Genomic DNA, 144,179 nt, shown 5'->3' with positions numbered 1-144,179 from the left:
ACTAGTTAATAATGTTGGTAAAATGTGTTGGTCTTTACTGGAAAGTATTAATTGTATTGTAGCACATGGAAAAATTATTGTAATACTTGTAATGATGCTTCAAAAGGTGTGTACACCTTAATATAGTCCTATGTAATCATTTGTATATTGGGAAAGCCCTAATATACCAAACTAATTAAATTATTTGGTCATGGTATAAAGGAAAGATGTTTTTCTTGGATTGAAGTGTGTGATTGTATTATTATTGAGGTCAGAGGATGCAAAAAGCTAAATCCAACTACTCCACTCCACTATTAATGTCTAGAAAAAACCCTAATAAGACTTCTAACATTTGTTTGCCAAATCCAACTACTCCACTTGATGCAAGACCATCTTGCTATTAGAGTAAATAATTAATTATTTAATTATTTATTCTATTACTTAAGCTTACTTAGGTAAATGCATTTATTTAATATTTAGTATTTAATAGTTGTAGTGGTTAGTTGTTGACAACACGGGAATTTGTTCCCTTCTAGCATGTTCCACCTTTTGTGGATATGTGCTGAGTTGTCATCCTTATCTTCTACCACCTTCTAGCTTATTCTACAAGCTTCCATGAGCTCTTTATAAGTGAGCTCTCTCATTGTATTATTATATCACATTATCACTTCTCATTGTAAATACATTTTCTCTTGTGTTTGCATATGTGGTCTCTCATGTCCGTTTAGGGTTTTACCCTTGCTCCATGCTCTTCCTCTTCTTGGCTTCTCTTTGACAGGTTCTTGCATGCAAGTGATCTTGGGCATCTTCGAAGTTGGCTTTCCTCAACTCCAACATGGTATCAAAGCCTTCCTACTGCTACTTCGTTGAAGGATTTTTGAAGCCGTGATTTGAAGTCACAAACCCTAGTTTGTTTGTGCATTTTTTCTTCAAATCAGGGGATCAACAATTTTTCAAAGCACATTGGGGCCAAATGGACATCACCATTAGATCTGGAAGACCATTTACAGTCAGGATTCATATAAAACTTCTTGATTTTGGAGACAGAGCTCCAAGAAGCAAATTTTTTTTACTTCAGGGGTTGCCGTATGGATGTACAGATGATTTAGGGCTTGAAATTTTTTTAAAATATTTAAAAAACTCGCGCAGAGTGCGTCGCCGCGGCACCACCCAACGACCATCGCGAGGCCCCCGCGCTCCGCCCGCGGCTTCCCAATCACCAGAGGTGCCGCTCGTTCCCGTCACCTCCGTCGGCGTCACTCTCTAGCACCGCTCTGTCGGCTGTTCTGTAGCCTCCACCACCGCCGACCGCAGCCCGTTGTGGGGCGCCTCCAATTTCTAAACCCTCGGCCCATCACTGTCCGTCCGTCTGCATTTCTCTGCTGGTAGAACCCCTGATTCCTGCCGCTCGTCATCAGCTCTGCTCCATGTTCATCGCTCCTCCGCTAGCATGTTCTACCGCCTGTGTTGCTCCGTCAGCAATCTTTCACAGGCTACATCAGCGATTTTTTTGAATCACCGCATGACACATGGCACATTGTCACGTGGCCCCTGCCATGTCATCTCCTCTGCCATGTGGCATCCACGTGGCACTACCACATGGCCTCTTTTTTGCAGCGGCGGCCTGCAAGCTATCAATTTTAATATCGTGACCTACTGACATCAGCGTGACATCAGCACTACATCAGCATCCTTCTTACACCTCTCCTTCAAGTTCTATTTTGGACCTACTTATGGTTTTTTGGCCATAACTTTTGCATATGGAGGTATTTTTTCAATCCCAAAGAAGCGCCAAAAAGCTGGTTCCGAGACGGAGATTTTGGTGCAGGTATTTTTAGGTTTTGATTTTTTTTGCCCATTTTTTCAGTTGAAGTTTGAAGTTATGTTTTTGACTCCGGCAAGAATATCTTTTGCGTCCCATGCCCATTTTTTGAAAACTTTATATTTTTGGAAAGCTACTTCTGTCACCTTTTCAGAAATGTGGTCCTTTTTTTGAGTTTTTGGCCCATGCTCTTTTTATCATAGTTTTGGCATTTTTGCTATATGGTGGATATTTTGAGTGTTTTAGGCCCAAGGATCATTTTCTTGGCATGATTTCTTTTTGTTTTTAGCTGTACTTTGTTTTATTGCAGCCTTTTTTCAGTTTTGATCATTGTAGCTATCATTTTGAAGCACTTGTTTGTATCGCACTGAGATAAAGTGCCACTTTTGCATTCTGAGGATCATGAACATTGTTTTGAGTCAGTTGTACATGCACTATTTTCATAAAGCACCATGGGGGGATAGTTGTTTGCTATTTTAGGCCTTCTCGCTTTGTCAAGTGAATGTCCCTTCCACGACATTAGCCCCATGTAGACTCAGTTTGACCGTGTCTTTATAGGTGTCTGTACCTCTTTTCCTCTCTCGTCATTCTTGGTTCGTTTCCAAGAGACTTTGGCCCACCTTCTTAGTTGCCTATCATCACACCCCATCTGCATTAAGGGGGGTTATGTTGTTGTTCTAATGCATCCATGGTTTGATGGTTCAATAGTGTGAACTATGTATTCAGTGGTTGATCCTATATACAAGGCGATTGCAGTGGCTGGCTACCTATGCATTTCGGTGAGATGGATCATCTACCATATAGACATGCTTGGTTCATGCCTTCTTCTTCCATGGAGGTTCTTCAGATCAGCACTTTGACAGATTTGCAACTTCTTCATGCTTCAGTGATGCTTCTTCATGATCACTCCTTGTTCCTGTTTTAGGGGACAATTTCCCTAGTTGGAGACTTCTTCAGTTCTTCACTAGGTTACCTCTTTTTGGGGGAGGGTTTTTTCCACATGGTTTTCTCTCTTTCCCCATTTAATGAGGTTGCATTTTCTTGCATTGTACTTGGGTACCTAAAATGGCCTCGTTGCCGGGACCCATTCTGCATTCATCTTAGTTTTGTGAGCTTAAGGCATTTCTCTAAGTTACACTTAAGGGGGGGTGTTAGAGTAAATAATTAATTATTTAATTATTTATTCTATTACTTAAGCTTACTTAATTAAATGCATTTATTTAATATTTAGTATTTAATAGTTGTAGTGGTTAGTTGTTAACAACACAAGAGTTTGTTCCCTTCTAGCATGTTTCACCTTTTGTGGATATGTGCTGAGTTGTCATCCTTATCTTCTACCACCTTCTAGCTTGTTCTACAAGCTTCCATGAGCTCTTTATAAGCCGGCTCTCTCATTGTATTATTATATCACATTATCACTTCTCATTGTAAATACATTTTCTCTTGTGTTTGCATATGTGGTCTCTCATGTCCGTTTAGGGTTTTACCCTTGCTCCATGCTCTTCCTCTTCTTGGCTTCTCTTTGATAGGTTCTCGCATGCAGGTGATCTTGGGCATCTTCGGAGTTGGCTTTCCTCAACTCCAACACTTGCGTGTAAGAGCAATCTTGTATCACCTAAAAATATTTTCTTTTCAGTCATTTCTATTTTAATTAGGATTGGTAAACAAGGTGGTTACTATTTATGGGAGCTTGCTATTTTTAGTTTGTCATATGAGCTCAAAATGTTCTCATTTTCTACATAAAGGTTCATTTTAGAGTTATAAGCCTTCCATAAAAATCTCATTACTCCAACTTAAGTATTGGAGAAGTTATTGTGGATTTTTGGTGGAAAAAATTGTTGAAAAATCTTTAGGCTCATCATTGGAGGCCTTGGAGTGCCTGGATGAGGTTTAAAAACTCAAAGGAAGGGCACTAGCATTATTCCAAGCATGTAGATTAAGAGCTGGCATTTCTAAAAAGTTGTTATAATAGTCAATCAGAGCAACAGTTTGAAAGTTATGACCTTTCAAAGTTGGACTACCTGAAATTCCTAAAATAAATGTCAAAAATGTATTTGGATGATTCTATATGTATTCTTAGGGTCTACAGACCCTAGGTATTAAGTTTGAGCATCTAGAACATTCCCAGGTGGTATAAAATTACCTATTTAAGAAAGACTTGAACATTGTCTGGGATAGCTCTATGTGGTATTTCGTAACTTAGTCTTGCATATTACTGTAATGAAGGTGTCCATGTGGGTTAGCATGTTGTACTTGTGAATTCTGTAATTCTGCATTTGCAGTGCAAATAAGAAGTCCATATTTTGTTTTCACAATTGTTATTGTTTTTTTGTTTTTGTTATGGTTATAGTATTAAGGGGAGCACCCTTCATCAAGTGGTATTAGAGCTAGAGTTCTTGAGTGAGTGGATAGATTGTTGACTATGAGGTAGTTCACAATAGGACCATGGTTTGAGTTGAGCATGTAGACAGATCGCCAATTGCGAGGTAGTTTGTACTAGGGTTCCAATGGAAATGCAAAAAATGCCTCCACAAAGAGAGCGTAGCGAAAGAGTTGTAGGTGTTACATCTAAGGGTTTTAGAGCCCTCCAAAGACAAATGCAAGCATTGGAAGAACAAATATGTAAAAGAATAAATCTTCTTATAAGAGATGAAAGCGAGGATGAGGACAAAGTAGAAGAAAATGTCAAAGTAGAGGTAGTTCTAAACCTAGAAGAGAAGAGACTTTTTAGGGCCATCTACAAGATTGGAAAAAGACCTAAGTTTGAAGTTCCCACATTTTTGAGAAATCTTAACTTAGAGGAGCTAATCGATTGGATCAATGAACTAGAGGAGTACTTTGAGTATGAAGATATTGATGATCCTGATAGGGTCAAGTTTGCTAAGGTGAAACTGGAGGGATATGCAAAGATATGGTGGAAGAAGGTTTAGTTGTAGCGAAATAGAAAAGAAAAGGACAAAATCACCAGATGGGAACGAATGATAGCTAAACTGAAGAGACAATTCATTCTCGTGGATTATGAGCTTGATCTATAGAAGAAAATGCAAGGGTTGAAACATGTGGAAAAATTTGTTCAAGAGTATACCGAAGAGTTCTATCGAGTTCTCATTAGAACAGACCATGCAAAAGTTGATAAGGAGAAAGTCACTCGTTATCTTAATGGGTTATGACCAAGCATTCAAGATGAGACGAGTCTTGTTCGAGTGACTAGTATCAAGGAGGCATGTCATTTTTCCCTAAGGGTTGAGGAGAAACTAAGCAAGAAGTTTGATAACAAGAATAGTGAAAGAGATCGTGATGGAAGATCTACCAAACGATCTTATGGAGGTTGTAATGATGATCAGAAGAACAAGGATAAGGTTGGAAGTAGTAGTCAAAACTAGAGGGGAAACAATTCCAATCATTTCCATGATCATAACGATAGAAATTAGAGAGGAAGAGGTAGAGGCAAGGATCTAGAAGAGAAGGCTTCTATAGGGAATGTTTTAGAAGAAGGGCATAGAGCATTTGAATGTTCTCAGTGACAAGGAAGGACAGATCAAAGAATAGACGGCCAAGCCAGAGTTGCACATGTCGATGAAGATGTTAGATCCTTGCATTCTGAACATGTTGAAAGAGGAGAAGTCATAATTAATAAAAGAGTCTTGCTGAGTGGTGAGAATTTGATCAAAGAAGGAGCTTGTTTTGCATAAGGTGCAAATGTGAAGATAAGTGTTGTGATGTGATCATTGATGGTCGAAGTACTGACAATCTGGTGTCAGAAATGATGGTCATAATGTTGAAGTTGAAGAGATAGAAACACCTACGTCCATATCGTATTGCTTAGGTGCAAGATGACCACAAGGTCATGGTCAATGAGTAATGCTCGGTGAAGTTCAAGATTGGAAGCTACCAGAATGAGGTACTATGTGATATCATACATATGGACATATGTCATATGTTGTTGGGTAGGTTGTGGCAATTTGACAGGCATGTTGTACACAATGGGCAAGAAAATACCTACACTTTGACCAAGGATGGAGTGAAACATAAGTTAAAGTTGTTGCAGGAGAAAGAAGAAAAGGTATGTAGTGCTACCAAAATGTGTTTTGTTGATGGAAAAGAGTTTCTCAAAGGTATGAAGCATGAGCATATGTATTTTTCTATAATCCTAAAAGATAGTAAAGAAGTAGAGGAGGTGCCTACAAAAGTTGCAGATATGTTGGTAGAGTTTTTGAATATTGTATCAGATAATGTACCTGATGGATTGCCCCCAATGAGGAACATCAGTCACCAAATGGATTTGGTTCTTAGAGCTAGTTTTCCAAACAAGGTAGCATATAGAATGACACTAGCGAAAAGTGAAGAGTTGAACATACAAGTTCATGAGTTGTTGCAGAAGGAGTTGATTCAAGAGAGTCTAAGTCCATGTGTAGTACCAGTTGTATTAGCACCAAAGAAGAATGGAGAATATAGAATGTGCACACATTTTTGTGTTATCAACAAGATCACAATTAAGTATGGATTTCCATTGCCAAGGATGGATGATATTATGGACCGTTTGAGCGAAGCTAAGTATTTTACAAAGATAGATATGAAAAGTGGGTACCATCAAATTTGTGTCAAAGAAGGTGATGAGTAGAAGACTGCTTTCAAGACAAAGGAAGGACCATATGAGTGGTTAATCATGCCTTTTGGGCTAACCAATGCACTAAGCACTTTCATGAGACACATGAATGAGGTACTAAAGGAATTTCTAGGTAAGTTTGTCATTGTTTATCTAGATGATATTTTGATCTTTTGTAAGACATTGGAGGAGTATTGATTCATACTCGCAAGGTGTTTGATAAGTTGAGGGAAGAAAAGTTGTTGAAAAGCTTGGAGAAGTGCAATTTTTTAAAGGAGGAGTTGGTGTACCCAAGATTTGTAGTTTCAACAAAAGGTCTAAAAATGGACCTAGAGGAAGTGAAGGCTATCCTTGAATGGCCTACTCTAAGGAGAGCGATAGAGGTAAGCTCTTTTGATGGACTGGCTAGTTTTTACAGAAAGTTCGTAAGAGGTTTTAGTAATATTTGTGGACCCATGACTAAAACAATGAGAGGGGATAGGAAAGAGTTTAAGTGGACTATAGGAGAAGATAAGGGTTTTAATCTGTTGGAATAGAAAGTTACTAAGCAACCTGTTTTAGCACTTCCAAATCTTAACAAGGTGTTTCAAGTAGACTGTGATGCTAGTGGTACTATAATAGGAGTTGTTATGAGCCAAGAAGGTAGACCTGTTTCTTATTTTAGTGAGAAGTTGAATGATGCAAAAAGAAAATATTTTGTTTATCATCAAGAATTTTATGTTATAGTTCAAGCATTGAAGAAGTGGAAACATTATATTCTTCCTAAGGATTGTGTTTTGTATATTGATCATCAAGCTTTGCAATATTTGAATATTCAAAGAAAATTGTACCAAAGGCATTTGAAGTGAGTTGAGCTTTTTCAAAGTTATACATTTGTTTTGAAACACAGGAGTGGAAAGTCTAATAGACTTGTAGATGCTCTTAGTAGAAAAGAACTTTTACTGATAGAAATGCAGATAGAGGTGGTTGGGTTTAAAGAACTTAGTACTTTGTATCTAGATGATCTTGATTTTGGTGAAGCATGGAAGGCTTGTATAGGACCTGTTACACTTGACAAGACAAAGTGGTTGGATTTCATGATCCAGGATAGTATCACTAGTACATTTGGACTCAATTTTTTACCAAGGTTTGTCACTATTTTTCTCATCGAAATTTTGACCAAATTGTAGGTTGGTTGAAATTTTGACGAATACATTCATCGAAATTTCGACCAACCTACAATTTATTCATCAAAATTTCAACCAACCTATAATTTGGTCAAAATTTCAATGAGAAAAATAGCAACGAACCTTGGTCAAAATTTGATCAAAATTGTCAAAAATTGGGTCCAAATTTACTAGTGTATGTTGTTCAAAGAAAGCCAATTGCATTCCAAGAAGTTCAGTGAGAGAGAATCTCATCAAGGAAAAGCATAGTGGAGGATTGGCTGGACATTTTGGTAGAGATAAGACTATTTCTTTGGTTGTTGAGAATTATTATTGGCCACAGTTGCAGCAAGATGTGAAGAAGTTTGTACAAAGTTGCAGAGTATGTCATATAGCGAAAGGAGTGGAGCAGAATATAGGGTTGTATCAACCATTACTTGTACTAGAGAAGTTGTGGGAGGATGTCAGCATGATTTTGTTCTTGGATTACCAAAGACTTAGTGAGGGCATGATTATATTTTTGTGGTGGTTGACAGGTTTTCAAAGATGACACATTTTATTCCTTGCAAGAAAACTAGTGACATTGTTCATGTGGCAAAATTATTTTTAAGGGAAATGGTGAGACTACATGGTCTCCCAAGAATATAGTTTCAGATCAAGATACCAAATTTGTTGGGTATTTATGGTGTACATTGTGGAAGAAATTGAAGACAAAGTTGAAGTTTAGTTCATCATATCATACATAGACTAATGGATAGATAGAAGTTGTGAATCGCAATTTGGGAAACTTGCTGAGATGTTTGGTTAGAGACAAGCCAAAAGGATGGGATATGATTTTACTATAGGCAGAATTTGCATATAATAATTCTATCAACAAAAGTACTAGTAAATCACCATTTCAAATTGTATATGGGAGTAGTCCAAGAAATGCTTCTAAATTACGATAGTTGGAAAAAGGAGAGATAAGTAGTGTTAACGTAGAAGAATTGGTTGAACATTTGAAGAACATCCATGAGGAGATGAGGAAGCACATCATAAAGATGAATACACAGTACAAGGCTAAGGCTGATGTGAAAAGGAGGTATAAGGAATTTCAAGTTGAAGATGAAGTCATTATTCATTTTAGAAAGGAGTGTTTTCCAGTGGGTACCTATAGTAAGCTAAAGATGAAGAAGTTTGAACCATGCAAGATCATGAAAAGACATGATTCTGGAAATGCTTATGAAGTGGAGTTGTCCATTAAATTGAATATTTCACCAGTATTTAATATTTTAGATTTGACAGAGTATTATGAAGGAGGTGATGGAGATGAATTTCTAGAAGCACGATGGAGTATTCTAGCAGCTAGTACGACTACAAAGGAGATTTAAGAGATACTGGACAATCGTATTAGCAAAAGTACAAGGAATAGAACTTATGAGGAATACCTACTCAAATGGAAATGGAGGCCAATAGAGGATTCATCTTGACTAGCAAAGGAGGTTAATCGTCTTTTTTTTCCTCTGAACACCTCAGACGTGACAGAGTCACTTCTCAAATTACCCTAGGTGTCTGATGCAGGAGCATCTTGGGTGTAAGAGCAATCTTGCATCACCCAAAAATATTTTATTTTCAGTCTTTTCTATTTTAGTAAGGACCAGTAGATAAGGTGGTTACTATTTATGAAAGCTTGCTATTTTTAGTATGTTTGTCGAATGAGCTCAGAATGTTCACATTTTCTACATGAAGGTTCATTTTAGAGTTATAAGCCTACCATAAAAATCTCATTGCTCCAACTTAAGTATCAAAGAAGTTGTGGATTTTCAATCGAGAAATTTGCAGAAAAATCTTCAAGCTCACTATTGGAGACCTTGGAGTGCCCCAATGAGGTCTGAAAACTTGATGAAAGGGTGCTATTGCAATTCCAAGCCTGTAGATCATTAGTTGGCATTTGCGAAAAGTGGTTATAATAACCAATCAGAGCAATGGTTTGAGATTTGTGGCCTTTCAAAGTTAGGCTACCCAAAATTCTTAAAATAAATGTCAAAAATGTATTTGGCCAACTCTATATGTGTTGTTAGGGTATGTCGGCCCTAGGTATTAAGTTTAAGCATCTAGAACCTTCTCGAGTGGCATAAAATTGCTTATTTAAGAAAGGCCCGAACATTGTCTAAGACAACTCTGGGTGGTAGTTCATAGCTTAATCTTGCAAATTACTGTAATGAAGGTGCCCATGTGGGTTAGCATATTGTACTTGTGAATTCTATAATTCTGCATTTGCGGCACAAATAAGAAGTCCATATTTTGTTTTCGCAATTGCTACTATTTCTTTGTTTATGTTATGGTTTATGGTATTAAGGGGAGCACCCTTCATCACCACTCCAATATTAATACCTAGAAAAAAAATCCAAATAGTAGTTTTTCTTGTTTGTGGCCTTTTAAGGTCATTTCTACAAGTCTAAAAAACCATTAACTACTTTTTCAAAGAAACATTAAAATTCAACATCAAAACACACTAAACCCTAATAATTCTTCTCACCTTTGCTCTCTATTATTGGTCACTCAAAATGCCCTCTCCACCATATATGAACACCACCACAGACTATAAAAAAAGTATTAATCACAATTAACAAAGAGAATTTCAAACCATAAAACAATTCCCATCCTAACTGAGGATGAAAGGACAACATCACATTGAATGCATGACAACCACCTTTCCCAAAATTGAATGGCAATGTACTCGACACAACCACTCAAAGATTAGCTAGAGATGAACGTACATTAGGCCTTAAAAGCCACACCACCACTACAAAAGAATAAAAGGCAGTGAAAATTGTTGTTGACAACAATTTATCTAATAGTGTACAAACTTTATAATTACTATTTTAATTTATATCAAAGACTAACATCAACTCTCTTTGATAAACAAGTCAAATATCAATATTTGTTAAGAACCCAATTAATAGTATTGTGTGGTCACGACCTTACAACCTATCCTCTAAAAGTTTAAAAAATCACAAAATTTTAAATTGTTTTTAATGAAATGCACTAAAAACCCTATTAAGAACTCTAGCATTTGCTTGCAAAAGCCAACTCCAATCCGATATTAATGTTTGTTAAAAACCCAAATAGTAGTTTTTAACTCATTTGTGACCTTCTAAGGTTGTTTAAGTAAGTCTAGAAAACCATTAACTACTTTTCAACATCAAAACACATTGAAAATCTCAATAAACATTCTCAACTTTGCTCTCCTTTGTTGGTCACTAAAAATGCTCTATCCCCCATAACCAAACACCATCACTATCACTGACTACCAAAGAGACAATCACAAATAGCATAAAAGAAAAGTTCAAACCACAAAACAATTTTCATCCCAACTGAGGAAAAAAGGTTCGCATCACATTGAATGCATAACAAGCACCTTCACAAAATTGAATGGTAATGTACTCAACACAACTTCTTGAAGATTAGCTAGATGAACATGTGCTAGGCCTTGAAAACTTCACCACCAATGAGCAAGAAAAACAAGCGATGAAAATTGTTGGAAACATTTTCTTTGGGTGGCATACAACTTCTTGACAACAAATTCTACACTAAATGTCCATCATTATAATTATGTCTAAATGCATGTTAGATAATGCAATGAACCTAAATGATAATATACAAATGGATGAATATAAGTTTATGAAATGCATCTAGTTAATGCAATGATCACTAAATGATAATGCAAAAGGAAATGAATGGCAGTGAACAAAAATGCAATAGAAATGAGTAATGACTATACAAGCAATAATGAATCTAAGGAATGTGCCTAACAAAGCATTGTGTACTTTTCACATGTTATAAATCTATTAAATAACATTTTGTAGGAGAAGATCATGACATTAGCAAATGAATTAATTGTATTTGTCATAAGCTAATTATGCTTCAATTCTAGAGACTATGTATCATTATATTATATTATTTAATTTTTGGTCATCTATTTCAATACATATATCATACTCAACTCTTTATCCTAATATAACACCCTGTGAAGAATTCATGAGGACAACATTATTTTACTAAAGTACAAAGCACAACTATTTTCTTTTACAACATTAACAATGTATCATATGAAAGGGTATTCATTGTGGTTGAACTAATTCATTTAAGAATATTTGTGTTAAATTGCATGTTATTCTATTACAATTAAAGTCCTTTTAAAACAAAGCCAACTAATCTTCAAATAAAATGCACCCAAGACAAAATCACAAAAACATGGTTTTTTTTACAATTTTTTTTTGTTTTCTATTACAAAATACACATCATGAAGAACAAATGTTGAAAATTTCATGAAAATCTATCATATTTTTTATGTTTTGAAATTTGGTAAACATGATTTTTTATATGGAGAATAACATCCTTTTAAAAAGTGATCATCCTACAATATTATTTTTACAAGAATGACATTACATGCACCACATAGAATTTATTAACTTTTAACTAAGAACCAAGATGCAAGAAATATCCCTAAATTTATTAATCTATCATATTAACAATTACATGCACCATATAGAATTTATTAACTTTTAACTAAGAACCAAGATGCAAGAAATATCCCTAAATTTATTAATCTATCATATTAACAATTACATGCACCATATAGAATTTATTAACTTTTAACTAAGAACCAAGATGCAAGAAATATTCTTAAATTTATTAATCTATCATATTAACAATTACATGCACCATATAGAATTTATTAACTTTTAACATAGAACCAAGATGCAAGAAATATCCCTAAAATTATTAATCTACCATATTAACAATTACTGATTTCTTCAAGTAAGAACCAAAGTCTTAAAGATACCTTCCACTTACAAATCATTTAAGATACCACCCCATACTTAGAATTGAACAAAACCATCCTACAATTTCATCTTGAGAACAATGGCATCATACTTGCATACTTACCAATTATTAGCTCCTTCAAATAGGAGCCAAAATCTGAAGAGATATCCTTTATGTCAAGTGCATTTAGGACATGATCCTAGATTTATGAATCAACAAACAATTCTACAATGTCATTTTAACAACACTACACAAACCATCCACGAGTTATTGATAAACGAGCCATCAAATCTTCTACAATCAACAAAACTCGATCTCTCACGCCCATTAAAATAATAAAACTAGTTTTAAAAATGGATCAAATTGTTAAATTACTAATAACAAACGGATTTGTACATTGAATTGTTCAGGCCACCAACATTTTCTGTAGATAATTTAAATACACAATGCTTAAAAATACTCAATCTTGTCCTGTACATGGCGTCACTGCGTTCGTCTGATCTACTTATCTAAGATGAACTGGTATATGCTCAGAAATAATAAAAGAATTTTGCCCATTACACCAAGATATGCATATATTCCCCATCAGCGGATCGCACGCCCTATTTCAATCTTTTTTGTCTCAAGTTCTCTATGTTTATAAACATTAGTTTTCCCGGCTCTATTCAATACATGGGGAAGATGTATGAACAGTGAATACATATAAATATTGTACGTGAACTTCTGGGCTGCTGATGAAGAATAAATTGCAGGACACAAGTATTTAGTTTTACTGGTTAGGCAGTCAAAATCCCAATAATAATTATAACAACTAAGCGTGTGAATAATTTTTACGAAGTGGAGAAATAATTGTCATGAGATGGAGTAGTTGTTGCAGGCGAGCAGCTTCCATCAACCAATAACCGCCTGTTCATAGATTTTCATCGTTATTTGTCTAAATGTATTAATATAATGTTTTATTCTCATGGATTAGATTGGAAGGGAACATGTTTAGATTCATGAAAAATGCTTTTCTTTGCTGAAAATGTGGATTAGTTTAACTTACTCTCTTGGACGAGCAGACCAGAGAGAACTGAGGGCCCTTAGTCTGGTGAAATATTCTCCAATGGCCAGGAGACATCTGGCGGCCTGACGTGTTGTGAGTAGTCGGTGCAATTGATGCAGCGTTTGCTGCCTCAGATTGTCTGCCTGTAAAACATACATTATATAAAATAACCATTTTTATTTAGGTTCAATTTAGAATCATATAAAAGAACCATTTTGGGGGTTCAATCTAGAAGGGCAATGGAATCGAGATAAGGTGGTAATTGCAGTTATGTGTATTTAGTTTTTAGGATGTATCAATGTATAAATTATCGGGATTCATGGATATATTAAGTTTTAGTGTGTGATGTTTAAGTTGTTTGTGTTACTGAAAGTAATTTTTTCATAACTTACACATCAGTACATTTTAGAAATTAGTTGACTGATCTAGTGTTCAAATGAGGTTACCTGTCGCACGAAACCTTCCAAATTGGCAAGCTGACCCATGGCGATTGCCATCTGTCCCATGTAATTTGCCACGTTGGAATGTGAACTCAGAGAACCTGCTGCAATGGTTTCTGAGAGAGACTGTTGGAGAGCTTCCATGCCTTGTGAAAGAGCATCCTCTGCTTGCTGTGATGACTGCTGTAGATTACAGATGCCCAGAAATTGCTGTTCTGTCAAGGGCTCCAGCTGAGGGATCAGGATCTATAAACACACAAATCATTTATGTTTACATACAAGTTTTATGTTGAATTGATAAATTTGTTTCCTTTCTTTTGTATATTAATCGACAAAAATTAAAACTGGGGTCTTGATTTGTTTGCTTCAAAGCTATCAGATTTCCATATTCCATCTGAATATTATGAGATTTTTCGTTTAGATGGTGTAAGATTATTTATCGTCAACGTTTCAGATGTAAGGTGATCCCAAACATTGATGATGAAAACCTTTACACCATCTAATCTGGAAATCATGTAATGTGATCCAAAATGTTGATAAAAATTCTTTACGCCATCTAATCCAGAAATCTCACAATATTGTTTGCTTCAGTTTTTTTCAATAAGAAATCGGATTTTGAGTAGGAAAGATTCATGTACCTTGAGAAGCTCAGAGGGGCGGAATCCACCCATCCACATGAAACATCTCTCTGCAGGAGTTTTCCACATGCCTGAAACCAAGTGGAAAACATCTGTTTTTGCAGCCATGCTCTTGAATCTGTAAATTTCATCAAAGTGGGAAAGACAATTGTCCAGAACTAAGCGGAGGTCGTTATCTGGGAGATGTGCCTGCAATGCTGCCCTCAGGTCGCTCATATGACGGTGTTGCTCCTCCACCCACCTCGAATACTCCATGTCAAACATTGCCGCTCCTGACCCATTCCAGTTTTAAGAATATCAGTTTTCCATAATCCATAAGAATAAGCAATAATGTTTTGTAGTATTGATTGTGTAAAATATTCACATTCAATCAGTTTTGACAAGGCTTCACGAAGTGGCCATTTTCTTGATCAAGATTCCATACAAAAGCACACAAATAGGGAAAAAAATTGAAAATTTATTTTAATTTTACGTATCTTGATCTCTTAAACCGCTGAAGTCTCGCACATGATGTTCAGATTTTATACATTCATGCATTCAATTCATCAATTGAAATTTTTGGTCATGTAGTGAATCTTTTGATTGATTCAACGTAATGCATACGTGGATTGTTTTGACTCTTTAATCTCAAGGTTTGAATGCCTGTCTACTTTCAACGATGCGCAGTCTTTAAGTTTTTGAATGAAAGAGTACAAACCTGAGCTTAAAGGAACATTGACAAGACCACCTGCACCTGAATACCCTTGGTCGTTGAGAAGTGAAGTTCCTCCTATCAATAGACCCTGCTGTAATATGTGAACATCAGAAGGATTCATATCAAGATTATACAGCCAGGCATTAATTAAGAATTGGGTATTGAGAATTTATTGATTTTGTCGAAAGAAAAATGATTTAAAATCGAGAATTTTCTTTTTAACCTGTGCTCTTGCTCGCTGAAGATCTTGCTCAATCTGGCTGAGCTTCATTCGACTTGACTCTAGCTGCTGAACATAGGCCTGCAATAAACCGGCATACGCCATTAAACTTTCTTGTTCATGATATTAAGTTTTCACAATTCATGATGCTTCTTGCTGTCTTGTTGGAGTTCATTGTGCCCAAGTCTTTAAATTTGACTGTGCCTAAATTATTTATCAACGTTTCAAATGGCATTCCATAATCCATCATTGATATTGATGCATAAAGGACTACAGATTGAAAACCAATTACCTTCTTTCTCAGCCTACTTTTCCGTGCCGCCTCTCTATTCTGAGCAAGCCGCCTCAATGTCTGCCATGAGAAATTGAATCGTTCTATCAAAATCAAGAAGCGAAGCTTAAAACTGCATTCTAATCCAAAAAACTGGGTTTTTATTTTGATGGATGTAATTACAACTGTTCTCTGCAGACTTGAAGTGGGTGGTAAAGCCCATACCTTGGCATCAAGAGTCTTTGAGGCCTCGTGTTCAGAGCTTGAAGTTGGGCCCCTACGATTCGTCTCAGGCTTCGCCATGCCAAACAATGAATACATCACTAATTCTGATTTCAGTCACTCAAATGGGTATTATTCCATTAACAACTGAATAGACATTCGAATTTCACCAGGGATGTGTGAATTTGTACCTTTGAATCCCTGTCAATCTCATTTGACGTGTCTGTGCGGGTACTGTTTCCCGCCATGTCAGAGAGTCGTTGAGGCTCCTGAAGTCGCACAGTATTTGCCGACCTTAGCTCAACTCGATGATCTCCTCTATACTGCACAGATCCCGAATCTGTACTCTCTACAGATTGAGTTACAGTTGCCTGCAAAAGTTTACACATTACATCAATCTTTCACATCAAATGAATGGATGGAAGTAAAAAAAAAAAAACTACACAGCAAAAACAAAACGGCTACGAATTGGGTGTATCTAATATGTAACTTTCACCTTTAGGAATGGCTCAAATTGCATTGGCCATGAAGAAAATTTGGTGAGCGTAGGTGGGCAAATCCCAAAGCCTTCTGTTAAAAAAAGGGCTACAATCAACTTTAAGCCTGACAAAATCTCAATATAAACTTTTCATGTCCATAAAAGGAAAGGAGCTGCAATTGCAAATATGGAAGTGAAGGAATTGAGAAATCGAGTCTTTCTTGTCACTCAACCAGCATTCTACATGCTTCAGAAATTTGTAGGGGAAATAATGGGAAGAACTGGATCAAAGGAAGTATAGGAAAAATGGAATTTTATAACTAGGAATGTGTGACGAATGAAATGCATCAGCTGTAAAGTTATTTTGTCTGACAAGTAATAATAGTGATGAATAGAAATGCAGGCATGGAGTGTGCGGATTGTGACATGAGGTGTTCGTACCGTTACTGTGATTGCGTGTAATGGGATTGCCAAGAAAGGCTACACACAATCAATTAATTAGCCACATCAATTAGAGGGACCGTCAGAGGATATCTTGTTTGTCAGGTGGTGTAGGGCATAAGGTAAATTCTGCATTGTAGGCTTTCAATGTGATGAAATTCCCTGGCAAGACAAGCTATCCAGAGTAGGATATGAACAAACAAAAGTACTTTTCTGAGTCCATTCCTTCGCTATGATTCTTTTGCGTTCAGATAATCCCTGTCTGATTGATTTCTTCAAAGCATTTATTAATCAAAGTGCTGCAAAAAAAATCGTATCGTTTATACAGATTCGAAAGTTAAACATTGAATTTTGAACCATATTGGAAAGGAAAGATTGGATTTTGATCAAATTCGACAGGAAAGATTGAATTTCGACTCCAAATACAAACTTCACTGCCCAATCAGTATCCGTTTGCTAGATAGACATTGATAGACAAACTTCAAAATACAAACTTCACTGCCCAGGATATACTTCAAATACTAAAAGATAGTACTGCTAAAGAAGACTGCAGTAGCTTACTGCTACTAGTGTTTTAACACCTACGTCTTTCTGCAAGCCCGGAACGATTTTGTCCTTGTTCTTGGTTCAAGATGATAGCCCTCTCCAGCTCTGCAAGATCATATACTTCATGGTGGTCTTTGAAAGCTTCCAATCCAGTGCTTCTTGACGATCTATAATTTGCAAAGAAATTTCACCAAGGTCAGCTGGTCTTTAATTCTTGAAACACCTTTGCTTTGTATAACATACATATATTTGCAAACATTGTACAGGTTTCACTGTAACTCAGATTGCTTGAAGCATTAAAAGGGCACGCTTGCACCTCCACTACAACTAGTGCCCAAAAACGAAATCTGAAAAAGGAAATGGGTATCAACCAGTAATCAAGTTGAACCGACTCAATCAACAGAACAGATTAAAAAATGAAGAGGAGAAAGTTCTCGATACCTAACCTACAAAGCAACAAACATTTCTAGCCCTTCTATTGAATTAAAAAATATTTCTAGGCCCACTATTAAAATAAGAAAAAAATCTATATATCTTCAGACCATGGAAGGTTGGAAAAAATATCTCGAGCCCCACTGTTAAATAAGAAAAAATCTAACTTGAGGCCAAGGAAGGTTGGTTTTACTTCAGTAAAAGGTCAAATGGCTAGCTCCCGAAAATGGCCGATCTTTCTTGCACAATTAGACATAAGGCTGGATTCCAACATTAGCATACTTAAAAACTTACAGAAAAATCTCAAAACTGGATATTTTTTAAAGAAATAAAGATAAGAAAGAATTAATACATGAAGTTCAGGGTAGGGCAGGAGGATGGAAACCCTTGAATCATGCCTTGTGACAAAGATACTTGCTGGTTTGGAGAAGTGGGTATTTCTGTAGAATGCCTGCTATCAGCCATTCATCATCATTCTCTCTAAGTTTATTATCTTTGCTGTGTTTGAATTGAACATTCTACAATCCATTTTACAATTTTGAACCTTTTCAAATCCTCTATATACCTGACTGTATATAGGATCTCTATATATGTAGTTAGGATGAGAAGTAGAACTAGACTATAAATTACCACACGATGGGCTCTATCTAGCATTCCTCTGTTCCAATAACTAGCAAGCTCTAGGATTGATTTGGTATCAAATCCTACATAGACACAGAAATCTTTGAAATTCCACCGACAAATATAACAAGCCTCTTCCAATGCCATTTCCCATTCATCTAGCCTAAAGAAAATAAACGTATCCCTCAATAAGGTGCCCAAGTTTTGCTTAAGCTTGGCCTGAAAGTTTGTCTTGAAGCCCACAGGGACCCATGCTCCACCTACTACTCATTTATACTCTTTAACTGCTGCACAAAAACTTTGTCTTGTTTGTTTTAATGGAGGGCCCGTACCCACCACCCACTACTCTACTCTACTCTTTAACTGCTGCCCAAATTTAATATCAGACAAACCTCTAAACTTCCTTCTCAAAACCCTCAAAGGGAGCAAAACCCACTGATACCCATGTTTAGAAACCACATATTTTTCTTCTTCGTTTCTCCTTCTTGATCACCTAGGATCTAATGATTCCATTTCCATGCATACACCCATTGCCAAAACAGCATTGATTTGGTTTTTTTTTCCTCCACAAGTCATTTTTCACAATGTCAAATTTGTGGTCATTTTCAGAGACATATTTTTGGATTGATGAAAACCCATATTTTAATCCCTTCTCCAGCCGACCTGCCATTATTTATAGCAGGGCCAGGAACAGCGACATTGATGAAATTTTCAAATCTAGCCACTTTGTTTCTTACCGTTGCCTTGCAATTCAAAGCAAGATATTTTAATGTATCATATAACATGTATGCTCCTGTCAATCACATCCCAAACCCTGTGCATTGTATTGATTTATTACCGGCAGCCCACGGCAGAGTCAAAGTCAAAGAGACAGGCAAAAGCGACCCACATGAATATGAACATGTCATGTTGAGATAATTTGTGAAATTCCATCCTTTCATTCATACCAAGTTCATTCATGCATACATACATTTGCCATCCATTCCTTCCACGCAGCTTCGAAACCTTAAAGGGCCACCTAATAATGCTTTTGAAGTGGGACCAGCATCCATTTTTTATGCCCTGGACGGCCACAACTCCCAAAACCAATTCAGATCAAACCAATCCCTTCGGACCCCACCTCTACTTGTTTTTTAAGGAATTTCTCTAAACCACTCCAAGCTCCTCCCATCAATTCACATCTATAGTTGTTCTATTTTAGATCTCAATTAGGGGAAGAGCTGCGCACCACACCCTAAACAAAATTTAGGTATTTGTAGAGTTTAAATTATATGTCAGATTTGAACCAATAAATAAATAAATTATTGTATTTGTATGTGAGTTGGTATTTTAAAATAAAATTCTTGGTTTCTAGATATTAGTGAAACATCCTTGTCGTGGAAGACCATCATTACCTACACATGCTAACGTCTCGCACTTGTAGAACCTAAACTATTTGTTAGATTTTGACAAAACAAATCATTGTCTATGTTTGTGAGTTGACACCTTAAAATTAATTTCTAGGCTTGTGAATATTAACAAAATTCCATTTTGGGATTGTCAAGTGTCGAAGAATCAAAGGTGACCAATTCAAAGTGTCATATGATACCTACTCAAAGATACACCGATAATCGTTCACTCACAAGTGTGAATACTTGTGAACAAACGTTTGAACATTCAAGCACAAATGCCTCAACAATGGTGCACAAATGGGCAATTACCAACCAATAAACTACAAAAAAATGGGTTATTACTACATGTGTTATCATTTATGGGCTCCTTCAAAGTTAGTAACTAAGGGGTTAAGTATGTCTAGAGAGTGTGATTATTGGGACACATTTGGTTATTGGTGCTCTTCCCCTAGAGATCATCAAGTGTTAAAGGGTTAAATAGTGGCAATTTCAAAGTATTGCCTAATACTCACCCAAAGATGCACCAAAAATCATGCACTAAAAATTGTTAGTACTTGCAAACACATGTCCCAATAGTGGTGCAGAAATGGGCCAATTACCAATGGAAATGCTCAAATATGACTGACTATGATATACATCTTATCATTTTTGGGGCTAAAAGTGCTAACAGGGTTCAATACTTGTAAACATCCAAAGAACACTAGAGGCCCCCCTTGCTTGCCCTTGCTCCACCCTCCCATATCTATTAATCAATCCACATCAATATGTTGAATGCAATTACCGAACCATATGGGGTGGGGTGGGGTGGGGGTGCGGGGGCGCAGGGGGGTGAATTAGTAATCTACAAACTTTAGTCGCCAACTGGATATTATGAATTACTTTAAATTATACATAAGAAAGTTATAAAGTAATGTTGAACAGTAACAGTAACCATGCACAAAGATAACTCATAACACCATATTTTGTTAACTAGGGAAACCCTAGCCAAGGGAAAACCCTGGTGGGAAAGATACCCACTAGATAATAGACTAATATATAAGTTCCTTGTTAGAGGATGGACCCTACTAGGAATCAATGAGCAAATTTAGTATAGAGAGTCCCTATTAGGAGACATTGAATCCCTATTAGGAGTTGTAGTACAATAGATGCAAGATGAGCCCACTGCCCAAACATGCGCTTCCAATTACGATAAGAGCTCATTGCCCAAACAAGTAATTGGTATATAGGTATTGTAACTTCTTTCTTGACTGATCTCTGATCTTCAGCTTGATCTTGGATCACAAAAATAGCTTCTCAAACTTCGCATACATCACTTTCATAGAAAGTTTGCATATCACAATACTTGCACAACTTGTACTTTTAATTCACAAGATGTCCTTTCCATAAATACCATGCCTTTTCACAAATTGTTGCTAGGTCAGCTAAGACAATAATATACTTTTCCAACTTAGAGTAAACATCTAGGATGTTGGCCATAATTGTTCAAGTAATTATTTTGTAAACAAAATAATTCCTTTCCTTTAATTTTGTTGTCCCATTTCACTGGTAAAACACGAATATCAATTTTTTGTGCAGTCTATACTGATGTCTGAGGTTATACACGTCATCATCAACATGTATATTATCTCCATCTAACTTTGTTAGTCATAATATTATGTCAGTAACAAGTTACATACAAAATAATACACTATTGTAAACTAAATTCATACTTAAACAATTTTATGAGTACCAAAAGCTAAGTATCTTTATTTCCAAGGTTTCCTGTAAGCATGTACATCATGTCTTGCCATAAATAACAACAATTATATATCTTCATTATCCAATTGTCAACAATCTCCCCCTTTGGCATTGATGGCAACAAAACAAGGAAAATAGGCTAAGTATTAAAAACTTGTGAAAAACAATAAAATGGCATTTCATTAATCATCTATTACAACTTATCCATCTTACATATGCTCCCTCTTACAATATGATTTCATACCTTACAATTTTATCTTCTCCTTTACCTGATTTACAATTTTCTTATGCATCTTCTCCCCCTTTGACATCAATGACAAAAGTTAGAATGTCAAAGACTATCAAAAACTATTGTCAAAAATTTTGTTAACTATTGTCAAAAAAAAATTTCTTCTGCCTTAAGCTAATAGTACCTTCATGCAATCATCAAAACTTGCCTTAAGATTGGCTAAACCTTTTATCCATGTATCCTTGGTTGATTCAGTAGAGGTGAGAATTGCACATTAGACATATGATGCAATCTCAACTACATTAAGATCAGAGTATAAAAAGTTTGAGTAGGTGTCATTAGCTTTGACACACTCCTCCAACTATCTCTCAATAATAGATATTTTCAAAGCAATAGACTCTCTGAAATCCGATAATCTCTTCAAAATTTGTTCCTTCTAAAGTTCCAGTTTCGTGATATCACAATGAATACTGGCCACTTGTCTTTCAAAGTCATCAATTTTACTAGAAGAATGTTGTATCTAGCTAGATAGAGCCTCTAGCTCACTCATCTTACCTTTAATTTGACTATCAAGATCCTTGGTCAACTTATGAGATAGGGTACACTTAATGTACAATATCTTGCCATCTTGTTGACATTTCCAAAATTCTTTGATACAAGTATCAAGACTTATCAAATCATTCTTTATATTTTGACAAATAGTGCTAAATAAATTAGCATCATGTGAAATTTTGGCCTTTGACTCTGTAACATTCAGAAAATTTGTAAATTCCTCATCAAAAGATTTTAGCATTGCTTGTGCTCTCTGTTCAGGATCTGCCTCTATATGCTAGACTGCTAGAGTACTGTGTAATCTGTTAGTAACCTCCATCAAGATTCTCTATAGGCTCTTCATTATTCTGTTCTTTTCAATAAGTTTTGACAAAGATGAGATCAAGTTAGTTTGATCTTCATCATCAGTTGTTAGGCTAGCAAGTGAAAGTAGAGTAGATGAACTAGATGGTTTAGATTCATCTTCCCTTTGCTTCTTTTCAACTACCTTTTTTACTCTTCTTTCTTCTTTCTCTTCCCCCTATTTTCTTTCTTTTTCTCTTTTTTCTTCCTCCTCTATTCTCTTCTTCTTATCTTCCTCTTTTTTCCTTTTCATTTCTTCTTCAACTATTCTTCTCTTTTCATCTTCAAGCAATTTTTGCTTGGCTTCTTCTATTTTCCTCTTTTCTTCCTCTAAAAGTCTCTTCTCCTCTTCAATTTGTTTCAATTGATCTTCAATATCCTCATCATGAGATTCGGTATATTTTGAGCTCTCAAAAGGATTAGTATCATCAATGTTAATGGTAACATTGGCCCCATCAATTTGCATTGTGTCACCACTTACTAACACTTCCAAAGTTTTGGATGCAGGTGAAGGTGTTACCTTAGATTTTGTCATCATCTGACTTATGGTTGTTGTTGTTTCACTTCTTATTTTTTCCTTCTCACCCACCATAAAAAGAAATGGTCTTACTTTGATTCTCAAGTAAGGTGCTAGATTGTTCAACAATCTCTTGACTTCTTCATCATCAGTCTTGCATATTATCCTTATCATAGACTTCTAAAGTTCTATGTCCTCTTCTCGAGTTGGTGTTTTCTTCTCAATAAGTCTGCCATAGACTTTTTGATTTATCATGCCTTCAATATCCTTAAGTTTTAGATCGTTAGCTATTATGTATCTCACAGTAGAGATATCAATATGATCTTTCTCTATATTATTCTATGAGTCATAAAATTTCTTCATCTAAACAAAGTTCCCTTCATTGGCAATGGTTGCATTAATCTTCTCTATCTTCAGCTTCCAAGGTTGCCGAGTTTTTCTTGCTAACTATTTAGAAGTAGTTACCTTCTCTACATGTTTAGGTTCTTCTTCTTTTTCTTCTTCTTCTTCTTCTTCACTAGATTCAACAATTGTCAACAATGTCTTTTGTTTCTTTCTTAGTCCAATGGCTTGTTGCTTGACTCTTTTTGTCTTGGTGGTCATAGCTTCAACTAATCTTTTTTATTTTCTCTTTGGCTCACTTGGTTGTACATTTGACACTACTGCATATGGAATGCTCTATTTTGAAGATGTATCTACAATAGACACTGACAAAGGTTGCACATAAGTTATGCATTGTTTCATAGTCTATCTGACTGCCTATGACTCACTGTCAATCATACCAGCCTCTGTTAAAGCTTTCTTCATTATTGCCTCTATCTTCTTGTGAGATGTCTTCTCTAAGGATGCCTAATGGGCTGACTGGGTAATCACTTCATAAGTCCCAAATCTATACTCAGCTTGGTCCTTCTCAGATTTCAACAATAAATCAATGTATCCAACTTCTACTTCATCACCCAATTCATAACTTAAGGGATCAAGAAATCTTTCTCGATGTTCTACTACATGAATATAAGTAAAATTTGTGTCAAGCATAACACATATATCTTCTTTAAATCTTTCTACAATTGCAGGTGCAATTATGAATCTTTGTCTCAATTAATTATGAAATGTTTTCATTATTAGATTCCCACTATCCAAGATTTTATCTACTAGATGTCTTTTACATACATCTATGATCTTCTCCACTATGCATCTCTCACTGATCATAATCTCTGTGACTAATAAATATGGAAATTTCTTAAGTACATGAAATAATATATGATTGATTAGGGACAAAATTTGAACACACCATTCTTGGTTCTTTTGATTTTCTCCAAGTTTTCAAGAAGCTACATTCTTAAAATTCCACTAAGATTAACTTATTCCTTCTCAACAAATATCTTATAGGTTGCATAGATGAATCTGGCTAACAATTCATCAATTTTAGAATTTGCACATATAGAGTAGGCAATGATTCTACTCAAGAATCTTACATCATCCAGTTTAATGGTGCTAATCACCATGCCCTTTCCATTATAAATTGTTTTTTATGTAGCTCTCAACTTTCTTCTTAACAAGTTTCTCACCTATAGGTACACTGCCTTGTTAGCTAAGACCAATTACCTCATGAATAAGGTCGACTAAAATATCAACTACATTATCTTCCATCCATATTTTTCCATCATGTATTCTACTTAGTATAACTGATTCCATTCATCAATATCCAATTCTTAGTATAAATGATATTTGAACAGGTCTAGTTCTTTCAAATGTTCAAATCTGGGCTTTACAGTCATATCATGGTTAATGACTAATTCCATATCTTTGTTCATATACTTGCTCCCAATAGATTCAAACTTACTGTTAAGATAACTTCCTACATCTTCCAAATACACTACATTGTTCAGAGTAATGTATAATGTAGAATTAGGGTTTCCTTCTACGGGTTTCATGAAAACAACTTTCAATTTCGGTCTCTCCTCATTCTCAACATTATGAACTACTGAGATATCCACAATTCTATCAAATATAAACTTTATCGAATAAATTATGCAAATAAACAATAAAATACTTCTTCTTTTTTCAAATTTAGGGTTTGCTTTGAAATCGCCTTGTCAAGTCGCTTTTGAGTGCTCTATACTTTTGATGTAATCGCAATGAAATGGTAATTAAGTCTGTACTCCATTTTATTCCTTTAACTCAAACTTGCATTAATTGCATAGTTTACAAACATGAAAAAGTTGTTAATTACATTCTGAAATCAAATATTTGCTCAAGGTCTTTTATCCCATCTTTAGATGCTACTTTAGGTTTACCATAGCTTCCTTCCATCATGAAAATGCTCCAAAAAACTTCACTCCACAATATTCTCAGTAAGAACATAGTTGTTATCTTCTGCTAGAGAATTAACATTCTTTGTAATAACAGTAACTCTTAATTCCCTCATAACAAGTTTTGATAAGCTCCAAATTTTAAGAGAGCTTAGATACAGTCTAAACTTATCTCGATACACCTTTCCCCAACTTCACTACCTCTAGTTCGATCTCTAGATGAAGTTTTAGATTTTGGTGCTATGAACAAGCTTAATTCAACTTAATTGAATCAAACTCAATTACTAACTTCAATCTTCCTATCTCATCATCTTCTAGCTTTTCTTTTGAGATGTCTAATCCTTTTACAAATGCCTCATTGAGTTCTTCTCGAAGTTCACTGACTACATTTCTTTGTTCTTCATTCTCTTCTTAGTTTTGGAGTTCCTTTCATGGTTCCTTCTATCATTTTTTATGTTTCTTCCATCATTCCTTCTATTTCCATTTAGTTTCTTCCATTATTCCTTCTATCTCCGAAGTTTTTTGTCCATTCTACAATACTTTGATGTATGCCCGAAGTTGTTGCATAACTAACATACTAGAGTTCTACTTCTAGGATTATGTTGATCATCAGGTGCATGACAATTCCGAGCTATGTGTCCAAAGTTGTTACAGTTATAACACATGATCTGTCTTCTTTCTTTATAAGGTCTTCCTTCTCTCAATGTCCTTTCATTAGATCTTCTTATATTTGCAGGGTTAGTATTTCTAGACTTTCTACTATTCCTTCTATCATTATCATATAGGTTTCCTACAATCAATTTCTTTATGGCCCATACCATGACAATTATAACAATAAAAATCCTTAACATGATTAAATGACTTATTTGTACAATCTATTTTCATATCACCTATTTCATAACATGAAAAACACTTACCTCTAAATTCATGGCTGGTTACCGAGGAGATTCCACTTGCTTTGGTTCATCCAAAATCTCAACTTCCTTGTCTTGTCCAACTTCTTTAGGTTTATTAGAAGATTGATTGGATTCAATCTTATCATTAGATTTATCTTTTTCTTTTGGATCTGATCTAATCTCGAGTTTCTTTGCAAACATGTTAAATAGGTAACCAAGACTAGTCTTATCATAAGTAGGTTTTTGTATTAACATTGAACCATCAAGCTTTTCTCTACTAGAATAAAGCTTCTCAAGTTTCTGCTTGCATTGAGTTAATTCACCTTTCACAATAGTGTTGTACTTACGGAGTTCTTCATGATCTTCTTTCAATGTTTCAAATTCAAATGTCTTCTTTGCTAGACTTTCTCTAAGTTCTACATTTTTAGTCTTCAAATTAGTTTCAATTTTGCTAGGATCACTCTTCAAAGTCAACTTTAAATTCGTAATCTTCAATTCATGCTTCAAGATCATTTACTCTGTCTTCGGCTTTGAATAATCATCATCACTAGTTTCAGATTAACTAGATTCGGGCTTGGATTTGACATGTTCAATCCTATCCTTCAACTATCCAATATATACTTTGGAGTCTTCATATCTATCCTCCAACTTATCTCGTTCTTTAATAAGGACATCAATTTGTTCAAGTGCCTCTTCAAGGTTCTTCATCAACTGTTCCATAGGGATCTTACACAAGTTATTAAGCATCTTCCAAGAAACTGTGCTTTAATACCAATTGTTAGAAATAGGAATTATTGAGAGCAGGGGGTAAATTAGTAATCTACAAACATTAGTCACCAACTAGATATTATAAATTACTTTGAACCATACATAAGAAAGTAATAATGTAATGTCGAACAGTAATAGTAACCATGTACAAAGATAACTCATAACACCATATTTTGTGAACTAGGGAAACCCTAGCCAAGGGAAAACCCCGGTGGGGATGATACCCACTAGATAATATACTAATATATAAGTTTCATGTTAGAGGATGGACCGTATTAGGAGTCAATGAGAAAATACAATATAGAGTCTCTCTTTTAGGAGACTTTGAATCCTTGTTAGGAGATTCCAACACTATTAGGAGTTGTGCCAAACCAATTAGGAGTTGTAGTACAATAGATGCAAGATGAGCCCACTGCCCAAACATGCACTTCCAATTACAAGAAGAGCTCACTACCCAAGCAAGTAATTAGAATTCTAGTATATATGTACTATAACTTCTTTCTTGATTGATCTCTGATCTTCCACTTGATCTTGGATCACAAAAATAGCTTCTCAAACTTCACATATATCACTTCCACGAAAAGTTTGCATATCACACTACTTGCACAACTTACACATCACTTACACTTGCACTTTTAATTTACAAGATGCCCTTTGCAGAAATACCATGCCTTTTCGCAAATTACTAGTAGGTCAGCTAAGACCATAATATACCTTTCCAACTTAGAGTAAACATCTAGGATGTCAGCCCTAATTGGTCAAGTAATTATTTTGTAAACAAAATAATTTCTTCCCTTTAATTTTGTTGTCCTATTTCACTGGTAAAACACGAATATCACTTTTTCGTATAGTCTATAATGATGTCCAAGGTTATACACATCATTGTCAACATGTATACTATCTCCATCTAACTTCACTAGTCACAAGATGATGTCAATAACAAGTTACACACAAAATAATACACTGTTGTAAACCAAATTCATACTTAGACAATTTTTTGAGTACCAAAAGCTAAGTATCTTTATTTCTGAGGTTTCCTATAAGCATGTGCATCATGTGTTGCCATAAATGACAATAATTACATATATTCATTAGCCAATTGTCAACAGGTCATAAGTTTGAATCCCCTTGGGTAATGTTGAGGGGGAGATTCTTGGCAAAATTGTTAGTGCTCCCCTCACAAATTCTAACAAGGGGTTATAAGTAAATTAATTGTATCAGGCATTGATAGGCCACTCTTTTGGTGCATTGACAACCATACTTGTAACATGTACTATGATGTAGATCAATTACTTTGATGGTTCGATGAGAAGTGCATGTCACCATTTTCTTGAGACGTGATAAGAGCAACATGGAACAAGATCATGAGCTCAAGACATGAAAGTTGATAAAATAAAGTCACATTTGAAGCCATGTTAAACATCATGTGTTCTCATTTCTATGTTGCTTTAAAATTAGTATTTAGGGGGTCAAGTGTGTGATTATTGGAATGTGTTTGGTTGCTAAGGATCTTCCCCCATAGGAAAAGGAATCAATAGTCATTATAGAAAACTTGTGCATTTAAATTTCTAAATGATAATATTGATTTTTGTTTTCATATGTGACTTTAATGGCTTATACCTATTCTTCTCACTTTTTGGTAGTCAAGACAAGCACTATGAGATCCAATACATACACAAGCATCAAAGAGAGGTCATTTAGAAGTCTTGTTCAACACCTACTTAAAGATGTCTGCATAACACTACAACCACCTCAAAAAATATTAAAAATGGAAATAAATAGAAATTAAAGTTTCATTACTTTTGATGGTCTACAATAGTTGTTGATTGCTTTGGTTGAAGTTTTTGAACTATAATTCAAAATCATGATTTCTTGATGCAAGGAGGGATATGCATAGCTAGAGCCAAAGCCACACCTAACTATCTAAACACCTTGCCTAGTAAACACAACAGAAGCAAACACATAGAGAACAACACCAAGGAGAGAGAGAAAAAAACACTTTTATTGATTCATCAAAGTATCAACATACATGCCTAGTTGTAAGGCCTTCTGGGTTACAACCAAATACAAAATATAACTTCAAGATCTAGGATCCAACTTCAAATTCACAATTCCAGAAACATCTTATCTAAAATCTCTAAGTCCTTACCCTAAACTAAACCAAATACCTGTAGTTATACTTGCCAAAATGACTTACAAAAGATTCTGAAATATTACATAATAGAAAGGTCAACCTCAAAATGGTTTGCACTTATCCCAAGACAAGATCCTATCATTAAATTCATGATCCAAATTAAATACATAAGTTAGCTAAACTTGGTCAAAGAAGGAATCAAGCATCAACAAATATCAGGCTCACATGGTGCATGAAGGAACACTCAGTCAACACTACAACTTAGTTAATGCTAAACTCGGTCATAACTGCAACTTGGTGAACACTGAACTTGGCCCAAAATGAAACTCAACCAATACTAGAACTCAGTCAAAACTACAACTCGGTCGATACACGAACTCTGTCAAAACTATCACTCGGCCAACATAGCCACTCGATAATACCTGCAACTTGGTAAGCACTGCTAGAACTTGGTTAACACTATTAGAATGCACAAATGAGTAGGATACAAGGTAACCCAGGATGCTCCTGCATCATTTATTAGATGTGTTGGAAATATAAGAGTCAAATATAAGCTAAATTATTATCAAAGTTTGACTACATTGGTTCTAAACAATAGAATAATCTTTTGCATGTAAATTTGATCCTATAAATCATGGGGGAACGCTCTAGTAATTCACATCTTGCTAAGTTTTGTTCATTGTAATCTTTAATGTCTAATATATGCATAAGAATGACAAATTTCATAAACTTTTGGGAATCTATATTAATTATGAGGGTCATATTCTTCTTTGCCAAATCTTTAAATTAGCCAACTTTATTACTATAAGAGAAATTTTGAAAAAAAAACAAGAATTCAATTAACTTTTATATGCCCTATTAGCTATACTAACCACTAACTTGATATGATGTTAAACATGGCTTCAAATGTGCATTTAGTTTCTCAACTTTATATCTTGAGTCCATGACTATGTTTCTTATTGTGCTTATCATTTCTTATTAAAAAAAAGGTGACATCTTTCTTATTGGACCATCAAAGCAATCGATCTACTTTATTGTACAATTAGTATATCAAGTGAGTTATTTTTTCAAAAGTAAAAACATATAGCTGGATAATTACATTCAACATATTGATGTAAATTTGTAGATAGGGGAGGGTGGAGTGAGCACAAGCAATGGGGGGCTTTGTTGTTCTTTGGATGTTTGCAAGTATTGATTTATTCAGGAGAAATACATCAAATGTGTTGTTGTGAACACTTAAGTCTTTCACATCTATTTTCTCCATTATTAGTACATTAACAAAGTAGATTATCTAACTAGTTCATAGTTAGGACCTTTCAGCATATGTTCATATATTAAGTTTACTTAGTGACTTGGAAATTGTAGACATGTGTACATGACTAATGTATTCTCATCTTGTCATTGTCATCACCTTCTCACTAAGTCCTCTATCCCTATTAGTTAAATAGTTTTTAATTATTTAGTTTAGCTCATTTTCTTATAAAACCTAAAAAATAATTATTTAGTTATTGCATTGACATAGCTTGTCTATTATTCAATTGAATATTTTATTTAATTAATTTCACCATTTTCTTCTAATATTGATTTTAAGAATATTATTATTTAATTAATTTTCTTCAAGAATATGTATATAATTTTCAAAAATGTATTATTTAATTAGTTAACACTCCTTCCAAAATTAAATAAAATTCAAATTATTTGTGTACCTCAAGTTAATAAAATTAATGTTTTATTTATAGCCTCTATGCATTTTACATTATTACTTTATCCTTTAGCCTCATCAATTCATGTGCATTATATGTCTTGCCCTCTATCAAATTATTTTAATTGTTGTTCTTGGCATTATGTTGGTGCAATCATAGATTGGTATATTGAGGGCGGGGGGGGTGAACCAGTATACCCTAGTAGTTTCAACATTTCTTCTTTTACAACTCCTTTACTCTAGTCTACAAGTTAGTGCTAGCTATAATTTAATTGGTCAAGATTAAGTAAAACCAAATACACAGCTCTTGGAAGTCTATTGGGAAAGTTAGATACTGAGAGATGGGGGGTTGAATCAAGATCTATAAAAATTTTAACCTTTAAACAAATATCAAATCTAATATATTTCACCTTAAACACTTATCTTAGTCAATATCATAAATCACATAAACATTTACTAAAATGATGTATAAGATCTAACAGCTAATCATATCCATAAACATGAAATTAAATGATCAACACATAACAAAAAAATGTTGGTTACCTAGAAACCCTCCATTGTGAAGGTAAAACTAGGGTAGGGATGACACCCATGAATCTTCACTACTACAACAACAAATTTCACATGTTAGGGCTACAAGTTTGATCACTTCTGATGATCTTCCCTATGAGGGTTTTTTCCTATTAAGATATTACATGACTTATTCAGTCTACCTTGATTAAAGGATTTAAACTTATGACTAGGTAAGCACTCTATTATGAGATTTGCAAGGGTCTAGTAGGATGACTCTGTTAAGATATTTTCCCTTAAACACTTTGTTAGAATGTATCTGTAGCCGATCCTTCAGTTTGCACTTAATATGTTGATTACAAATCTCCTCTTTCAAATCTCTGATCTAATCTCCAATTTGATATTTCTATATTCTTCCCTTCACTGCTCTTCTTGATCACTCTATCTTATTCTCCTTCAAACTTCGCTTCAAGTGAACACACGCACACACACACAAAAATAGGGTTTGGATCTTCCTTTTATAACCAACTAGAGAAGTTTCTAGATCCAAATCTCTCCCTTTTGCCACTTAATCCTTCCATTTTTCTAATTGGTTAATCACCTTGCATAGAGATTAATGATCCATAACAAAATGCATAATCATCTCCTTAAATTACTCCTTCGTCATTAAAACATGCATTAAGTTGGCCAAAAATGGTTTACCTTAGTGTTTGTGCCACTCCAAAAAAAAAACCAAAACTAGTTTACTTGGCACATGAACACTTTGACACTTGGTCATAACTAATCTTCATGTTGTCCCTAGATTCTATATTCTTGGCTCATATTGTATGACTCAACATGAACTAACTTTGTATAGCTTAGCTTATATTGTCTTCTATCTCACTCGACATGTAAAGGAGTACTTAGTGACCTTAGAATTTCTCAGCAATAATAATTGCTTAGCTTCAACTTAGATACAAACAAGTCTAATATACATAGCCACACCTTCATAGGATGACTTAGTCATAGTGATGACTACCCAACTCTACCAAATAAATGACTTGGTGTTTGACACTTATAGACAACATACCTTAGGGATCAACAATCCCCCCCTTGACATTAGTAGCAAAAATTCTTTGTTGTGATTCAACATTACATACAAAGCTGAAAATATTAGTCCCTTAGATTATGACACCTTCTTCAAAAGAATTCAATATATACAACATATATACATGACTTCTGAAATACTCTAACTTCAAAATGAGTATTCAATACAAAATTTTCAAAGAATAATACCTTTGATCATATCCATTTGCATTTTCACTTTATATACATTTCCCTATTTATTTCCCTTTTATGACATCCCCCCCTTGTTTTTGTCACTCATGGCTACTGGGGTGAAGCGGTCAAATCATATCTGTCCAAAAATGGTTTGTAAATCTATATAACCATTTCCAATGCATGATCCCAACTCAATCTGACAAATTCCAAAACTATAATTTTTATTTCTAGCTAAGCAACTAGATCAACCAAAATTTCTACAGTATAGAGATCTAAATTGCTTTGTGTTATCTCCTTTGCTAATAACAACTCTCTCTCTACATCACCTCTACTTTTGGTATCGACATTGATTGAATGGAAATAAAAAAAATCTCATTCTCCCATATGTGGCTTGCAATTCAACCAATCTCCCTTGAGAAAAAATCAATCTATTATAATGAATAGAACTTGAACTTGCATCCATGTTCAAAGAATGTCCAGTAGATGTCAAATCTAATTGAAAATTCTCAATCTGATCCTAAATATCCTTTGTAAACCTTGGTGCATCACATAATGTCTTATACAAAGTTGAATGTTCTTTACTACTTGTACATTATCTACAAGGTTTGAAAATTCAACTTGCCTTATGATGATTTCAATTGTCACTTTCTCAAAAAAATTCATCTCAAACTTCTTCTCGGACCATTGCAATAACTTTTTTATTTGCATCATGTCATCATTATTTACCTTTTCTACAATATGAACTAATTGGTCCATTATTAGGGGTTTTACATCAAAATCTTTGGTATCATAAGCATCAACAAAGATATCCTTTATTTCTTGCAGTACATGTTTCTATTGATGCTCCCTTCTTAATAATTCCTGTCTGGTCTTCTTGGCCAATAGATCTTGCAAAATTCCCATTTTCTCATAAGTCAAGTGATCAATGTCAAATTTTGGGATCATTTTAAACGTCGTCCAACATTACTAGCTTTCTAGGTGATCTAGCCTTCTTCTTCATCATTTTCTTCTTTGGGGTGTTGCTACTCAACAATGCTAATTGTATTGAGTGTGATGAGACATCCACACTTGGTCTTTTCAGCTTGTATGCACCACTAGCCTCAATGCTTGCTAAAGCTGACTCCTACTAAGTTGTAATCACCTATTGTCTAGGTGAAACACTTTTTTGAGCTTCAGATTGTGTAGGAGGTTCTACACTCGGTCCTTTCTCTTCCTCTTTTTCCTCATGTCCTGATCTGATTCCTCGGTCCTTGCAACATTGGATGGTTTTGTCTCCTTTATTCCCTTGGCTGAGGTCTTGAGACTTGTGCTCTTCCTTCACTTGTATTACATTTCTCTATTTGAGTGTTATGCACATCAACATGACCCTCTGTGGTTTGATCTACCTTAGTAGGCTCTCCATCTCTTTTCTTTTCACCCTCTGACACACTATGTTCATTGACATCTGTGACAAGTGTCTTTTGTTGCAATCATGCATTGTAATCAACACTAACAATAGGTATTTATGTTATTATAACAATAACTTATTGATCCATTTCTTTCTTGCCAATTTTTGGATATTCCATGATTTGCACAATAACTAGATTGGTGGTGTCCATCAGAGTGTCTTTAATCAATTTTAGGAGCTTGCTCCTCTTTCTCTTGCTTGGTAGACACTATCTTCTCTGGCTCTTTGACAACTATAGTCATATTGGGAAATGTTGTGGTAGGGGTTTCGTCCTCAATGATGACTATCTCTATCTCTTTTTCCATATCTTCAGTCATTTTTTCTACAATTTCTACTAATTGTTATGCATTATTGTGTAGGTCTTCTATGTTATCCAATTCAACTTTGTCATCTTCTTTATCTTCCGCTTCAACTTGTGTTGGCATTAGCCCAAAGCCTTTCTTCCATACAAATTTTCTCTCCTGAACAACATCTTCAATTCTACTTCTCAGACTTTTACAAGCCCTTGTCTTGTTAGAAGATTGGTTGAAAGTAGGAATCTTGATGATATTCCTATGGGGGAGTATTTTAGATATGTTACTATGATGATATGTTACATTCATGATTGAGTTTTTCATTGATGTCAACATAGTAGTTTTCTATGGTATTTGATAAAAGAACAACATAAAGATCAAGTTGGTATGAATGGCTAGTTGAGTATTCTAAATACCTGAGGTTATGGGAGATACTTCTAAGTATCTGGCATATGTAGTTAATGTCACAAGATGAAAGGACAAGTCTAGAAGAAGTTATGTAAGTTTTAGTGATGTCTATTTTGAGATAGATTTTACAGAGGCATGTTCTGGTAAACTTGTTATATCTCTTAGCAAAGCTGATATTCTGAGGATTGAGGTTGAGGACATAAAGAAGACATATTTATGGTGACATGGCTAAGCTTGGTCATCATAATATTGCGTGTATAGAAAGATATTCAAGTTGTAAGGCAGAAGATTAATGTTATCACTAAGTATAATGTGTTCTTAATGTGGTCCTATAATAATTAATTGAGAAGGTCTAACAACTGACTCAAGGAATTGTTTTGAGGACTAGGTATAAAGGAAGGACATTTTCCTTTATCATGATATGGAATGATATGTCTTATGATTGATTATAAGCACCAGAGAGTGTGGAATGTAAAGTTGAGCAAAGCAGTGTGAAAGTGAAGGAAACTTCATTGCCAAGGTTTTATTGAGTGATCTAAGGTTTGATATTTGGATCTAAGGTTTGTGACCTAGTCTATAAGGTCTTACAATGATTCATTTGGTTGATAGAACAAAGAGAAGGAGAAAATAATAGTAAATTACATGTTTGAGAAATAGTTGAAATTGCATGTTTGGGCAGTGGGCTCATCTTACATACATTGTACCACAACTCATAACAAGTTTGGAATCTTCTAACAAGGATTCAAAGTCTCCTAATAGGGACTCTATGTACTAAATCTTGTAATAGAATCCTAACAGGGTCCATCCTCTAACAAGGAATATGTATATTAGTACATCATCTTGTGGGCATCACTGGGGTTTTCCCTCTAATCAAGGGTTTCCCTAGTCAACATATCTAGAGTAATTGTCTATGTGCATTTTATTATGGTTGTTTTTCAATTTGGTTAAATGGTTAATTTTTTTGAAAGAAGATAAATATTTTAATTGTTGGATAATTGATTCACCACCCCCCTCCTCCCAGTTATCTTGGTGAACTATTATTTCTAACAATTGGTATCAGAGCATCAAGTGCTTGAAGATAAATTTTAACAACTTTGGGAGATCCATGACAAACATGTTTAGGAAAGATAGTTCAAAGTTCGATGGAACAAATTATGACAATTGGAAAGAAAGGATGAAGACACATATGTTGTGTATGGGTCTATGATATTGGATCTTGACATAATCAGAGAAGAGAATCACTGCTGAAAAGGATTTGGAAATTTGCATCGAGGCAGAAAGAGATCTTTTCATGTGTGACATGAGAGCTAGATAAGCACTATTGACTGCACTTCTTGAAATTGAGTAAAATCAGGTAAAATGACTTGCTACTTCACATTTAATTTGGAAAGCTTTGGAGAATAGTTTTGAAGTTGATGCACATTGTAAGAAGTTGAGGCTACAAATTTGGATTTGTGCATTTCAAGATGCTAAAATGATGGAAGATATTGAATACTCTAACAACACTATTTAAGTCAGCAATTTAGATGATACAGTTGTTGATATCTTGTACCAAAGATTTCACAAAGAAGACATTGCTTGGAAGACGTGAAGCAGTTGAGAATGAACTTAGACAGTCCAAAGAATTAAGCAGAATAGTGACAACTTTCAGTGCCTTGAATATTTGACCTAATTTATCAAGGAGCACAAGTGCTAGAGGAGATTTTGCTAGAAGTAGCAAATCTGAGGAGGACAAAAAGATTGAGGAAGGAGTAGCCCTTCTAGTAAGAAGAGGAAAAAGAGGTAAGAAAATCTTTAAATGTTGGACTTGTGATAAATATGGTCATTATGCATCTAAGGGTCCTAAAAGAGAGAAAAAGTATAAGGGAAATCATAAGCCTAGAAAAGATAGAGAGTGTTTATATGCAAATGAAGATAATGATTCTAATGAACAAGCATTAAGTGCTAGTGATGATGAAATTTGATTTGTGGAAATTAAAGAAGAAAGTCCAAAGAAGGTAGCTTTGGTGTCACTAGTTGAAAAGAAATCTAATTAGATAATTGATAGTGGTTGTTCACATCATATGACTGGTGACATGAACAAGTTTGTTGACTTCAATAGTCAAAATGGAGGAATTGTTAGAGTTGGAAACAATGCAACATGCCAAGTTAAAGGTAGTGGATCTATAACTCTTGATGGTAAGACTAAAAATGAAGATGTATACTTTGTTGATAATTTAAAGCACAATATTTTGAGTGTTGGACAATTAGTAGACAAAGGTTATCAATTGCAGTTCAGAAAAGACATGCATAATTAAAGATGGAAAGGTAATTGGAAAATGAACTAGATCTAGAGGTAATGTATTTCAGTTGAATCCTATTGAAATGACATGTTTGGTTGCAAAGCTAGATGACAGTTCGTTATGACATAAGAGATTTTTTCATATAAAATTTGATAGTATTGTGAGGACTAGTAGAGTGTTTGCAGTTAGAGATTTATAAAGATTGTAAAACCTACTAACACAATTTGCAAGGAGTGTGTTTTGGCTAAACATAACGTAACTTCTTTTCCCAACAAGAAATTTACCACTACAATGAAGTTGGAAATCGTACACATAGATCTCAATGGTCCTACAAAGACTAAAGGATTTTATGGTGAAAGGTATTTTATGATTCTAGTTGATATTTTTCTAGAATGATTTGGATTGCATTTCTTAAAGAGAAATCTGAGGCATTTGATAAGTCTAAGATATTCAAGAATAGGGTTGAAAATAAATTTGGTATGAAGATTAAATGGTTAAGATCAAATAGAGGAGGAAAATTTACTTCAAATGAGTATAACATGTTTTGTGAAGAAAATGGAATTAAGAGACAGCTATCAGCTCTGAGAAACCTTGAACAGTATGGTGTTGCAGAGAGAAGGAACAAAATAGTTACAGAAGCTATAAGAGTTATGTTAGTAGAGAATTATGTATCCAAGACATTTTGGAGAGAGGTTGAGAATACAAAAATATACACTATGAACAGAGTGCAAGTTAAGAAAGACACAAACAAGACACCTTATGAATTATGGTTTGGTCACTCAGTTATAGTTAAGTTTTTCAGAATCTTTGGAAGTAAGTTTTATATCAAAAGAGATGATGAAATTGGTAAGTTTGATGCTAGAAGTGATGAAGATATGTTTCTTGGTTATTCATTGAAAAGCAAGGCTTATAGATGTTATAATTAGAGAATAAGACTATTATGAAAGTGAAAATGTGAGAATTAATGAGGAATTCATAATACAATACAAGATAGTTGATTACAATTTAGATGATGATTTTGTTACTAAGCCAAGGAATGATGAAGTATTTCTTGAGACTAACAATTATTTGCAGGATGAGGGAGAGCCAAGGTAGGAACAAAGTTTGGAACCTTCAGTAGAGCCAAGAGTTTAAATAGAAACTCCTACTTCAAGAAAGAATATGATAAAGAATCACCCATCCAAGTAGATCATCAGAAGAAAAGATAAAGGTGTGATGACAAGAAGCAGACTAAATGAAGAACTATGCTTATTATCTCAAGTTGAGCCTAAGAATGCAGATGAAACATGTAAAGATGATTATTGGAAATAAGCCATGAAAGAGGAATTGGATCAGATAGTTAAGAATGAGACATGGGAATTGGTCCCTAGACCAGCAAACAAGAATGTGATAGGAACTAAATGGGTATTTAGAAACAAGATGAATAAACAAGGTGAAGTTGTAAGAAACAAAACAATATTGGTATGTAAATGTTGCTCAGAGCAAGAAGGGATAGATTATGAGGAAACTTATGCTGTAGTGGCTAGAATAGAAGCAGTAAGATTATTCTTGGCCTATGCAGCACAAAATAAATTCAAAGCATATCAAATGAATGTCAAGTTATCATTTCTAAATAGAGAACTTGAAGAAGAGGTATACATTGAATAGCTTGAAGGATGTCCTTTGACATATGACAAGGATATAGTATCTAGACTAAGGAAAGCATTGTATGAATTGAAGCAAGCACCCAGAACCTTGTATGCAAGGTTAGGCAAACATTTGACAAAACTTAGATATAAAAAAGGTATGGCAGATAATAATTTGTATTGGAAAGAAATTGATGATGGTTTGATGATTTTGGTAATATTTTTTGATGATATCATATTTGGAGGAAATGATGAGGAAAGAAAATTTTTTCCTAAAGAGATCAACAAAGAATTCGAGATGAGTATGATAGGAGAGATGAAATATTTCTTAGGATTGTAGATTGTACAAAATAAAGAAGGAATCTTTATTTCTCAGAATATGTACTTCAAGGATTTATTGAAAAGGTTTGGTTTGGAAGCATGTAAACCCATTGGAACACCTATGGTAACTCGACACAAGTTATCTACAAGGGATGAGACACCTGCTATTGAACAAAAAAGGTACAAATCTATGATTGGATGATTGCAATATCTAACTCACATAGGGCTAGATATAACAAATGATTATGGAATTGTTGCGAGATTCCAAGCTGATCCTAGAGAAGCACATTATGTAGTAGTAAAAAGGATATTTATATATCTAAAGGAAACATCTGAGTTCAGATTGTGTTATGACAGATCTAATGATTTTACTCTAAGTGTTGATACTAATGCAGATTGGGTAGGTAGTATGGATAATAGAAAAAGCACCAGTAGTGGAGCTTTCTTTCTTGGAGGAAGATTGGTTTTTTGGTTAAACAAGAAGTAGGATCTTCATCACAAAGTACAATGAAAGCAGAGTATGTTGCAGTAGCAAATAATTGCAATCAAGTCATTTGGATGAAGCAAATCCTGAAGGATATAAGGATAGAAATCAGTGAACCTATTGTCATATATTGTGACAACACAAGCATGGTAAAAATGTCTAGGAATCTAGTAATGCATTCAAAGACTAAGCACATTTCTATCAAGTATCACATGCTGAGAGAGAAAGTTATAGGTAAGGAAATTATATTGGAGTATGTAAGCACCAAAGAGTAGATTGTAGATATTTTCATTAAGCCTCTTCCCAAAGAGACTTTTGAGTATTTGTTAGGTGGGTAAGTGCAAGAAATTGGGTCTCACTTTTGGGCAAAAAGTGGAAGTGTTTTTCCTATTTTTGATTTTTTTTGTCAATTGATGTCAAAATTTGAGGACAAATTTTAGTGTTCAAAATCTAGTTTTTGAATATGTAATTATTTGTGTATCCATATGATAGATTTTTTTTTCGGTATGAATCTTTAAAAACTAATTTTTTAAAATGCCTATTTTAGGACCATACCACACCGATGTACGAACACCATAATTTGACACAAATAAATGAATTTTCATAAATCCTTTTAAAGGGAGTTACCTAATACACCTGAGATTGATGACAATATTTTTTCTTAATTTTTTATTCAATATTTTTATTATTATTAATTATTAATTGGCTATAAAGGTAAATTTTAAAACCTCTCATGTATGGATACCATAATTTGATCAAAATTTCACTTTTTTCAAAAAAATTTTTTTTTTAAAACTTCAAAAGAATTGTATGTAGATTGATGACATGTAAATTAATTTAAGAAAAATTTTAAAATAAAAAAGTTTAAAAAGTTATTAAAGTTTTAGTGAACTTCACTATTTTACATTTAGGTACCACCTTTCATTAAAAAATAATGCAAAAATAGTAAATAAAATCATAGCACTATAAAATTTATATTTTTGAAATCAATATAGCGAGAGCTCTAATGGGTTTTTGTTTCATAAAAAAATTGATCGGGAAGACCCTCTAAAAATTATGGCAAGGCATGAATTTGTTAGCTCAATGCCTTAGCCAAATCTTGAGAGGTCAAGGCATAGGCTTGGTCTCACCAAACCTATCCTAAACCAAAATCTAAGGTCGAAGAAAAAAATTATGCCTAATGTTGTAAGAAACGGGCACTTGTTATTTGAAATTCAAAAAATGGGTACCCATTTTGAAAATGTTAAATCAACATATGAAATCCCCCCAAAAAACAAAATTTTAAATTTTTAGAAATGGTTACCCATTTCTAAAAATATAAATTTTTTATATTTTAAAAAAGAGGTACCTATTTTTTTGAAAATAAAAAATGGATACCTGATTTAAAAAAAAATAGGTGCCCATTTTTTCAATGTAGGATAGGGTGCCTGAGCCTAAAATGGGTACCCATTTCTAAAGGAGCACGATCTCAATCTACGAACTTCCGCAGAATTGAGACCCAACTCCTTGCTTCTACCCAAGTATGCTTGGGGTTATGCATCTTCCTACATCAGAGTAGAAGATGCAAGAGTGCATCAGTCCAGGGTAACAAAGCACCATTGTTTGTCTGGACTGAATGTTGATGCTTCCTATATTGGGGGAGTATTTGTGATGGACAAAGTCATGTAGGGCTCCTGTTGGATGTTGTTTTGAATAGTGTCTTTTGACATTCAAGCTAGTAAGTAGAAGTTGCTGTAGAGTTTGATGCGGAGATGTTGGAGGCTAAAACCTTTGACTTTGATATCAATGGGGGAGAATATTGCATGAAAAATATTATGTTGAGGGAGAATATTGCATGAAAACAATGTGGAATGACAATTTGACAAAAAACACATTGAATTATATCAATGGGGAAGAATGATTAATGAAGAGGATTTGAAGATTAACAATCTTTTGTTGGTATTCTTGGAACTAGATGATTTTCATCTATGTTTCCATCAATGCCAAAGGGAGAGATTGTTAGAAGATTAGTTGAATGTATGAATGCTAATGATATTCCTATGGGGGAGTATTGTAGATATGCTACTATGATGATATGTTACATTCATGATTGAGTTTGTCATTGATGTCAACATAGCATTTTTTTGTGGTATTTGATAGAAGAACAATGAAAAGATCAAGTTGGTATGGATGGCTTGTTGAGTATTCTAACTACCTGAGGTTATGGGAGATACTTCTAAGTATCTAGCATATGTAGTTAACATTGGAAGATGAAAGGATAAGTTTAGAAGAAGTTATGTAAGTTTTGGTGATGTCTGTTCTGAGATAGAGTTTCCAAAGGCATGTTCTAGTAAACTTGTTATATCTCTTAGCAAAGTTGATATTATGAGGATTGAGGTTGAGGACACAAGGAAGACATGTTTATGATGATGTGGCTAAGCTTGCTCATCATAATTTTGTGTGTATGAAAAGATATTCAAGTTGCAAGATGAAAGATTAATGTTATTGCTAAGTGTAATATGTTCTTAATTTGGTCCTATAATAGTTAATTGAGAAGGTCTAATAGCCAACTCAGGGAATCATTTTGAGGACTTGGTATAAAGGAAGGTGATTTTACTTTATCATGATATGGAATGGTATGTTTTATGATTGATTATAAGAACTAGAAAGTTTGAAATGTGAAGTTGAGCAGAGTAGTGTGGAAGTGAAGGAAACTTCATTGCCGAGGTTTTATTGAGTGATCTAAGGTTTGATATTTGGATCCAAGGTTCGTGACCTAGTCTACAAGGTCTGACAGTGATTGGTTTAGTTGACAAAAAAAAGAGAAGGAGAACATAATAATAAATTACATGTTTGAGTAGTAGTTGAAATTGCATGTTTGGGCAATGGGCTCATCTTGCATCCATTGTACCACAACTCCTAATAGGGTTGGAATCTCCTAATAGGGATTCAAAGTCTCCTAATAGGGATTCTATGTACTAAATGTTTTTATAGAATCCTAACAGGGTCCATCCTCTAACAAGGAATATTTATATCAGTACATCATCTTGTGGGCATCATTCCCACTGGGGTTTTCCCTCTGATCAAGGGTTTCCCTAGTTAGCATATCTAGTGTAATTGTCTATGTGCATTTTATTCTAGTTGTTGTTTACTTTAGTTGAATTGTTAAGTTTTTTTAAAGAAGATAAATATTATAATTGTTGGATAACTTATTCAACCCCTCCCTCTCAGTTATCTTGGTGGACTATTGTTTCTAACATGTCTTAGGCACAAATTTCTTTGCAAAATTGTTCAAGGCTATAGACATATAAGTCTTTCCTAAATTAGGCATAATTTGGGCTAACATATTTTCCCTATTTGTCTTTCAATGGATAATTCCCATTTTCACTTTGAATCAATGCTATTATATAATTCCTTGGGCAATTCCTTACCTAGTTCTATAGGTGTGTATTTAAAATTCACCATCATATCCAAAATTGCATGATCAACTTTTTATGTATCCCTTCTATCTAGAGTATCTTAATTTATACATTTAAAACTTGTTAACTCTAGTGAACTTCTAATATTCTCACACACCTTTTCAATATCCTAAGGAGATTTCCTTGGCACTATCTCAAACTTACTCAGATCATCTGATTTAGTCCTCTTGGCTTCATCCTCCTCCTCTTCATCAGGTTTAATAGTAACTTTCCTTCTCAACTTGTTCTTATGACCTTTCTTGGTCTCCTTAGTTTCTGATGACCCCTTCTTTGCTATTTTTGGTTTCTAATTTAATATATTTGCACTTGAAACCAAGAAAACAAAAAATAACATATTACCTAGGGTTTAGCTACTTTCCATGATTGGCGTACCCTATTCAGTCTTGGACCAACTTAAGAAAGTGATAATGCTTTCTACACTTCAGGTTATGCTAAACCAAGAGGGGTTAACTTAAGGATTTGATAACCCTTTGAAATTGCTAAAATACATGACAAGTTAATTAGGGATAATAATGAACTTGAAAGATTTGTGCAACAAGTAATGACCAACTTTACACTCCATTATGACATAAATTCTATAATAATTTTAATTTATAAAATATGTTCATGCTAAGACAAGAATATTATTGCTTGATTTCTTCAACCTAAAGACTAGTGCCTTAATCCATTAGAACATTATAGGTCAAATTTTGACCCAAATTTTCAACCACCATATGAAGAGACTTGTTCAATACTCTTTCTTTTATGCCTGAGTTGGTTGAAATTTTGACCAACATAGGGTTTCCCAATTAGGTCAAAATTTTGATGAACTCGGGTTCAAATAATAAAATAGAAAAAAGTTTATTTGCTTGTTGTTTCATCTCCATGGCACTATTGGAGCTATTAGAGTTGAGGATTGGAGGAGCTATTGGAGCTGAGGATTTTAGGATTATGAGAACTATTGGAGCTAAGGATTTTGGGCATATCTTGTGGGAGGTATGTGGTTGATTGGATAGGATTTGTGCTTCCAACAGTTACCAAACAAAGGGCTCCACAAGAAAGCTATTCTTATTGGGATCTCCATTAAGGAGTATAAACCCCTAATGAAGTAAAGATCTCTCCCCATTACTAATAGATAATCCCCCTATGACAAGCCACAAGAAGGGATCTCCTATTGAATGATAGGCCAAGCTGGTGGGTTCTTCCAGTTGGCATTCATTACTCCAGGAGCACTTGGTTGATTGTCCAACAAAAGAGTTGTTTAATAGAAGAAAAACTCTGTAAGAGGTATGCAACTCAAAATTGAAAGAATAGAAAATGATTTTAATTTTTCCTATTCTTGTTATCCTATGAAGAAATGTAATTTAAATGATCCAAATTCTCAAAGATTTATATGAGAATCAGATCTGAGATGGAATTTTTTGATTATGAAGGGACCTCTTAGATAAAGAAGAGAGAGTCTTTTTAAAGAATCAATTATTTATTTCCAACTAAATTTTTCAAACAGAAAACAAAAAGTGAACATGCAATAACCCAAAGAGAAGAAAAGAAGGAAGATAATCAACCCATCATTTTATATAATCAATAGCTATAACCAACAAAAAATGGGATAATAGATAACAAATGGTCTAAAGATTCAATGAAATGACCACATCATACTCAAAGAAATATAACTTTAATCCTAAGTTTTCCCAATCTCATGCCTATAAGAAATCTAAGTTGTGTTGTGAGCTAGGAAAGGCCCCAATATTGGGAAGAAAAGTAGCTAACCAAAATAAGCTACATGGAATGCTAGAGTGTTTCATGGATTATATTTGTACTTCATTACTTATTATAGAGCCAAAACTCTATGCAAATCACTTATAATAAAATTTATATTTTTATTAAAACAAATTCTATACATACTGTACATAATGGCACACGTGTCTAACAAGAGACACAAAATCTATCTACATATCCAAAAAATGAAAGAGTTATTGCATCCCATTTTGGTGTATAAATTTATAGTATATTCTTATAATCTTCTTAGCCATATCTATCAAACTTATTCTAGTTGAGGAATAGCATGTACATCCTTGCTACTGAATGGGATCTCTTTAAACTTAGATAGGATGGCCCTAAACTCATCCCTGAAAGTGTCTCTTTTTCTAATAAGATCTCCACAATCTTATCCATTACTACCTCGTTACTCCTAATATGGCTCTTAGCCACCTCATATGCATTATTTGAAATGCCTCTCACTGCTTTATCAATGTCTTCTACTAGCTTCTTTGATATGGAATTCCTTTCCATCATGCATAAAACAATATCACCACTTTGGACTACAAGACCCAATAGAGCCCATGGACCAATTTCAGACATTCCAAACCTCATAACTATCTACAAGTTATAGAAAAATATACTAATTTTCCCATTTGATGCCTCACTTATAGAAAATTTCAAATAGAAAGTCTAAAATTATAGTTGACCTATGTTACTAGAAATGAGAAATGAGAAACAAAATCCTAATGACAACGCAACAAGAAACAGAATATTTAGAAGTTGTATATATATGTACATACATACATATAGATAGATATAATTTCATAATACATAGATATATAGATAGATATAATTTCATATTTTGTAAAATTTAGTTCTAGAATTAATGATTATCAAATTTCAGCGCTAGATTTTATGTGCATTTGGGAATGCTTTACACTCTCCACTTAAAGAAAAATAGTTGTTTTTCTATTTGTGTTTCCTGCTGCAAGTCATTGGTTGCACTTGATGCAACCTTTGGTTCACCAAATATGACTTTATTTGCAGCTCTTCCCCCAAGAGCCCCCACACTTTGAGCAAAGACTTGCTACTTGGTAATAAGACTTAGGTCATCTCCAAGCAAAAACCATGTAAGACCATGTGCTTGTCCTCGAGGTACAAGAGTAACTTTTTGAATTGGATCATGTCTAGGGGTCATCATGTTGACCTTGTAATAGTTACCAAACAAGATTTAGTTTCCTCTAAAACACACATTGATATCATATATCATTGCAAATCAGACTTCCAACATGTGGTCCATACATATGTGAAGGGTTTACATAAAAACATACAATAAAGTACCAATAGATGTTTAGCTTTTTGTACTTACTCACAAATTACATGTCCAACTTCATGGTAAGCCACCAAAATCTTACTCTTTCCATTAGTCATTGCTATGCCCTCCATAGCAACCACAATTATGTCTATTGCATTGTTGGTCGTGTTTTTATCTCATGTTTTTTGAGTATATTTCACTAAGAGTGTTCCTAGTTTTTATATGCAAATTAGGGCTTGGTTTTTTCTAAATTGATTAATCCTAAGAAAAACCCTAACCAAACAAAATATGTGCCCTAAGAAAGGCCTTTTGGTCATATGCCTTTACCTTATAATTCAAGCAGGAAAAAATATTTTTGAAAAAGTATATTTTTTGGGAACCTTTTAAAGAATTTTCATTTTTGCTTCATAATCTCCCGAAATATTCCTTACCATCAGATCTTTTTAAGATCTATGATATTCATGTTGTCACTATAGAAAATTTTGTTCATTTTATAGCATGTGGCATGGCGGCCAAGCAAGTACTGTGCCTCTAGGACCCATTTAAATTTCAGCATGGTTTTAATGTGTTTTGCCTATGCCATTAGATCTTTTAAGATTAGGAGTGGTCTCTATGTCACCATTGGAAATCATGAGAATTTTATTGGTCGTGACATGGCAAGCTCCCACAAAAGAGAAACATGGCAAGCCCAAAACTAAATATAGGTATTGTAAATTATGTTCATCATTAATGAGCCATGTTAACATGATGGGATGTTAGAAGTGTTAGGTGTAGTAAAGGATGTACCATGGAAAGAATGTGCTATTATTTCATTACATTGGATTTTTGTAAAGTCTATGGTGGTTGCTATGTTGCCACCAAAAATTATGAGAACTTTGCCAAATGTGACATGGTGACCCCTTGTAAAATTAGAATGGGGTGGGACCTGATTAAAAGATGGCACCGTAGAAACCACATTTCATAAAGAGCCCTGCCAACATGGCAAGATGGTATTATGTCATGTGCCAAGTGGATTCACACTCAAAAAAAAAAGTGTTGAATGGTGTTGTTAGATCTCTCCCCAATCGATGGTGGGTCCCATGTTGCTATAGGAACTTGCACAACCTTTAGTGCATGTGACATGACAACCAAAGGAAATTTAGAAGGACCCACCATAGCTGCAATAAAATAATCATGAAGTGTGCATTATCTGATCAAATTTGCATCAACGATGGTCACTATGTCACATGTAGGAGTTGCTTGATGTTTATGCATAGAAAAATAGTGATAGTGTGACATGTGTCCAAAAGTACTAGTGGGTCCAGTGAAAATTTCCAGCATTGAAAAGAAAGGCTTATGTGGAGAACTTTGATTGGGTTGGCTACCAACCTGGCTGATTGAGACTGAGTCATTAAAAATTTTATTCCTAGATCATTAGATTTTTTGAAATTGATGGCTTGTTTTCAAATTTAGAAGGTGATTCCACCTTGTGTTCCTTACAACCCATTTATGAAAATTAAGGCTCCTCATGTGAAGTAGAACCAGGTATATATTGAAAAGATTTCTTCAATTCTTCTTTATGCAAACAAATTTTAGATTCTTAGAAAGCTTAGAGCCTGTTGAAAGCTTTATCTCAAAGTGACTAAAGTGCAAAGGAATTTCTAGTGTCCACCATGTGTTGTAGAATTTTAGTAAAAAAGTAGCAAATATCCAAATAAGTACCTTGATCCATTAGACAATAAAGAATTCTGGTATTTTGCATTGTTAGTAAACATGCCTCCAAAGAAAGTCTTTTTGGAAAAGGTAGATTATGCAAGTAGAAATATTCATGATGACTTTCTTGAACAACTGCCTAAATCCATGATTGAGTTGGCCTAGGTTGAAAAGTTAATTCCTATGAACTCTAGGCTCAAAATTGCAAATGGCTTGTATGAAAAAGGGAATTTGATCAGGGATGCTACCACTTCCAAAATAGGGCTCTATATTTTAAAGAAGTGTTTTTCAGAAAGAAAAAACTATTTTCTCCTCATGGAAATATTTGGAATTTTGATTTAGGCAAACTAGTGGTCCCTGTTGTTTTCATGGATTTTGACCTACTCATAGCCATTGCCAAAAATTATGACCCAACAGTTAGGATAGTAAGAAGAATAGATGGTGAGTTCTTGATAAGTATAAATGTTGAAGAAATTTGAGAGTTTTTGGTTTGGAGCCACTCTTGGATTATCATGAGACCATTGATCTACTAGGGCTGGATAAAGAATACTTGTCTAAGAAGGATAAGGTCAGGCAAAGTGCACTAAGGGCACACTTGGGCTCAATTGGAGATTTTCCACTGGTCACAAGATCTATTAAAGAGCCTTTTAATATGGAATTCTTCACTTCCAGGGCCATAGAAATATACATGACTCTGTGTAGGGTTTTTGGTGAAGATGAGCAAAATTTTATGCCATTTAAATTCATGTATATGATGACTTAGATTTTCTCTTTTGTTGTGGATATTATTTTTGATTTTACATCTTATATAGTAGAAGAGATCCATCTAGGATTAGTTGGAATTGCAAAAGGTAAGGTGGAAAAGACATTCAGTCATTATTCATTGCTGATGCACATGTTCATATTTAAAGGGTTACATTTTTGAAAAAGGAGATGATTCTGAACTAAGAATATGAAGGAGAGGCTCTACCAGTCTAGTTGTGGAGTGTAGACATGACTTGGGATGTAGAGGAAGCCAACTTTGTCAGATTTGATAAGTACTTTGCATCTAGGTTAAGAAGCCTTGTATTAAGGGACAATCCTAGAATCCCCAAGGAATTGCTAGATTTAATTAGGTCCATGGACAACCCTTCTGGGTTGCAAGTTTCCCACAATTGGGCAAATATCATACCATACCCTATTTCAATAGTTTTTAGGTTTTTTCATTTCCAAGGGACTCCCCATGTATTGCCCTACCAAGTGTTGGTCTCACATTGGTTTTGACAATTGAGTGTCAACACACTTAATCAATTCTCAAGATGATATCAAGTATAATAGAGATGTCGAGTTATAGTGTGTGTCGAGCCAGAGATTCAATAGGTGCCAAGAAAGATTCAAGTGCTAAGTGATAAGTGATGTTGAGTCACTATAGGTGCCAAGAAAAATATACATGCCAAGTGAAATAGAGTTACTATAGGAGCCGAGTGAGATAGAATTCCTATATGTCTCAAGCATTAGCAAGTAGCAAGTGTTGAGTAACACAGAATCAACATATGAGTTTGTGCCTTCACAAATTTAGATGTAAACCATTTTTGAAGCCGACTTAAGATGAATCTCGAAGGATCTTGAAGATAAGATCGAATCTTTTGCATTTCCTATGATATCTTCATGCAACTAATAAGAAAAATGGAGAAGGCATGCAACCAATAGGAAAAGTGAATGAATTGAGTGGGAAAAGAAGAATGAATACTAATCGTAGATTCATACCTAACCCTAAGTCTTTGAAGCCTTTAAAAGGAGGATGAAAACCCCATTATGTGTGTGAATGTGAGAAGTGTATGGGTGGATTATAGCAAAGTTCAGAGGGTTATTTAAAGACTTAGAAGGAAGAGCAACATTGCAAAATCCAGTTGATCAGAATAGAGAAATCAAAATTTCAAGGAGAAATATATTAGATCAGGAAGGATCAGAAAAAACAAAGTAGAACAAGGATCTAGAAACAATAATTGAAGATTGCAAGTCATCAGGTCAAGACTTTCTAATACTCTCTAGCCATTGTATTAGGAATGAAAATCCTATGATGATAGGTTGGTTTAATAGCCATGTCGTAAGCCTTTGAACAAGGTGCTAAATCCTTTAACATGGTAACATTCTAAGTGAATGTTTGTAAATCCTTTAACTAGGCCACTTTTAACAGGGTGCAAAGTCTTTAATAGGACAGGCCTTTCATAGGGAAGACCATTGGAAGTGGTCAAACTTTGTAACCTTAAATGGTTACATATTGCTATAGTGATACTTTGTGGGTGTCATCCCCATCCCAATTTTACCTTCTCATTTTGGAGGGTTTCTAGGTTACCAAATCTTGTGTTGTCTATTTTCATGCATGTCTTTACTTTCATGTTTATTAGATGAATTAGATGCATGTAAATGATCTCAGTTAAAAATGTTTTAAAAGGTTGAAGTTAGTTACTTCTGATTCATGCTCCCCCCCCCCCCCCCCCCCCCCAAAAAAAAAAAAGGTAAATATTTCCACTTGTCAATTCCAACAATTGGTATCAAAGCCAAGTTCTCTCAAGGAGGAGCCTTACAACTTGGAGAAAAGATCTAGAAATGGAAGTTTAAAAACTTGGGAAGATCATAGAGAATCAAGCAATTGATATACAACTTGCTCTACACACTTTGGAAGAAGCTAGAAAAGAACTGAGAAAATATTTACAGAGAAGAAGAGACATCGCCATAGCTAAGAATGATACACAATACAAGGAAATTGACACCACAAAATTGTTTTCAAATGGAGATTCCAAAGAGTTTGATGTAGCAATAGCAGACCTAATGGAGAAGAATAGAGCTTAAGTAGAATAAATCAAAACACTCAAACTTGAATAAGAATCACAAGCCATGATGCTTTGTGAAGTGACTGAACAAAAGAAAAGAGCCATTGAAGATAAGGCTATGCTTGAAGAAGATAAGAGGAGTCTTGCCAATAGATTAGAGGAAAAATCAATTGAGCTTGCAAGAATTTCAAACATGCAGCTAGACACCCTAAGCCAGATGATGAATGCACATCATGAGCTGAATGTTAAGGACATTAAGATCTCTACAATGTAGATGTAAATTGAACAATTGCAAAATGACCTGAAAAGAGAAAAGGAGATTGTAGAGAGCTTCAACAAACCCAATGAGGCCATCAAGTACTTTGAGCAGCTATTGAAATCACCAAGGGCTAGCAATGATACTTTAGGACTAGGATACATCAACACTAAATAATGAGAGTCATCTAAGACTGCAGAAGAAAGAAGTAATAAAGGTAAGAACACTAAACCTACTTGTCATTTATATGGTAAAAAGGGACATACCTCTAATGTATGTAGGAGCAAGAATTCCCATCAACATGACAAACCTAAGAATGTGAGTCACTGTCATAACTGTAAAAAGCAAGGACATCAAGCACATGACTACAGGACTAGGACTATCAGAACATCAAGATTTGTAGGCCACTGCTACAATTGCAAGAAGTATGGACATATAGATTTTGAGTGTAGATCAAAGCCTATGTAAACACCTAATCAGCCATCAAGAGGAAATAACCATGGACATCACTATAATTGGGACTACAACACTAGGTATAGTTTTCATTACTATTAGGAATATGGATACATTCCTGAAAATTGCATAAGAACACATTTTAGTGGAAACTACAGTAGATGGTTAAGCCAAACTACATGCTTTAGTTGTTTAAAGACTAGCCATATTAGCAAGAATTGCCCAACAAGGTCAAAGGCACCCAACTTAGAGATTAACAAAAGAAAATAGAAGGTGGATGTTGAACACATTAGAGGAGAAATGAATAAGACATGGAAGGAGAAAGATGGGAGTAGCACTTCAAATGAAGGGATCACTTCACCTAAAAGGTCAAGTAGTCACACCTCATCCAACTAAGCACAAGAAGGCATGAGGAATTGATATACAAAACTTTATCATATGTCAGTTCCTAAACAAACAAGTACTAGAAAGAAGAGATCAGCATGAATAGAGATGCAAAGTTGAAACTTCAAAGATTTTACAAGTGTTGCCGAGTTGCCCTTAGATGCCGAGTAAAATTTCAATACATGCTAATTGTTAAAAAGATAATAGAAGTCAAGTAATGCAAAAATGCTTAAGAAGCCGAGTGAATAGCTGTAAATGCACTAAGCATTAAATGCTATGAAAATAGGGTATATTATTGCACTTTGAATCATTTTTCTTCATCACAAATGAAGAGCCAAGATGGAGAAGAACACAGAACGACTTCAAAGCAAAAATTCAACATTTGAGCCAACTTCAACAATGATTCAACATAGTTTCATTGAATCCAAGGTATTTACATTTGTGTAGAGCTGCACAGTTTTATAATTTCTTTGTGTTAAAACCCTAACTAGCACAAATGGCCTCCAATTCTAGGAAAACATAGAAGAAAGATTCATTTTAGGTTCAAATTGTGTCAAATGAAGTGAAACAACTAGATTTCTGGTCAAACCCAGAGGTGGCATACAAAAATGACCCAACTAGAGCCCTATCTATTATACCCCCTAAGGTAGTTATGGTCCAGGATGTTAGGAAGTTTTATAGCTATAAGATTGTAGCTATTGGAGACATGGAGATGAGGGAAGCATATGAGAGATTGTGTGAAAATGGATTTCTGAAAGAGGAATATCAAATTATTTAGAAGAAGGGTTTGACACATGCCCTAGAATTCCCCACAGTTTTCAAAACTGAATGGATTAGGATAGTGCTTAGTAGGATTCATGATGGAAGCTTATGGTTGGAGGATGGTCCATTGAAAATAACAAAAAGGGTTGTACATAGAGTGATAGGGTATCCAACCCTAGATCAGCCAAAGACCCTTAGAAGTGATTCTAAGGAAGTAATTGAGAAGAACATTGGTGCCAAGTGGAACAAGAGAGGAATGACAATAGACACCATCCAAGACCCTCTTTTTGACTTTTTTGTTAGGGTTATTATACATAAATTTTACCAATCTAGTAGACTTAACAGTGTACCATGCATTGTAGTGGATGTGGGTTACAAACTAGTGAAGAAGGATCATACTTATGATCCTGCAGAACTGCAACTGCAACAAATCAATGAGAACTTAGCATCAATAAGGAGACCCAAGGGAGCACAATGCAAGTTTTCTACAATTTTGATTTGCATATTTTTCTATGTACATAATGAATTTCTATCTTTTGGTAAAGTTGATTGGAAAACAAACAAGTCTATAATAGCTTAAGTAAATGAATATATAGAACAAATGGGAGATAATTTTGAAACCCTTATGATTAGCTATTTTGAAGACTTCAAGAAGACCATGAAGCAGAGGCTAAGAATACCAGTTTCGTTGGTAGAACAACATGTAAATGATGTATCTTTTCTTGTAGATATTGAAGAAGCTAAAGATGAAGTTATAGCTAATAATGCAGTTATAGCTAAGAAGGACACACTTGTTAAGAAGTTAAAGGCAAATTTTGGTGAGGGCACTACAGAAGGAGAAGAAGAAGAAGATGAAGAAGCTAAAGATGGTGAAGAAGAACAAGGATAGGAAACACTTGCTTTGACCCAAGGCATGGAGGGGGATGTAGAAGAAGAAGAAGGTGCCAATCAGGAAGCACCAAAGCTAGAGCCTAAGAAGAGAAAGGCACAGAAATAGCTAGTTGCACAACTAAAGAGGAAGAAGAAAGCAACAAAGCCAAGCCCAGCCAAGCCAACTATAAGGGTAGACACAAGGGAAACAACACAAGTGGCTAAGGAACACAGAAAGAAAAAAGCCATAGAGCAAGGAGGGCCTACAGAACAAAAGAAAAGAAGAAAATATGTTGCACCCCCAGAATTAGATGAAGAAAAGATAGAATCTGACGATGATCAATTCATATTGGTAAGACATTCTACCAAATTAAAATTGGAAAATGTTTGTAATAACATTAGAGATAATGTAGATTTAACTAGTTTAGAGACCATTGATTTTAATAAATTATCAAGAGAAGAATAGAACATAGTGGAAGAGTCTATCTACACTATGATGGCAAAGTTCAAGACTACCCCACTTGAACTTGACAATTCTATGCCAAAGGAGCTAAGCTCATTAGTTGAAAATAAATGGCATTATTGCCTAAAAATGGGAAAGGAAATAAGGGAGTCAACATGGCTCATGTAATGCTAGACCTTACAAAAGGTCAAATAAGAAAGGCTAACAAGAACATGGGAGCAAGTTTGCACCTAAATACAAAGCCTTTAGAATTTTACAAAATCAAATTGAAGATGTTGTGCAAAAGTCCACACAAATGTGGAAATTGATTTATGGATTGACTACTGTCAAAGAAGGGCAAGAAGATCCCTTAGAGGGAAGGAATAATGAGGAAGAGGAAGAGGAAAATGAAAAAGAGGAGGAAGGAGAGAAAGAGAAAGAAGAGGTAACAGTGGAGAAGACACAACAAGGTGAAAAGGAAACAACTATGGAGTAGCAACCAGAACAAAGTGTCCAAGACACCCAATTGCCACCACCAAGTCCTCCACATACAACATCTACACTTATAGACACTGTAATTGTCAAGGATGTTCCTAACACCTCAAGTCAAAACATCAATCCACTAACTATAGAGGATCTCAAAAAGATCCTTCACCTTACAAAATTGCAATCACAATTGTGCACAAATCCTATTTTGGTGAGTGTGGAAGAATTGCAAAAAGCTATAGTAGAAATTACCAAGGATAAGGTGAACACAAAAGAACTACCTTCACAACCACCCATAGCTATAGATGATCAACCAAAAGAGAAAGAAACACAAGATACAACTACTAAGGTTGATCCCACAATAATAGCAAAAACAATTGCCGAGGAGCCAACAAAGGCTTAGATAGGATAAGATGTTCCTATAGCACAAAGCCAGGGTGCACCTCCTCAAATCATTGTCATTGATCAAGGAAAAAGGGAAGAAGATAAGGAAGAGGAGAAAAACCCTAAAGAAAGAGAGCAAGAGGCAATATAGACATTGGTAAACTTGCCTACCTTAGGAACTCCTACCAAGCAGCTAAGCACTGATGCGGTACCACTGCAAATATTAGCACTAGGCTCGAGCTCCACCAAGGTAGCAAGGCTACTTCACTATGGAGACCCTGTACTTGATGAGGAAATAGTCATACCCAGTTACGATTACAGAACAATGAACCTAGCATAGATCAATGAAGTGCAAGAGGCACTGGAAAGGAAGATGAAGCAAGAGATACTAAAACATGAGTATAGACAGAGGCAAGCATTAATAGAGATCAAAGACATCTTCCTTGGTGTATTTACCTTGCTTGTACTTGATGAAACAAAGCTTATCATGGAGTAATTGTCCAACATAGTGGCTAGGTACAAAAAGAAGACCTTGATACTAATGTCAAATTATTAAAATAGTTTGAAAAGAAATTTCAAATGAAAGTTAATGAGAAAATATCTAGTGACATAGCACTAACACAAGTGGAACTGGACAAGAAAATAGAAAAGGTGAAAATAGTACTTGAGAACATATTCTCATTGTACTCCAAATTGTGTGACTCATCATATTTCACACAAGAAAGTAGCTAGAGAATATTGAGCTTGGAGAGAAATCTTAAGATATCTAGCACAATACTACATAAAGATCTAGCTCAAAGTGAGAAACATTTTGCCATAATGCTTCACACTCAAAGGAAGTTAGCTGTATTGACAGTAGAAGAGGCCAATTTTAAGGCCAAATTGATGCAAATTCAGTCTGCTATTACCCCACATCTAGAATTACTACATAAGGAAGTGGCCTATGTAGAAAATGTTTTAAAGAAATACCCTAATCTTTCTACCTTAGAAGGTCTTGTACATCTTGCAGTAGAGACAACCATCCAACTCAAATAATTGGAAGTTGCCTTAGACAATTGGGATGCTTCTCTGAAGATGATCATGGAGGTAAATAAAACATTTTTGGCAAAATATTCCATTCATTCTTAGGACCCTTTGATATAAGTGCCAAAAAGAGGGAGATATTTCATTTTTAAGATAAGCAATAAGAATGGGGGAGATATAAACATCTTTTTGAATTTTGAGAAAATATAAGGAGATATAACCAAAAGGATAACCTGCAAGGAGATGTATGAAAGAGGGGAGAAAAAATAAAGGGGGAGTACAAATAGACCAAAAATAGGGTACACAAAAATTGAGGCAAAAGAATGATAAGGCAAGTAATGAAACATCAACATGAGACAAATTCATCACAAGAGATTTTGGTTACAGGAATGGCACATTAGCTCAGAGGGAGTTACAAGTTTTTGAGGTATATAATCATCTACAGAATTTTGAACAAGTTTTTGAAAGTTTTGTACATATGCCAAATAGAATGTGTAGTATACTCATAGAGATCAGATTCATAATGTTTAGTTACATTTTTTTTGCCACTCATGTCAAAGGGGGAGATTGTTGGTCTCAGATTGGTTTTGACAATTGAGTGTCAACACACTGAATCAATTCTCAAGATGATGCCGAGTATAATATAGATGCTGAGCTAGTGTGCACCAAGCCAAAGATTCAATAGGTACTGAGTGAACTTCAAGTGCTGAGCAATATTCAAGTGTCGAGTGATAAGTGATGCCAAGTCACTATAGATGCCAAGCAAAATATAGATGCTGAGTGAAACGGAGTTACTATAGAAGCTGAGTGAGACAAAATTCCTATATGTACTGAGCATCAACAAGTAGTAAGTGTCAAGTAAAATAGAATCAACATATGAGTTTGTGCCTTCACAAATTTAGATGTAAACCATTTTTGAAGCCGACTTAAGATGAATCTCGAAGGATCTTGAAGATAAGATCGAATCTTTTGCATTTCCTATGATATCTTCATGCAACTAATAAGAAAAATGGAGAAGGCATGCAACCAATAGGAAAAGTGAATGAATTGAGTGGGAAAAGAAGAATGAATACTAATCATAGATTCATACCTAACCCTAAGTCTTTGAAGCCTTTAAAAGGAGGATGGAAACCCCATTATGTGTGTGAATGTGAGTAGTGTATGGGTGGATTATAGCAAGGTTTAGAGGGGTATTTAAAGACTTAGAAGGAAGACTAGCATTGCAGAATCTAGTTGACTAGAATAGAGCAATCATAATTTCAAGGAGAGATATATCATATTAGGAAGGATCATAACAGACAAAGCAGAACAAAGATATGAAATCAGCAATTGAAGATTGCAGGTCTTCAGGTCAAAACTTTCTTATACTCTCTAGCCATTGTATTAGGAATGAAAATCCTATGATGATAGGTTGGTTTAATAGCCATGTCATAAGCCTTTAAACAAGGTGCTAAATCCTTTAATAGGGTAATATTCCAAGTGAATGTTTGTAAATCCTTTAACTAGGTCACTTTTAATAGGGTGTAAAGTCCTTAACAGGATAGGCCTTTCATAGGGTAGACCATTGGAAGTGGTCAAACTTTGTAACCTTAAATAGTTACATATTGCTACAATGATACTTTGTGGGTGTCATCCCCACCCCAGTTTTACCTTCTCATTTTGGAGGGTTTTTGGGTTACCAAATCTTGTGTTGTCTATTTTCATGCATATCTTTACTTTCATGTTTTTAAGATGAATTAGATGCATTTGAATGATCTCAATTAAAAATGTTTTAAAAGGTTAAAGTTAGTTACTTTAGATTCATCCCCCCCCCCCCCCCCCATAAGTAAATCTTTCCACTTGTAAATTCCAACACCAAGTGCCTTTAAAGGTATGGATAGCTAAAATGTTTTGGAAAATAAGGGGATTGGAGGAAGCATATTTGGTTGGAAGATCTAGAGGCTCATTTTTCCCAACCTATACTATGGCTCACCATTTTGTTACTACTAAGGGTGGTTGGATATTTTTATACAAATTCTTGGACCAGTACAAGATGGCCGTGTCTCATCCTCATTTTTGTGACATCGAGGGATTTTTTGATGTTTACAAGAGAAGGGCTAAAGTCGGTTCAAGGGAGCATCAATTCTATTTCTTTGAAGATATAATTAGGAATAAATTCTCTTTGCAAGAGCAAGAGATAAAAAAGGGAGAAGTGGAGAGTTTACTCTAGAGTCTTGGAAGTCATTCATTGTTTTGATAAAAATTATAAGCCTCTGAATGATGCAAAAAAAGAGGAAGACAAATTGAAGAAAATCATCATTACTTTCCTTGAAATTATGGAAGTCATGAATGAGAAAAAATTATTCTTTATTAATTCTTTCCTAGAGAAGGCCAGAGAAGTTATGAGGAGATTATCATTTACTCCTACAGTAGGATCACGGTAGTTGATTGTTCAAAGGAGACCTAGTTACAATGTAATTCAAAATAAAAGGCTCACTGTAGATAAGAGAAAATAGATAATGGGATCAACCAATGTTGTTCTTGAGGAGAGACTAGATGAGCCCACGCCCAAGAGGCAAATAGTGGAAAAGGAACATGCACCTCAAGGTGATGAATATTCACCCACCCAATCCCCATTACATATAGGAGATGAAGAACTCACGAGGGAGTAGGTGGAGCAGTTGGGGTACAAAGGGGGAGTTTTTATTACTTCATTAGAGTTAGAGGAAGGAAATCCTTAAGAACCTCCTATGCCCAACCTTGAGTTAACTATTGTAGATTATAAGGGGAAAAAGTTGGACCTTGTGATGGAACAAGTCGACCATGAATTTATTTCTGATGATAATTTTATCAAATCTAGAGCCTTTTACCAATTTTCTTGGTGAACAAACATTGGAATGTTTGAGGAAAGATGCAAAAAATTGAAAAAAAAGCATCCAAAAATGGAAGAGGTAGATGTGAAAACCGAAATCAAAGAAGAGATAATGGAAAAATTCAAAAGTTTGACTCATGAAGAAGATAGGTGAATGATAAAAGCATATGAGGTTTTGTTGTTACCCAATTGGGATATTGTAGATTCCATGGTCTTTAATTCTTTTACAAATAAATTGAGTATAGAGGAGAAAGGGAATAAAGAAATGAAATGTGCTAAATTTAGTGAAGACCATGTTGCACTGGTCATTTGGTCAATGAGAAAAGGATCCAGGACTAGTTCTTCCTAGCCTGATGATACTGGCTTAATAGGAAACCTAAATGTAAAAAGAGTTGAAGAAACTACCACTGAAGAGGCTGCAAAGCTAGGTGTTGGATTAGCCAACCTCACCTTAGCTACAACTTAGAGAGACACAAGAAAAAGATTGGAATTGCAAGAGAATTATGAGAAATTTTTGGTTGCATACAATAAAGAAGTTTAAAAAAGAACTGAACTGGAAATTAAATTGATGGGACACCAAGGGCAATCTAGCATGCCTAGAATCACTTATCCCTATCCACTAGTGGAGTCTTTTAAATCCAATCTTCATATTGGGATTCTAGATACACCGTAGAGGCCTCAGTATTACACTGCAAAGGATTTTGAAGAAGAAAAGGCTAAATTGTGAGCATTGCATGTAGATTTAGAGATTCAATATGAGGATAGATTGAGGAAAGCTATTACGTATTTAGTTAATGAAATTGATTGGCCTACTTTCCATGAGCAACTAACTAAAGTAATAAATACATGGGAGGAGCTAAAAGCAAATGATGATGCTCTTAAGACAATTGTCAACAAATGGATTAGAAGAAATAAGGATGTTACTCTTTTGTGTTTTTTTGTTTTTTTTCATCTCATGAGCATATAGAGAAAAATTATGATTTAAGCAATGATATGTCAGACTTTGATGATAAAAGAGTTGCATGGCAAAGGATAATCATAAGCTATCTTGACAAGAATAGGAGTGTCAATTTTAAACCGTTTCTACATGCTATAAACAAAAAGGATAAGCTGAAAAATAAAGATGAATGGACCCAAGAACTAAATGAGTTATTGTGCCTTTGAATGAATAAGGTAATAAATGAAAAAGTAAATGCATGGTGGGAAGCCATTACTGAAGAAGTTGTAAAGGTTTAGTTATTCTTTGATTCTTTAAGACAAGATTTTGTTGAGATTGACAAAATTAGAGAGTATGTGATGAAAAAAAAAGATGATATTCTATATTTTGATTAGCCAGATGACACACTTTTTGACAAGTGGATGGCAGATTTAGTTCATGCAAAGTAATTAGAATATGTTGAAACTGATGATGAAGAGATGGAAGAAGATTGAAGCATAGATAATTGACACGTCAATAAAAACAAAAGAGGACAAGGAAAAACAACCGATTATAGTTACCAGAGTGGAGCCCCAAAATGATGATCTGGCAATAGAGAAACCAATGGTGATTGTCAATCTATCAGTTCAAGAGGGCACAAATGGAATATCTCAAGTCCAACTTAGCCTGCAAGTACTAGAACAAGGACCCCACATGCAAAATTAGTAATTACACGCCTCGAAGGTGAGCAATAATAACAAGACCAATCATGACATCCTCTTGGAAATAAAGGACGTAGTAGAAAGTGGTCCCACCAAAGAATATTCATGATGAAAGACATTTTGCTGCACAATTTTTTTGTCTTTTATGACAAGTAACAATGTAAAAATCTTTTCTATCTTAAGGATAGCTGTCACTTTCTCTATGGCTGAAGCTTGTTACATCTCACCCTATATAAGTGAGATTCCAAGGCTAGAGGAAAGGTCCAAGTCATTGCATAATTTTAGTTTTACTAAGTTTTGTTTGGTCCAGTCTTGTTGAAAACTTTATGATGTATTTTCTCTACAAATATTTGAGAATACATTGATGTTATAGGATCTTGATGCCGTATCTTAAGTCATTTTGAGTTCTATTATAGTTGTTACACAATTTTCAAAGAAAATTAATACAAAAATGAATTGTCTCCATATCTTTTCTTCTTGAATCTTGTCTCATTTTTATTGCCTAAATATATTGAAATTATATGAGCAAAGCTTGTTCAATTATATGCAATTAAATTAAGTTGTATGTCATTTCACTATTGCTTTTAATTCAATGAATTGAGTAAATGCTTCAGTGAAGTTGATAGGATTTCCTTGGTAGTAGGAAGGATGTGTGTAAGAATGAGTTTTGGTTGGAATTGCTAATAATACTAATTGTAACACAATCAATTAGGTCTAGAAATTGAATAGACTTAGAATCCCAATTGATGAGGCACTAATCTATTAGTTCAATCTATAGATGGATAAACCATGAATAAGCATCAAGCTTAAAATCAAATCATTTTTACTTTAATGTTTGAAGAATGTCAAAGCTGGTCAACAATTGTTTACATTTAATTTTCAAGTCTTAGTTAGTTGCTATTTCCCATAATTACCTATAGATCTAAAGAAGAATTGTGACCAATTTATTGTTAGTGATGTGTATTTTTGTAAAAATCTCATGGAATGAGTGAAATATGTAACCAGTATCAAATTGTAAATCTTTCATCCCTCAAGTGCACTCGCCTTAGTTTTGTAGAACCAAACAAGTAGAAAATCTCTTATGATTTTGTTGAAGTTGGGTCCAGATTTGAAGAACAAATAAATGTTTATGGGAAATAGCTGATCCTTAGGTTATTGTGATCTTTATCATCTTGGTGCTAAGTATTTTGTTACTTAATAGTGTAAAAACACCAACATGCATAATCTATTTCCTTACTTGATATGTATTGTTTGCCTTGTCTTCCAACAAGAATTGTTGCTTCATTCAAGAGGTTTGCAAGATCAACACCAGTAAACCTAGGTGTTCTAATGGCAACAATGTCAAGTAAGACATCTTTGCCCAACTTCTTGTTGCTTGTATAAACCTTAAGAATGGCTTTGCAAAAATTTATATCAGGAACATCAACAGTGACCTGCAAGTGATAGGTAGATGCTTTTTAGCATTAGCATCATCATCTCTAGCTTCTCAAGTGTTTTGATAGTCTTGAATATTGTTGGAACAATTGCATTTTTTAAGGAATCCTATCTTTCTAGAAAATGATCGTCTAGACAGAAAAGTTTGAATTCCTCATTTCATTAAAGAGCTCTTTATTGAGAACTAAATTCAAATCCACTCATCTAAAAAGATGTGTAAATTGGTGAATGCAACAATAAAGGAACATAAAAAGACTTGCCCTATTTTCTAAAATAATTTGTTCCTCATTAAACATATGTTAATATCATGTTCACAATGGATTACTGATGTGATCTAAACATCAATAAAACATGCATATTTGATTATGAAAAAAATTAAATTTAAGTGTAGAATATATCAACTATGAATTTTACCCCATTGATGATCCACGAGAATAAATTGAGGAGTTGTATTGTGTCCTGATAGTGATGGCTTAGAACACTCCTCTACAACCATTCTAACAATATTAGGGGCATTTCCATAGAGTAGCTTGTAGGAAGGACCTCTAATCCCTTGGGCTTCAAAGTACTTTTTCAATTGCAATGACATCCACCATATATCTCTTGTAACCTTTAAGAGAAGTAATCCTAAACCAGCTGAAGCTAGAGCTACAACCCAAAAAACCCATTCCATGATCTTAACTGAGAAGATTTTTCTTCATGAAACCTAGCTCTCTGAGTTTTTTGTTTACTTTAATTTAATTTTCTATCCCCCAATTCCCAATTCTAAATTGATCGTTGAATATGCATGATAGACAAAGAAAAAATGTGCAGATGGAATATAAACCATAACCAAAAGCTATAGTCATGATGATATTGTATCATACAAACAAATCAAGTAGGCTTAGTCAATTGCTCATGGAAGCTATGATATTGACACTAGTATGTAGACAAGGTTATGTTGTAAAATCAGACTTTTATTTATTGATCATTGCATTACATCTACAATTGATGTTTATTTATAGGATTAAACTCATTGCTCATGCTAGCTATCTTGAGGACATCCATAAATTTTTATTACCAAGATGTAAGTTAAAACCTAGGGTGGGTCTGTGCATTTTCTTTCTTGTCACATGTAAATTAAATGTGAAAATAGGCTCATGAGTGTTTGATCAACATTATTTTTTAATTTGGATCTGAAGAATTATGTGACCAATCTTCTTCTTTCAAACATCTTCATAGAAGTGGGTAGATCATGCAATCTAATGCTAAAGAGTTTTAAAATTGATAAATTAAAAAGCTTCCGAGATGTAGTTGGATTGAAAAGGAGATAGATGACTTTCAGTCATAGTAAAACTATGTAAAGTTAAGGCAACAAGTCCATTTTTTAATGGAAGACATTCATTTGGTAGGCTAATTATTATTGTGACATTTTTTAGATATGCTACCCCACTTTGGCTTTTTGTACATCCAACATATAAGAATTCCAAATTTTAGGAAGATTTAACAATTTTGAGTTTATTAGAACCTTGTCCAACTCTTCCGCTTTGCATTTCTACAAATTCTTTCTTTTTTCTATGATTGAATTTTGGGAGGTGATAATTGTAATAAAATCTTTGGTTTTTTATATCATTTGGACATGGACTTATTTTTTGCATATTGTCATTCTCTCTCTTTTGGTACTTATCACTTCAACAACTCACAATCAGAATTCAAAACTAGAAGTGTACGTTTGTCCTTGCTTCCTTGCCAATTTCCTTAACAACAAATCTTTAACCACAAATAATGATATTTTTTGTTTTAAAATTACCAATAATTGGTTACCTTCCATCACTATATAATCATAGAAGTAAATACAACTAAAAAATATTGCAGAGCCAACTTTCTCATAAAATCTAGATATAAACATTTTTATTTCAAAACTGTATGTGCAGATATAAAAATTAAATACAACATATCCAATATTTTTGTAGATATACACATTACTTACACCAAATTTTTCTTTCAAACGATATGTGCAGATATAAACATTAAGTACAACATGTATAGTAATTTTGTAGATATATTTTCCTGTAAAAAAAGAGCATGCCTGATAATATGGATCCAGAACAAAATAATGAGACAATTGCTAGATTGTGGTCTTAGTGTGAAAGAAAAGATGATAAATGTAATTATCCTTGAAAAAGCGCAAGGGCTTAAAAAATCAAATAATTCTAATCACAACAACCCAAAGTCATTGTAGGCAACATGGTCACATTGAAGGAGGCCATGATTTTTGTCGATTGGTGAATGTGGATTTCCAACTAGAGGAGCATGGAGGTGTGAATATCCAACCTGAGGATAATGCTCCAATGGAAGAAGATGACAATGTGCTAGAGGACATGATTAAATAATATGGTATTGGCACAACTGATGAAGATGACCACAATGATGGTATTAGCACATTTGATAATGATGATGAAGATGGTCTTTATATATCTATACTTGAGAAGTCATATGAGCCCCTATACCAAGGCTCCCAAACAACTCTTCTCTCTACTATAGTGTTGTTGATGAACTTTAAGGTTATGAATGGTTTATCTAATGTAGCAATGCCATGTATGCTAAGGTATGCCATTTTTGTCATCTTCAATGTTAGCATACCATTACTATTCATTATATTAACAATTCATATTTGTTGTTGTAGATTGACAGGTGAGTTTTTGTTACCACCATCAAACATTCTACCTTGTTCATGGCTTGCCTTTCTTAGGAGAGGGAGAAGTTTGTACCAACACCAAGCTCCATGGAATCCTCCATGAACCGGCACAAAGTGTGTTTTCTCCTGCCACTACCTTTGCCTCCATCATTGATTTTCTTTAATGAATTGAATCTTTCACAACAATTGATTATAAGAAAGGGGAGAACAAATACAATAGATATATGACATCATGACATGTCATGTCAATAGAAGAAAAAGATGAAACACATCCTTTTCACAAGTAAGTCAAAGAAACTAGAAAGTAAAGGTTATTTGCATCACAACTTGATTGAAAATAATGACCACTAACATGTGTCATCATTTTTGAAAAGAGAGACCATTAAAGGGAAAGCGATAAAAAATAATAAATATATTACAACATTTCATATGAATTGAAGAAAAAGTGTTGAATGATGAGATATATCTAGATCACACGATCAAGTAAATCAAGAAATCAAAGATCATTTGTATTAAAAATATTGACTACCAATATGACCTATTATGGGTACATCACATCATCTCACATTTCTTTATATTGAACATAGAAATTACATTCAAAACTAACAGCTTCATTGTTGTTTGAAATAACCATCTACTACCAACATGTGTCATCAATAGTTGATTATAAGAAAAGATGAACACATATAATAGATATATCATATCATATGACATGAATCAAAGGAAAACAAACTTGAATGATGAAACATATCTATATGACACGATCAAGTGAATTAAACAAGTCAAAGACTACTAGCATTACAATTTGATTCCAAAATCATTGTGGGAGCTATATCAATCAAATTGATAAGGAATTTTTAACTATAATTATTTATTTTATTTTGAAGATCACAATCATATTAATAAGGAATTATTCTAATATGATATTTTCATGAACATAACCTCTCTTCAAAGATTCTATTATAAACCAATATGTCTGACATAAAAATGCCTTTTCAAGTTTGTTTAAAGAGATATTGTCTTGTTACTACATGTGGAATTTATTTTTGATCCAATATTGTTGTGAGAGGATGTGTTTCAAGATATTAAATTTCTTGTGATTTCGCTTCTTGGGAATTTATGATGTAGAGTTGCATAAAAAAGTTTCTTCCCAATCCAAAGTTCAAATGTGGATTAAAGTATTAATGCACTATCAACTCAAATTTCTACTCATCCTTCTTCAAGATTCCTAATTCACTTCTTGGTTCCTACTTCTCTCCAAGGCACTATGAGTCTCAATATTTTGAACCAAGACTTAAGGTATCCTATACTAGTTTAAAAGAAGCATTTTTCACTTGTTTCAATCACCCAACCTTCCATCTAAAGGTTGACTACCTACATATCAAATTTGTGGCCTTTAGCCTACTTGAAGACTAAGTCTCTCCTAGTGACTTCTCTCCAAACAAGGATGAGATTGTGGTTTCAAGGCTTCTTAGGATGGACTTGGAAATTTTAGATGCAATCCTTACTTTTCCCCAAACAACAATAATTATTTTCACTCTAGCAATACAAGCAACTACAAACAACACTCTAACATAGGGCTTGCTAGAACTACCTCTATTGGGTGCATAAAACTGATCTATTCATTTGGTGACCTCCTATAGACCAAGAATGAACTGTTCCATCCAAAAAATCTAACCCACAATCCTCCCTTTCTGATTGCTTGCTCAAACAACACATTCTAAGGCTAAATACATACTCATATTTAGCCTAGGGCATCAAGTTTGAAGTGGCTAATTGGATTGTGTTTTCTTGAGCCTTTCAAGTCTCAAAATGCATCCTACCTACTTGAATTTCACCTAAGGGAATCAAATTCCTAACAATGAAATTGCAAGTTATGGCCATTTCTTGGCTTCAAACCCTTGAAATGAGGGTTTCAAACCCTCAGTCAAAAAATTTGCTATAACTACCTCCAAACTCAATCAAATTCAACCAAATCAATTGCAAATGAAAGGTAATATAGGTATCAAACTTGAAATGTGCATCATCTATCCATACCAATTTGTACAGAGTCATACAAAATAAATTTGCTCCAAAAAACATGTTTTTCCCTTCATTAATTGTTGATTATTTCATAAAACTTGATGATCAATTATGAAATGGACACAATGATTCTTAAATACCTTCATCAAATTGGTTTAAACCAACTTTTGATGGTTATGAATGTTGGGAGGCCAAAAATACATTTTTGATAACTTTTCCAAAATTGCATTTTTATATATTTGCAATTTCTTGTCAAATATGACAACGTTTTGCATTTTTTATCCTAATGGACACCAACTAATCCCAAACCTTTAGGAATGATAGGAAACTCATGTCTAAGGTGAAAAAAACTTCTTTTCCATTACTAAACACCAAAACACTCAAAAAACAAGAAAACTCAACCTAGTGGACTAAGGACTCTCTTGGCTTATAAAGTGACCACATAAAACCTTGACCACAAAAAATGGATGGTGTTAACACATCACATCCTTATTACAACATAAAAAAAGAAAACCAAAACTCTTCAAGAAGGATAGGCTTAGGTGCCTTGCACCAATTTAAGATAGTCGTAGAGAGAATTGAAATTGTTCTCTTTTTTATACTTATTTACTTACATATCCATAATATGTTTAACATATTTGAAACTATTTTTCGGGGGTATATTTGTTAAATTTTGTTTGTAATGATTGTAATATTAGAACATTGTGCCTTACTTTTGTTTGGAAGAATTGGCATGATGTTTGGATGAAAAATGTAGAAATTATATCTATGATTATTAAAATGTTATTTCAAAATAAACTTTAAGATAATAAACATTTTGTGTATCATATAGTTCCTATATTTGGAGGAAATTGAAAGCTAATAAAAAAATAATTTGTGTTTACAGTCTTATTAATATATACTACTTTCAGGCATGCAACAAGTTGACAATAGATTTTACACACTCTAAGGGCATTAGTAAATTATAGTGCATATCCATTTTATAATTTAACATACACACTTTATAATATTTGGTAGGTAAATAGTAGTCTTCATTAGGTGTTTTAGTGATGAAGTTTAGAAACCAATGAAATAAAAAATATTTAAGAATGTACATCTTCAAGAAGAACTAAGAGTGAAGTGACACAAACAAGGATACTAACAAAGAACATTGTAAGAAGACGACTTTTCATTGATTATAATATGGGTGAATTTGAGCGAGGTGACCAAATTTTTCTTTCAACATCATATGTGCAGATATAAGAATTAAGTACAACATATCTAATTTTTTTTAGATATACAAATTAAATAGACCAAACTTTTCTTTCAAAACCATGTGTGTAGATATAAACATTAAGTACAATGTGTCGAATATTTTTGCAGATATACACATTAATTAGACCAAATTTTTCTTTCAAAATCATGTGTAGATATAAAAATTAAGTACAACATGTCCAATATTTTTGTAGATATACACATTAATTACACCAAAATTTTCTTTTAAAACCATATGTGCAGATATAAACAATAAGTATAACATGTCCAATATTTTTTTAGATATACACATTAATTACACCAAATTTTTCTTTCAAAATGTGATATATTTTCCTCTAAAGAAAAACCACATTGGAAATACAAACCCAAAATAAAATAACGAGACAATTGCTAGATTATGGTCTTAGTTCTGAAGAAAAGTTGATAAATGTAATTGTCCTTGTAAAAAGTGTACAAGGGCTTAAAGAATGAAAAAATTCTAATCACAATAGCCCAGAGTCATTGTAGGCAATATGGTCATATTAAAGGGGGGCATGATTTTTGTTAATTGGTGAATGTGGATTTCCAACTAGAGGAATGTGGAGATGTGAATATCTAAGCTGAGGATAATGCTCCCATGGAAGAAGATGATAATATGCTAGAGGACATGATTGAAGAAGATGGTATCAACACAATTGATCAAGATGATTACGATGATGGTATTAGCACATCTGATAATGATGATGAAGATGATCTTGATATACCTATAATTGAGAAGGCATACGAGCCCCTATACCAAGGCTCTCAAATAACTCTTCTCTATGCTATAGTGTTGTTGGTGAACTTGAATGTTATGAATAATCTAGAAATGTCACATATGCTAAGGTATGCCATTTTTTTCATCTTCAATGTTAGCATACCATTACTATTCATTATATTAACAATTCACATTTACTATTGTAGGTTGATAGGTGAATTTTTTTTTACCACCATCAAAATTCTACCTCGCTTGTACCGAGAATTATCTACCATTATGAATCAAATTGGAATGAAGTAGTAGATAATATATGCATGTCCGAATGATCACATTCTATATCATAAACAACATGAATTTGCAATAGAATTCCCTAATTGTCATATTAGTAAATATTGGTTAGGTAAAATAATAAAAAAATTCTTCACAAGGTTCTTCGGTACATTCTGTAGACACCTAAATCCTTTAGAAAATAAAGTATTTTTATTTTTTGAAAAAATTCCTGATGACATCATCATTTATTAATTAATTAATTTATTTTTATGCCATTAAATCCCTTTATCTTAATTAAAAATATTTAATTAAGGAATCCCTCCCAAAAATGTTTAAATCTTATTTAAACATTATTTCCTTATTTATTAATTATTTAATTAATAAATTGACCAAAAAACTCAAAATAAATAAAAAATTTATTTTTTGCCCAAAACTTGGCCAATTTCCTTAAGACCACTAACCTCTTCCAAAATCTTCTAATCCTTCTTTAATTTTGATTAAAGGCTAATCCCATCATTTCTTACCCCTAATCCCAACTCAAAATATTTAATTAAGATTAAATATTAATCCTCATGTTTATTAAAAAAGTTTTAATAAATATCTCCTCAACCCAAACCCTTGAAATAAATAAAACTTTATTTATTTTCTAAAATCTTATTTATCCTCATCCTAAGAAGTTGTAGACTCTTCTAAAAAGTCTTCATCCTCATCCTAAGAAGTTCTAGACTATTCTAGAAAGTCTTTATCCTCATCCAAAGTCTAGACTCTTCTAGAAGATGTCTTTAAACCTAATCCTAATCCCCTCATAACCTTGTCACATTCCCTAAACATGGGTTAAGACTTACTAACCCAAGCCAAAGTTAACAAATATCTCCTCCTTCACCCACTCTCATTAAATGCCATCCACTTGCCTATCCCTAAGCTAATCCTAAACCATCCTAATCCATCCTCTAATCATTTGCACAATCCTAAGCAAGCTTAAAACCTTCCTAATCAAGCCCAAGTCAAAATTCCTCTCATCTCCCTCAAAATATCCAAACCATAAAACTTTATGAAGCCCACTAGGGCATAAATGACTCTTCCAAAGCCCTTTCATTGCTCTTACAAGCCATTATGAGGGTCTTTATGAAGATTTTATCCCTTGAGCCTCCTTTGTTGACTCATCCTTCCCCTCTCCTCCATCCTCTCACCTTGTGACATGTGTCACTCCCTGATTGGCTGTAAAGAAGCACAATCCATGTGCTCTCCTCTCATGCAATCTGAGCCCTCCATGAGCTTTTCCCCATCCTTGCATCTTAGCCCTCAATCCCTCAAGCCTCTTGCCTATAAATTGGATATTTCTCTTTTGAAAAACAACACAATCCATGAAGTAAAGTCATAATGCCATTTTAAGAAGCCTTTTTACATCAAAACCATACACTCACACCCAAATCCCAACTCCATTTGAAGCCCTTTTTGAAGCATAAGCTTGAGCATACATCCTATCTATTTAGACAAAGCCACTCAACAAGAGAGCTTCTCATCGAGAGAACTCATTAATGGCTCATATTCTCAATTGAGGGTTCATCTTAGTCTATCTTTAAGTTTATGATTTTTTTTTAGTTTGTAGAAGCTTTATTTGAATTTGGTTTCTATTAGCACACTAACATTGCTCGTATACATTTTGGCATGCCTGGTGGGACCCTGCATGGGTCATCTTCATTAGCTTTTTTAGTCAAGTTTTGTATGTCATTTGCTAATTTTGGCTAATTTTTCTTGTTTTTGTGATTGGTAGGATTGTATAAATTGGTTTTGTAGGTCCACATGAGCATGAAGAAGACAAAGGAACTCATAGTCTATCTCATAGTGTTTGCAGATTTTTCAAGCTTATAGATGGACAAAGAACTTGAAATTCTTCTTCCTCTTCTTGTCTATATTCTTCTTATTCCATCTACTTCTTCTTCTTCTTCTTGTGGGAGATCTTGGCCATTTTTTTTTAATGAAGCAAAATCATACACACTTCTTTTTAGTGCTTAAAATGAACCCCCAAATCATACTTAAATCCATTAAAAACTAAAAATTTGCAAAAAAAAAAAAATCTTTTAACAAGTGAAACTAAACCAAATCCAATCATTTGCATCCTTGCAACATCAAGGTTTTAGATGCATTCATGCAAAGTTAGGAACACTTTATTTTTGGGAATTTAAAAAGAAATTCAAGTTTCCATTTCAAAAGGTTCAAAATCAACACTAAGTGCACACTAAAATCTAAATCAAACTCAAAGCATCAATCAAGAATAAAATGAACCTCATTTGCAAATATTTTAAAGTTCTTTTAAAAATCTCATGAAAACTAAGAGTCCTAAATGGTTGCCAAAATTTTCCTAAAAGCTTTGTTATTTGTTCCAAACAAATGTCTTGTTGCAAAATCTTGAATGTTTCTTAGGTTTTTCATGCATCAAAGCAATCTAGGAATATCATTTTGGGCTTAAAACATGCAAACTAGAACACAAAATCTTGAATGAAAACCAAAGTCCAAAGAGTCATTTTCACTTTTGAGTCCAAAACAATCTTGAAGGATCTAAGGTTAAAACAAAGCACTTCAAAGTTCTTAAAACAACACACAAAATCTCAATCTTGAATGCTCAAAGAAAAAAACTTGAATGTTTAAACACTTGTCTTTGAACGCATGTTGCTAAAATGAACTTGAATGTTTAAACATTTTTCCTTTGAATGAATGTTGCTCAAACATAATCTTGAATGCCATGAATTAAAATCAATCTTTCTTGGAATGCATGCTTAAAATAAACAAACCCAATCTTGAATGCAAAAGATCAACTAACCATTGCAATATCTCACACTTCAATTTTTGGGGCATAAAAATAATCTACATTCTAGGAACTTCCAAATTTATAAAAACCAAATAAAGATGCTTTAAGTGAGTTTTTAGTTGGAATCACCCTCTTTAATCACCCATCAATTTAACCATTGGTTGCAATCTCAGCGCCATCTATGGGGATGGGTCCACCTAAGAGGGTGTTAAGTGCTCCACAAAGATCAAACTTCACTTACTTGTGTTTTTATTAGTTTTTCTAACTTAGAAAATTCCTTGAATGCACATTAGGCTTGCTAACACTTCATTCGGACATTAAAATTGAACAACTCTTGTCGTGGAGGGCCTCCGGGCGCACGCTTGAAACCTAGTTTTACACATCTTTCTTTTTGAGCTTAAAATAAACTCACACTCAATCTTGAATGCCTTAAAGGAAATTAATCGATACTTTATGTGGAGGGCATCTGGGCGCGCGGGTTTACTTTCTTGTTGACCCTAACTCTTCTTCTTGTTTGCATTCTTTGATCAATTTTACTTTTGTTAACGCTTCAAGTTGGAATTTAACATTTGCATCCTAAGCATGTGTGTTTGCAAGGTCTAGATCAAAAAACTTAAGCATCAGTTGGAAAATAACTTTGTCTTTTAGCCCAAGGTCATCCAAATCTTCTCTCCCATTGTCGTCTTTCGAGGCTATCTTGGGTGCATAAGACTAGGATCCAAAATCTTGTTTAAATTTTAGGAGGCCTGCTTGGGAATTTCATCACCCCTTGGGACGACCTCAACTCCAGCATTCTGACAGAGTATAAAGATTGGGAGGTGAATCTAAAGACACCTCTCTTGGAATCAAGATTTTGTCACTCGAGCTAAGCCTCAAGGAACTTTATACCCTTGAGAAGTGAAAGAGGAGAAGTGGGTTACAACTCCTCTTGGCTATGTGACATTGTTTTGGTTTCATCTACAGATTCGAGCCTCATGTACCTTGGGTATATCAAGGAATCCCTAGCTAAACCAACTATCAGCCTTGTAGACAACCATCTAAGATGTTAATGTGTTTGAAGTGACTGATCGAAATATTTGTAGAACATACACACTCCATGGCACAAGTATCACATTCTGAGAATCACAAACTTCTATCTGGTCGTTCCTATCTATTGTTTAATTTTTTACTTGTTGAATGAATGTTTTCCAAACTTGTTCAATCCTAGCTTAGGGCACACTTAGTGTAGTCACTGCCTATTCCAGAAGTTGAATGAGTTGAAGAAAAACAACCAAAATCTCTCTAAGACAAGCACATTTAGAAATTTATGTTAGAACAACCCAAACCCAAATAGAAGTTTCACAAAGTCAAACTCAAGGCATCTCAGGCATACCAAGAACTTTCAGCCAAGAGAAATGAACTAACACCAAGCCCTTGAATTGCCAAACTCCATAAAGTAGAGGACAAAGCTTTCGACAAAGCCCTTCAAGACACGTAGTTAGATCGCACCATCCAACTTAACCAACACCCAGGAGTTAACCCTGCTTATGCCTTACCAACTAGGCATGATTTCTATGATTAGACCCCTTGTTTCTCCACATCTTCTTGCATAAGCTTCACTTTAGAATCATCGTTGTAGGTAAGCTAGCCATCCTTAGTCATCCCCTTAAGCATTTTAGCTCATCCATCTCATTAAGAACCAAACCATCTAGCCAAAAATCCAAAAACTTCACCTCCAAGCCTTCAAAATTGTTGTCACCTTGCCAAAAGTTTGCCATTCCCAACATCTTCCAAATCCACCAATCTCACCCAGGTTATCCCTTTAACAGAGCTTTGTCTAGGTTAATCTAGCTTTGTCACTTGTTATCCCTCATCACCTTGAGCTAAAGGTTGGGATCCACATGTGGTCAATCTTGTTTTCTTCCTAAAGGATCATTAGTCTATCCTTAAGTTGACACAATCACCACCAAGCTTGCACATAGGAAAGCAGACCTTTCATAATTTGGCAACATATCTTTGAAGTTAGAATCCCCAACCCAATCCTCCTTAGTTTTTGTCATATAGCTTTGACTCAACCTAAGAAATCATTTGCATAGAAAAGCCTTCCTCTTTTGCATCCATCAACATTATTGCATCTCATCCCTAGGAAACATTCTGCATTTTCATGCCACCCGTCACTCGCTTAGGAAAAAAGAAGAAGGAAACAATGGAGCCCTATCATTTGGATCAAACAACTTTTCTCCCCTTGAGGAGTCAACCATCCTTCAGCCCAGAGAACACTATACCATCACCTACTGACATCGAAGCTTTCATGAACCAACCAGGAAATGCAGTATTGGTGAACGCCATTATAGACAAAAACACAGAAATAATCATGGCTAACTTTCGAAGGGAAAAAATAGGAGTCTTCAAATTTGGAAGACCTCCTCCATTATCAGAACCATCTCACCTATTGTTTGGGCAACCACCACTCCCAATAGGCTCTTATGATTCAAATTATCCTCAATATGAGCCAAAAGAAGAGCCTCAAACCAATCCTTATGATCCAACTGACCCAAATATACCAGCCTCCACTCAAGTTGAAATCTCCCTTCTGTAAGCTAATCCAGCCACCACCACTCCACCATTGGTCCATACCACTCCATACCAAACCCCCTTTTCCCAAAACACCTCACCATTAACTCCCTTCACTATTGCTGCTGATGCTCCCCAACCCAACCTTCCAAATCCACCCATCTCCCAAATCAGTGCTAGTATCTTTGGCCAACCTCAACAATATACAATAGGGATGCCACCCATGGGGCAAAGTAATAAACCCTTCATCACCCCAAACTTGTTTAACTCAACTCAGAACACAATTCCATCATTTCCACTAGGTCCTTGGAGCTCAATGCCATCAGACACAAATCCATAAGCTACTACCCTCACTCCACAAAGCTATCAAACCCCACAAGCTACTACCAATGTTTTTCCAAGCTCTCAAGTGACCCAAGCTCCTTCGGCCACTCTACCAAGCTTTTAAATCTAGCCACCAAGCTATCAAACCCCATCAGTTCCATTCCCAAGCTTTCAATTCCCACCACCTCCACCACCAACTAATCCATTAGCTCCTATCACCAACTATTTTTCTATGCCACTTCTAGGAGGAAATCCACCACCACCAACCACCAATTACTTGGCCTCCTTTGCCATGCAGATACCTTCCCAATGGGGGCACAACCCACATATATTGGTCAAACTCCTCAAATCCAAAGTCAAGTTCCATAAGCTCCCTGATCCCTCCCCCAAGCTTCACAAACATCTTATACCTTACCTCAACAAAGCAATCCATTTATCCCATAGCCAGCTTATGTTTCTCAATCCCAACCTCAAATCCAATATCAGCAGCAAGCCTCGCAACACATGCAAAAATATGTGCCACCTCCACCTCAGCAACTCACCATCCACCATTCACTTGTCCAAGCCATGTATAATCCCTACCAGCCCATACCTCAAAGACATCCATATTCCATTGCCCTATCTAGCACATAACTACCTTAGGGCACTCCTACATTGGGGGCACCTCATCCATCACCCATTAATTCAGAATGGGAAGCCATGAAGATAGCTTTGAAGAACATCAAAGAAGGAAATGATGCAAAAACCTTCAATTTTGAGAATGTGCATCCTTACCCATTTGACAGAGCCATTACTATGACTCCATTCCCCAAGAATTTTGAGATAGCCAAGTTTGATAAATTTAGAGGAAAAGGAGACCCTGTCACACATATCAAAGAATTTTACATGCACTACCAAGAAGTGGCATACAATGATGTCTTCCTCTTGCACCTCTTTCCCAAAAGCTTGGCTCGACCATCTCTTGAATGGTTTTATAGAATACCATATGGCATAATTAAAAACTTTGTGGAATTGTCTGAGGCTTTTGTAGCCCAATATGCCCATCTTGTTGAAATAGAGCTATCAGTAGTTGATCTTGTCCACACAAACAAAAAGCTGGAGAAAGCCTTCCTGAATATCTGTAAAGATGGCAAACCCTTACCACCTGCATATCTTGCACCTTGCCAGAGCGCCATTTGGTGAAAATGTTTATTGATAATGACCATCCCAGTTTTGCTCACCACATGACCATGAACTGTTTGCAGACCTATAAAGATATCAAAGAGAAAGGAATGATCCTTGAGCAAGGACTCATTAAAGATGGTGCGATCAAGATTTACAAGGAAGCCAACCAAAATCAAACACATTCCAATGATAAGTCTAGGTATTGAAACAAAAACAAGCACGTTGCAACAGATGGCGTCACTGACACCAGGCATGTGAATATTGTTGGTCCTTCCCAAAGTCAGCCCAACCCACCGTATCAACCAAACAATCAACAAGCTATCAACTACCAACAACAGAATCACCAAAGCTATCAAAACCACAATCCAAGACCCAACTTTCAAGGGTCTAGCAATCAAGCTAATGCCATCAATGTAGCTACAGGGCAAAAGCCTAGATTCCAACCTGCACCTAGAAATTATACACCCCTTGGTGAGCCTTTGGATGTCATTTTTGAGAAATTAGTCAAGGAAAACCTCATCAAATTTCCTCCTACCCAACAAATTGACCCAAGCCAATCCAAAGCTGCATGGTACAAAGATAATGAGTACTACAAATTTCATAGGGTAAAAGGTCACACCACCCTCAGATGCATGAAACTAAAAGATTATGTGCAGGAACTCATTGATCAAAAAGAAATCACCATTGGTGCCCAAAACTCTCCCAATACAGGCTTACAGATCTATCAAAATGCTTTTCCTCCTCACAACAACCAAAATCCTGGGAAAGCACCTATCCAAACCAACAACAATAACACCAACAACCACCAACCAAACCAATAGCATGGGAGGAACAATGACCACACTTCATCCTATATAGATTATGGTAGCCTCATAGGTTGTATATTTGAGAAAGAGCCTTCTGTCAATGTTATCAATATCCAAAGACCAAACAATGAGTGTACAGTCACCACTCAAAGAGCATAATTTAACATCGCAGGCCCACCAGTTTCACCAGCACCATCAGCTCCATCAAAAAGCTAGTACAATATCTTGGAACACCTTGGGAACATGCCAGCCCAAATCTCCATTTTAGACCTTCTCTACACTAGTCCTGTGTACAAGAGCATCCTTGACAGTGCTCTCATAGAATCCTGTGTCCCTTCATATATCAATGCTACTAATTTTCATAATCTTGTTGGACACCTTTCATCCTCATGTGCCCTATCATTCAAACCCACTGACATACCTGTGGTCGAGCTAGATCACACCCGTCCACTCCACATAGCCATTATGGTATCCAAATTTGCCGTAAAAAGAGTAATGATAGATAATGGATCAGCCTTGAATATTTGTACCCTAAAATTCATAAAACAAGTTGGGTATACTAAGGCAAATATCATCAGTGAGGTTATCACCATCAAAGCTTATGACAACTTGGAAAGAACCATAGAAGGAACTATTTTTCTTCCAATCAAGGTTGGGCCAGTCATCCAAGAAACACTCTGCCATGTTATTGATCTAAACCTACCATTCAACATCCTCCTTGGTTGCCCATGGATTCATGCTATGAAATTCGTTCCATCCACTTACCATCAGTGTATCAAATTTTTGCATCAAGGTACTGAGGTAATCATCCATGCCAATCCAGAACCCTTTGCTTACTACAATGCGGTTGAAGCCTCATATACAAACCATTTCCCTGGAATTGATATCGGCATAGCCATCGCCAACTCATCCCAAACTTTTAATGACCCAGAAACCATCCTCACCTCCACCCTATCTATTGTGAAGATCAATAACAAAGGCTGTGGAGAGTATAGTTTGTCAGATGCATTTGCTATCGGGGCACTCCCACTTGATCCATATGCCCATGGACAATTGACATATCACAAAGCTAAGGAGATTCCACCTCCTTGATACAAACAATTTGGCCCAACAACCTTTGTATCCTCGAAAATCCCTCTTCATGAGGAGCTCACTCCAGATATCAACAATTGGTTACATAAGGATGCACCTCCAAGAAATCAAGCACGCCTTGATCACTTCAGCTAGAAGTATCCCCAAGAACATAAGCTCATCACTGACAAATGGAACTATCATGGTGGTGGTCTAGGACCAGAAGAAAGAGGCATGTAGTGCCCCATCAACACACACAAGTGGAAATCGAAGTTAGGTCTTGGATTTGGCATACCCACAATTGGGGGCACCAATGAAAATGGTCATGCTTTTTCGAACATTCATCGCGACCTTGTCAAAATCAAAGACATTCCTTAGGAAGTTAAAAAGAGAGCCTACGATGACATCTTAGACCAAATCTCCCTTAGAGACTCTGTTCTCCAAGAACTATCCATCTATTTCATTGACCTACCACTCGCCCATCCACAACTCATAGATTGGGACCAACCAAGTGTCATACACATTGATGAGTTCACATCAGAGGAAGCACTTCTGAGATTCATGGGAGCTAAAACACCTCACAAGAAAAAAAAGCCAAACTCATCATATATCTATAAGCTAGATCCCAAGGGGTATTTTGGAGAAAATCCCCAACCTAGTTCTAATACACCCAAAACTAGAACCAGGGTAAATCCAAGACTAGCTAAGGCAGTGAAGAGAGCCCCTCAGCAAGAAAATCCAGAGTCACAAGTAGAACATGAGGATTTAGCATTGCCTCCTCAAGATAATTGACCAGAGGTGTCTCCTATTCTAATTGAGGATACTAGAGAAGTCAACATTGGTTCTTCAGAGATCCCCAGACTTGTTCACATTGCTGCATCCCTATCCCAAGACCAAGCTGATCTCCTCTTTGAGGTCTTATGAGAGAACATTGGCTGATTTGCATGGTCATATCAGGACATGCCAGGGCTGGATCCAAAGCTTGTAGTTCATCATCTTGCAGTCGATCCAAAGATCAAACCCATCAAACAAAAGCTTAGAAAAATGCACCCTAAGGTGGCATTAATGGTCAAAGCTAAATTAGAAAGAATGTTAGCTGCTAAGGTTATCTAACCTATCGACTACTCAGAGTGGATCTCCAACATGGTCTCCATCACTAAACCTTCTGGTGACATCAGAATCTACACTGATTTCAGAGATCTTAACAAAGCTTGTCCAAAAGATGATTTTCCCTTACCCAACATAGATATGATTGTAGACCTTACAACTGGACATGAAATTCTATCCCTCATGGATGGATTTTTTGGGTATAATCAAATCAAGATTGCAGAAGAGGATCAACATAAGACAACATTCACTACCCCTTGGAGAACCTTTTGCTACAACATGATGCCTTTTGGCCTAAAGAATGAAGGGGCTACCTATCAAAGAGCTATGACAACCATTTTTCATGATCACATCCATAGCATTTTGGAGGATTATGTGGATGATATCTTGGTCAAATCTCATACCTTCATGGATCATCTTACTGACTTGGAGAAAGTCTTTGATAGGTTAGCCAAATATGATCTCATGCTGAATCCCAAGAAATGTGTTTTTAGGGTCACATCTGGCAAGCTTCTAGGATTTATAGTTTCTAAACGAGGTATAGAGATCAACCCCAAGAAGGTCAAGGCTATCTTAGACATGCCTCCTCCCCAAATATTATGACAACTTCGCTCTCTTCAGAGAAAGCTTCAATTCGTCCGACACTTCATCTCCCAGCTTACAGATAAGTGTACACCATTTGCACATTTACTGAAGAAGGATGAAAACCTCAAGTGGGATCCTTTATGTCAACATAGCTTCGATCAGCTCAAGTAGTATCTCGCCAATCTCCCTATCTTGGTTCCACCAGTTCCTAGTCGTCCCTTGATCTTGTACATATCAGCAATGCCTACAGCTCTAGGGGCACTTCTAGCACAACTCGATGACTACGGTAGAGAAAGAGCCATCTACTGCATCAGTAGAACCCTAGTTGGTTAAGAACTCAATTATACTCCTATGGAAAAAGCTTGTTTGGCAGTTGTTTTCTCAACTCAAAAGCTTCACCACTACATGCTAAGTCGTACCATCCAACTAGTCTCCAAGATCGACCCTCTCAAGTATATGCTCTCCAGAACAACACTTACAGGCCATTTGGCCAAATGGGTTATGCTCCTTAGTGAATTTGACATCCAGTATGTGGATAGAAAAGCAATCAAAGGGAAAGCTATAACAGATCACCTCGTTGATGCACCTCTAATAGATGCATATCCTTTGATCACATAATTTCTAGATGAGCATATCTATCTAATTAAAGAACAACCCCCATGGAAACTTTATTTTGATGGCTCATACACATCTCATGGATCAGGGGTAGGAATATTGTTGGTCACACCTCAAGGAGATTACATTCCAAAAGCTTTCGAGCTACAATTCCCTAGCACCAACAATATAGCTAAATATGAGGCTCTCATAGCAGGATTAAAGATAGCTACAAAATGGAACATCACTGAGTTACAAATCTTTGGCTATTCTCAGCTCATCATCAAGCAAGCCCTAAATGAATATCAAACCAAAGATGAAAAGCTATTACCCTACAAAGAGCTAGTTGATCAGCTAACCAAACATTTTACAAAGCTTCAGTTTACACAAGTACCTCAAATACAGAACAAAGCAACATATGCTATGGCTACTATCAGCTCACTCTTGGAAATTCCCCAAGTAGCTACACAGTATGAGTTTTTAGTTGAGCAGCTCCTCACACTTGCCTATGCGAATGAGGATTCAAACTGTATTTGTATCTTGGTTGGTCCCCAATCCCCTTGGTACCATGAGATTCATGCTTACCTTAACGATGGTATCATATCCCCTCACCTCACACGTACCCAACACTAGAACCTCATCCAAAAATCATCCCGCTATGTTATCATAGCGAATACCCTATATCGTCGTGGTTATCACGATACTCTCTCTCGATGTTTAAATAAAAATGAGGCCACAATGGCATTAAAAGAAGTACATTCCAGACTTTGCGGTGCCCACATGAGTGGTATTGTCCTAGTGTGAAAAATCCTTAGAGTAGGCTACTATTAGCCTACCATTGAAGAAGACTCTTATAACTTTTTTAGAAAGTGTCTCCCATGTCAGTAGCACACAAATCTTGTGTACGATCCAACACAAGATCTATAGCCTATTGCACCACCTTGGCCTTTCGCTTGTTGGGGCCTTGATCTAGTTGGACCTATCACACCTCTCTCATCTAATGGACATAAATGGATAATAACAGCTATAGACTATTTCACTAAGTGGGTGGAAGCAATCCCCCTAGTCTCAGCTATAGAAGTTCAGGTCTCCAAGTTCATCTTGTACCACATTGTTTTCGGCTTTGGCATCCCATCCACCATCTTCATCAACCATGGAGGTAACTTTGAAAATCTCAACATGGAAGAATTATGTACTTCCCTCCGCATCCATCACCACTTTTCTATCCCATATTTCCCACAAGGTAATGGCCAGGCAGAGGCAACTAACAAAACCCTCCTCAAAATCCTAAAGAAAGTTGTCAATGATTTCGGCCGCCATTGGCACCTACAAATAAATCCAGCCCTATGGGCTTATCAAACTTCCTTCCATACATCCACAGGCACAACTCCATACTACTTAGTCTATGGTGCCAAAGCGGTACTACCCATAGAGGTTGAACTTCCCTCCTTGCACATATCTTTGCAAGGGCAAATATCAGATGAAGAATACAGAGTAGCCAGACTCACCCAACTAGATCTCTTAGATGAGAAGTGACAACAAGCCTATGATTATCTCATAGTCTGTCAAAATCATCTCAAAAGGAATTTCAACAAGAAGGTGCTCCCATGACACTTTTAGCTAAGCGACATGGTCCTCAAAGAGAATATGAAAGTCCAAGCCGATCGAGAAAAGAAAGGCAAGTTTGAACCTACATGGCTTGGTCCTTATGTTGTCACTTCATCCTTTGGCTCCAGAGCCTATTAGCTATCTACACCAGAAGGAGAAATCTTACATGATCCTACTAACATCATTCATCTCAAGAAGTTCTATGCTTGAAGATTCTTGGTATACCTAGCTTTTGAAAAATACAAAAAAAATAGTAAAGAGAAAGAAGCATCCAATGGTGAAAACTTGGCAATTCAAGCGCCTTGGATAGGTACTTGGTGAAAATTTGATAATTCAGGTGCCTTGTGTACTAAGACTAATCCATTATCTATCACTATCCTATCCCTCATCCATTCACCCACCATCCCATAACACACCTTCTTGTTCCCTTGGTGTTCCAACCAAATATCCAAAATCTAATAAAGCTTGTAAATACCTCTTGTATAGCTTATAAATCTTATACCTCAGCTTGTAAATCTTGTACCCTAGCTTGTAAATCTTGTATCATCCCTTGTATCATAGCTTGTATATCCAAATCTTGTCCAAAGCTTGTACCATATTCCAGCTTGTATTATATACCAAATCTTGTATCCTAGCTTTTATCTTATCACATGCACACAAAGAATCCCATTTTCCTTAAGTTTTTCGCAAACCATCTACCTATTTGCCTATCAACTATTGCAGACATCCCACCCTTCATGAACATTTCCATCTCACAAAAACCAAAACATGAACAAACCTTGTACATTTGTAACATATCTTGGTCTGTCAGCTTGTACATCCTCTTTAGCGTAGTACCATTGTATCTATCTAGCTTTCATGTCAGTTCCTCCTTGATCAACAGCTTGCACACATCACACAACCCTTGGTTAGCTATTCCAATGCATCTTTTAGCTAGATCTCCTATCACCAAAGTGTTATCCTTCTTAGTTCAGCTTGCCAGATGCATCACTCATCTAGATCCATCAGCTTAGGCGCTCTCTGATAGATCCTTGTAGGATATAGCTTTCCTCATGTATGATCTTGGTTCGTTAGTACCTCGTCCCACCCATCTCATTGGCATACAGTTCTCTTTTGGATTTTTGCTTTCTTTTAGGGTAAAAGCACAGATCCGTGTCACCATTTGTGATACCAAAACCTGTTTTGGTCAAATCTCATTTTTATATCAAAATTCAATTTTTTTCAAAAACTAAAAATACCCTTTTATAGATCTCATATTCAATATCATCATTATATAAATTTTTGAGTGTTTTGATTAGTTATAATAAGCTATAATCTCAAAGTATTATAAGTCGATATTTCAACATTTAAGAAGATGCTCCCTCAAAAAAGGAAAAAAAATAGTAAATCAAATCAAAAAAATTAAAAAATTATATTTATCTCTAGAGGAGAGAATCCTCTTCATGAATATGTAATTTTTTTTCAAGAAGGTATAGATTTGTTAGGAAAGTTTTGACGGGAGGAAAAAACTATTAGATTCTGATAAGGTCAAACTTGAGTACTTATAACAAAGAAAATATACATCAAAAATAATTATTTCTTTTTTTGTGCACTAGCTATACATGTCATCTACAAGATATTTTCAAATCGGAACAAAAAAAAATGATTTGCATATACTTGTTTGACGGGAACTACACCCTATATTTTTTTCAGTTAAAAAAGGGACTTCAAAATAAAATAAAATGAATAAATTCTCACTCAAAAAAATTATAAAAATTATAGGCATAAAATTCATCCAATTCTACACATTTCATTAGTTTACATCATCTTCATATTTTAAACACAAATACCATTTTTTTGTTCACTAATGTTGAACTGTCACATTCTGATATCACGTTTCTTTATAAAAGGTGACACAGGTTTGTGCTTTTACCCTTTGATTTGGAATCTTCCCTTTTGGGTATTAAGTATCTTTTCCAAGCAATCTTTTTGTTCCCTCCTCAAGGTTGCCACGATTTTCCATATCATGGTATACTACGAATGGGGCAATCTAAGTGTAAGGTTTTGATCAGGTCTTTTATTTGTTTTTCTTTTCTGCTCGTGGGCTACCTAATGTTGGTTCCACGCTGCTTCCTTCGGGAATCATGTGTGATGCTAGGGAAATCCTTGCATGTTTGTTTTGAGTCAATCTGTCAGTCCTCTGGACAGTTGGTGAAAAGGCCTTGATGTTCTTGGTAACCTTAGCAATTAACCAACAATCCTATAGCAAATCTAGTGCTCAACTACATGGTGGTACTTCTCTTTAAAGTATCCACCTGCTCAAAAAAGCTTCAATGGTTTCCCTTCACCTCCATTATCTTCCATCCATATCCAGCATCTGTCTCTCCTACCCCAACTTATGTATTAGTATCTTTTTGAATCAATCTTCACTTTTAGCTTTAGGGATCCACAATCCTAGTCTTAGGGATCCACCAATCCAATCAATCCACCAAGCCTCATCTTTCGATCTCCACAATCCTAGTCCTAAGGATCTTCGAAACCCATCTTCCACCAATCTGACTCTTTGAAATCCTGTTGCATTAGCTTTATCATCCCATCATCCATCTCCCTATCCTAGATTCCTTTTTATAGTGCTATGCTCTTTCATCCTTTGCAATCCCTGAGATCTTAAGCTTGCTTCCTCTTGTGCCTTTGATTCTCCCTTTATCATTCTCCTGTAGTGAGAGTTTGAGCTAACAAAACCTCTTCTCTTAAGCCAATTTGAGTCTCCTTGCTCATCTTGGATTCTTGTACTTTTCAAGAAGTCATCGAGCTTTGCTTTCTCTCCTTGTCGCCTTCTTGAGGGGGCATCTTGCACTCCATTCTCTCCTCTTCTAGTCTAGCCTTGGGCATCTTATTTTCTTATCTTTGATGCCATGCCACTTGCGGCATCACATCAAAGAGAGGCAAAATTTAGACACCTAAATCCTTTAGAAAATAAAGTATTTTTATTTTCTTAAAAAATTCCTGATGACATCATCATTTATTAATTAATTTATTTTTATGCCATTAAATCCCTTTATCTTAATTAAAAATATTTAATTAAGGAATCCCTCCCAAAAATGTTTAAATCTTATTTAAATATTATTTCCTTATTTATTAATTATTTAATTAATAAATTGACCAAAAACCCCAAAATAAATAAAAAATTTATTTTTTGCCCAAAACTTGGCCAATTTCCTTAAGACCACTAACATCTTCCAAAATCTTCTAATCCTTCTTTAATTTTGATTAAAGGCTAATCCCATCATTTCTTACCCCTAATCCCAACTCAAAATATTTAATTAAGATTAAATATTAATCCTCATGTTTATTAAAATTTTTTTAATAAATATCTCCTCAACCCAAACCCTTGAAATAAATAAAACTTTATTTATTTCCTAAAATCTAATTTATCCTCATCCTAAGAAGTTCTAGACTCTTCTAGAAAGTCTTCATCCTCATCCTAAGAAGTTCTAGACTATTCTAGAAAGTCTTTATCCTCATCCAAAGTCTAGACTCTTCTAGAAGATGTCTTTAAACCTAATCCTAATCCCCTCCTAACCTTGTCACATTCCCTAAACATGGGTTAAGACTTACTAACCCAAGCCAAAGTTAACAAATATCTCCTCCTTCATCCACCCTCATTAAATGCCATCCACTTGCCTATCCCTAAGCTAATCCTAAACCATCCTAATCCATCCTCTAATTATTTGTACAATCCTAAGCAAGCTTAAAACCTTCCTAATCAAGCCCAAGTCGAAATTCCTCTCATCTTTCTCAAAATATCCCAACCATAAAACTTTATGAAGCCCACTAGGCCCTAAATGACTCTTCCAAAGCCCTTTCATTGCTCTTATAAGCCATTATGAGGGTCTTTATGAAGATTTTATCCCTTGAGCCTCCTTTGTTGACTCATCCTTCCCCTTTCTTCCATCGTCTCACCCTGTGACATGTGTTACTCCCTGATTGGCTGTAAAGAAGCACAATCCATGTGCTCTCCTCTCATGCAATCTGAGCCCTCCATGAGCTTTTTCCCATCCTTGCATCTTAGCCCTCAATCCCTCAAGCCTCTTGCCTATAAATTGGATCCTTCCCCTTTGCAAAATAACACAATCCATGAAGTAAAGTCATAATGCCATTTTAAGAAGCCATTTTACATCAAAACCATACACTCACACCCAAATTCCAACTCCATTTGAAGCCCTTTTTGAAGCATAAGCTTGAGCATACATCCTATCTATTTAGACAAAGCCACTCAACAAGAGAGCTTCTCATTGAGAGAGCCCATTAATGACTCATATTCTCAATTGAGAGTTCATCTTAGTCTATCTTGAAGTTTATGAATTTTGTTTAGTTTGTAGAAGCTTTATTTAAATTTGGTTTCTATTAGCATACTAACATTTCTCATATACACATTCTCATTATTTCATGTCTTGAATAATTATTTAGTACACTAGCCTGGCACAATTTATGGATTACGATGCACACAATATAAGTCAAAATGATATTTTGCAAATTTTTGTAGATGGTTTTGCATTTAAAGACATAGAAAAAATATGGCCACACATTAAAGAAGAACCTCATAATCTCAAGCTTTCATTTGTAGTGGATGATGTTAATCTATTTGGAGATATAAGATCTATTTACTCAATGTGGCCTATTTTTTTAATAACAATAACATTCCTCCTTTGATATCCATAAAGAGGGAGCACATAATGCTATCAATGATTTATACCAAATATTTTTCATTTAATAGATATCTAAATTAATTTAAAAATAGTGCATCAAAATGGTTATAATAATTATGTAATGTTTATGTTCATTCAATTGCTAGGTAAGTACCAAGTTGAAGATATGAATGTGTATATTGAGCCCCTTATTGATAATTTGTTGAAGTAATAGAATGAGGTCAGTATGTATGACATCTCTAAACCAAAAGAACTAAGACAATTTCAATTCCATACAATGCTTGTATAGACAATACATAATGCCCCTTGGCTAACTCATTATTGTTGTATGTTATATTGTTAAGGTCACATATTTTTGGTCTATTATAGTGCTAACATATTATTGTTATATGTTAAGTTGTGCATGATAATTGTACATGATCTTTTAGGTCTTCAGACAAAGAAAAAATTCACATGTCTAGTTTATGGTTCAAAGATGAGATCTCATCATTTAAGAAGTTTAGAAAAGTAGGTGTTTGATGAGTTTAGGAACTTTCTTCACAATAATCATAAGTATCAAATTACTGAAAAATATATTTTTAATGGGAAACAATAGACAACATCAAGGCCATGAGGAATAACACCTCATCTATAGAAGTTGGAATATGATTGATTAAATCACTGAGGTAATGTCCAGTTTGTAGTCTGAAGTTTAAAATTTATATTTTGATAGTGTCTTTTATTTAGTAATGATGTAATTGATGCTTGTGAAGTTTGTCAATGCATCAATGACCAATTTTCTAGAGGAATAAAAAGTTATCCTAATCAATTTAGTACATTACTATACTACAAGAATCTCCCAATCCTACATTTGTTTGATGCTATGCATATTGGAAAGAATGTAACGGAGACACTATGGAAAATATTGGATGGAAGGTGTGATAGAGAAAAAATTGTCAAATTTTATAATGACATTCATGAATCTAATCATGCACTAAAAAATTTCATTGAATCAAATAGTAATGGAGACTATATAAATATGAGTCCCCTTCCTTGGTTATTAACGGAAAAACAAAGTGATGTATTAAAAGAATTTATAAAAAAAAAAATTTCACAGGATTTTCCGCAAATATAAGCATTCTTGTATCAAAGAAAAATGATTTTGGGCCAGGGTTGAAAACACATGATTGGCATTCCTTTGTCAAGGTAAGTCATGTTCTCTATTTACAATAGATTTATAAAATTGCATATAATTTTTATTTTATTATTTCATAATATATTGAAAAGATCATTTGTTAATGATTGTAGTATGTCCTCCCTCTATCCCTCCCACACTAGTTTGACAATAATATTAAACAAGTTATATATGATATTGGAATACACATGAGGTTAGAAGTGTCATTTCTTAGATTTATTTTACATATATTATATTTATGGCTTGCTTTACTTTTTATGTAATTTATTGTATATTTTTATCTAAAATCTCGTTTATATGTTCTTGCATGTTGAATCTCTTTTAGGTGGTTATCATCTAAATAAATTGATAAAAAAACATAATATATTGGAAAAGAAAAATTCCATAGCTTATGTTTGAAATGAAAAAGTGTCTACCTTCAACTTTTTTCAATGCTTAAGAACACTACCTTATACATTAAAGAGATTGAATTGTGTGGACCTGTACAAACTAGGTCAATGTGGATTGTTGAGAGGCACTTGCAATTTATGAAGGGCTTGGTTCAATAAAGAACACATTTTGAGAGTTTTGAGGTAGAGAGATATATAGTATACTAGACAATGGTGTACATTAGTAAATATCTTCCCAAGTTTGCATCAAAGATCCATGTAGATTGCATTTGAGATCCCAATTCTATTAACAAATTAAAAGGGGAGTACTTGATGGGAAAAGGTAGATTGAGGAAAGTGAGAGGTAATTATAAGATATTATTGTAGTTAATTAATTCTTATCTATCATTAATATAATTTGTTTCTAACTAGTCTAGTTATTTTATTTATAGATAGTCATGAGTTGAATGCACTACATTTGTATATTGCAAACAATTCTGATTAGATGATAGTATGGATTCAATAGTTTTAAAAAAATGGTCACTCATTAACATGCGATAGTGTTGCATTATTGGTTAAAGAAGCTCATTGTAATGGATATCTCAATGTTATGCCAATGATATTTGATCTAGCATATGACTTAAGAGATAGAAAGGTAGTATAAGCATTGAATACAATTGATTAATTGTGTATTGTTTTTGATGTTACACAAAATTTCATATCATTACCAACTAGTGTATGCTGAGCTCACTCAGGCATTGAAGACAATTTTTTATGTCTGTCAAGCATTTCAAAGTTTTTGTAGTTCAGAAGACAATATCTACTGAGTTCACTTGGGCGTCAATGGAAAGTTGAGTGTTAACCAAGATCACTTAGTTAATGAATGAAATGTTGGATGGAACTAGTGTTAATCGAGCTCACTCAGCTACCAAAGGAACTTTACAAATATGTAGTGTTGACTGAGTTCATTTGGTTAACATAAGAAAATCATTTCTAATTTAGTGTCTACCGAGTAGGGTTGGCTAACGAAGGATTTTCTTACTTTAGCATATTGAGTTCAATTGAATTGTTTGTTGCTTCTAGCCAACTAAGGAGATGGCTATTGGTTATTCTAAGTTATATTCTAGCTGACTTAACAATATGAAAGATATAAATATAAGGTCAAATTGAGAATTAGAAAGAGAGGATGCATGGAAGATAATTGAGGATTTAATGATGCTAAGAGGAAGGGAATTTGAAGGATAAGAAGACTATCCTTTTGGAGCTAAAAAGATACATTCAATTAAGAAGGACCAAGTATACAAGCCAAAATTGAGATCTATAATTAGCAATTTAGTTGCATCACAAATCAGGTCATCTCACTGTTACTCTCTAACCATTGTACTAGTGATCTAAATCTCTTAACAGAGTTGGCTTAACAACTATTTCTAAGTCCTCTAACAAGGTGGCATTTCTATTGAATTGTCAAAAGAGCTCTAACAAGGCCACCCCTAACAAGTTAATTAAATCCTCTAATAGGGTCACACCTAATAGGGTGTTTTGTAACCTTTAATAGGGTTGACTCCTAACAGTGCTCACTTCAGAAGAGTTAAAATTAGTAACTAGTTACAATTGGTGGTTTTCCCAAATTAGGTTCCATATTAAATCTTGGTGTCAAGTGTGTTCATGCTATTTATTTAATGTGTTTGAAACTAAGTTAAAATAATATTAATAAAAAACAATATCTTGAAGATTTTCATGTTATGCATTTACCAACCTATTTCAGTGTTTACCGAGTTACAACAATATTTTTCTATTTGCCAAACATTAGCAGAGTTAAGTTTTCACAGAGTTTTTTTGTACTGACATCTAAGGGATCTGAGATTTATTTTAGTGGTAAATGATTCACCCCTCCCCTCTTAGTTAGTCCTCTTATATTTTCAACAATTGACATCAAAGCATTTGGTGTTTACAGAGAAGATTTTAAGGACTTAAGCTAAAGATCAAGATGTCTTACAGAAGAGAGATTCCCAAGTTGAATTGAAACAAATTTACAACATGGAAAGGACTTATGAGGTTATATCTAGAAACTATCAGTGATTAAAGTTGTAAGTATCTTGAAACTAAATACAAAATTCTTACTAGAACATTACCAGTTGAAGATATTGCTGAAAAGAAAAATCATAACATCATGATGATTAACATTGCATCTTCTCTTAATTATGCTGAATTTGATGAAGTCAAAAGCTACACTACAACTCATGATATGTGAATCAAACTAAAAGCCATCTATGGAGGAGATGACAATGTAAGAAGATCCAAAGCCAAAAGTCTCAGAGGATAATTTGATCAGATGAAGACGAGAGAAGATGAAAACATTGCAAAATATGTGAAAAGAATCAAAGCAAGTGTGAGTACAATCAAAGCATCTGGAGGAGATATTGATGAAAAAATAGTTGTAAGAAAGGTATTTAGAACCCTTCTTCCTATCTATGCAATTAGAGTGTCTACTATTCAAAAAATAAGATGTGATCAAAATAGCAATATAACTTTGGATGCTCTAGTTGGAAGATTGACAACTTTTGATTTGGATAACTATGATAACTATGTTCCTAGTTCCAAAAATATTTTCATTTAAAGCCAAGCTTTCACTCAAGGAAAGGAATAAGAAATCAAAGGCTAATCAATCAAGGAGTGAAGAAGAATATGGAAGTTCAAATAGTGATCTTGAAGTTGTTGAAGCCCTACTTGCAAGGAAATACTTTAAAGGCAGAGGAAAGTACAAGGGTAAGATTCCTCTAATCTGCTTTTCTTGTGAAGAAGTTGGTCATGTTGCTTCTAGGTGCCCAACTTGAGAAAACAAGGATGAAAAGAGAAGTAATAATTACAAAGGCAAGAAGAAATTCAAAAATTACAAGGACTACAAGGACAAAGGTAAGAAATCTTGTTTTATGGCTATAAATTTTGATAACAGTGAAAATGAAATGGTATATATTGATGTAAAAGATGAATCTAATGATGAAAGAGATAAGATGACACTTATCTCTCATGTTAGCAAAAATGATACATGGATTATTAATAGTGGTTGGTCACATCATATCACTAAAGATAATACAAAGTTTGAGCACATGGAATATTATGATGGTGGTAGTGTGAGATTTGAAAACAATGAACCTTGTTGCATAAAAGGAAAAGGATGTATCTCATTAACCAATAAACTTATATGTGACAATGCTTATTAGGTTGAAGGACTAAAGAAAAATCTATTAAGTATTGCACAATTTAATAACACTGGACTCAAGGTAGAATTTATGAATGGGAAGGCCAAACTACTATATGGAAAAAAAAAATCTAGTTCGATCTTGCAAACAAACAAAAGGTAATCTATTCTATCTAGATCTCAGTGAAAGTTCATGTTTTACGATGGAGATAAGTTTTTCATTCTTTTGTATAAGTTATGGTGGAGATAATTTTTTCATTCTTTTTGTTAATTACTATTCTAGAATGATGAATGTAATGTATCTGGAAGAAAAATCTGAAGCTTTTCAAAAATTCGAGTGGTATCTGGCAAGAGTAGAAAAAGAAACTGGAAAAAGCTGAAATGTTTAAGATCAGATAGAGGTGGTGAATTTTTTTCCAATGAATTCAATGAATTTTGCATTGAAAAAAGAATTAAAATACAAGTATCAACCCATAGTACACCTCAACAAAATGGTATATCTAAGAGAAGGAACAGATCCATCATAGATTGTGCAAGAACAATAATTGATAGAAAAGAATGTTGCAATCAAATATTGGAAGGAAGAAATCAACACTATAGTATATACCTTGAATAGAGTACAATTGAAGAAAGATTCAAATCAAACTCCTTATGAGCTATGATATGGCTACAAACCTAATGTAAGTTACTTCAAAGTATTTGGTAACAAATGTTATATCTTGAAAGAATCTAGGAAAGGTAAATTTGATGTCAAAGGTGATGAAAGCACATTCCTAAGAACTCCTACAGAAGTAAAGCATACAAATGTTTGAATTTGTCTACTCATAAAATCATAGAAAGTGCACATGTGAGGATTAATGAGTTTGTAGAAAAGAGTGAAGAAGAAAGCAACAAAGAGCGTAGTGATTACAAAAGATTTGTTTACTACAAACCTAATACCCTACCAATTCTATCTAGAACATAGGAGGCTTCACCTCCCAAGTCCCCAAAATATCCAACAACTATCGAATTGTAATTAGTGCAACCTAAGTCACAGCCTAAAGAACCTGAGTCACAGTCAGAAGCTACCAAGCTGTTACTAGAACAAACTGAATCTGATGGACCCGAGTTATAGATAGGAGACCCAAGCTTAACAGTAAAGTTCATAAAGAAATCAATGAAACAAACTCCAAATCTGTAGACCCTATGTTAGACATCATGCACCTAATTAGATCATTGGAGAAAAATTAGATAGAATAATGACAAGAAACAAATTGAAAGGTACATGTTTACTTACTAAATTTGAACCTAGAAATGTTAAAGATGCTTTGGGTAATGAAAGTTGGATTGAAGTAATGAATGGAAAAATAGAACAGATAGAGAAGAACAAATTTTGGACTCTTATTCCTAGACCTAAGGATAAAAATGCAATTGGCACAAAATGGGTATTCAGAAATAAGCTAAATGAAGATGGAGAAGTTTCTAGAAATAAAGAAAGGTTAGTATGTAAAGGTTATTCTCAAGAAGAAGAAGATATTGACTATGGTGAAACTTTTTCTCTTGTTTCAAGATTAGAAGGTGTTAGAACTTTACTAACGCATATAGCTTATAGAGGTTTTAAAGTTTATCAAATGGATGTAAAATCTAGATTCTTGAATGAAATTCTTGATGACGAAGTCTACATAGAACAACCTGAAGGTTTTGTAGATCTTAGCAAAAGAGATATGATCTGAAAATTACACAAAGCATTATATGGTCTCAAGCAAGCTCCTAGAGCTTGGTATGAAAGACTTCATAACTACTTGGTACAAATTGGTTTTCAAAGAATAAATGATAAAAACAATCTATATATCAAAGAAGGACTAGACAAGAAGATTTTGTTGGCATAAATATTCATTGATGGTACTGTATTCATAGGAAATGATGATTTATGCAAGGCATTTTTAGAAGATATGAGTAAAGAATTTGAGATTTCTATATTTGAAAGATAAAATTCTTTGTTGGATTGCAAATATAGTAGAAGAAAGATGGCATCTACATTACTCAATATAAATATATCAAAGAGATACTAAAGAAATTTGGAATGGAAGATTGAAGACTAGTTGGAATCCCTATGTCTACTAGACATAAGATTTCCAAAAATGATGATTCCAAAGAGGAAGATCAGACCACATATAGATCAATGATTTGAAAATCACAATATGTATTGCATACAAGTCTTCATATTGCATTAGCAGTCAATATGGTGGCAATATTCTCAACAAATCCCAAGGAAAATCACATGATGAAAATCAAAAGAATCATGGGATATATAAAAGGTACTGAAGAATATGGTTTATGGAATATGGTTTATGGTACAAAATAGGAGGCAATTTGGATTTAAAAGCATTTATAGATGCTGATTAGAAAGGAAGTATTGATGACAGAAAAAATACCAATGGTGGAACATTCTTTCTTGATAAAATACTAGTATCTTAGATAAGCAAAAAACAAAATTGTATTTCTCAGTCCACAACAAAGGTAGAATATGTGGAAACAACAATTAATTGTTTTAATATTTTTTGGTTCAAACAATTGTTGGTAGGTATGAAGATAGAGATCAAGGATCCACTGGTTATATACTATGATAACACCAATGCAATCAATATATCAGAGAATCCAATGATGCATACTAAAACAAAACACATTGCTATAAAATATCATTTTTTGTGAGAATTGGTACAAGATAAAGAAGTAAGATTCAAATATGTAATACAAAAGAACAAATTACAAACATATTCACCAAGTCATTACCTACAGATGAATTTATGTATTTAAGATGTAAGCTAGGGGTCATTCCTCTATCTAAAGCTCACTAAATGAAGTTTAGTAATGCATCAACTAGAACATGTTCAAGATTAATCAGTTGGTGTATTATTGACAAGGGCATATTGCAAATAAATTAGTACTTAAGGTACATTGATACTCATTGAATATTTCCTTTGGCATGAGATATCAAAGAGGGAGAAGTTTGTTATCATATCTCATAGAAATTTTGTAAAGAGAAAGAGAAAGAGATGACAAAAGGGAGAATGAACTTGATTTGATATCAAAGACATAGTTTGCTATCAGAAGAAGTTGTTGCAGATAAAAGATTTTTGACAGAGGGAGAAATTGAATGCAAAAAGAATTCACACTGATAGAGGTAGTTCTCATTGATGAGGATCAGAATGAAACAAAGGATATGTCCTTTACTTTATTTTTACTCTAACAATTTCATTGCATTATGACATGTTGTGTTGCCAACAATACCAAAGAGGGAGATTGTTGAATACAACTAATTAATTGTGTATTGTCTTCGATGTTATACAAACTATCATATCATTACTAGTCACTATATGCCGAGCTCACTCAGGCATTGAAGACAGTTTTCTATGTATGCCAATCATTCCAGAGTTTTCTTAGTTTAGAAGATAGTATCTATCGAGTTCACTCAGGCATCAAAGAAAAGTTTGTGAATGTTGAGAGTTAACCAAGCTCACTCGATTAATGAAAGAAATGTTGGATGCAACCAATGTTAACTGAGCTCACTCAGCTCCCAAAAAAACTTTGTGAATATGTAGTGTTGACCAAGTTTACTTGGTTAATATAGGAAAATTATTTTGTGAGTTAGTGTCTACCGAGCAGGGTTAACTAACAAAGGATTTTCTTGTTTTGACATATTGAGTTCAATTGAATTGTTTGTTGGTTCTAGCTGATTGAGGAGATGAGTATTGATTATTCTAAGTTATATTCTAGCTGACTTGATAATATGAAAGATATAAATATAGGGTCAAGTTGAGAATTAGAAAGAGAGGATCCATGGAAGTTAATTGAAGATTTAATGATGCTAAGAAGAAGCAAATTTGAAGGATAAGTAGAATATACTTGTGGAGCTCAAAAGATACATTCAATCAAGAAGGATCAAGTATAGAAGCCAAAATTGAGATCTATAATCAGCAATTTCATTGCATCAAAAATTAGGTCATCTCATTGTTACTCTCTAACCATTGTACCAGTGATCTAAATCTCTTAACAAAGTTGGTTTAACAATTATTTATAAATCTTCTAACAAGGTGGCATTTCTATTGAATTTTCAAAAGACCTATAACAAGGCCACTCATAATAGGGTGATTAAATCCTAATAGGGTCACACATAACAATGTGTTTTCTAAGCTTTAACAAAGTTGGCTCCTAATAGGGCTCACTCTAGAAGAGCAAAAATCAGCAACCAGTTAGAATTGGTGTTTTTTCCTAGATTGGGTTTTCATGTTAAATCTTGGTGTCAAGTGTGTTCATACTATTTCTTTTATATGTTTGAAACTAAGTTAAAGTAATACTAATAACATATAATATCTTAAATATTTTTATGTTATGCATTTGTCGATTTATTGTTTACTGAGTTACAACATTTTTTTATTTGCCAAGCATCAGAAGAGTTAAGTTTTCACAAAGTTGTTTTGTACTGACATCTAAAGGATCTGGGATTTATTTTAGTGGTAACTAATTCATCCCTCCCCTCTCATTTACTGCTCTTATATTTCCAACAATAAGATTACTAATCATGACCCATAAGTTTAATAGAAACTCATAAATTGATGTAAATAATGTTGACATGTTTGAATAATTACAGATTAAACACCACAAAGCTATGTACTACCATGGCTGTAGATTTAGCATTAAAAAGTTAGATGAAATGAAGAAAACTTGTGATTCAAGGATAAGTGCAATCTTTGAGGTCACCAATATTTCATCTAGAAATGACATACATTCTCAACAATCTGAAAATTGATACTATGGAATTTTGGATGATGTACTTGAGTGTGACTTTAATTTATTCAAATTAGTTCTATTTGTTGTCAAATGGTACATGCTAAGAATGACTCAAAATGATCCTAATAGGACTATTATTGAACATGATAGTAGATTTACAATGATTAATACAAGGTCATTTGAGCCAGTTGGAGATGATCCCTATGTTCTTCCAAGTCAATGTGAGAAAGTGTTTTACTTTGGCATTCCACATAAATTGGTTGGTCATTTGTTGTTAGAAATAATCCAAGAGGAAGGCTGGTAAAGTATAATATGATGGAAGAAGAAGATACCAAAGAATTAGAAGATGACATAAATGATGATAATGAATTATTGTTACACAATGATGATGAAATAGAAGAAGAAGAAGATGATTCTGGTGATGCATGCAATGATGGTGATGATGATAATCATCATGATCATGATCATAATGATGAAGATGGTGATGATAGTCATGATAATGGTGATGAAGATGATGATGATGGTGATGAAGATGGTGGTGGTGACGATGATGATCAAAGTGACAAGTATGATGATGGTGGTGGTAATGACAATGATCGAAGTGACAAGTATGATGATGGTGATGCTGGTGATGACATGGATGAATATGTCAATCAATGAAATGTATGTCAAGATATGATCAATGTTAAGTATGATGGAGTGATTTATTCATAGAAATCTCATCATGGAGCATATACAATGATTTTTCATATCTACCACACATAAAGTAGAGGTAAGGAATTAAAAAATATACAATGATTTTGATGAATGCATCATGTAACTTGTCTTCTACATAATTTGTAGCATATGTCATGTAATTTTTGGCTAACTTAAGATAAATGATTTTCATATGTAGGCTATTTAATGCCTTTGACTAGGATCATGCATAGTGACATGGATTGATAGGTATAAGTCAACAAACCCTATAGATACAATTTTTCATTTGCATATTGTTAGTGAACAGATTGTCCTCCAAGAAAATATGTATAAAATAACTCTAAATGCCCAAGTAAGAAGACTAATAAGCACTAATAGTTGGGTCACTTCACTATTGAAAGAGTGTAAGCGCCCTATGAATTTATCAGTGTACAACTCCCTGTATATGATAAAAAATTTAAATATGAATGCTTTTAACTAGAAAACATGAAAGGATTACAAATATCTACCTATAAACACAAAGTAGATGTGAAAAGCTAAATGATTGCAAGAATATAAACAACAAATGACACAAAGTCCATTTGCATGCTACATTACAAAGAGAAAGAAATTTTGAGAAAGCAAAGAATCAAAGCTTTAAAGACACTTTGAAATCAAACATATTCAGAAAACCATGACATTGAATGTGTTTAAAGAAAACTGAAAGTTACACAAAGATAACTACTAGTGGAAAGAAAATTGCTCAAATTCAAAGTTTTGGTATGCAATTGTCTCCTAATTCTCCCTTCTCTAAAAATGCAAAAGACAACAAAGATCTCATTACATTTTGCATCAAAATCATAGTCTAAAAAGGAAACATAAATTCCCTCCCCTGTATTACATTCAAAATAATATCCCCTCTTTTCTAACACACAGTTTTAGAAAAATAAACAAAAGCTCTGCTCCCTCTCTGCCATAAGAAATGATGAATTTGGAAAAACTCTTCCTTTGTGCTGTAGCACCAAGTTTGTAATCAAGAAAGGAAAACATGGAACCCTTGTGTACTAAGAAAATCTTCAATAAATAAGCCTCCTCTATTTCAATTTCCCAACAGTTTAAAATAACTAATTCTTGGTATTGCCTTTTCTTTAAAACAAATATCTCTCATTCTGTTGGTGTTTTAAAAAGGACTAAAACTACTAAGCGACAAAATGCTTAATACCAGGACGACAGTACATACACAATCTAAAGACTAGCCAATTCTTATTAACAATTGCATATGCAAAGTATTTGGACCCAACTTCAACAAAACCACAGTTGGTTTTCTACTCTTTTGGCTCTGCAAAACCAGGGTGGGTATACCTAGGGATGATTCAAAACCAGAACAACTATATGAGGATTATTCTTAGTTTCATTCTGATTCTCATTTCAAAATCCTCAAACATAACTTGATAAACACATCCCATAAAACAGATATGGCCAAGAATTCTTCTATAGATTTGTAAATGTTCTTAACAATAGTGGCTAATTGAAGCTAAAACATTCCATGCAGACAAGTGCTGGCCAGCTTTGAAGATCTATAGGAAATAAGAGTAAAATTTGATTTGATGCTACATTTCGATAATCATTTATGATATATTTCTCTTTCAGCTGAATCAATTTGATTAGTGCCTAATCCATTGGGGTTCAAAGTCTATAGAAAGTTATCAGATCTAGTTTGTTGCCTTACAACAAATTCTATTAGCAATTCTTATAAGAATTCATCATTCAAAACCCTTTCCACTACTAAAGAAACCTTATCACATTCATCAAAGCTTTTATTTAATCTATTAAATTAACAATAGTGATAAATAGATATACAACCTAACTAGATTGCATTCAATTGCACAAGCCTTTACTTATACAATATCAAGATAACCAAGTAATTGGAAGGAGACAAGATTCATAAAGAACTGATATGGGGACAGTTCACAATTTGTATTCATTTTCTTTGAAAATGGTATATCATTTACAATAGACTCATAATGACCTTCAGAAAGAAACATAGCTCATTCTATATTCATTTATTCTTAGAGAATTGACAGAGAAAATACATCATAAACTTGCTTTCAAAATTTGGACCAAAAAAAGACTAAGCATATTACTTAGAAAAATAGAATTTAGATGATTCTTTAGCCTTGGGATCTCACTTAAATAGTGTGAGACGCAAAAAGCTTCGGGCTAAAAGAAAAAGAACAGGTGTCCTTTTACAAAATTGGGTATATTACCCTTTTTCAAAAGAAAACCGAACACCTTAACTCAAAAAGGAACAAATAAAATAGTAGCAGATGACAACTGGAGCATAAAATCTTCAATTTTGTCCTTTTCTCTAACTGCTCCCTGTTGGTAATGCTTTAATCTCTACGATTGCTTCCCAAAAAAATACTTCTCTTTTGGTGGGCCATTCACATTCCTTAACCATCATTAGTTCATCAACAGTTTTCTGCCACTTGGCATCAGTAATCACCCTTCCTTCTATGGTAAACCTATTCATTTCAGTTTCAATCTTGAAAAGGGTATCAATTAGTTTATTGAAGAGACATTCATCAATACCATCTTGGAAAACAAATACCACTTGTGGTAAGTCTATAATGTGATCAAAGGAACTAGACCAATCATTAAAATCTTTTAGCCTACCATCAAAATTAATAACAGAAAGAATTAAAGAATAGAAACCATTTGTCAGCACTTTCAATTTTCTTTGAATTATTGCCAGCTTCCCTGTTAAGGTTTGTAATAAGTCTTTCACTTTATCCATGCCTTCCTTCACAGTAATAACTTTATTTGGGAGATCTAGCTTTTCAGCTAACAAGGGTATTAACCTGTCAAAGAATTGCATATATGGCCCCCATTGTTGAAAGATAGGCTCAAGCCATTATATTGCATCCTTGCATACCTGTTCTGAAGATTGAAGATTGATGAATGTATTATAAGCATCTTGAGATATTCTTCTCAGAATGCTTATTCTATGATTTAATACATTCATCAAGGTACTTTTCTTGGTGTCACTGTCAGATTGGGACACTTCTATTTCCACACTAATCATAGGCACTGGCACTATTATCCCTATAGGTATTTCTTCTATTTGGGCCTCTTCTTCTAGCATGTGCCTTCTTTCTTCCTCTTGCCTTGGTGCATGTTCTGCCTCTACTGCTACCTTGAGTTGTTCTTTGAGGGATTTTGTTTCTGTTTCCAGAATTTTAATTTTTTCCTCCAACTCTTCTATCCTTTGTTTCTGTACATGGCTCATTTTGAGCTCTTCTTCATACGTTCTTCTAATATCAAGGCATTTATTGAACATTGCAACTGACTTATCCTCAACTTCATCAACCTTTTCTTCATTCATGAGAGCAAAATGTTTGACCAAGTTGGAGATCTCCTTCCCAATAGTGCTCTCCAATGTCCACACAATCATATTGCTCTGAGCAGTTTCTTCTATATCCATCACCTTGGGCTTCTTAGTGTCAGGGGCCACAGTCCATACTGCTAAGGTTTTTGTGTCCACATTAAAACCTGACCCTCTTTTAAAGCCTTCACTGCTAGTGGCTTCATAATTGATGGCCTTGTCTTGTCTTCTCATTTGATCCAACACAAAGGCCTTCTCAATATCCCAATGTGGTATTAGAATTATACCACTCCTATGTACCAATTCTTTGGCTTCTGTAGTAGTCATTGTTTCACTCTTAGGATCATAAGCCAATAATTTTTTAACTAACTCCTTATTTTTCTTTGGATCTTCTCCTATCACGAGACTCAATGTGAGTTCATTTTGTTTGATCTTATAGAGAAAACTTTTAAATTCTGACGATTTAATGAAATCATCATCTTCCATGAACTTTTCAGATTGAATGAGCCTGTCATCCAACCTTGATGCTGTAATTTGTAAATTAGTAGAAGCCTTCCCTGCTTCAGTAGCCCTTTGGTGAAAATAATTTTACCTAATATCAGCAAAAAACTCACTATTTCCAGACATGACTTGTATAGCTCTGCTTACCACCTTTTTAGGGATGTGCATTGTCTTTTGTCTCTTATTTCCTTGTGGTACCCAGACTGAAGTTGATGGTTGCTCCTCTTCTAACTCAATTTCCAATTGTGTGTCTGGCTCAAGGGATTCTCTATTTACAGTGGCTTCCTCTCCCTCTGGCTCATGAGGCATTTGTGACATAATATGGTCAAAATTTTCAACCATCTTTCTCAAATTATTAGGATATGGAAATTCTATATAGAAACCCTTAAAATTAGGGTTGGTCCTCTTCAAAGCATTCTCCATTCTCCTTATTTCCTCATATTTCGTTAATAACTCATCTGCCTCCCCTATTGCTACTATGTTGGCAGTTAGGTCCTCTATAGGGATTGGCTTGCTTGGAGGCAAAATAAAACCCCTAATGGCCTTAACCTCATTTGCAATCTAACTCTCAGGGTCATACATCCTATAGGGCCCAGTAGCAAATTTGTATTGTCCTAAAAACTCACTTAATTCCTCAAATGCATTTTTTCCTATCTCAAACTCTCCTACTTTAAAAGTTCTACACACAAAAGTAGGCTTATGCAAAGAGGAAGGGATCATTTCTCTATTCATCAATAAGAATTGCCAAAAGAATTCAATAATAGCCAGTCTGGGGGGTAAATATTTTGGTAGTAGATGAGGAGGCTATGGGCATGCAAATACTTTGATTAACATACATTCTTTAAAAAAAAATATACTCCCCCAGTTATGATATAATTTTGTTTTTTCATCTAAGAAAGAGGGCCTAAGAAGAGTCTTCAAAACACTAGGTGCCTAAAGCAAGTATGATCTAGTTGCCTCATGATAACAAAATTGAACAAATTAAAAAAACTAGGACATTTGAATAAAATAAATCCTTATTCCAAATACGAGTCCAAAGTTGTACAGGTAACTCACCAAATTCATCAGAAGTTTGATCAATGAAGTCTCCACTGATGTACCCAATGTTGCTATATAGGATAAGGTGCATCAATAATGAATAATGGTGGAACTTGAAGTCTTTTAGCTCTCCTTTCTTAGCATCACAAATCTGCATGTGCATACTATCAATGATAAAGGCCACATAATCATACTCCTTATGATGAAAAGGATCTTGTATATCACATGCCATTAGAAAAAGAGAACCATATACACAATCCTCTGCACCATCACTTCCCAACACTTTGTGCAACCCATACACTATATTTTTGAAATAATTCTTGAACCTACTCAAAGGTAAAAAGTCTCCCACCTTTCTTGGAACTAACCCTGCCTTCTTAACTCTGTAAGGAATATGTGGCAACATGACATTGTTTACAAAATAGGTTTTATTCTTGGCGAATTTTCCTTGTAAATCCACAATGTCAATAGGTATATCCATTTGTCCCATTAATCCAAAAGCCTCAATAAAAGAAGTTCTATCCAATGTACATAATACACTCCCATTATGCCTGTGGAAATTCTTGGTTACTAGATTGTAGGAGTTTATTAGGGCTTTTATCAAATCAACATCAATGAATACTTCTGGAAAAATCAATTTTGCCATATTTTTGTTCTAGGGGTTACATACTGGTACATTTTCTATTCTATTTTGATAGAAGTACATAAAAAGATTGTAACTAGTCATTCTAGGGCATTCAACATCTTGAACAAAAACATAAGGGTCTCTGAATATATGAATGTTTCCAAAAATTGCATTTGATAACCCTAGAAGGAGTTTTAGCTAGCCTTCTGCATGCTTGTTCAGTTTTTTGACCCTTGTCCTCTTTTCTATCTTAACAACAGATTTCTTTCTTTTTCCTTCTGGTGTGACTTCTACAACATCATCACCCTCGTCTTCAATTTCAAATTCTTCTTTAGGTATCTCTTCAACTTCTTTGTCAGCCATGTTTTCCTTTAAACTATATTTTGGATTATTTGATAGTAGCACAAAATACACAGAGCTCTAAAACTTTCAAATTCCAGAATGGGACATAAAAAAATCTACTTCACAGAAGTAAATATGCTGACAGTTAATCAATCTTTGATAATTTAGTCATACATCTATCAATCGTTTCAATAAATTTAGCGTGCATGAGCTTTAAAACTATGAATGCAAGTTGCCATCAGGGTATATCAGCCACAAAATTTGATTCTGATGTACTTTTCAAAGCTTTATTTTACTTGGCTACAGTAGTTTTTGCTTTTTTTCCTACCTGTCATGACACGTCAGCTATTTTCTCTTTAAATGACTGTCTTTTATTCTTACGTTGATTCAAACCTTCAATCTTCGTAATGTCAGAAGTGCCCTCGATGGATCTCTACGTTCACTTGGAGATGCTTCAGTATGCCCTAATCATAAGAACATAATGACGCCTTGGCACTTTTCTAAAAATCCCTTTTACGTTCTTACGACGCCTTTTACCCCAGAGGATCTCAAACCTGTTCACTGCATTCTTCCATTCTTACGACTTAGACCTTCGTCGTATAAGCATAAAACCATTATCTTAGTCCTTCTTCACCTTTTACGCTTATACGTGGCCCTTCACATGCAGGATCAAAATCCCTTTGACTGTTCACCTTCGATCTCAGAATTCAACAATTCTTTGTATGAGCGTAAAGCTCTTACCTCTTCTTTCCTTTTTTCCTTTTATGCTCACATGTCCTCGTATTAGCAGAAAACTTGAAAATCTCTTCTACGTCGCTCTACTTACTTCATTTCTTGGAACACCATAAGACTTCAAAACTTACCTTTTGTTCTTATGATTTAGCTTTTCCCGTAGCATCGAAATACCTTATGGCTCTATTTGAACAATCCTTTACGCCTCTACGAAATCCACTTATCTCATATGCTCGAAGAGCCTCCCAAACTGACATCTCGCTCTTACATTTTCCTTTCATCATAAAAATGTAAAGCCTTCTCTTTTATCTCCCACTTACCATTTTACGCCTATACACTGAGACTAAACTCGTGACTATGGAGAGAAGATAAAACAACCCTTTGTTCATATGCTTTCCTGCCAAGCGTAAGGGCGTAATGACAAAAATTGCCCCTCTCAAACATCAACGACCCAGATTTGATCTTAGAAAATTTTAAAAATAAAATTACCATTGATTTTGTGCACATGAAAAATTCATACTTTAAGTCATATGCCACGTGGGCTGGGCCCATCTGACATAAATGTTGTGCCTTCATCTGATTCGCTGCAACTAGGCCCTTCCAACACTTCAACAGGTCCCACTCGACACCTTTACTACTAGAACAAGGCTTTACGATTGTCTGTAAAGTCAAGAACGTATGTACGTAATCACATTTGAACCTTACTTTAGCTCTTACGTTTACCCTTTTACTTGTAAAATCATAAAACTTTTTCATGCACCTTTCAAATAAAGCTTTACGCCATGCTGGGGTATTACGCCTTTACGCTATTCATTGAAACGTATATGCACAAATCACAACTCAATACCTCTCCGCCCCTTCGCTCAAATTGCTTACTCATAGCCCCGTAACAAGATCATTCAAAGCTCAATAAACCTTTATGCTTCTTGGCTTACAAAACCATTCGTATGATCGGGAAGCCTCTGGCCAAGCAATTCCACTACTATGAAAAAAAGAGCGTATCCCCGTAGACATGAAACCCTTTATGCTACTTCGCTACGCTATAAAATCTGACCACGAAAAAAAAAAGAGAAAGGCATTCCGCTCTTACGTGAAAACTTACACCGTAAGATCATAAAGGATGAATTTAAAGCATTTTATAACTCCTCTTCAGAAATTCAAAGGGGAACCTAGGGTTTTCGGATTTAGGGCATTTTCATGGTTGAGTTAAGAGACCAACCTTCAAAAGTTAATAGGATCGACCATCACACGGAGCAAGACACAACTAGGGCAACCTTAAAGCTTTCAAAAATATGAGGAGTGAAAACCCTAATCTACTTAAAACAAAAGACCTAAATGATTTTTCACCAAAATTTCTAGAAAAATTTGATAACATCTGCAAATGTAAAAAATAATACCAACACATTCTTCATCCACTTTTATTTGGACTAGAAATATTTGTAATATAGATTTACATATATAAAGACATGCCCTTAGAAACAAAATCTATGTGTGTACCATTCATCATCAAAAATTACATTTACAAGCTAGGAATCACTCCTAGTCTATTTATGGAGACCAAGACTTTACCGCAAATGTTGAATTATGTCCAAAACAACTTCATTTAAAAATGTGTCATTTTTGTATAGAATAATTGACAATAATTTGACAAATAATGAACAAGTTATTTATGGGTTCATATTTTTTGTTTTTCTTCTCATCTCCAATAAATAGGTTATTCACCTTAACTTCTTTCCAATAAAAGAATGTACAACTCGAGGCACCCTTCCATGCCTAGTTAGATAGAGTAGTAGCTTACCCAATTTCCTGCCTAGGTAAAACAAAATTCTACATATTCATATTCTTATTTCATACTTCAGGTTCTAAGAAAACAAACCTCAAATGTAATGGTATAAAAATCATTCATTCCTCTTATAATACAGGCCTTGAACCTTTAACCAAATCTGGCATGAGGCATACCACCATTTTCATAAGTTAACTTTGGCCTTTCACTCTAAGTATACAATTGCTCATAAGTAGTCTTGGAGCCTGCAGCAAATTCTATCAATGCCTCAAATATAAATGACAATCCTATCTATAGAGTGTTCAAGGTTTGGTGATTAGTATGTTGCATAGCCTTGTGATGTTTCACCTTTTCTTCCTCCACTTTTTTCCTAAATGAATCTATGGACATTCTCCTATCAGTAGTTACAACCTATCTTTGGTCCAATTCAGATTTTTCATTTGAGGAAAAATGTGGGTTGATCTGCCTACCTTCTATCCTTTGTAAGGAGGCAATCCTTTTATCAAGAGTTTTTGCAAAGTTTCCAGCCTTCCATTTTTGGCATTTTTCTTCAACTTGCTATAATGATAAGTTTCATATTTCTACTGCAAAGCTTCAGATGGAATGCACAACAACCTTCTTTGGCAATTTCTCAAACGTGGGAATCCAATTTTTACATATACTAGACAAAGGAGGAGCACCAATCCTTTGAGGAGAGAACATTACCCTTCCCTTTAAAGAGCCTTTGGGCTCTTAAATAATTCATTTCATGAGCCAACCATTTAGGGCTTCTATGTATGCCTTTTGGCCATTGATCCAATTGGTAAAGCTTATATGCCATCTTTGGAGCTCATTTTTTGGCTTAAGTGTTGCCTGTCGATGCAATTCGCTTGAGATTTTCCAACTAATGGAGCTACCAAGAGATTTAGCCTCAACTACTATCTGGTTCTATGTTTCATGGGATTCTAGCATCACTTTCCACATTCTTGTTAGCACTTGCAATAACTCTGTAATTTGTGGTTACAACTTCTTGTCCCATAGTTTCTAGATTCTCTTTGATACTAAATCAATTGCTTGGATTGCAACCCTAATTCTTTGTGTAGATCCTTTTTTTCAGACCTTTTCTTATCAACTAATTAAGGGTCATCTCTATTAGCATCTTGGTTCCATCTAACTCGAGTCTCCTGCATATGACCACTGGTGTCTTGGCTATTCATAAATATGACTCACCATTCTTCATTTTGGGGACATGAACAAACAATAGTAAACGATCATTGTAAAATCCAAAGGCATGTGACTTGACTTTTCCCATCTTGTAAGCTTATGTGTTTGTTGGTGGTCTTGCTTCAAAGACCTCAATCCCATAGTTTTTAAATCGGACCCTTCCAACATTCACACCTAGCCTTGGGTGTCTTTATTCATATAGACCCATCTTTTACTCATAGGGGCATTCAACACTATCCAAAGTAAGTCTTTAAAACTGAAAGCAAGCGGTTCAACTTTGGTAGATGGAAGTTGCTAGATACATCCCATCCATTTTCTTCCGTCATGACTTGCTTTCTCGGTGTATTGATCAAATGAAAAGAGCACCATATCATTCATAGTCTCCTCTCAAACTTTGAAATACATATCTAATCTTCACTTGATCTCTGTGAGTAATTTAAGTCATCATCATGCCTAATGAATCTACATTTTTACTTATGTTAAACCCACATTTTAATGAATCCATTAACTTTACCTGAACTTGGATAATCAAAAGATGAGTCTTGTATAACTTCAAGTCCTAAACCCTTTGATCATGATGGTATTTTATTCTTTGATTGAGGTGCGTCTCCAAACTATGACCTTTGAACTTTTGCACTAACCCTAAGTTATGAACTGAGGTTGGATTTTGAACTTTTCAAACCAAAAAATCTGCATTTAAACTACTTTGAACCAGTGAACCACTTTGAATTGCTTTGAACCACTTCGAACCTCCATTGGAAGTACTTCAAGACTCCACTCTAGAAGCTTCAAAATTGTGTCCATATTGGATACTAATAGGGGCTTTAATTGTAGGATTGATTTTGATATAGAATTAGAGGACTCTAGCAATATCTGACAAAGACAAGTGCCTTAACCATTGGGCAATAGAGTCACCAAGAAAATTGAGAGTTGCTAGTAGAGAGGGTGGAGGGGAGTAGGGAAAAGAAAACTAACCAAAAAAACCTAACTACCAACAAGCAAGAAGCTTGCACATTATTCAAACTAACACTACAGACAACAAAAACTTATTTGCAAAAAGACAGGCTATCAACCCATACATTTGAGAATGCATTCATCCGCTCATGGAAACCCATTGACTGGTTTAGAGAAATACATGCCTGTGTGGAAGATTGATTGATATGAAGAATAGCATTAGTAGACATCTTGTGATGACTGCAAAGATGGATTCAATAACCATGTGTTGTAGGAACTCTTGCTCTTTGGGTATACCAACTTCATCATAAAAATGGAATGCCTCCCATTTCACTTATGTTTGTTGTAACATGGTAGGAATGAAATGTTGTACCATAATATGCAATTTTGCTTCATCAAAATTAATGGATGTTTTAACTTGTGAAGGATTTTTACCATTAGTGCTTGTTGACAAAACCAGAGATTGCATAGTTTGACCCACCATATTCTTTGATAGATCTCCTTGCTTCATCACTACTTTAGATTGCAATCATCCCTCTAGCTATGGTATATATTCAAATGAGAAGGATTCAAAGAGAGGAATTTCATACACTTCTTTGCTATCTATTGGTTTTTGTTCTTTCTGATACACCATATCATGCTGATTAAAATCAATAACAGAAAGGACATTAGCAACTTTAGGAGTAAAACCTTCATTATCTGGAAAAAGGACAACCATTGATGACTCTTTATTTGAATTATATGCAGCAAGTCTTTCCCTTGCAATTGGTACATTCAGGCTAGTCATTATTTTTTTTGATTGAACAACACATTCTTCATCATTTTCAATATGTGGTCAATGAACTCCTATCATCTTTAAAACATTATCTTTAGCCAAAAAGGGTTCTTTGAAATCCTCACCATTAAAAATAGCTAGATTCTAAAAAAGAGAAACATTGGGAGTGAATTTGGTTTCTTATAGAACATGCCTCTTCTTTGTAGTTTTCTCATCAGTGTAATGTTGCTATCCACAAAGGTATTCTTTCATTGGTGGAGTCTTTGTAGATTTTAGACCACTAGGAATCAAGCCATCATCTAATCTTATTGCTTCCTTTTGTGCATCTACCAAATTTTGCACTCGAAGATATTTTAACCAAAACTTGACTTCAACATCCATAGTAGGAATAAAGAAGCATAACTGATCACTTTGACTAAGTTGGTGGGCTAGAGGAATTTTACCAACACTTCGGTTAAATCTATCAACAAACTCTGTTACAGATTCATTATCTTTCATCTGAATTTGAAAAGGTTTACTAACAATTGAAAGGAATCAATTATGGGTTGAAATCTCTCAAGGAATCTCTCCTTAAGATCATCCCAAGTTCTAATACATCCATCTTGTAAATTCTGAAACCATTCTACAAATTTTCCCACAAGACTTTGAACAAACACTTTGATGAACACATCTTCTTCCTACACACCAAGAATCCCACATGCAACAGTATCTGCTTTGATGTGATCAGTCAGATCTTGAGTTTTGTCTCCATGGAACTTGGGAAGGTATTCCCATGATCTTTTAGGTAAGGTTGAATACCAGGCCAAGGAAAATGGTTTGATCAGAGCCCCCCATGGCTAAGTTGCAACCACAACCATAATACACACTAAAACTCCAAAATCAAAGATTCATCAGGTCTGTAATATAGAGTTGCCAATCTCCTGCACATGGAGATAATTATAAAACTAAGGAAACAAATGTTAGGCAATGATTTTTTTTTTCATCCCCAGTGGAGTCACCAAAAATTTTTTAGTGAACAAATTGTCCTCCAAGAAAATATGTATAAAATAACTCTAAATGCCCAAGTAGGAAGACTAATCAACATTAATAGTTGGGTGATTTCACTATTGAAAGAATGTAAGTGCCCTCTAAATTTATTTGGGTATAGCTCCCTATATATGATAAAAAATTTAAATATGAATGCTTTTAACCAAAAAGAATGAAAGGATTACAAACATCTACCCATAAGCACAAAGTAGATGTGAAAAGCTAAATGACTACAAGAATATAAACAACAAATGACACAAAGTCTATTTGCATGCTGCATTACAAAGAGAAAGAAAGTCTAAGAAAGTGAAGAATCAAATATTTAAAGACACTTTGAAATCAAACATATTCAAAAAACAATGACATTGAATGTTTTTAGAGAGAACTAAAAGTTACACAAAGATAATGACCAGTGGAAAGAAAATTCCCCAAATTCAAAGTTTTGGTATGTAATTGTCTCTCGAGTCTCCCTTCTCTAAAAATGTAAAGAAAAACAAAGATCTCATTACATTTTGCATTAAAATCATAGTCTAAAAAGGAAACATAAATTCCCTCCCCTCTATTACATTCAAAATCAAAATATCCCCTCTTTTCTAACACACAATTTTAGAAAAATAAACAAAAGCTCTACTCCCTCTCTCCTAGAAGGAATGAAGAATCTAGAAAAACTCTTCCTTCCTGCTGTAGCACCAAGTCTATAATTAGGAAAGGAAAAAGTGGAACCCCCATGTATTGAGAAAATCTTCAATAAATAAGCCTCCTCTATTTTGGTTTCCCAACAGTTTGTAATAACTGATTCTTGGTATTGCCTTTTCTTTAAAACAAATAGTTCTCATTCTTCATCCGCTTTAATTTGGACTAGAAATATTTTCAATGTATATTTACATATATAATGGCATGCCCTTAGAAAAAAAATCTACGTGTGTACCATTCGTCATCAAAAATTACATTTACAAGCTAAGAATTGCTCCTAGTCTGTTTATGGAGACCAAAATTTCACCGTGAATGCTGAATTATGTCCAAAAAAACTTCGTTTTGAAATGTATCATTTTCGTATAGAATAACTGACAATAATTTGACAAATAATGAACAAGTTATTTATGGGTTCATAATTTTTGTTTTTTCATTTTGGATGCATACCACCATTTTCATAAGTTAACTTTGGCCTTTCACTGTAAGTATACAATTTCTCATAAGTAGTCTTGGAGCCTATGGAAAATTCTATCAATGCCTCAAATATAAATGACAATCCTATCTGTAGAGTATTCAAGGTTTGGTGATTAGTATGTTGCATAGCCTTGTGATGTTTCACCTTCTCTTCCTTCACTTTTTTCCTAAATGAATCTATGGACATTCTCCTATCAATAGTTATAACCTATCTTTGGTCCAATTCAGATTTTTCATTTGAGGAAAAATGTGGGTTGATCTACCTACCTTCTATCCTTTGTAAGGAAGCAATCCTTTTATCAAGAGTTTTTGCAAAGTTGTTAGCCTTCCATTTCTGACATTGTTCTTCAACTTTCTATAAAAATAAGTTTCAAATTTCTACTACAAAGCTTTGGATGGAATGCATAATAGCCTTCTTTGGCAATTTTTCAAATGCAAGAATCCAATCTTTACATATACTAAACAAAGGAGGAGCACAAATCCTTCAAGGAGAGAATAATACCCTTCCCTTTAAAGAACCTTCGAGCTCTTGAATAATGCATTTCATGAGCCAACAATTTAGGGCTTCTACATATGCCTTTTGGGCATTGCTCTAATTGGTAAAGCTTATATGCCATCTCTGGAGCTCATTTTCTAGCTTAAGTGTCACCTGTCGATGCAATTTGCTTGAGATTTTCCAACAGATGGAGCTACTAAGAGATTTAGCCTTAGCTACTATTTGGTTCTAGGTTTCATGGGATTCCAACATCACTTTCCACATTCTCATCAATGCTTGCAATAACTCTATAAGTTGTGGTTGCAACTCCTCGTCCTACAATTTTTGGATTCTCTTTGATACTAAATCAATTTCTTGGATTGCAACCCTAATTCTTGTGTGTAGATCCTTTATTTCAGCCCTTGTCTTATCAATTGATTGAGGGTCATCTCCCTTAGTATCTTGATTCCATCTAACTTGAGTCTCCTGCATATGACCACTGGTGTCTTGGTGTTCATAAATATGACTCACCATTCTTCATTTTGGAGATGCGAACAAATAGTGGTAAATGATCATTGTAAAATACAAAGGCATGTGACTTGACTTTTCCCATCTTGTAAGCTTATGTGTTTGTCAGTGGTTATACTTCAAAAACCTCAATCCCATACTTTTTAAATCGAAACCTTCTAGCATTCACACCTACCCTTGGGTGTCTTTATTTGTATAGACCCATCTTTTACTCATAGGGGCATTCAACACTGACCAAAGTTAGTCTTTAAAATTGAAAGCATGCAATTCAACTTTGGTAAATGGAATTTGCTAGATATATCCCATCCATTTTCTTCCGTCATGACTTGCTTTCTCGGTGTATTGACAAAATTAAAAGAGCAACATATCATTCATAGTCTCCTCTCAAACTTTGAAATACATATCAAATCTTCACTTGATCTCTATGAGTAATTTATCTCATCATCATGGCTAATGAATCTACATTTTTACTTATGTTAAATCCACATTTTAATGAAGCCATTCACTTTACCTAAACTTGGATAATCACAAGATGAGTCTTGTATAACTTTAATTCTTAAACCCTTTGATCATGATGATATTTTATTCGTTGACTGAGGTGTGTCTCCAAAATATGACCTTTGAACTTCTACACTAACCCTAAATTATGAACAGGGGCTAGATTTTGAACTTTTCAAACCAATAAATCTGCATTGAAACTACTTTGAATTAGCGAACCACTTTGAACCACTTCAAACCTCTGTTCAAAGTAGTTCAAGACTCCACACTAGAAGTTTCAAAACTATGTCCATATTGGGTACTAACACATATCTTCTCTTTATCATCAACATCAACTTTACACCTAGTATGTCTCTCATTTTATGGATTACATGTATCACCAAATAGTTATTTGTCTAATCTATCTTCCTCAAGTGAGAAAAATGTGAGAATAAAAGACAAAATTGAGACATCTAGCAGGTCTAATTTTTGGCAATATGGTCAATTAGATGTCTAGTGAGTTGTCATTTATTGAAACATGTATCCAACATTTCATTTATGCATTTATAGATAGAAAATTGTCTAAGTGTTAGATAGCTTGTAGCAATACAAAGATATATGTGATGTATACAAGAAACACACTTTGAGTTAGCTCACACATAGTTGAGGATAGATTTATGACAATGTCATGATTACATAGGTAAGTGCATAGATGTGTACAGACAATACAATACAAGTTACAGACTAAATACTAGTTCAAGTATTTGATAGAACAAAAAAAATTATATTAGAGATATGAGTTGTACGAATTTAGAAATTATTTTGGTAACAAAATAATTACTAAGTCATGATGAGCCTAGTTTTTGGATATTAATCCATAAGTAATTTAATATTATGTCAAGCAGGCCAACTGGGTAGAGAATTATTAATGTGTGAGGTATAAGTAAAGATCTTATCTTGTGCAAATAATGTGAAGTTGATGCGATGATATATGACATGAGAACTATTGTATGGATAACTTAAAAGATATATGAGCCTTATGTGATGCAAGATCTAATGTATGATTAGGGAAAGTACAAATTATAGCAATGAGAAAGTATTGTATGTATACCTATACATGTGAAGAACTTATTTGCATAATTGCATGTTAGGGCAGTGGTCTCTTCTTGCATCCATTGTATTTGTTCTACCAACTCCTAATAGGGTTGAGGTTTCTAATAAGGCCTAGTCCTCTAACAAGGACTCAAGACACTATATGTACTTCATTAACTCCTAACAGGGTCAATATCCTAACAAGATTCTTTTTTTTTAGTGGATCATCTAGTGGGTATCATCCCCACTAGAGTTTTCCCTTACCCAGGGTTTTGCTAGCTAACAAATAATGGTGTTATGAGTTCTCTTCTTATATTTCTTCAGAAACATCTAATTTACATATCTTTACTATCCTACACTTTCTCATCATGATGATGGATCATGTAGTGTGATCCAAAATGTTGATGATAAAAAAACACACACAATCAAATCTAGAAAAGAACTTATTTTAAAAATGGATTGTGGAAATATGCTATTGTTAAATGGTTATATTTACTATTAAACATTGTTGGTTTACTTTTACATGAAAGTTATAAAGTAATTAACAATATTGAGCTACAGGAAAAAGTTTGATTCACATCCCCCTTCTCAGTATTATCTATTTCTAACAATCGGTATCAGAGCCAAGTTACTTTGAAGAGGCTTAACAACTTGAGTAAGATCCCTATGGATATGGAATAGTTAAAGAGGACCCTTAAAGAAGATCTTGAAAAAATTGACCTTCTTACAAAGGAAAGAGATAACTTGAAAGATAGGTATGAAGATGCAAAATTCTATATTGGAAAATTGAAAGACAAGATTGATGATCTGAAATCTAGTAAGGAATCAAATATGCAGACTATTGGCAATGACGAAGTAGGAAATCTCAAGAAAGAAAATTAGATCTTGAAAAATGAGTTGAAAATTGTGGAACTCAAGTTCTGTCTTAAGAAATATGGTAGTAAGAGTGAACCTAGTTTGAAATATGAGAATATAGACCTTAGATCCCAGTTGAGTCAAGTAACATTTGAATTAGGTTCTATTAAGATTGAGCATGTAGAATTGGAAAAGTACAATACCATTGTGAAATGATAATTGACACAAGCTAAGCAATAGTTAGAGAGAATTTATTCCAATAATGAGAAAATTGATGAACAAATATTTCACTAGAGACCTTCTTATGATAAGACTAACCTTGGTTACCTTATTGGAGAGCAATCTACCAAGACAGTCAATATTAGAAAAGAACTAAATCCAGTTGTTGAATCCCCTAAAGAGTCTGATTTGAGTAAGATTAAATCAAGCATTACTACTAAAGTATCTAAAGAGATTGAATTAGTTGATCTATCTATGAAACATGATGAGCCTAAGAAAATAGAGAAAGTTGATGAACCTAAGAAAGGTAAACCACCCAAGGAAGTTAGAGATGATTTTAGAGAAAGATGTTTCATATGTAGTGAAACTAGTCATATGAAAAGAGATTATAGAGGTAAGTCCTTTAAATCTATTACTAATTTCTATTGTTATAATTGTTATGGTTATAGACACAACGCAGTAAATTGAAAGAAACTTAAGTTTGATAGAAATAATGCAAATAGTAGAATGTTTAGGAACACTAACCCTGTAAGTAATGAAAGAGGAATATCACAAAGAAGATCTAATGATGGAGGAAGATCTGATGGAGAAAGGAAACAATTTTTATGTTACAAGTGTAATAATCTTGGACACATCGCAAGGAATTTCAGAGCACCTAACAGTTAGAATGGAACCAATTAGATGAGGAATGTACCTATATGTCAGTTATGCAATACCTTTGGACACACAACAAGATATTGTAGAATGGATAGATGAAACTTCAACAGGAATCCTAAACAAAGAAGAAACAATACAAGAAAATACAGAAGGAATGATAATGTCAATAATGATAATAGTCAGAAAGAAGTAATCAAGGGACATGTTAAGGAATTCAAAGAAGCATTTGTGAAAGCTAAGGATCTAGAAAGCTCTTATATAGTTTTGGAGGAACAATATTTTGATGCACCGATGAGAGATTGAAGTCAAAAGTTGTTTGTGACTCATCCTATCTGAATTAAGAATTTTCAAAAGAAGTAGAGCATTAGTTAATTAGGACTAATGTCAGAAAGAGAGTTAGAAGTTGTGCAGTTAACATAAGGTAAAGTACATAGAGAGAAGGCTATGGTCGAGTGTGCAAGCTTAGATATGATCGCAATAAGATGTAAGATGGAAGACAAGTTTACTAGTGATAAATGACAATATTTGAATTTATAGTAGATACACTTTTAATGCGAAATCTGAATTGAAGTAATTTAAAGATTGTGAGCAAGATTGTATGTACCATTTGATCATGTGAAGTTTCTAGAGAAAATTGGAGAGTGATTTGATAATGAATTGAAGTGCAAAAAGAAGTTCTTGAAGCACAAAGTTATAAAAGCCCTAAATATGAATTTTTAAGGTATTTTATGAAGCTTGAACTAAGATATAAGTGCATATAGTTAGAGATTCAATGACTAGTCAGATAGTATATGATGTTAGTGAAAGGCCAAGGTAAAAGTTTAAGAAACATCTATTTGTTTCTCTTGTGGATGACCTATTAGGCACATTTTCATAAATCTTTTAGAATGTGATTCACATAGAAGATGTAAGGAGTTATATCCACTATAAAATTGGAAGTATAGGAGATGAGGATATACACAAGGACTTAGGAGTCATGTGTAATAATGATTTATCTTTGAAATTTGAGTACACACCTAAATGAGTTAAATCTAGTGAAGTATATGTTCTATACTAAGTTTGACAATCATGATTGGACCAGATTCATTTTGAGTAGTGTTCATGATGAAATGTTTTTGTTAGGTGATGTGCATGTCACAATTGATAATGACCTAATTCATAAGGTCATAGGTCTAAGTAATGAGGGATGTAACCCTGTAAATGACAAAATTGTAAGGAAGTTGTTTGAGACAACCAATTTACTAGATTTGATGGAAGAAACATGAAGGTGGATACAATTTAGGATAAAGGAGTCAAGCTATTAAGCAAGATGTTTGGGTACAAGTTCAACCATTGTGCAAGGGTTAACTTAGTACTAGTCAAATTTTTACACACCACCTATGTAACGATAAATTAGAGGAGAAAAGTGAACTTATATGAGATAATCATGTTAGATGAATTAGTTATACAACTATTTACACAATCATTATCTTAAAACAATCTTAACCATATGACTAATGTTAACTAAAACTAGAACAATATACTATACAAAATTAACAATATATATGTTAACTAGGGAAACCCTTGATCAGAGGGAAAACCCTAGTGGGGATGGTACACACAAGATGATGTATTAATATAAATATTCCTTGTTAGAGGATAGACCCTGTTAGGAGTCTATTACAATATTAAATACATAGGAGTCCATGTTAGTAGACTTTGAATCCCTATTAGGAGATTCCAACCTTGTTAGGAGTTGTGTCAACCCTGTTAGGAGTTATGGATGACAGTTGGACCCACTGCCCAAACAACTTCAAGGTTAACATCAGAGAACCCACTATCCAAATGATCTTTGTATTATTCCTTGCAAAATAATAGAATTGAAATGTAATTCTTCCTCTATCTCTATCCTGTCAACCAGTCTTATGCTCCTTCAAATCTTGTAACTAGATCTCAAATAGTGCATCCAATGATCCCTTGAATTGCTTCATGCATTCAACAAGCATTCTTCTCCCTCTCACATTGTGCCCTAATACTTCATAACTACATCTTGTGCACACACTAGTGTCATCACACTACTATCGTCTATTACTATGTGATTGTGCATCTCTTCATTACATCCTAGATGAAAGATAGTGATAGATCATCAAAACTCTATTTTCCAATGCTTTGTTTCTACACTTCTTCTAGTAAATTAAATGTAACTTCTGTACACCATTGACTCAGATTTAGCCCCCTTAACCACATCATCAAGACAACCTCAAGAACATGTCATTCACTACACATCATCTAAAACTTCCTCAACTTCTGTGCATCATAAAATTAGTAACTGCTATTCTTCCAATCTTTATAGAATTACTACTATGTTGACATCAATAAAAAATGAAATCATGAATGCAACATATCATTACTCTCCAATGCTTAGGATACTCCCACAATGTAGTATTATCAGAATTCATGCTAACAATCTCCCTCTTTGGCATTGATAACAAAATAGATGAAAAACATCTAAGTTCCACGAATACCAAACTATAATCTGCTACTATCATCTTCTCAAATCCTCTTCATCAATCTGAAATCTTCTAGCTACTGTCATGAGTTGTTTTATGGTAAATAACTTCTAACACTTTTTTGGATATATATCTTTCCAATAGAGATATCCTTTTACGCACTCACATATTCTTCTATGCACTTACATGAATCTTTCTAAATCTCCCTAAAGAGATAACCCTCTCCCATTGACAACTCAATAGGTTCCTCTTTCATATTTTCTCTCCCATGTACCTAGGAAATGTTTTTCATGTATACATTCTTCTGGCACATTGACATCAATGTCAAAGGTATCAATAGAAGTACACAATTATACTTGTTCCAAATCTTTCAATTAGATCAATTATCCAAAGACACTATTTAATACAAAATATCAAAATACCAAGAGTCCTCAATGAATTAGTATATACCATATACTCCCCCATATAGGAAGCATCAACATTTAGTCTAGTCTAACCATAATGCTATGTACCACTGGACTGATGCACTCCTTGCATCATCTACTCTGAAGTAGGTAGGGACATAACCCATAATATACCTTTTAGGTACTTAAAATTATCTTTAGGCAAAGGCTTCATAAAGATATCTTCAATCTGATCTTTAGTACTTACATACTCTAAACCTATTTCCCTTTCAGTTTCATTTTCTCTCAAAACATGATACTTAATGGATATGTTCTTTTTCTTACAATGCAATACTCGATTCTCAAACATAATTACTATACTTGTGTTATCATAGTAAATGATAATAAGTTTTGTCAACTCAATCCCAATATTCTTCAAATTTTTTTTTAATCCACATAGCTTTATTATAGTTATTTGCTGTTGCAACATACTCTACCTTAGTTGTACTCTAAGCTATAAAATCATGTTCCTTGATTAACCAAGAACCCAATCCTCCTCCAAGAAAGAATGCTCCACCACTGGTGCTCTTTTTGTCATCCATACTACCTACCCAATTCGCATCAGTATATGTACACAAAGTGAAGTCACTTGATCTATCATACCAAATTCCATAATTAGATGTACACTTCAAATATTTCAATATCCTCTTTACTACTACATAATGATAATCTTTTGGATTAGCTTGGAATTTTTCTAGAATACCAACTACATTTTCTATATCTAGTTTGGCGTGAGTTAGATATTCCAATCCTCGAATCATAGATACTTGTTCGAGAAATGGGGATTCGTGTCAATTGTGCAGGTACTTATTGCAAACATGATGCATAATGGTTCAAAGAGCAAATTCAAGGTTTCTATGATGAAATACTAATCACAGATGATCATGCTGAGGTAGGAGATATGATCACTCACACAAAACCATCTGCAATATTTGGTACTCAAATGGAACGTCATATTGGTAAACATCTTGATATTCCATGTGGAGTTATTTCTACACCAGTTCATATACAAAACTTTCCTTTGGGATACCGACCTTTTTAAGGTTACGAAGGTACTAATCAAATAGCTAATTTAATTTATAACTCATTTTCTCTGGGTATGGAGGACCATCTTCTAGATATTTTTGGTGGTCATGATATTAAAGAAATAATATCCAAATCTATATCTACGGATATAGGCCTAATTTGGAATCCTAAAAGTCGACTAGAATTAAGTAAAATTCCTCATTTTTCTAGAGAAAAGGTGGAACGAAATACTAAAAAATTTGCATGACAAAAGGGGATTGAAACCATTATTGTCGAAGTAATGTACGTAGCTAAAGAAGCATTGAATACCTAGCTAACTAAACCAATTAATTCTAAAAAATGTATTCTAGAAATTGAGTGAATGACTATTAATAATTACATATCTATTTTAGGATCGGATAAGAGATCTATCTATATGATAAAAATTTGTCTTAAAATGATGTGGTAAAAAGCAACATGTGATTTAAACGACATGATTAGTTCTGTCGATTATGACATCTACCATTTTGACGCAAAGATACTCTTAGCTCAACATTTATAAAAAAAAAAAGATATATGAGCTTGGTATCAACTTTTTTTTTCAGCTAGGGGTAGAATCTAGGGTTAATTGAAGTGAAATCAATGAGCTACCTATCGAATTTGATGTTAAGTCTCGAAGAGCTCTTCAGGAATTTGGGTTCAATCAATAAGAATAAAACAAGTTTTATTTATTTATAGTGCTATTGTATAATTTATCAATTAGTAACTCAATTTATAGAAATTGTGTCATGGTATTTTTCTGCAAAAAATTATCATTTTAAACGCGTTTTCAATTTTTATTTATTTATTAAAAAGGGGGTATTCTAAATAATGCGTCTACGTTTAGGTTTAGATCATATAAAATTTAGTTATTATATAAGTTTTGTATCATGGTTGTCTTATTATTATCCATTTATATTTGTTTTATTATATCTTCATTTTATGTATTTTATTCTTGTGCAATATTTTGTAGGGAAGCACATAAGGATTTTTGTTAAGCGGTTCTTCAGGAGATACATTAATCACCATGTCATACTACAGATTAAAATCTGATGATATAATTCAAGGTCTTCCTAAAGTTGAACAATTATCAGAAGCTCGCTCGAATACTTTAATATCGAAAAATTGAATTTTTTTTTTAAAGAATTGAACAGACACCTGGCAAGATTTTTTGCAAACTTTTGGGGGTCATTCACCAGTGTTAGAATAACTATGAAGGATAGTCAGAATCTATTGGTCAACGAAATTCAAAAGATTTATCGATCTTAGGGGGTACAAATTTCTGATAAGCATATAGAAATTATTGTGCGGCAAATTACATCAAAAGTTTTAGTTGTAGATGTCAAAAAGTCTGAAAATAAAAATTTTGAAAATGGACTAAATAGTCTTTTTTTACCCAGAGAACTCATTAGATTATCAAAAGCACAAAGAATGGATTGTCCTCTCAAAAAAAGAATAAACTATCGAACCATTTTATTGGGAATGACAAATGCATCTCTGAATACTCAAAGTTTTCTATCGGAAGCAAGTTTTCAGGAAACTGCTCGGGTCTTAGCAAAATTTTCTCTTCAAGGTTGCATTGATTGGTTGAAGGGCTTGAAGGAAAATGTTGTTCTCGGGAGAATGATACCTGTTGGTACTGGATTCAACTGTTTGAAAAAATGGAGTAAAATAGATCCGAGAATGAGTAAGAAAAATATATTTCCAATAAAAGTGAAAGATTTTTTCTTTAAAGTTTTATTGCAAAAACAAAAAAAAAAAGTTCTAAAAAAACTAGTCAAAATAAAGAAAAAATCAAAATGAGTAGGAGTAGTAAAAAAGTAATTTATAAAGAAAGAAATCTAACAATTTGCTTTATTGTATAAAAATAAATAAAAAATCAAATGAATACTTGTACCAAGTAGGCTACGGAAAGCAATTTAACCCATTCCATTGGAATGTAGGTATTCCAGTTCATATTAAAAAGCAAAAAAAGAAAATAACAAAAAAAATTGGAACATCAATTTGAAAGAAATGGTAAGAGTAGGAGTTCATTTTGGTCATGAGACAAAAAAAATGGAATCCTAAGATGGCACCTTACATTTTTAAGAAAGTCAAAATAGTCATATTATAAATTTGACTTATACCGCTCATTTTTTATCAGAAGCCTATGATTTTGTGTTTGATGGAGCAAAAAGAGGAAAACAATTTATGATTGTTGGTACAAAACATCAAACAGCTAATGCAGCTAAATTAGCTGCTTTAGCAGCTCGATGTCATTATGTAAATAAAAAATGGCTCGCGGGTATGTTAACTAATTTGTTTACTACAGAAGCAAGACTTGAAAAATTAAAAAATTTAATGAAAAAAAAAAAACGGGAGGATTTGATCAATTTACGAAGAAAGAAGAAGGAATACTTAGGAGAGAATTGAACAAATTACAGGAAGATTTGGGAGGTATTAGATACATGAAAAAATTACCTGATATTGTAATAATTCTCGATCAAAAAGGAGAATATACTGCTATTCGGGAATGTAGAACTTTGGGTATTCCCACAATTTTCTTAGTTGATACAGATTGTGACCTGGATCTCGTGGATATCCCAATCCCAGCCAATGATGATCAATTCAACTAATCCTAAATAAATTAATTTTAGCAAATTCGCACGGGTAAAGCATTGTAATTCTATAAAAAGTGAATAAACAAAAAAAAGAGAAGCTAAAACTAAGTTGGCTACTATTCCCAAATCTTATAGAATAGATTAAGATATATTTGTCTAGAAATACATAAATCTTTTTAATCAATGAAATAATCATTTCATTATTTTATTTCGTAACCTAACTGATGATAGTGAAATAATTGAGGAATCAGTCATTGAACCAAAATCTTTTTTTTTTGAAATTCATCTTTATATAGAAAGGCTAATATGAATATTGTACAATTTCCTATTAACACGCTGATTTTTTTCTATGAGATATCCAGTGTGGAAGTAGGTTAGCATTTTTATTGGCAAATAGGGGGGTTCCAAGTTCATGCACAGGTACTTATAACTTCCTGGATTGTAATTGCTATATTATTAAGTTTAGCTACTCTAGTTGTTCAAGACCCACAAATTGTTCCAAACAGAGCTCAAAATTTTGTGGAATATGTTCTTGAATTTGTTCGGGACTTGGCTAGAACTTGGATTGGCAAAGAAGAATATGGTCCTTGGGTTTCTTTTATAGGAACTATGTTTTTATTTATCTTTGTTTCTAATTGGGTAGGTGCTCTTTTCCCTTGGGGAATTTTTCAATTACCTCATGGGGAATTAGCTGCGCCTACAAATGATATTAATACTACAGTAGCTCTAGCTTTGCTCACATTAGTAGCTTATTATTATGTAGGTCTTACAAAGAGGGGTTTTGGCTATTTTGGTAAATATATTCAACCAACCCCAATACTTTTACTGATTAACATATTCGAAGATTTTACGAAACCTCTATCACTTAGTTTTTGGCTTTTTGGAAATATATTAGCTGACCAATTGGTAGTTTCCATTCTTGTTTCCTTAGTACCTTTAGTGGTACCTATACCTGTAATGTTCCTAGGATTATTTACAAGTGGCATTCGAGCTCTAATCTTTGCAACTCTAGCCGCAACTTATATAGGAGAATCCATGGAGGGTCATCATTAATTTAATTAATTGGACTGTCTTTTAATTCGGATTCATAATAATTTTCTCATTTATATTTATAAAATGTTAAATGTTCTTTCCAGTTTGATTCCCCCTTAATTATAGTCATAAATGAAAATACTGAATCTCTAAGATCTTAGTAGAAAAATTAAGGATCACCTCACCCGTCGATAAAATCGATAGATAGAATAGATCATATTTGTAGATTCATATCTACATTAATAATATTAATAGGTTTACTAATGGGAATTAGTTTAGTAAACTATGTGTGTATCTCGGCTCATTTATTTCAAATGATGAGTGAGCTATATTCATCAATTTGAGAGAATTGATTTTGATCAAGAGAAGGTCCTTGGCCTTTTCATCTTTATACCTTATGCAGACTGTATAACCTTTGAATCATGGGCTAGTTGATAGGATATGTGAAATCTTATTCGATCTACTCGAGGATTTGAAATGAATTATTAGGAAGCGGTAAAGTATGAAAATGGACTTCATATTAGCGATTGTAGTCTTTTGTTTTTAAGCAAGCATTTCAATCAATTATTTCATAATCTTTCATTTCTTTTTTATCTATCTCTATATTGTTCTATGTAAACGTAAACGAGTTGATGAAATAACTGAATTTTAACAATCTATAAAAAATATTATTTAGGGAACGATATTGAAATAGGATGATGTTATAAACATCAATGCTAATAAAGAGCACAACTTCAATATAACATTCTAGTTTTCTATTGTTAGAATTTTCATTATTTATATTATGAAAATAAATAAATATATTAATATAGATATCAATATACAAAATATAGAAAAGAATATATAGGAAGATATATGTCCCCCCTCCTAAGCATCTAATTTCCTCTCCTACAAAAAGGCCTAAAAAACCTATTCCATTTGGGAATCCATCAATTGCCCATTGATCAAATGAATTACTTGTTTCAGCTAATCCTCGTATACCTTTAATCAAGATTATGTCATAATATATGTCTATATAAGCTCGATAAAAAGACCAATTATAGAGAATATTAATCGATTGGTCCATAATAATCTTCATATTAGGATTTGTTTTATGATATACATCATTTGATAAGAAGTAAATAGGTATATAGAAAATAAAGGCAATCAATATACCAAAAAATGCTATACCAACTGAGGGGATTGCGTCTAGTAAAAATTCGGGCCAATTTTTTGGATGTTTCTTATCAAAAGGGGTCATTGATGAAGTAAACCATTGAGATAATATGTCATAACTCATTTCGCTTCAAAAAAAAAGGAACTCCTATCAATCCAATAAATAGAGTAAATATTCCCAATATAACTAAAGGAAATAACATTGTCTTGCCTGATTCTTTGGGATATGCAAAAGATCCCTTATGGAAGAAAAAAGGATAAGTGATAACCAAACCTCTGTTCTTTTTGTACAATCCTTCCATCTCATTGGAAATTTTAAATGCTTCTTTGGAAAAGGAATTATTATTTTCATCTTTGGTTTCAACCGTATAGAATATGCAGTCTTAAATTATCCAAGATTTATTTTTCTTTTTTAGGGTTTTTTATGCATGTCAAAATGAGACCTCTCATGGTTAGAGCCAAAATGCTAGATGATTTATTCATTACCTATCTTATTACCAATGAATTAAACTCAACAGCTCCGATTAAGTCAATTCTTTTTTCTTTAGCTAAAGAATTTTTTTTTGCAATCTCAGGGTGGCCAATTAGTAAATTGTCTTGGACCAGTCTATTAGATGATGATATTCTCGATCAATTCGATCAAATTTGGATAAATCCTTTTCATTACTACAATGGATCCATCAATCAAGATAATTTATATCATATAAAGTATATACTTTTAATTTCATGTGCTAAAACTTTGGCATGTAAACATAAAAGTACTATACGTGTAGTTTGAGAACAATTAGGTTCGGAACTCTTTACAAAATCATTTTCAAAAGAAAGAGAATCAATTTCTTCATCCTTTTCAAAAACTTGTTCATAGAGAGAATGAATTTGGAATTCAGAAATTAGCCAGATAAACCCCCTGGTTAATTTTTGGCAAAAGATGCAGAGTAAACAAATAGAAAACTAATTTTGACCAAATAAATGCTTATTGAGTAATTGCCAGGATCAATTTATGATGCTATAGATCTTTTCCAATCAGAAATCCAACCAAATGATGGATCAAATCACTACATGGAGAAATCCATGTGCAATGAAAATTGCAAGCACGGTTTGGGGAGAGATTTATTGCTCCTATTAAAAAGAACATATCCATTAAGTATCATATTTTGAGAGAAAATGAAATTGAAAGGGAAATAGGTTTGGAGTATGTAAGTACTAAAGATCAGATTGAAGATATCTTTACGAAGCCTTTTCCTAAAGATAATTTTAAGTACCTAAAAGGTATGTTATGGGTTATGTCCCTACCTACTTCAGAGTAGATGATGCAAGGAGTGCATCAGTCTAGTGGTACATAACATTATGGTTAGACTAGACTAAATGTTGATGCTTCCTATATGGGGGAGTATATGGTATGTACTGATTCATTAAGGACTCTTGGTATTTTGATATTTTGTATTAAATAGTGTCTTTGGACAATTGAGCTGATTGAAAGAGTTGGAAGAAGTATAATTGTGTACTTCTATTGATACCTTTGACATTGATGTCAATGTGCTAGAAGAATGTATACATGAAAAGCATTTCCTAGGTACATGGGAGAGAAAATATGAAACAGGAACCTATTGAGTTATCAATGGGAGAGGGTTATCTCTTTAGGGAGATTTAGAAAGATTCATGTAAGTGCATAGAAGAATATGTGAGTGCGTAAAAGGATATCTCTATTGGAAAGATATACATCCAGAAAAGTGTTAGAAGTTATTTACCATAAAACAACTCATGACAATGGCTAGAAGATTTCAGATTGATGAAGAGGATTTGAGAAGATGATAGTAGCAGAGTATAGTTTGGTATTCGTGGAACTTAGATGTTTTTCATCTATGTTTTTATCAATTCCAAAAAGGGAGATTGTTAGCATGAATTCTAATAATACTACATTGTGGGAGTATCCTAAGCATTGGAGAGTAATGATATGTTGCATTTTTTATTGATGTTAACATAGTAGTAATTCTATAAAGATTGGAAGAATAGCAGTTACTAATCTTATGATGCACAAAAGTTGAGGAAGTTTTAGATGATGTGTAGTGAAGGACATGTTCTTGAGGTTGCCTTGATGATGTGGTTAAGGGGGCTAAGTCTGAGTCAATGGTGTACAGAAGTTACATTTAATTTACTGGATTTTTTCTAGAATCCCAACTACATTTGCTATATCTAGTTTGGCATGAGTTAGATATTCCAATCCTCCAATCATAGATCTATGCTTATTTTGCTCAACTGTAGGTGTTTCATCTTTATTGGATAACTTGTGACTAGTTATCATTGGTGTACTAATAGGTTTACAACTTTCTAAACCAAATATTTTCAACAAATATTTTAGATACTTGGTTTGTGAAATAAATATCCCATCTTTGTTTTGTGCAATCTGCAATCCTAGGAAAAACTTCATTTCTCCCATCATGCTCATTTCAAATTCATTTTTCATCTCTACAGCAAACTTATCACTTTATTTATCATTTCCTCCAAATATTTTGTTCAACCTTGCATACCAGGTTCTAGGTGCTTGCTTCAAACCATATAGTGCTTTCTTTAGTCTACATACAAAATCTTTATCTTTTATTAGAGGGAATCCATTAGGTTGTTCAATGTAGACTTCTTCTTCAAGTTCTCCATTCAGAAAAGATGACTTGACATCCATCTAATAAACCTTGAAATTATTTCTCATTGCATAAGCCAAGAACATCCTTACTATTTTCATAATCTATGCCTTCTTTCTATGAGTAACCTTTGCAACCAAGTCTGGCTTTGTTTCTCACAACTTCTCCTTTCTCATTCATCTTATTTCTGAATACTCACTTGGTTCCTATAGCATTCTTGTCTTTAGGTCTAGGAACTAATTCCCATGTCTCATTCTTCACAATATAATCTAGTTCTCCTTTTATTTCTTAGATCCAGTGATCATCCTTACATGCCTCGTCTATGCTCTTAGGTTCTACTTGAGAAATTAGACACAATTCCTCATTCACTCTATTCCTTTCCATCACACCTTTATCCTTGCTCCCAATTATCTTCTCTAGAGGGTGATTCTTTTGTCATGTTTCTGCTAGAAGTAGGAGTTGACATCTCAAATCTTATCTCTTCCCTAGGTTTAGATCTCTAATCTTCTCTGTGCTTATCAGATACATCATTCTACAAGTCATTGCTAGTCTCAAAAATAACTTCAACCTTCTTTCTAACAAATCTAGAATTATCCTCTTCTTCATTAGAATTGTAATCTACCATGTTTTCTTTAGTACCAAATTTTTTATCAATCTTTACATTTGTGCACTCAGTTATTGTCATAGCTCTATAGTTGAAACATCTATATACTTTAATTTTCAATGAGTAACCAAGAAACATACCTTCATCGCTTCTAGGATCAAACTTTCCAATATCATCATCTCTCTTTATGTAAAATTTACTTCCAAATATTCTAAAATACTTTACTGATGGTAAATGATCAAACTATAACTCATAGGGTGTCTTTATCATACTTTTTATGACTTGTACTCTATTCAGAGTATATACTATAATGTTAACTACTTCTCTCCAAAATGTCTTTGAGATATTATTCTCAAATAACATCACTCTTGCTACCTCTACTAATGACTTGTTCCTTCTTTCAACAATCCCCTTCTATTCAGGTGTTCTAGGTGAAGATAATTGTCTTCAGATTCCATTCTCTTCATAGAACACGTTGAACTCTCTAGAGGTGAACTCTACTCCTCTGTCTAATCTCAAACATTTAATCTTGACACCAGATTCATTTTCAACTCTATTCTTAAATATCATTAATTTATTAAAAGCTTTAGACTTCACTTTAGGAAATTTTACCCACATCATCCTAGTGAAATCATAAAATAAATAAATCATAAAGTACCTTTCAGCATAGAACCCTCTAGTTCTTGCAGAACCACTCAGATCTATGTGAACAATCTCCAATTTCTCTGTAGTAGAGAACTTCTTGCTAGGAAAAGATAGTTTCCTCTCCTTAGCAAAAATACATTCCATGTAGATAACATTAATAGGCTTAATAATCTTAGGCAGATCTCTTACTGCAAATGTTCTACTAACTTTCACAATATTATCAAAGTTTCTATGATAGAATCTTCTATCCCATAACCAACTGTTGTCAAGTTTTTCAACCAAACATGTTATTTTAGTAGGATTCAGCTGAAATATATTACCTTTAAACCTAGTTATAGTACCTATCAACTTACTATCTTTGTCTTTTATAATGCAAGTCTTCTCTATGAACTACAATAGATATTCCTTGTCTACCAACTATCCAACACTTAAAAAATTATGTTTCAAACCATCAACAAAGTAAACATCATCAATGTTAGTTTTACCATCAAGAGTAATAGATCCAATCCCTATGATATGATAGGCTACATTGTTACCAACCCTAATAATACCTCCATCATAATTTCTAAACTTGACAAATTTGTTCATATCACTAGTCATGTGATGTGAACATCCACTATCAATTATCCAATCTAATTTCCTCTCAACTTGGGTAACTAGAACTCTCTCTTCTCTAATTTTTCTATCAAGATCATCTTCATTGATAGCTATAAATCCTAATTCATCATCACTTTCACTCTGATATTTTTCATCAGATTCTTTGTTCTCATTAGCATACAAACAATTTCTATCCTTATCTCTTCTAGGCTTAAATTTTCCTCTATAATGTTTTTCTCTTTTTTGACATTTAGATGCATAATGATCATTTTCATCACAAGTCCAACATTTAAAGATGTTCTAACCATTTTTATCTCTTCTTACTAGAAGGGCTATTCCTTCTTCAATCTTCTTATCTTCTTCAGATCTACTACTACTAGCAAAGTCTCCTCCTGCACTTGCACTTGCACTTGCACTTGCACTTGCACTTCTTGATAGATTAGGCCAAATATTTATAGCATTTAAAGGTATCTCAACTTTGGCTAATTCTCTATACTATCTCACTTCTACTTCTACATATTCTAATCTTCCAAGAAATATTTCTTTTTTGAAGTATTTGGTGTAGGGCATTGCTAGCTAAATCATCTAAGATGTTTAGTTCAATGGTGGTGATAATTTTTTTGACATCTTCCATATAACCTCATCATCTTGTTTAGTTCTACCAAGAGATAAAATACCTACAAAAAATTATGATATTCTACCAACATAACTTCTTATAGCTTCTTCTTCCATCATCTTAGCATCTTGAAATGCACAAATCCAATTTTTCAATTTCATTCTTTTCGCATGATAATCACTTTCAAAAGTAACTTCTAATGCTTTCCAAATTTCATGAGAAGTTTGAAATGTTTTTACTTGATTTTATTCATTCTCTAGAAGAGCTGACACTAGGGCTTCTCTAGATTTCATGTTACACATGAACATATCTCTTTCTCCCTCACTATATTCTTCTAACTTTGATTCTTCAATAATTGCCCTCTTAGCTTTCATCAAAAGCCAATATCTTGGACCCATGCATAGTAGATGAATCTTCATCTTTTCTTTGTAACTATCATAGTTGGCCCCATTGAATCTTGGACTATCCTTCCTAAACATATTCACCATCGATCTCAAAATATTTTTTAAGCCTTATCTTTAAGGACTTGATGCTCTAATACCAATTGTTAGAATATATAGTCCACTAATATAGCTAAGAGGGTGGGGGGTGAATCAGTTATACAACTATTTATACAATCATTATCTTTGGACAATCTTAACCATTTGTGTAATTTTAACTAAAATCACAACAAGATACTCATACACAATTAACACCAAATATGTTATCTAGGGAAACACTTTATTAGAGGGAAAACCCTATTGGGGATGGTACCCACAAGATGATGTACTAATATAAATATTCTTTGTTAGAGGATAGACCTTGTTAGGAGATTATTACAACATTCAATACATAGGAATCCCTTTTAGGAGACTTTGAATCCTTGTTAGAAGATTCCAACCCTATTAGGAGTTGTGGAAGACAATTTGACTCACTTCTCAAATAGCTTTAAGGTTAAGATCAAAGAACCCATTGTCCAAATGATCTATGTATTATTCCTTTTAGGATAATAGAACTGAAATGTATTTCTTCCTCTATCTCTATCCTATTAATTGGATTTCTACTCCTTTAGATCTTGTAACTAGATCTCAAACTATGCATCTAGTGATCCCTTGGATTGCTTGCACACATTCAACAAGAATTATGCTAATTCTCACACTAGACGCTAATACTTTACATCCTACTTGATCCTCTAAATCAAGATGCATTACAAATAAGGAAAAAAACTTTCCTTTATACCTTATCTTCATAATAATTCCTTGAGTTGGCCTTGAGGCTTTCCTAATTAATTAAAATAAGATAATTAATTAACTTTACAATTACAACAACACTGTCAGCTCATAGTCTATACAAAACTTCACACATGAGAAAGCATAATTTACACACATGTTGGTGTCATCACATAACTATCCTCTATTACTGTATCGCTATACATCTCTTTGTTACATCTTTGATGAAAGATAGTGAGACATCATCAAAATTTTGTTTTCTAATGCTCTATTTTTGCATTGTTTCCAGTAAATCAAGTGTAACTTCTATACACCATTGACTTAGAATTAGTCCTCTTAACCATATCATCAAGAAAACCTCAGGAACATGTTCTTTACTATGCATCATCTAAAACTTCATCATTTTCTATGCATCAAAATTTTAATGATTTCTATTCTTCCAGTATTTATAGAATTACTACTATGTTGACATCAATGACAAGCACTATGATGAATGCAACATATCACTACTCTCCAATGCTTAAGATACTCCTCCAATGTAGTATCATCAGCATTCATACGAACCAATTAGAGTGTAATTATTGGATGACATTACAAAATTGAAGAAGACCAAGAAGGTAGTCTTTAGATTTGAGTCTTTATTAACATATTCATTTTTCTATGCAACAAAGAAGTTCCCTGGGATGACAATTTGGGAAAGTAACCAGTGTGCAATGAAGTTGGTGACTCAGTGCTATAGGGAAAAGCTAGAAAATGTTAGAGATAGTGACATAGCCCAAATTATTAAGTGTTTTCAAATAGAGATGAAATAGAGGTACATAATACCTCCTTCAATGGTAGAGAAGTACATAGAAGATTTATGCTTCGTGGTGGAAACTGATAACACATGCATGGAAGCAGTAGAACCCAGGGTGAAATTCATTGAGACCATGTGATATGAGATGAGTGTAGAGCTTATAGAAGGGTATGCACAGATCATACTCTAGTTAGAAAAGGACAAGTGCCCTAGATGGGGTACTTATGAAGAGAAAGTGAGAGGAGTTAATTTTTAATTTCACAACAAGGAAAGCAAGAAGAAAGTGGAGAAAGTTAGAGATTCTTATTCTTAAGGAATCTAGAATGACTCGAGAGGAGTTCAATGAGGTCAAAGTAATTGCACTTGAAATGAAGGCAAGTAGGCAATCCAAGGAAATAGCAGCAACAACTATTGTTATTGCAACACCTTTTGAAGGTGTAACTATTGCTGAACCAAGTGCGTAGGTACCTTATGTAGTAGTTGTAAAAATGTAACCACTAATAGTTTAGTTAGCTAAAAGGAAATTAGAGGTTATCACACCTATTGTACAAAGGAAGTTAGAAAGGTTGGTAAAAGTGGAACAAAAACCCAAACCACCTACCAAGAAAAGGGTAAAGAAAGCTACCAGTCGACCTCGTAAAAGAAAAAAATCTCTACAAGTCAATGATTCTGAGGAATTAGAAGATGAAACTAAGGTAGACTGGTGGAGCAAGTAACACAAGAAGGAAGAACACCAGAAGGAAAGAAATCATGGAAACCAAAGGTAGGAAACCTTAAGATGAAAATTATAAATGATGATAATTTGTATATTTAAATAAGTATTATATCTTGTATAATAATATGGATAGAAGGAAACTAGAGAATTCCATAGTGAGGAATATGATTTTAGGGAACAAAAAATTTGATAATATTCATAATATGATTCCAGAGGACCTATATAATAGGTTATTAAATAGGAAGAAAAGAATGGCAGAAGAGGACACCAAGTTGAGAGAAACAATGATTAACAAGTTGTGTGGAATTAACTCTAAGGAGGACATGGACATAATTTTGAAGGGTATTGAGCCCTTGCCAAGGAACAAAAGAAGAGAAATTTTTTTGATGGGAGGCAATTATAAGGTTGCAAGAAAGGAAACTAAGGAGGCCATAGTAAAACATATGATCTTAGTACCTCTTATATCATAGGAGAGTGCACAACCACAATCAAATAGTCCAATTTATTTGGAAGCCAATACTCCCACTGATGATGAAGAAGAGGTTGAGAAGATATAATAGGAACTCTCTCCACCTCACATACCTATAGGTACTAAATCCATACAAGTGGATAGTACACATATAACAATGGATACAAATGCAAATCCATTCGCAGATTTTGGCACATCTATTATTTGCAATATCATAACCTACAAAAACTCTAATGAAGATGATGAGGAAGAGGAAAAGAAGAAATAGGTAGAAGAGAAGAGGAAAGAAGAAGTAAAAAGGAAAGAAGAAGAAAAGAAGAAAGAATCAGAATGGTTAGAAGAGGAAAAGAAAAAAGAAATAGGAAGAAGAACATCAAAGAAAGAAAAAGAAAGAGGAAGAGGAAAGAAAAAGAAACAAGAGGAAGATGAAAGAAAGAAAGAAGCTGATAGACTAGAAGAAGAGAGGAAGAAGGCCAAGGAAGAGAAGAAGATTACAAAATAGAAAGAAATTGCACTTATTCCAATAGTAACTATAGTAGCAACAATAGTAGTAGTACCATCTGATGATGATGATTATCAAAAGGGGATTATGAGTTCTTTGAGGAAATTTCTCCAAAATAACAAGTTAGTTAAGTCTTTGGAGAAGACATTATCAAAATTCTTGGACAAGATATAGAAGATAGTTACTACAATTGTAGCTAATCAAGACTTGAAATTGAAGGCTAAAGAATTGGTGAAATTATTTGATGAATAATTCACAACATTATCTAAAGGAGCTTCAACACAAGCAAAAGAAAAGCATAATACAACACGTTTTGACACATTGTGTATGAATGTAAGAAATTATTTGAAGGTACTTGATGTATGTGTCAAGGAGTTGAGGAAAAATATTGATGAGGGAAAGAAGTTGTATGGATAGTGGAAATTATCATAAAAGTACTTTAACATATTTTAAGAATCAAATAAAGGACTAGATGAGTGAATTTCACACACTCACTAAAAAGTTACAACTCTCTGAGACTAGTATTGAAGACTGTGGTACAGAAGTGAAGAAGATCCATAATACAATCAGAGGTTTGAAGTCTGATAAGGGAAAGGTAGTAAAGAGGTTCTCTACTCTTAGAGAAATCTTGTCACCTAAGATCAAGATGTTGCAAAGCCAACTGGAGGAATCTCTTGTAGCAAAGACTTCCTATGCTAAGTTTTCCTATATTGATTTGAGTGTAGTAGAAGTGACATCCTATGTACTATGTGCATTGATAAACATCTTTGATACAATCAAGTAGAATTGGAAGAAGGAAGTAGAAATATTGAAACTTGTATATGAAAATTATTTTTCTAGCATATCAAGTTGATTAGTAGCAGGCTACCCAATTTTTGTATACAATTTTTTTGGCACCTTTGTCATTGATGTCAAAGGGGGAGTAATATATGTATGGAAAATTATATGTACTAAGGAGGAGAAATATTATATGTGAAGGAAATTGTATATGTATGTGTAAGGAGATGTGCACTTACGTATCAATGTAAGGAGTGATAAGGAATGTAACGATCCATCAAAACATGAATAAAATGATTATGTTTTCAAGGCAATTCTGTGTAGTTACTTTTATTTGTTTCTATTTTGTATGACATCAATTTGGGATGTAGTCAATTTTCCCAATGCCATCAATGCCAAAGTGGGAGATTTTTATATAGTTAGTTAGATGTCTAGTGAGTTGTCATTTATGGAAACATGTATTCAACATTTTATTTATGCATTTACAGATAGAAAATTGTCTAAGTGTTAGATAGTTTGCAATAGTACAGAGACATATGTGATGTGTACAAATTGCACACTTCAAGTTTGCTCACACATAGTTGAGGATAGCTTTATGAAAATGTCACAATGATGTAGGTAAGTATAAAAATGTGTACAAATGGTATGATGCAAGTTACAAACTAAACCAGTATTTGACAAAACAAAATAAAGTATATCAGAGATATGAGTTGCACAACTTAAGGAATTGTTTTGGTAACAAAATAATTAGTAAGTCATGATGAGATGACTTTGTGGATATTAATCCATAAGAAATTTTATATTATGTCAAGAAGGTTGACTTAGCAAAGAATTATTAATGTGTGAGGTATAAGTAAAGATCTTATCTTGCACAAAGAATTTGAAGTTTATGTGATGATATATGACATACAAACTATTGTACACACATCTTTAAAGCTATATGAGCCTTATGTGATGTTAGATCTAATGCATAATCAAGGAAAGTGTAAATTATAATAGTGAGAAAGTATTGTATTTATACCTATACTTGTGAAGAACTTATTTGTATAATTGTCTATTAGGCTAGTGGGCTCTTTGTGCATACATTGTATTTGTTCTACTAACTCCTAACACGGTTGAAGCAACTCCTAATAAGGTTGAGGCTTCAAACAAGGCCTAGTCCTCTAAAAAGGACTCAATACACTGTATGTACACCATAAACTCATAATAGGATCAATATCCTTATTATGATTCTTTTATTTAGTGGATCATCTAGTGGGTATCATCCCCATTGGGGTTTTCGCTTGGCTAGGGTTTTCCTAGTTAGCAAATAATCATGTTATGAGTTCTCTTTGTACATGGTTATATTTAGTATTCAACATTTTTGATTTAATTTCATATGCAAGTTATAAAGTAATTAACAATATTCAATTGTGGGCAAAATCTTGTAGAATAATAATTCACCCCTCCTCTCGGTATTATCTATTTCTAATACTAAAATAGGGAGATCAACTAGAGGTCAAAATATTAGAAGAAAATTCAATAAATGAATGCAATTTTTTCTTGTTGAGGGGGGGTCATGTTCTTATGATAATGAGAGTGAAGGTGATAGGAAGGTTCCCTTAAGGTACACACATCTTCAGAAAGAATGGGTACACAAGGACCTACCTCTAGAAAACACTAATTTTTCTATTAATGAAAAGATATATCACATAGCTCTATCTTCACTACATGGTTTGGGCCTATGTTCCATGGATGACATAAATGTTAGTTATAATAAAGTTGTTGAATTGATGGAGTATGTAAGACCTTTTTACAATTACAATAATTAAATGTGGATTGTGGAATTTAATAAAAGTATGCGTAGGTATGCATTGTCACCAAAGTATATACAATGCAAAGAAAATGATCAAAGTAAAAGGCTCATTGTGTATTTTGATGGAAGGTCAAGAGAAACAAGGAGTGTTGCAATATTTACAAATAGTTCTAGACCTGTGTCAACTAATAAGTAGTTGAATTGTATATTCAAGGAACACGAGGGAAATCATATTTTTGTATGTGTAATAAAATCAATAAGTACAGGGGAAGAGCTTCTAATAGATTACAATTTGAATTGTGTAGATACAATGGAATTCACTATCATGAAACTAGTTAGTATGACATTTAAACTAATTGCCTCCAATTAATATTGACTCTAATAGACAATCTAATATTTTATTAATATTTTTTTTGCTAAGTGTATTAATTTCATTTGATTACTAATTTCTAAGAATTATTAATCATTTTTACAGGTCAAGATGGATCCACTAGAAGACACAAGTGAGGATCAGACACAGACAACTTCTTCTACAAAGGTAAACCTTAATTACTGTACTTGTAAAAATTATATAGAAAAAAATTTCATATTATTATTATCTTTTCTTTATGGATTTGTAGTCATTTTAATAGATTTTTACTGATATAGATGTCACAACTTGATACTTATTGATAGGAAAAGGAAAAAATGAGAGCAGATCAAATGCAATCTAATATTGAGACTTCATTTTTAGGTGACATTGCATGTAGTGCTAAACCTATCTTGATGGATAGTTAGCTAATAAAAAAATATGCTAATGAAATTCTTAACCTTGTCCTTGAACAAACCAAAACAAGGAGACAAAGGCACTCAAAGATGATTTTATAATTAGAGTCAATTCTCTGAAGGTAAGTATTAATTAATCTTAAACAATAATAAAGCTTCAATAGATGTTTACATTTTATATGATCTTATGGATTATGGTCTAAAATATTATGTGTTCTTCTTATAGAATTTTTTGACACCTATGAGACTACATGGTCAATATGGTGAGGGTTGTAGGACACAACCTTCATGTAAATAATCCTTAAATCTTTAACCATTTATTTAACCTTTGGGATGCTTCTAGCTAGTATCCCATTTGATCTTTATCCATTTCAAATATCTTTCCTAACAATATATTCTTTAGGTCATGATGAAGTGTGAATGCCTCCTTCAGTCACCACTTTGATATTGTTGACTACATTGTTGGCAACAAAGAGCTTGTATACATCTTCTAAATTAAGTACAATTGGTAAAACCTTATTTTTCTATATTTTGTTATGTACTAATCATGCAATGTTTTTTTTTTTGGGTTAATTTTATACTCATGGACCTATTTTATGCACTAATAGATACACCTACAATTAATACAAGAAAAAAGACCACTACTAGTGAAGCTCAACCATTTCTTGGATCAGCCCATGTTACTATTGAACATATTCAAGACTAAGCTAGGTTATTAAGAGGGGAGGGGTGAATTAGTAACCTATAAAACTTCAAAAATTTCAACCTTTAATCCAATCATTCAAATAACATTTTATCCATCAAATAAATTTTGATCAAATTGCATGCATAAGAAACTAAAACATGGAAACATTCATAATGTTGGTTTGATTTTTCACGATGCAGAGAAGTTCTAAAATTTTGATGAAAAAATTAGTTAATCCCTATATCTTGCAGATTAGGGTTTCTTTTCAATTAATTTCTTCAATTTTTGTGTCACCTTGGTTATGCCCTAGTTTCTGTGTTGCTTGAATTCTTTTAAATTCTCAAGGTTTGTCATCAACACAGTCATTAAAAATCCTAAGTATGTAAAAACCCTAGGTCATTTTTCAAATTTTCAAAATGGTTTGTAAAAATGCCTAAGTTCCTCTCTTTATGGTCTTATGGTGTTTGGGTTTCTTGTAAGAACAAAATGCTTTTTTTCTCATGTTTCTGTGGTCATGCTTCACTGAGCAGCATAAAGGTGTAAAGGGTTTCATGTCTCATGGGGATATGGTTATGCTTTCCATAATAGTAGAGTGGTTCATTTTGGAGTCCTCCGATCATACATTTGATTCTCAAGATGAGAGGCATAACGGGTTTTAATGCTTTGGAAATGGTCTTACAGCTCTAAAGTGATAAGTTGAGCGAGTGAACAAAAGGGGGTTGATAAGGTGTTTCTGATAATACGTTGTTCTATTAGGCATGTGAGCATAAAAGGTTTAAAAGGATCTATGTTAGATGGCTTTATGGGAATATGAGTAAAGTGCTGAGCGGATAGGTAGAAAGGTATTGTAGTTTGATCTACACACACGATTTGATTGAATACTGTAAGATCATAAAGGCTAAAGATGGCTAACGAAGACATAAAGTGGTTTTATGATTCTACGTGTAAGAGGGACTTGTAAGAGTGGAATAAAGTTTAATTTTGTTTATGTGCCTTTGCTACTTCGACTCACGGGTAATTTTAAACCAATTTTATAAAGAGGAGCACGTTTTGTGGGACCTATTGAGTTGTTAGATGGGCCTTGATGAGAACAAATCAAATGGTGATACATCATACATGTCAGATGGGCCCAACCTGCATGGCAGATGACTTAAGATCTTCATTTTGCATGTGCCTAAAATCAATGAAATTATTCTTTTTTATTTACCTAAGATTTGATCTGGGTCATTGATAAATGAGAAGAAAAAATCTTTTTTACGTCCTTAGGATTGCATGGTCACCATAGGAACAAGTAGTTGTTTCATCCTTATCTCCATGGTTACGATTTAAATAAAAGATAGATGGGTAGATGAAAAGAAGGCTTTACGCTAATATGAGAAAAGTGAAACATAAGAATGTAATGCGAATTAGAAAGGCTTTTTGATGTTACGAGTATGAGATAACCCAGAGAAGCATAAAGGAAAATAAAGGAGTAGGAAAAAGAATTATGATGCCATGGGTAAAGCCTTAAGCATATGACCAGAGGATGGATATGTAAAGTGTTACGATGTCTCAAGTAATAAAGTGAGCATAATAGTGTAAAGAATCTTTTTAAAGGTTCTGATGATATGTGTGCGTATGAGTGTAAAGGGTAAAGTGAATGTTGAAAAGAAGGCTTTACACTCATACGAGGAAGGTTTGAAGTGTAAGGACATAAGTAACTATTGAAGAGGCTTGAGATTCTATGGTGTAAGGGGCTATGTAAGAGCATAAAAGAAATTTCAATACAATGCTTAAGAAACCCTAATGCTTCTATGCTTGGAGCATTTTAAAGCATTAGTGGATAGATGTAAAGGCTTGCTAAGTGTATCTTTGGGGTTATGAAGATTGAAAGATTTTGATTCAACGTGTAAATGAAATACTAGAATTTGAAAAGGGAGTGGCTGATGTGTCATGCCAAGTAAGAAGGAAGGACAAAATCACCATGGCCAAGTAAAATAAAATACTGAAATGTACACCAGGATCAAATTTCACAGTTGATATACTTTGTTGACAACCTATAAGAATGGTTTTAAAGCTCATGCATGCTAAATTTATTAAAAATCTAGTAGATTTCATGATTAAACCATAAAAGATTTGATTGAACATCATAATATTTGCTACTTTGAAGAGCTTGTTTTTCTTTCCTAAAATTCAAAAGCATCCATAGCTTTGTGATTCATGTGTTATTGTTGCAAGTGTTTGAGATATAATTTGTAGAGAAAATGGCTGACAAGGAAGCCAAAGAGGTTACCTTTAGAATTCTTTAGAATAACTAAGAGGGGGGGTAAATCAGTTATTCAAGGTCCAAATGCCCTATTAATACCTTTTTACTACTTTTAATGAATCCATACTTAAATCAATCATATAAGCAAGTTACAGTAAATCAGCATGCAAAGATAAAACACTCAAGATCAACACATGACACAATGATTTACGTGGAAACCCAATTTGGGAAAAACCACCAGTAACATGCTACTTGATTATCACTCTTCTGAAGTGATGCCCTGTTAAAAGCTTGCCCTATTAAAGGCTTACAACACACTGTTAAATGTGACCTTGTTAGAGGATTTCACCAAACTGTTAGGAATGGGCCTGGTTAAAGGTCTTTAGAACATTCACTTGGAATGTCACCCTATTAAAGGATTTTTCTAATGGCTGTTAAACCAACCTACGTCCATAGGATTTAGACTTGCAGTTACAATTGCTAGAAAGTAACAATAATGGTCTTTTGATCTGATATAACTTACAACATACTTTGCAGATTTCAGATCACACTTTTAGTTCAATCCTTATGCTTGGCTTTAATCTCTTTAGCTCTGACTGCTTGTCTTCCTCTCAAGCTTCATCTCCTTGAGTCTTCTCACTCATTCTACCAATGCAATCATCTTTGTGGTCGTCTATACAAATAGAATTTCTACGCTATCTTCTCCTAGGCACATTCTTCAGCATTTCATGCTTTTATGCTTGACCACTGTCTCTTTTCCTTCTATCCACTCTTGCTCTCTTTTTCTCTTATTAACTTATGTCTTCTTATATAGAATTCTGATTTGCCTTTACTGCTCAATTCTCCCTCTTCAATTTTAGGGTTTCAAAATTGATTAGGTAGGATACAATGTATCTACCCCATATCTTGTTTTCTTCTTGAAACTTCACCAGTTGTATCTTAAAAATGTTCTACATGGTGTTCTATGCCACCAAATCATCATTCTTATCTTCCTTTTAATTCAAAAATTTCTAAATAACAACCTTGTCAACTTAGATCTGGTGAATCTTCAATTTTTTAAATAACGCAGCAACTTGGCATTATTGAGTTACTGGTGCTCGGCACCTTTGTGTTACTCAACACCTATACCAACTCGACACTTGAACATACTCAGCACTTGAACTTTCTCGACACTTAAACTTACTTGGCACTTGAACTTACTCAGCACTTGATTCTACTCGGCACTTGAACTTACTTGGCACTTGAACTTGCTCGACTCTTACTAGCTTACCCGACTCCTTCTCTCTAATGAACTTAGTTTGAGCTTTACAAAAGACTTAGTTAAAAATTTAAATCTTTGATATGTTTTAGTGTGCCCATTCTTTGTAGTATGTCATCAAGTACATTCTTTCATCAATGGCTTAGCTGATCCTTGTACTTCATTCCAACATCATAACTTCAACCTTTCTCTAGATATTTTAGTTACATCTTATTAATTTCCTCCACCTTGACAATCAACTAATTGATAGTATTTGGATCACTAAAGCAATTGTCATCCCTGCAAGTAGCAATTTTGACATCAATGACAAAACAATGATTGAGGACATTCTTTACTAGTTCCATATTTTATTCCAGTAATCTCGCTCAACTTTTCTTATAATTATTTCAATCATTTCCAACAATCTCCCTCTTTGGCATTGATGGCAAACCAAACCGATCAAGTAATCAATTCAGTTACCACCAAGATTGTATACGTTGTCTTGCTGTATTTCACTACTGATCTCATATATCTCCCTCTTTCATATATATATTAAAATTGTATACGTTGTCTTGCTGTATTTCACTACTGATCTCATATATCTCCCTCTTTCTTTGCATTGATCAGTTTCCCTGCATATTTCTCCCTCTTTGACATAAATGCCAAAGATGTAGCATTTTTATCATGCAAAATATAAGCTTTGGCTTCTTGTTGTTTTTCTCCCTCTATCACCATGCTTGTGACTGATTTGGAGTTTTTGTACCTGCTGTCATCCTTTGCATCAACCTATTAATATTTCAATGATTTATTCCTATTGATGCAAGGCAGCTTCCTTGTTGCCTTAAACTACTTGGGTCAGGGGTATGACCCCCAATTTCCCTCTAAGATATTCATAGGCATCCTTGGGCAATGGTTTGGTGAAGATATCTGCAATTTGTTCCTTTGTGTGAATGTATTCCAACTTCACTTGTTTGTCTTCTACCAATTCTCTGACATAATGATACTTGATTGAGATATGCTTGGTTTTTGCATGCATCACTAGATTTTTTGATATGTTTATAGCACTTGTATTGTCACAATACAATATCACTGATTTTGTTACTTCTTCTTTCATTCCATTCAATAGATGTGTGAGCCATACAATATTTGTACAATTGACTACAGCTGCCACATATTCTGATTCTACAGTGGATTGGGATATACATGTTTGTTTCTTGCTAGTCCAGGTAATCGGCCTATTCCTAGAAATAATGAACCTCCACTTGTGCTTTTTTTGTCATCAATGTTTCCTCCCTAGTCTGCACCTGTATATGCATTGAGTTCAAATTTTCCATTCTTTTTGTAGTATAGACCAAAATCATTAGTCCCTTTGAGATATCTCATTATTCTTTTTACTGCTATGAGATGATTTTCTTTAGGATTAGCAGAAAACCTAGCCACTATTCCAACTACTAGTGCTATGTCTGGTCTACTATGCACAACATATTGTAGTTTTCCAATCATGGATCTATACATTGTTTGATTGACTTCAGTTGACTCATCATTTTTGGACAGCTTATTTCCTGTGGCCATTGGTGTGCTTACTGGTTTGGATTCCTCCAATCCAAAAATTTTAAGAATTTCTTTGATTGTGTAATAAATATTCCATGTTTAATTTGATGCACTTGCAATCCAACAAAAAATTTGATTTCTCCAAACATAGACATTTCAAATTCATGTTTCATTCTATCTGCAAAGCCTTTGCAAAGTACTTCCTTACCACCATATACTATGTCATCCACAAAAAATTTAGATACAATAATGTCTTTACATTTTTTAGCTTTGATGTACATGTTGCTGTTATCATTAGTTCTTTCAAATCCAATTTGCACCAGATACTTGTGAAGTCTCTCATACCATGCTCTAGGTGCTTGTTTCAAACCATAGAGTGCTTTATGTAGCTTACACACCATATCCATTTTGTTCTCATCTAAAAATCCTTCTGGTTGTTGAATGTAGACTTCTTCTTCTAGTATACCATTTAAGAAGGCAGATTTTACATTCATCTGATAGACTTTGAAATCTTTGTAGGCAAAATATGCAAGTAAAGTTCTTACTCCTTCCATTCTAGCAACAGGAGTGAATGTTTCTCCATAATCTATTCCTTCTTCTTGAGCATAACCCTTGCATACTAATCTGGCTTTATTTCTGGTAATCTCACCATTCTCATCTAGTTTGTTTTTGAATACCCATTTGGTACCAATCACATTTTTGTCAGTTGGTCTGGGAACCAAACTCTAGGTTTTGTTTCTCCTTATTTGATTAATTTATTCTTCCATAGCTTTATACCAGTCATCATCCTGTAATGCACCATATACTGTCTTGGGTTTAGATTTTCTGATCAGACATGATTCATGTCTTAGTCTATTCCTTGTCATTGGTCTTGCCTCTTTGTCACCAATTATCTGTTCAGCAGGGTGATGTATTTTTACATATTTGGATAATCTTAGCTCTATTCTTGTTTCCAAGTTTGATCTTTCGGATTCAGGATCACTATGCACTTCATTATCAGGTTGTTCTTCATTATGTGTACTGTCTTCAAAATCAGATTGTGCATTTTCTTCATTTTGTAACTCGGCTTCTGAATGCAACTCAGCTTTCACTGGTTGTCAATCGGATGAAACTGACACTTGTTGTTGATTTTCAATTTGATTGTATCATCCTCATCAGAAGTCATTCCTTCATGAGAATATACAAAGGTTCTATATTCTTCCATTTTCTTTGGTTCTTCAGCTTGGACTTCTGTGTGCTCATCAAAATTTACATTTGCACTTTCCACAATTTTGTTAGTGTTAACATTCAAACACTTATATGCCTTACTTCTAGTGGAGTAACCAAGAAATATACCTTCATCACTTTTTGCATCAAATTTTCCATTTCTAGTATCCTTTAGGATAAAACATTTGCAACCAAACACTTTGAAATGTTTTACATTGGGTGAGTAACCATACCATAATTGAAAAGGTGTTGTATTTGTACCTTTCTTGACTTGTACTCGGTTCAGTGTATGAACAGCTACACTTACAACTTCTCTCTAGTATTTTAGAGCAAGATTCTTTTCCATCATTAATGTTTTGGCACAGTCAATTACAGATCCATTTCTTCTCTCAGAAATTACATTCTGTGGGGGAGTTCTAGGAGCTAACGTTTGTCTTTTGATTCCATTGTCATTACAGAATATCTCGAATTCATTTGATGTAAATTCACCACCTCTATCTAATCTTAGGCATTTCAGGCTTTTTCCAATTTCCTTTTCAACTTTGGCCACATACCATTTAAACATTTGAAAAGCATCAGATTTTTGTTTTAAAAACATGACAGTCATCATCCTGGAATAGTCATCAACAAATAGCATTATGTATTTATCTCCTCTATAGCTTTGTATTTCCATTGGGCCACATAAGTCAGTGTGAACTAACTCAAGTATCTCTTTGGATGTATAGTTCTTGCTTTTGAAACTTGATTTTGTCATCTTTCCTAGCTAACATTGTTTGCACATGATATTATCAAGCTTTTTCAGTTTTGGTAGACCTCTGACTTTCTTCATTTTACTGATGTTGACTAGATTATCAAAATTGACATGACATAATCTTCTATGCCATAACCATTCATCATCAAATTTTTCAAATAGACAAGAAGCATCATCCATATCAAGGTAAAACAAATTACTCTTTGTTTGATCTCCTTTTCCTATTAGTTTACCATCAGTATCCTAGATTTTTGCAGTTTTGTTTCCAAATTCCACTTTGCAACCTGTATTGCCTAACTATGAGACACTCAGTAAATTGTAGTTTAATCCTTTAGCATAGTATGCATTATAACATGAAATCTATTCTATGAGCTTAATGGAACCTTTTCCTTTGATTTGACATGGAGCATCATTACAAAATCTAACACTATTTCCATCATACTGAGTAAAGTTGACAAACTTACTTTTGTCTCCTATCATGTGATGTGAGCATCCACTGTTTATGATCCATCTTTCATTCTTGTTTATACATCTCACCAGTGCTATGGCTTCTTCTTCATCAGATTGGTCCTTCATGGATACATAAAGAACTTCATCATTATTGTCATTAGAATTTTCTTCAACAATATAACACTTCTTACCTTTTTCTTTGTAATCTCTTTTGTCATCATCTCTTCTGTTCTTGTATTTATTGCTTTCCTTGGAATCCTTTTTCTGTGGACATCTTGTAGCAATATGACCTACTTCATTGCAATTGAAGCAAATGATAGGCATCTTACCTTTGAATTTTCCTTTGCCCCTGTGAAATCTTCTAGCAAGAAATGTTTCCAATTGTTCCACATCTTCCTCATCAGTGCTACTGTCACTAGATACATACTTCATTTTTCTTCCTTTCTTTGATTTTACTTGTTCGACATCTTTCAGTGATAACTTTTCCTTAAAAGAAGAATCAACATTTTCAGGTTTGTAGTTGTCAAAGTTAGATAACTCAAATGCTGTGAGTCTACCTATTATACCTTCAAAGCTTAGATTATTTTCTGGTATACATCTTAGTTCTCGTATGGCTGATACTCTAATAGCATAGATAGGGAGCAAGGTTCTTAAGAACTTACTATTAACAGTATCCTCATCCAGTTGACCATTCAGGCATCTTATTGCACTTACCACTTCCTTTATTCTTGCACCATACTAAGCAACATTCTCATTTTCCTCCATTTTCATGTCGTCAAACTTTCCTTTGAGACTTTCTCTTTTTTCTCTTTGTGCATTCTGATCTCATCCATAGATGTCTGATAGTGCTTTCCACATTTTGAATGTAGTGTCACATCCTTTGATATCATCAAATTCAGCATAGCTGAGTGCAGATGCAATTTCTAGCATTGCCTGATTGTGTTCTTGTTTGTTTTTCATGTCTTCTGTAGTAGGAGCACCTGTTGGATCTACATGTTTAGTGAAAATTGAATTTTGGGCATAATCTCCTATGGATCCAAGATGTAGCTTCATCAAACTTTGCCATGCAATAAAGTTGTCTTTGTTGACCTTGGGAACTTCTCTTTTTGGCATTTTGATCTTTTCTGCTAGTAGTCCCTTTAAACTGAATCATCAGTCAGGCTTTGATACTAATTGTTAGAATTCTTTAGAATAACTGAGAGGGGGGGTGAATTAGTTATTCAAGGTCCAAATGCCCTATTAATACCTTTTTACTACT

At 34.0% G+C, this 144,179-nt stretch overlaps 1 protein-coding gene and 1 pseudogene across 6 annotated transcripts; both read right to left on the bottom strand.

The window, feature by feature from the left end:
• Window positions 1-12,706: 12,706 nt before the first annotated feature.
• On the bottom strand, window positions 12,707-19,053 carry LOC149531722 (transcription factor TGA2.2-like). Of its 6 annotated transcripts, none has more exons than XM_089809489.1 (12): window positions 18,141-19,053; window positions 17,396-17,523; window positions 16,388-16,461; window positions 16,083-16,262; window positions 15,895-15,963; window positions 15,691-15,750; window positions 15,402-15,479; window positions 15,182-15,266; window positions 14,485-14,756; window positions 13,853-14,092; window positions 13,407-13,549; window positions 12,707-13,267 (listed from the first exon to the last, which is right to left on the bottom strand). In XM_089809489.1, exons 1-12 carry the CDS (start codon window positions 18,251-18,253, stop codon window positions 13,192-13,194), a joined length of 1,518 nt encoding a protein of 505 aa, XP_089665615.1. In that variant the 5' UTR covers window positions 18,254-19,053; the 3' UTR covers window positions 12,707-13,191. The 6 variants fall into 6 exon arrangements, with proteins under 6 accessions (XP_089665615.1, XP_089665614.1, XP_089665618.1 ...); XM_089809488.1 differs by having other exon boundaries at window positions 15,182-15,269; window positions 18,141-18,589; XM_089809490.1 differs by lacking the exon at window positions 12,707-13,267 and having other exon boundaries at window positions 13,403-13,549; window positions 15,182-15,269; window positions 18,141-18,569.
• Window positions 19,054-45,100: 26,047 nt separating this feature from the next.
• LOC149531721 (ATP-dependent zinc metalloprotease FTSH 2, chloroplastic-like) lies at window positions 45,101-103,577 on the bottom strand (annotated as a pseudogene).
• Between the last annotated feature and the right edge of the window lie 40,602 nt (window positions 103,578-144,179).

Source organism: Cupressus sempervirens, chromosome 11, assembly GCF_028749045.1.
Source record: "Cupressus sempervirens isolate cs-2001-9-10 chromosome 11, ASM2874904v1, whole genome shotgun sequence".
NCBI lineage: Eukaryota > Viridiplantae > Streptophyta > Pinopsida > Cupressales > Cupressaceae > Cupressus > Cupressus sempervirens.
The sequence above is the reverse complement of the archived record's forward strand: the minus strand, read 5'-3'. Positions and strand labels throughout refer to the sequence as shown.

Coding starts and splice junctions, on each gene's coding strand:
- LOC149531722 (XM_089809488.1), bottom strand. CDS start 18,253: ATGGCTGATAGCAGGCATTCTACAGAAATACCCACTTCTCCAAACCAG. Junction 15,480..15,690: donor AAAGTAGGCTGAGAAAGAAG/GTAATTGGTTTT, acceptor GGTTTATTGCAG/GCCTATGTTCAGCAGCTAGA. Junction 13,268..13,406: donor TGGTCTGCTCGTCCAAGAGA/GTAAGTTAAACT, acceptor ATCTATGAACAG/GCGGTTATTGGTTGATGGAA.